Genomic DNA, 144,179 nt, shown 5'->3' with positions numbered 1-144,179 from the left:
TTCATATTTTTGTCTTCCTTTTTTTTCTATTTAGTTTTCCATGGCCTATCATTTGTGGCTCCAGCACTGGGGCAATTTTCTGACTCACTGAATGATTTGACTTTTTTAAAAACATCTCAGCTCACCAAAGGATTTTCTCCCCAGTGAAAATATACCAACTGGCTTCTCCTTATCCCTCAACTGTGATATTGTTGCCTGGACTAAATGTTATTTAAATGTATTTACATACCAGGCCACAATTGGTCTGCAGAGAGGCAGTCAAAAAGCAGGCTTGGGCCATGTAAATAAATTGCAAGCCGAAAGTGACCTCAGCTGATAGCAGAGAGGTTAAAGACACTTCTGCACAAACAAGATGAAATTATAATATTTTCTTGACTCAAAAGCAACTTGATGGAAACATCTTAGATTCAAATCAAATTGCTCTCACTGGAGATAAGAAAAAACATTTTTTTAAAAAAATGACTCTCTTGATAAGAGCCAGTGCATCTCTCTCTCTAATTGCATTCAGCTTGACCCTCCCTCCTGATTAAATGCCTATAATTTTTCTCCCAGCGTGTAATTTTTTAATTATAATATGTTTGAAGAACATCAAAATTGTTTGACTGTTTGCAGGAGGTGGGGAGCGAGTTGTTGACAGAAGAGTCAAACCGTTTCTTCTCTGATCTGCTATGGGGACCTCAGCGGGAGCTTGATAAATATTAATTGACGATTATGACAGAGGTGTCCCTTGGTGGATGAATATGGGCAGTGGGGGGGAGCTTAAAGAGAGGTGTGAGTGGAATGGAGAGAAACTGGAATTCTATGGATAGAAAATTTTTGTTGCATCTTCCTCCCATTTGGATTGGTGAAAGTTGGAGAGGGAAAACAACTGATTGTCTTTTCAGCTTTCATATGCCATAGTGAAATTTCTGCTCAAGTGCCTCTAATGAGTTGACCTGGGTCAGTGCTTTCTAGAGACTGGGGTTGGGAGTGATACTCAAAAATATTTCTCTGAATTTTCTTTATTTGGGAAAATACTTCCCCCCCCATACACCCCCATAGAAAAGCAAATCAAAATGTGTCATTTTTGAAATCAAGAGAATAAAATGCTTGGAAAGTATAGGAGATGGGAACAAGGACACACAAATAAACAGTTTCCATCAAGATTATAAACTAAATTAAACTTCAATCTCCCAAATTCAGTTAAATATAAGAAAGCCCTCCTTCTAGACTGAAGAGATCAGCAGCATAAGAAACAAATATTTTTGGGAGACCTTAAGCAATAGCCTCGATTGCCTAAAGGGCACTTTTTCCAGAAGGCGGAGCAATGGATGTAATGACCAGAAGAACCACCCTTCCTGATAGAAGAGTCTGTAGAGCTGTGTCTCTGTAGTTATCACCTATAGGCCCTTTTAGCCTTTTCCCTTCTTGTTAACATACAGTTTAAGCTATGGATTATTCTCCCTCCCAGCTTAGGTCAAAGACTGACCCTCAGACCTGAAAAGGATACAGAATTGCCAATTCAATTTCCCTAAAACTGGTGGAGCCTGAAAGCCTGTCTCTACATTGACATACAGCTAATCTAATACGAATTGATTTCAGTTTTTAAATCCCAGCAAGTCAGAAATTGCAGCAGGTTAGGGAAAACCAAAGATGGGAGTATTGCTTTGCTTGCCTGCCATAGGGTTTCTCTTTTGCTGGAAGCATGTTCAAGATATTGCTCTAGTCCCATTATTGCCAATTTGTTACTCCTACTCCCTGCCACATTCAATCCGGGAACCCAGTGCATCCTTAGAGATTCAGAATCCTAACTGAGGATTCACCACTAAGCTGGCTGAAGTGGGTTCAAAGAATTTAAAATAGAATAGGATAAAACTCCCAAAGCATGTTGGGAAAATCATTATCATCATCATCACTACTTATTGAACATCTACTCTGAATAGGGAACCTGTTAAGGACTCAGAAAAATATATCAAAAACATTTATTAAGTTCTTACTATGTGTCAGACATTGAAGATAAAAATACAATAACCACCACACTGCCTGCTCTTAATTCAATTAAATTCAACATGTAAGGCACTGAGTAGCTGCTGGGTATACAAATGTGAAAAACCAACACAACCTTTCCTGAAGAAACTTATAGAAGATAATGGAAAAGATAGATGGGGGTGGTGAGGGAGAGATAGAGACAGAGATAGAGAAAGAAAGACAGAAAGAGATAATTGGCAAAGACAGAGTTAGAGAGCAAGAGAGAGAGAGAGAGAATTAGAATGATATGCATAGAACAACTCAAAAAGACAAGGGAAACTGAAGGAGGGACAGATCAATATTTGTTTGCAGGATCATGGAAGAAATCATCTCTCAGTCAACATTTTGAAAAGGAGCAGTGGTCAACAGATAAAGCAAGAAGAATCAATCATAGACACTATTGATCCATTCTTAAAAACATGGTGACAAGAGACATATGTAAAATATGTCATCTTAAGGATCATAGATTGAGATCTGGAAAAGACCTTAGAAGTTATTAAGCTTAAACCCTCTTATTTTCTAAATCAGGAAACTGAGAATAAAAGGAGGCACTTGACTTGTCCAAGGTTACATTGCTAGTACAGCTGCAATGGGCTTTGAACTGAGGTCTTCTTGATATCAAATGAAGGTCTCTATCCTTTATATCACACTGTCTCATATAAAGACCTTATGACAGAGATAAGAGTAAACATTGAAATAGATACAAAAATACAATTAGAGATAGAGATGGATATAAAGATAATCGAACTATATAGTAGCAAAATTCAAGACTCTAAATGAGTAATATAGACCAGTAATATCAAACTCAAATAGAAATAAAGGCCATTAAACTCTACATAAGGATTCCAGTGGATTGCACACTGACTTAGACAACCACATATTAGTATCAATTATGTTCTATTGTATTTTTATCCATTTTGTTAAATATTGCCCTGTGATATTTCAATCTCATTCAGGCACTGTGGGTGTGTTTGGCACCTCCGATACAGACAACAAGTTTTTAAAGAGTTCAGAAAAGAGAGAGAACAATATTGATCTCATGGTGGAAAAGAGTGAGAAATATATGATTATAAAGGTAGGTTGAGATCTGGGGGGTCCATCCTAGCATGTAAATGCTTTTTTGATTGGATTAAATTGAATTGAATTATTATAAAAGAAGCTTTTACAAAATTCCCAACCACTGGATAGCTTTCTGATGACCTTATTCTCCTTGAGGGTATGGTGAAGGTAGAGTAATGGAAAAAAGAGAAATAGATTATATTTATAAGGCATTCCCTTCATGGATGGTTACCATAATGGAAATTCATCCAAGGAAAGGGGATAGAGGCAACAAGAACCGATAAATAAATAAATGAGAAAATTAAGACCTAGAGAAGTTAAAGATGAAATATAGTGAATTTGTGATGGCAGAGAAAATCCAGACATCCTAATTCTCACCACAGATTCTACCCATCAGACTACACTATTAAGTAAACGATAGGTTCTCTGACATTATTTGATTGAGTATTGAGGTTTGTGAGAAGTATATGTTGTATCTTCATAGGAAATAGAAGATAGAAAAGTCAACCTGATGCATAGGAGGGATATGGATTTGACTATGAGATAGGATATCACCCCCATGAGATTGTAAACTCTTTGAGAACACAGGGACTGTCTTTTGCCTCTTTGAATTCCCAATACTTAGCTGAGTGCCTGGTCACAAAATAGGCATGCAAAAATATTTTATTCTTTGATTGCTTGATTAGAGAATAATTAGAAATTTCCTGGCCTCAATCCACTGTCAAAAATCTATTGTCCCCAAGATCCATCCATGGAGCCTGAAATTTCACCATTTAACTATTAGACCACTAGAACCAGAATCAGACAGACTTAAATTAAAATTCAGTCTCAGATATTCAACAGTTGTATGACCCTGGACAAGTCACTTTACTTCTGTTTGCTCCAGTTTCTTCATTTTTAAAATGGGAATAATAACAGTACCTATCTGGAAGTATTATTTTCTTCATATGAGAAATGGGAAAACTGGACCCAAGGAAGTGATTTACCCAAGATCATGGTTAATTAAATAATGAAACTGAAACTCAAATTTATTCTCCTAGCTTCACAGTTCAGTGATCTTTCCATTCTGAAAATCTGATAAGGATTTAACTAGGGAAAGAGCTGGAGCAGAAGGGACTAGATGTCTGGAGAAGATAGGTTGTGAAGAACCAAGGGGGAATCATGGAGGTTTTCTATAACTGTCAGAAAGAGTAAGCAAAGGAAGTGGAGGATAAGCATCCAATACAAAAGAGTAGTAGAACAGGGGAATGAATCCAGCCTCTGACTCTTAATAGCTGTGTACCTATGGGGAAGGCAATTAACCTCTCTGAGATTCAGTTTTCTCATTTCAAAAATAGCAATAATATAATCTATAATACCTACATCACAGGATTGTTGTGAAGATCAAATGGGATTATACAGAGTTCTTCACACACTTTAATGTGCTGTATAAATATCAGTTATAATTACTTCACAGCTTTGCTTAGGGCTCTGACTATGGAACCCACTCTCCCCATTCTCATCATACACTTTTTTTTTGGTCCAGAACTGCAATTTTATCAGTAAAGGGAAATATCAATATAGAAACACCTAACACTTAAGGAGTTTATCAATTGTCTGTAATCATACAAGTGTGGAAACTCTTTCCACAAATGTAGATTAACAACATTTCTGTAACCTATCTGTAGTCTTACATAATTATCTGTGGATTATTAAGGGGTTAAGTGTTTTACCTATAATGACACAACTAGTGTCAAAAGTAGGAGTTAAGACTTCCTGACTCAAAAATATACTTCGTGTGCATGCACACACACACACACACACACACACACACACATAAATATATAACATACATATATATATACATATTTAAAATATGTATATATAGTATATATCAGGCTACTTTCCACTGACTGATATTTGTCCTTTGTAATTGAAGAGGACCATGTTGTCACATGCATGATTATATAATGTGTACATTATGTTTATTATAATGAGGGGAATGTTGTGCAAAGAAATTCCTTATTCCAGAACCTTTCACCCCATGACATGATTTTATGGGAGGCAGGACTCCTGGTGAAGGTCTGCATGCTGTAGGAGTCCTTAGCCTATGGATGTGGTTTCCCTTCTGCATCAGGAAATAACCATGGCTCTCCAGCAACTCTGGGTTAACACCAGTAGGGTGATTTTTGATGACTGCTTTGGGACATCAGAGTTTAGCAAATTTGTAGTTAGTTTTGGGTTTAGCTAACTTGTCTCATGATGGTATAATATTCAAGAAAGTGATTGAGTTATTCTACTCAGCTCTACAACTATATCTGCCCTGGAACCCAAGACTTTGGTTTCTCAGAAACTGTCCAAGGGGCCAGGGGGCCATGGGAATAACCTAGTCCACATCATTAATGGTTGGAACTACCAGGGTATCTGATCCTCTTTGAACTTCTAACTTTTGTTCTTGATTAATAAAAACATTCTTGGGGGCAGCTAGGTGGCATAGTGGATAAAGCACCGGCCCTGGAGTCAGGAGTACCTGGGTTCAAATCCGGTCTCAGACACTTAATAATTACCTAGCTGTGTGGCCTTGGGCAAGCCACTTAACCCCGTTTGCCTTGCAAAATCCTAAAAAAAATTCTTGGAAAATGCTTTGTTCTGGTCCTTCTTGCCCCGGACCATGAATTTCACTTCTAGCAGCATAATGAAAATACTTCCAGCTGTTCCTCTTAATCATGGACCCAGTTTCAAACACAGAAAAAAATAGAACCATGCTACCATTCTATTATTCCTAGCTAGGGTATCCAGGTAGCTCCAGGATGCTTTGAACACTCTGATTTTTACTTTGAAACAATTCCATTTCCATAATCATTTAGGGAGGAGTAGGGGAAGAAATGAATGATAGATCTAGAGACAGGAAGGACTTTAGAGGTCATCTAGTTCAATCCCCTTATTTTATACATGAGGAAACTGAGGTCCAAGGAGGTTAAATTATTTGCTCAAAATAATGCAAATAGAAGCAGAGTTCTGACTCCAGAATCGATGAATTTTCCCTTGTAATATTCTGCTTCTCAAAAGGTAGAGCAAATTTTTTGTCCTTGTGCTGAATGAAAGAAGTTTATATTGTGGAGACCATATAAACAAAATAAATCAGATAATTAGTTAAGTGCATGTATTCAAATAAGCTGTTTCCTATTATCTGAAATCTGCCCCTTCCTCATCTTTGCCTTTCAACATCCTCATCTTTCTTCTCTGGGTACAATCTCCTAGAATACAAGAATCATGGATTTAAAGCTTGAAAGGACCTCAGCACTATTAGTAGAACTGTTTTATTTTATTAATGAAAAAACTGATGCCTGAGAGGTTAAGTGATTTTCCCAGGTCACCCAGGTAAAAAAGTGCTCATACTGGGATGTGATCTCAGCACTCCTTCCTCCAAATGGAGGTCTCTTTGCATAACACATATGTCCATCATGGGTTTATATGCACATGCTTGTATCATCCCTTTCCTGATCTATGTATCTGTGTTGACATATGTGTGTACATGCAAGTACTGGATTCTTTCTCTTAACTAGAGTTCCAAAGTGAAAAAAATGAGACCAGCAGCTCTATATCAGAGCCAGGCTGTACTGGGCCAGCTTGGCAATCCTGCTTACTCAGTGGAGCACAATCTAACATCACATTCAATTAACCTCCATTCTCAAGTGGGCTCTCACTTTCCTCTTGGGAAATACAATTTAGGTTGTCCCAGTTAGGCTAGCTTTAGTTTACAAAATAACTCAACCTTTTGGTTGCACTTGAGAGGAGGTGTGAAGAGAGCAGAGGTGAAGGAGGTCATGATGACGTCAGAGCAGCATATGGGGCATAAGGTCACACATTCAGGGTACCTCCAACTAGGACCAAGGTTAAGCTAAAGAAAAGAATACTAGCTGCCTGGGGATTTCCTCTTCTGATAACCAGATCTCCCATTTTCTAGCTCCCCTTGTGCTCTACCATGGGTGGTCTTACTAAAAACCTATGGTTTGGATAGTGTCAGAAACAAAGTAAACACACTGCAGCATTCCAACTCCCTTCTTTTTCTCTATGTATACAAGAAGGAGAGGAAAGAATAAGCAATTGTTCTGTTTCTTTATGGTTATTCAGTCTCCAATGTGTTAGTTTCTTGGGACTTTTAAAAGCTCTCACATTAAGAAGTTGAATGAGGGCAAAATGGCAGATTAGAGGCAGCAATTTAGCCACATTCCTTCAGTATTGCCCTGCAAAAACTTTAAGATAATGCCTCAAGGGGTGGCTAGGTGGTGCAGTGGATAGAGCACTGGCCCTGGAGTAAGGAGTACTTGGGTTCAAATCCGGTCTCAGACACTTAATAATTACCTAGCCATGTGGCCTTGGGCAAGCCACTTAACCCCATTGCCTTGCAAAAACCTAAAAAAAAAATAAGATAATGCCTCAAATAGGATTTTGAAGGGATAGAATGAACAAAATGAGACATTCTTCTAGCCTGTTGACTCATGTCTCTGACACCAGAAACAGGGCTGGCCTGTGTGCCAGCAGAGTGTGCAAGCAGTACCAGTGGGAGGTTTGGAGGCAACTTCAGGAGTAAGAGAGGGATTGAGAGGATACCCATCAGTTGGGGAATGGCTAAACAAGTTATGGTGCATGAACAATACCATTATTGTTCCATAAGAAACCAGAAATGGACGGACTCTAGAGAAGCATGGAATGACTTATGGGATCTGATGCTGAGCAAAGGGAGTAGAGCCAAGAAATCAATGTACACATCAACAACATTATGAAATGAACAACCTTGATAGAAGCAGTTCTCCTAGACCGTCCAAAGAGCTCAGACAACTGTATCTAACTGGTAATGATCTATATTATCTCCAAGCAGAGGAAGAAAAACAAAACAAAACAAAACACACAGAAAAAAAAACCCTAACAAATCTGATGGATAGTTTATAAAAAAATCTCTTACGTATCTCTTTACCTTAATCCTAATTCCTCATGCCAAAAATTACTAATTTGTAAATATGTTTAACAAAATATGCATGTAAAATGCTAACTTGATTGTTCCTTACTGAGGGGAGGGGGGGTGGGAAGGAAGGGTGGAGGGAAATTTTGTAACTTGGAAACGTTCATGTACAAACAGATGAAAATAAAAAAAATAAATTAAAAAAGAGAGTAAGAGGCAACAGCTTCAGGCCCTCTCAGCCCAGGGGAGATAAGGAGTCAGATAATAATACACAGAGAGATTATAGAGGATCTTTGGCTGGTATTGAGTGCAGTTGGTGCTGATTGGTAACTCTATTGTGTTTTGGGTCACAATTCCAGGGTGGAGAAGATCACTTGGGGTCAATCACAAAGGAGCAGGTTCCTGCTCACAGCTCCAAGACAGAGAAGGGTACTTGAGGCTACAGGAGAACAGGGACCCTGATCATATTTCTAGGGTCAAAAGTATCTCTAGAACTTGCATCTATAGGGAAGGAGGGTCCCTTTATAAACAAACATCAGAGTGCAGATCACATTTCTCCCTGGATTACACCACCTTGGAAGCACCAAAAACTTGTAGAAATCTAGAACTAACTCTAAAAATAGAAGCACAAACAAGTCTAAAGCTTGGTATAGTGCCTTCTATCCTCCAGGGGAGCAGAGTCCAACTTTAACATAAGGTGCAAAGTCAAGAAATAGGCTGGAGGGGCAGCTAGGTGGTGCAGTGCATAGAGCACTGACCCTGGAGTCAGGAGGACTGAGTTCAAATCTAGCCTCAGACACTTATTATTTACGAGCTCTGTGACCTTGAGAAAGTCACAGCCCCATTACATCAGGAAAGAGAGAGAGAGAGAGAGAGAGAGAGAGAAAGGAATAGAGAAGGAAAAATAGCAAACAACAAAAAAGATCTTTTCCATAAAAAGCTATTACAGTGGCAGGAAAAATGGAGGAATGAAGTCTGAAGAATACAACAATGTGAAAAACCCAACCAAAAAAAAAACCTCAAAGAAAAATGTTATTTGGACAAAAACCTAATGAGAATTCTTAGAACAGCTAAAGAAAAAATAAAAGTGATAAGGGAAAAATTGTGAAAAGAAGTGAGTAAAACATTAAAATTATGAAAAGAGAATTACAAGTTGGTAAAAGAGGCACAAAAATTCCTGAAAAATCACCATTTTAAAAATTGGCCTAATTTAAAAGAAGCACAAAAATTCATAGAAGAAAAGACTTAAAAAGTATAATTGGATGAATGGAAAAAGTGATACAAAAGTTGACTGAAAAAAATTCATTAAAAATTGTAGCTGCATAGCAGGAAGCTAATGACTCAATGAGATATCAAGAAACAATAAAACAAAGTCAAACAAATGAAAAAATAGAAGAAAATGTGAATAATTGCATTGAGAAAAAGCAACTGGCCTGGAAAATAGTTCAAGTAAAAAAACTTTAAGAATTATTGTATTACCTGAAAGCCAAGTTTAAAAAATCGATCCCAAACATCCTATTTCGAGAAATCATATCTTAGATTCAGCTTGGAAAGTAATAATTAGAAAATTATACTGTTCACCTCCTGAAAGAGATGTCCAAATTAAAACTCAAAGTCAAATTCCAGAGTTCCCATATCAAAAAGAAAATATCACAAAAAGCCAGAAAGAAACAATTCAAATAAAGTAAAGCTATAGTCAAGATCTCACAAGATTTAGCAATTTCCACATCAAAGGAATAGAGGGCTTGGAATATGATATTTTGGATGGCAAAGGAGCTAGTATTACAACCAAGAACAACTTTGTATAATTCTATATAACTGAGTAATTCAAAACTAAGTATAATTCTTTGGGGTGAATGGATATTTAATGAAATAGAGGACTTACAAGAATTTCTGATGAAAATACCAAGCCAAATAGAAATTTTGACATTCAAACATAAGACTTAAGATATATATTAAAAAGGTAAAAATGAAAGAGAAATCGTAAGGTATTCAATAACATTAAACTATTTATATTCCTATATGAGACCATTATATATGTGTGCTTACATAACACACACACACACACACACATATATATATGAAACTATACATACATATATAACATATAATGATAAGAACTTTATTTGAACAATTTTAAGCAGTTCACCTAGACAAGAGAGCATGGGCATGAGTTATGTTGCAATTATTAAAAAAAAAGAGGTGAGAAAGAGGAATGCCCTGAAATAAAGAGGAAGGGAGAGGTAGAATGGGAGAAATTTCCTTACATAAAACAGGTAAACAAGGAAGGGGAGGAAAGGGGTATAGTCAGTGCTCTCAGAATTCATTGAAAGAGGGAAGAAAACATACACACACACACATGCATACGCACACATGCACACTCAGTTATATACAGAAATATGAAGGGGAGAAGAATAAAAGAAGTGAGAGGATGATAAAAAAAGAAGGCAAATAAAAGAAGGCAATGGTGAAAGAAAGACAAACTTTTGAAGAGGGACAGGATAAAGAGAAAAAAGATAAGTAGAAGAAATTAGGATAGAGGAAAATTCACAATTAATAATCATCACTCTGAATTTGAATGGGTTAATCTCACCTATAAAATGGAAGTGGACAATACAATGGCTTAAAAATCACAATTCATCAATATGTTGTTTACAGGAAACATTCTTGAAACAGACACATGAAAGCAAAATCTACTATACTTCAGCTGAAGTAATAAAGGCAGGGGTAGCAATCATGATTTTCCATCAAAGCAAAAGCAAAAATAGACCCAATTAAAAGAGACAATCCAGAAAATTATATTTTGACAAAAGGTACCAATGAAATAATACCAAAAATTTGTTCAGCAATTTTCTCTTAAATATATAAGCAACTGAATCAAAATTTTAAAAGAAGAGCCATTCCCCAAGTGATAAAGGTAAAAGATTATCAACAAGGAGTTTTCAGAAGAAATCAAGATATCTTATAGTTATGTGGGAAAATGCTCTAAATCACTATTAGTTACAGAAAAACAAATTAAAACAATTCTAGGTACCACTTCGTACCGACCAGAAATGACAAATACTGGAAACAATGAGGGAAAATAGATACACTAATAAACTGCTAGTGGGGTTGTGAATCATTCTGGAGAATAATTTGGAACCATATCCAAAGGTCTATAAAATTGTGCATGCCTTTTAGCCTAATAATATCATGCCTCCAAAGAAATTTTAAAAGGGACCTATATGTGCAAAAAATATTTTTAAGAACTCTTTTTATGGTAAAAAAAAAAATTAGAACTTGAGGGGAAAGTTGAACAAATTATATATAGTACATGATTGTGATGGTATGCTAGAGTGCTATAAAAATGGTAAAGGGGATGGTTTCAGAAACAGGGGAAGACCCATATGAGCTGCTGCAAAATGGAGTGAACAGAGCTAGGAGATGATCCTAAATAATAACAGTAATATTATAATGATGATCAACTGTGAAAGACTTAGGTATTCTGATAAATACAATGATCCAAAAAAATTTCATAGGACCTATGATGAAAAATGTTGTCCACCTTACCAAGAAAGAACTGATGAACTCTGAATGTAAATTGAATTATATTGTTTTCTAACTTTATTTTCCTTGTTTCTTTTGTGATGGTGTTATGATTATATGTTTTGCATGATTTTACATATTTAACTCATATATTGTTTGCCTCCTCAATCCTGGGGGAAAGAGGTGGAAGAGAAAAGGGAATTAGAAACTAAAAAAATTAAATAATGTTAAAGATCCATGATAAATATTAAATTTATTTTTAAATATACTTTTTAAAAAAGTTGAATGAGATGTTTCCTAGTTTGGAAGGTTCACCAGCATCCCATTTCTCCAGATCAGTATAGAGTTGGAATTGTCATGTTGTTTGTGTCCAGGACCCCTATGGAATCATTCTCAAAACTATGTTTTTGGGTTTTTTTAGTTTTTTTCCAAGGCAATGGGGTTAAGTGGCTTGCCTAAGGCCACACAGCTAGGTAATTATTAAGTGTCTGAGGCTGGATTTGAACTCAGGTACTCCTGACTCCGGGGCCAGTGCTTTATCCACTGCATCACCTAGCCACCCCTAAAACTATGTTTTAAATATACAAATTAAGATATCTAAGATTTCAAAATAAACCAATTGTGTTGAAATTTAAGCATTTAGTTATACATATATATGTATACATGTATTTATAAAGATCTCTATATCTATCTGACAGTTTATAGAGGCAGTTGTATATACATACATATTTTGTTGTTAAGTCATGTCTGACTCTTAGTGATCATGTGGAATTTTCATGGGGTTTTCTTGACAGAGATACTGGAGTGGTTTGCTATTTGCCCAGGGTCACACAGCTAGTAGGTGATTGAGGCTGGGTTTGAACTCAGGTCTTCCTGTCTCCAGACCCAATTTTCTATCCACTGAGCCACCTACCTACTTCATATTTATGTTAAGAGAAAGAGATAGAAATAAACATTTATGAACTCCAGGTTCTTTTGACAAGAGAGTAATATAACTTCAGAAGACATGGATTCATGGACGGCTAGGTGACACAGTGGACAGCTAGGTGACACAGCTAGTTGACACTGACCCCAGAATCAGGAGGACCTGAGTTCAAATTCAGTCTCTGACACTTAATAATTACCTAGCTGTATGACCTCAGACATGTCAATTAACCCCATTGCTTTGCATTAAAAAAAATGAATTCACATTCTGACTCCAATATTTGCTTATTATTTCAACTTGGGTAAATTGTTCCACCTCTCAGAGACTCAGCTTCCTTTTCTATAAAGTGGAAATAATGATATTTTCACCTCCTATTTCAGAGAGTTATCATGATAGCCCAATGGCTAATTTATGTACATCAGTATTTAAAGTCAGTCCCTGTTATTATTTTCTGCTGTCAAAGGTTCATAAGGCCATAAAATGATAGAGACCTTAGTATATCTTTGTTTTATGAAGAAAACTGAGACCCAAAATGAATCCATGCATGGACCAAAGTCAGATATCATGGTGTATTACCTGGGTGTGCAAGGACAGGGCCCTGGGGGAATTTCTTCTAACCTTGCTCATGAACACAGATGAGATCATTGTCATCTTGGACAGTAAAGAGAAACCTGACTCAGAAAAAATAAGACACATGATAGTTAATTTTCCAAGAAAGGGAAGGAATCATGACAGTAACTAGCTTTGGGTAGAAAACAATCAAACATGGATAGGGGAAGAACAGGAAGATATTACATGAGGAAAATTGCAACAAGATATTACTGGGCAGGAGAAGACTAAGACTTGGAGAACTTGGGACAAGAGCCCAAGGGAGTCTTTAAAAGAAAAGGGAGTTAAAAGTAAATAAATAGCATCCTAGAATCTCTGGTTTCTACCTGTTTAGATGTAGGCAGCATGGTGGTTCAATCAATTTAGCACTGCTCTTGAAGTTAGGAAGGCTTGAATTCAAATCTAGTATCAGATCCTTGAGACCCTGGGAAAGTCACTTTTGTCTGCCTCAGTTTACTAACCTATAAAATGGATATAATAATAGTATGGATCTCCCAGGAATGTTGTGAGAATAAAATGGGACAATATTTGTTAAGTGTTTTGTAAACGTTAAAGAACTATATAAATTATTATGGTATTTATGATGGTGATGATGGTGATGTTACTAGTAGGTCCTTGGTCTTTCACTTCCACTTTTCCTTTTATCCATTCCACCCAATTAACCAGTGGATACATAAGTGGTCTTACTACAATGTGATAAAGTATTGCTCATTTTAAATAGGCAGATGCATTGCAAGCATAATGCCTACAGATTTAAGTTAGCTCCAAGAAACTTAATTTATGCATCAAGCACCAAAATGGTTTCTTATTCCCCTTCCTAGTTCCCCTTTGCTATTATCACCCAAGTCTTGTCCAGGGTTTCTTTTCTTAGTACATTGGGGCAGTAAAGAAGGAAAGCATTTCTTTGGGGACTTTATTCTCTCATTTCAAGTCAAAAATCTTTCTACAAGTATCTATACTCAGTTGAATAATTCTATCCTCACATAGATTCCCACATGCACAGATTTCCTGAATTAGTCAAAAATAGCCTTTTGCATCACATCAATAATTAGTTTTTGAATTTAAATTTTTAAAAATTCAGTCTACTCTTTCTCTTTCCTGACTACTAGTTAGCTTCCCCGAGCTACAATTTCTCCACCCCTGGCCTTTTCTTATGCCACCCACCAGAAGCTCTTCAATAACCTGCATCAAATTATCCCTCTGTCTTATTTAGTTCTTTCTGAAAGCTCCCTTCTTTTTATGTTCATTTTCCAGCACACCAATCCCCATCCCTGCTCCATCACATACTCCCCAACAGCCCAGATGAGTAGTTCAGAAGTCACACCTTTTCTGATCTTGTCATTTTCTCAGTACAAATATAAGCATTTTCCCACATTTATAATTTTCTCTACAGTAGAAAGAAAGTAGCTAAAAATTTATCAGCTGGGTGGGGGAAAAGAAAAGGTTGCCTCAGGGTTGCTTCTCAGCTGATAGTGAGCTCAGAGTTCCACCATATGCCAATTCCCCACCAAGAAAGTCACCCTTGTCTCCCAAACTTGATTCTGGAGAAAAGAAATCAGTTCAAGACGACAAAGTTTTTCTCCCAGCCCCTGAGAAGACAGATTGTATCTGTTCATTGAAAACTGGGAACATTTTTGAGTACAAGCACCCACTCATGTCCATAAAGTGCTGAGCTCAAAGAAGATCTATCAGGCTAAATATAGAGGGGATTTAGGGGAAGGTAAAGTCATTGCAATGAGAAGATCATAGGATTTAGCACCAGAATGGAGCAGAGCAATGACCTCTCCAAGGTCAAATATGCAGTAAGAAGATGGTACCCATACACAATTCTTCTAACTCCAAATCCAGTACTCTTTCCATCACATTAAGAAGTATATAATACTAGATACTCACATATGAATTATTAACCTTTTCCTTCTGACTTGCCCTTTCTGACATTGGCACCATTGTTCAGCCATTCTCACATGGTCATAATCTTGGTATTTTTTTTTAACTTTTTCCTTCTCACATTCAATCACATACCCAGCATTGACTATTCCATCTCTGACAAATATCTTTCCCTTTCCTGCTCTCTATTTCTTCTGCTACCATCCTGGCTTGTGCTTTTGTTTTCAGTTATAAGTTCTAAAAATTCTTAGTACCCTCCTACTGTATCTTCATGGCTCAACTCTTTCTTCTCTTCAATACAGCCTTTATACCTTTTTCAAAGCATACTTTTTCTTTACTTTATCTTTCTTGGGGTTTTTGCAGGGGGGGGCATTTTTTGTGTTTTCTTTCACAATAAGACTAATATGGAAATTTTTTTACATGACTGAACTTGTACAACCTCCATCAAATTACTTGCCATCTCAATGAAGGGGAGGGAGGAAGGGAGGGAGAGGGAAAATCCGGAACTCATTTAAAAAAAAAGAATGTTAAAGCTGTTTTGCATGTAATTGGGGGGATATAAAACATTAAATCATTTAAATTATCTACAACACCTAGTACAGCACAATATTCTGCACACAGTAGGTACATAATATTTGTTGGACTATAATTATATTATTGTAATGATCTTTTATCTGTTCTTTTGGTTTCCAGTACTGAATGCAAATGCTAAAGTAACTTCACTAAAGTATTGTATTCACCATCTTATCACTTCCCTCCCTCATTCCATCCTTCTTAGTCTAATATCCAATCAATTAATAAACATTTATTATATGCTTACTATCTATCAACTATCTTGGGCACATCCTATCTCTCAAAGGATATTATAAAGTCCTCAGGGTAAGGACTGTATTCCCTTTAACTCTGTGTATCACCTAAACATAATAAATTGTGGTGGTGATGAGAATGGTGAAGAGCAGATCAAGTCAACAAGGAATTATTAAGTATTTGCTGTGAGTCCAGCAATATGCTAAGCATTAGGAATTCAAATACAAGCCAAAAAAATCCCTACTATATAGAACTTACATTTTAATGTAGGAAGATGATACATAAAAGGAAGGTAGAGAGGGGAAGACAGTTGAAGTTGTCCAGTGCAAGGACTTTGCAGAATGTGGGAGAATCACACATTTTTATTCTCCTGGGGAGGAATAAAGACATGGTTTACCAAAATGTCCTCCTTAAAATGGGGTTCAAATGAGATTGTACTCAAACTTAAGAATTTTGATCAATGCAATATCCCTAACTCCAGAGGGTTGATGATGAAACATATTACTCACCTCCTGATAAGCAGGTGATAGATTCAGAGCACAAAATGACATTTTTAGACATGGCCAATGGAGGAAATTTTTTTACTTTGATTGTGTTTATTTGTTACAAAGGTTTTGTTTTTCTTTCCATTCAGAATGGGTCGGAAGAGGAAAAGAAGTTTTTCCAATTTAAAAAACAAGTCCAATTAAAAAAAAATTATCCTTCTTAGTCCCCAGAGGGCAGAGCTTGGGTCAAAGTTACAGGGAGACAGATTTTATCTCAATATAAGTAAAATTCCTTCATTACAAAAGGTATCCTCATTTAAAAAAGGTTAACTCAGGAATGGGCAAGTGCCCCAGCTCCAATGATTTTCAAATAGAGAAAAAACTACTCTTTGCTGAAGATACTATAGATAGGGTGTTCCAATTTGTATAGAATTTAAATAATATTAATATGTAGGTCTAAATTAATGATTCTATGACAATGATTTTATTTTAGTTTCAATAAGCATTTACTAAGCCCCCCTACTAAGGTATAAAGAACTTTGCTTAATATGGGAAGGATATACAAAGTTTAGATAAGATATGGTGCCTTCATGGAATGAATGAATTTTTAAAAATCATTTATTAAACACTTACTATGTATATAAATGATAGAGATACAAATGCAAAAATACAGGAAAAACCTCTGTACACAGGAAAATTATTTTCTAATAGGGGAAGAGAATACTTATGGGAACGTAATAAGCCAAGGAAGAGAATTCTGATTTAGGGTTGATCCATATGGCCATTGAATAATGTATATTCTAACAAAAAAAACAATGGTAATATTGATTTGATTATTATGCCCAGAGCAAGAAGTGAAAAGGGGATGGATAGGGAATATCTGGCAGATTTGGGTAAACAATTAGATGGATGTGAATGTGAATCAAGATCTGGAGTCTGGGGTCACATATGAACTGAATGGATTAATTAACACTTAGCCATTGATCAAGACAGATTTCAATATAGGATTCCAAAGATGGGTAGATTAACATTCTCAGGCCAAGGGGACATGAATTCTAGAGATTTGGTGCACAGATTTGGTGCTCTGGAGGTAATGGCACAGGTGAGGAAGAGTGTGGCAATAACAGTAGACATTTGGCAAGATGGCATGAGTAGATGGCAGAATAGGATGGAAAAGTGAAGCATGGATGGAGGTTGGTTGGAGTAAGTGAAAGTGATGATAATATAGACCATGCTTTGGGAGTACAGATTCAAATGCAGCTAGTGGTCAATCTATTAAATAGATGGATGAGACCAAATGTAAAGGAAGCTGCCCCTTTCCACCCCAGGGAAGGAAGCATGTTATAATGGAAAGAAGAGTAAACTTGGAACCAATGGAACTAGGTTCAAATCCTACATAGGTCACTTCCTATCTCTGTAAGTTTGAGCAAGTGATTTAATTCTCTAGTCCTCAGTTCCTCCTCTGTAAAATGAGGAGGATGTCTGAAGTCCCTTCTAGCTCTGAACCTATGGTCCTATGATCTTCCTACAAAGAGTTGGGTCTATAACAGTGTACTTAAATATACTAAGTCAACCACCAAACATATATTAAAAGGGGCTAGTAGAGAATCAAAATCACATTTGGGGGAGGTTGAGAAGAAGGTGATTTAACAAGAACAGACTAAGCTGGAAATGGCCAAGGAAACCAATATAGAGAGTTTAATGAGGATAATACAGAAGTCTCATAGAAACCATTGTCATTTTTTTAATCTCAACCATAGCAAAGTTCAATCATTCCCTCTTTAGCTCTTCCTTTATCAAGAAACTCCCTTTCAATTTACTATACAATTTCCAGGAATAATAAGTTAAGTCCTCAGATACAATAGAGACAGTCACCAACCTGCCTCTGACCAAACCTTCTCCCCATTACTGCATAAATTGACAGCAGGCACTCTAAGCTGGCAACCCCGGTGGAGCCATTGACAGAATGGAGTTGGCTTTTGGCATCTTCTAGGGGTCATTCATTTATATAAGTACTTTGAAAGAGAGTCTCATCTCAGCATCTTTGAATCTACTATCATCTGGCCCTGCATTTTTTGAACACTCCAAACACATGACCACCACCCATCACAATTGCAGATCCTAGAAACATCTTAGGTTCAAATCTAGCCTCAGACACCTGACACTTAATAGCTGTTTGCCCTAGGCAATCCACTTAACCCAAATGTTTTATAAAAAAAAAAAAGAAAGAAAATAGAAGAAGAACAGCTCCTCAATCTAGTCATTTAGACAGCATCATATCATATCAATGACAGAGCATTGCCTCTGGAGAGTGGGTTGAATGAAATCTTACTTCTCTCTGTCATCTATAATCTTTGTGACCTTGGACAAATTAAACTTTTGTGGACCTCAGCTTCCGATGTATGAAATGACAATACTGGACCAGGCCTAAGATTCTATAAATGTGGGACCCTAGACAGCATAGGATACTATCTAGAGCAAGGATGGGGAAACTTGACTGTATTGGTCTGGCATTGCCAAGGCAACTGCAGGAGGGTACAAAATTTAATAAATCTAGCAGCTTTTAGGGGTCAATTAAGCCTGAGAATAATGTTATAAACATATAAGTAACCCTCGGCAAAAAAGGAATCCCATCCCTGATCTAGAGGCTGGAGCCATCAAGCAAGTACCCCTGACCACCAAGATAACTAAGGTTTGTCCCAAGATCCAGAATTTAAAGAAGCAATAAGAACACTTTCAGCATAATAGAAACAAGTATGCTTATCAATTAATTAGCAAAAATAACGAGTTAAAATAGGAAGCTACCACCCCCAATTCCACATTCCTATTAAATTCCTTCCGAGATCTACCTAACCTTCTTTCCTCAACCTAATATTGACCTCTGTGAGAGACAGTGTTAGTGACATTGGGGGGGTCTCCATTCCTATCTTCTATCAACCAAGTAGATGACGTGTATTGTGCAGCTGGCCCCAAGTTTAAAATTCACTCATTTTGGTTCTTTCCCCTGACCTACTTCTTTCCCTCCCTCATAACCATGTTCTTGGCCTCTTAATCTAGAATGCTTGCTGTTTATTCTAGGCCTAATGGAATAAAGCAAGAGTTAACAAGTATTCAAGCCCTTGGATCTATTTAGAGGGGAGGCCAATTTGCTTTGATTAAATGCAAGGTAGCATTCAATTAGGGGAAGATAAATACAACACATCAATCCTCAATGATCATTTTAAAATCCAAAGTTAGTGCACACATAGACTTCTATAATAAAAAATTACTAATTTAATGATGATGAAGTTTTTAAGATCTTGCTATTCTCACAGAGTGTGTATGAAGGACACCCCTAATGTTAATTAGAGTTCGCTTCATTAACAACTTAACCAAAAGGCCACACTTTTTGAAATTATTTGGGATCCTATGAGGAATGAAAGTTGATGGAAGGAAATTACCATGAGTATCTTTTACATCAGTTAATGAAGGATGTGATGTATAAATCATTAACAAGGGCCATATGGTGACAGTCAGCAAGAGAAAGGAGAACGTGCTGTTTATGTAAGGAGGCTGGACAGATGGCTGCAGATAATGTGTGCATGCACACGCCTCTTCATACATGTGCCCTATGTGGTAGGACAGACATGCTCCACCATGAAAACTACATAATGGCTTTATTTTTCCAAATATCTGTGGCTTACTCTTCTAGGCTCATCTTGTTAGAGCAGAATTCATCCCCAACAGAGTGCTAGGAGCTTTGACAGCCTGCAGATGCCTAACGATTCATTATTCATTAGTACTCATCTCTCTTATTGGAGAGATATCATTCTATCTATGACAGACTCACCCACAACAGGCCTAGTCTGAGCAGATCTGTCCTCTGAGAATGTATGTCCTGGTCCATGATGATCTCAAAAACGACCTTCTAGGAGACCAGGACCTTTGTACAGGGTCCAGCTCACTGGAGTGAGTAGCAGTTGCTGTTCTACCATGGAAATGTCATGGTGATCTGTTGTACCAATGGGAATGGTAGAGTAACACTCTCTTCATCACAGGTCTCAAGTTGAAGGGGATCTTTAAATAAGACATGGTACCACTATCTCATCTGTTTCAACTATATATATATATATATATATATATATATATATATATATATATATATATGGAAATAAGCCCAGAAAGGCTGTGACTTACTAGCATCCCACTGTAAGGAAGCTTGGACTTGAATTTGGCTCCTCTGACTCTCAATCAAGAACTTTACACATGAATCTGTTTTCCTATTTATTTTTCCCTTCATCATGCCAGTTAACCCAGTTTTTCCCTAAAAGGGAAATATTTCTCAAGATGTGGTTGGTTCCAAGACTTTAGGCTCAACCTGTTGACATCACTTTCTTATCATTTAAGTACAAGGCTGTCATGAGGTTCTGGGGATAGTCAATACATTTATTAAACATGTACTGTATGCTAGAGACTAAGGAATGGGACATGAATGGAAAGAAAAGAGATAACTCTCAGGGGCTTGTCTTTTGGATCTCAGTGGAGTCTACTGAGTCAACTCAAAGGGTCTTCCTATCTATCTTTGTTGAATAGCCTCCTGCAATGGCTAAGTAAATCTCCTTTTGTTAATTACTGAATGATCTATGAGTCAAAATGAATGTCTCACTTTGTTCCAATATCGATTGAAAACTACCCAGGGATTGGCCTAAATTAGAACTAGCCCAGAATACCATGCTTCCTTGCGAATGTGGTTAACATGGAAATAAATAAAAAGAATCAAGGCTGGCTATACAGAGAACAAAAAGCTCCAATTCTGCTGCCAGAGGACCTGGGTTCAAGTCCCATCTGTTATATAATATGTGAAACATTGTTCAAAATCACTTTACTTCATCTTCCTTGTCTGTATAATAAGGGATTTGGACTAAGTGATCTCTGAGCTCTATATCATAGATATGATCTTTTGGCCCTGGTTGGCTAAAGAGAAAGGAAAAGAAAAGGTGATAATAAATCTTTAGTATTTATTTGGTTATTCCTCCACTGAGTTGTGGGACTAACCCTGAACTCTCTAAGGGCTTGCCAGTGACTTATAAACACTGGCAGATCCTACTGACCTAGAAACCCTCGGAGTACAAGCCTACAATAGATTGTGTGTCTATCATCCAGGGCTTAGTTTAGCTAAGTTTAGACAAGCTCATCACCAGGATTGGCTACCAGGTGTTAATATTGTTGTTTCCCCCCCAGCAATAGCACTGCACACTAAAGAATAGAGGAGGCTGCATCTTCTGCTGGCAAATGAAGCACCCACATCAACTGGGGAAGCAGCTCCTTGAAATATCAAAGCACTCCTCTGCAACCTGTTAAATAGACTGCAAAGAAAAAACAGACAAGACCATCTCAAGCACCATCCTGGGAATGCCATGAATGAACAATAGTCTCTTCTTGATTGGCATCTGTTTGGGGGCATCTTCTATAGGTACCTCAGGGTATTCTATTGGGAACAGATTAAAACCTGCCCAGTCATGTGGAATATGGTCTGACCCATTTGCTCCAAGCAATAACATCCTTAGGGAGCTGCAGCTGGTCTGGGATTCCAATGAGACAGCTCTATCCAACAGCCTGTTGCAAATGTAGCTCATTCTTCATTGTCTGACTTCACCACATAGCATCAGCAGCAGTTAGGTTATGAGATTCTAGGGGAACGGGGTGATGAATGCTCCCCCATCCTCCCCCACCACCTTTTCAGCTCCCCCAAACAACACAGATCTTGCAATAAGCCAATCAATGAAAAAGACTTTCTAGAATTACAGTAGTAGATGAAGTGTGGTTCTTTATTAAGATTAAGTTAGCTCATCATTGCATGGCAGAGATGTCAGGAATCAGCTGACAGTGTGGGACAGAGACTGGCCCACTCCTAACTCTAATTAGGAGGCAGTCTTCTGGCAGATAATACAGTAAAGACTGCCAGGCCAGGAATATAGGGAGAAAGCCACTGTTCTTAAGAGATTTCATTAGCTCAAAGCACAGGCCACTTCTATAACAATACTATGGACTGCAACCTGTTTGGTCACTAATTACTGTGTTGTACCCAGGCGAGCTAGCCATAGAAGAGATAATAATAAATAACAATAATAACTTACATTCAAAGTATTTTACAGTTTAAAATGGACCTGTTCAGTATTATCATATTTGAGCCTCCCAATAGTCCAGTAATCATTGGTTTAAGTGATTAATAATCCAACTATCTGTATTCCCATTTTACAGACAGAAAAACTGAGGTTCTCATAATGGGAAGTGTATTTCCCAAAGACATAAAACTAGGTGATGGCAAATCTAGAATTAAAATTGAGAGGGTTTTTTTCTTTTTTTTTAATTCTCAAACCAAAGATCACAACTGTAGGGAGCCTAGGCTCTAGACTGGCACATGAACTTAAAGAAAGAATCTGTCTCTCTGAGAATGCAGTTAAATATGATGATGAGAGATTCTAAGGCAGAAACTACTTTAAAATATTAAGAACTATTATATTACTTGTTTTATTAATGGGACAGAGTCTGGAACTCAAATTTTAAAAAATGAATTAAACAATTTTAAAGGGCATTGTAAAGTCTCTGCTATGTAACAGGAACTATGCTAAGTGTAAATGCATGTATGGCTTAATGTACAGATAGATAGATAGAGAGAGAGAGAGAGAGAGAGAGAGAGAGAGAGAGAGAGAGAGAGATGTATAAATGTGTTTTTTTAAGTCTCTGTTTTCAAGGACTTTCCACTCTAGCAAAGGAGAGTCATATAATGGAAATACAAGGTATAATGCCCATCTAAATCCTTCATTTTGCCTTGTCAAATCTCTCCCCCCATTAAATTTATCCTTCCAAAGCAATCCCTTAATCAGGGAGGGCTCAGTGGACAGAGCAGATGGTACTGATATATGTTTTGCCCCACATATAAAGAATCAACTGGGAGAAATCAGACAGAATCCAGTCTTCCCCCTTCCCACCCAGTACCAGTTCTTCCTACAGAAAAAAATTCAATCCCCCTAACTAGGAAAATCAATGGGTTTTCCCCCCCACCAAGGTCTAAACAGCTATTTCACTGTGCTCTGCAGCGGGAGGAGCTGTTGAACAAAAGGTCAGAACTGATTTGAAGTTGCTCTTTATATCAGCAATTGCCTTTAAAGACTAATTCTCCTAAGTCTGCAAGTACCCATAGGAAGGTACATATTATATATGTGTGTGTGTGTCATATATACATATGTATATGTGTATATATATATATATATATATATATATATATAAATAAAGAGAGACAGAAATATATAAATATTTAAAAATCATATAAATGTACAAATGACTTTATAGCTTTGATTAAGAGAGTTCTGAGGAAATAGCCATATGAACTGTTAAGGAAGACTAAAGATATGGTGAAAAGGATGCTTCTTTGAAATTCTGCTTTTAAAAAAAAGATGTCATGAGACAGGAATGTGACCAAAGGCCCTGATAAAAGCCATGTCATCCTTTTGCTATCAAGGCTGCTGCGGTATGAAAGAGTCCACTGGGCTCGAGCTCTTTGTCATCTTTAAAGTAGGACTGATTAACATTCATTCAAGTCTTCCTGAGAATGGACCGGCCAAAGGTTATCCATGAGATATTATTTTAATGAGCCCTGGAAAGCCAGCCCTGAGAGGAATTGGGGGCAGGCTGGTGCATTTCATGTTTCTAGAAGGGAAATATTAAGAGAAATTCATTAATCCAAAAGTTGATTTTCCTCCACACTATCAATCCCCTATGGTCAGTGAAACTGCTCACTCAGAATCCTATTTGAGAGACAAAAATCCTACCCCACCCTACATAGAAATAGAAAACCAGCATGATGCTTTCATGGAGAAATCTAATACTACCTATACCACTAATTAATTGAATGACCTCTTGCAGCCTCAGTTTCCTCTTCTCAATGCCACTTTTGAGTTCTGGAATTATAATTCAATTAATACTAACATTGTTACCAGAAAGAACATGTCCAACAACTCCCTTAAGGCTCCAGGTACCTTTCCTGTGACTTCTTAGACTAAATAGGCCTTCCTGGCCATCATTTCTTTAATACATGCTGTTTCCCCCTAAATTTGATTTGGTGGCAGTGGGTAGAGCACTGGTTTGGAATTAGAAAAAGACATCTTTCTGAGTACAAATCTGGCCAGCTAGTTGGCACAGTAGATAGAGCACTAGCCCTGGAGGCAGGAGGATCTGAGTTCAAACCCAGTCTCAGACATTTAATACTTACTTAGCCATTGACCTTGGGCAAGTCACTTAACCCTGTTTGCCTCAGTTCCTCCTTCTGTAAAATGAGCTGGAGAAGCAAATGGCCATACCAGTATCTTTGCCAAGAAACTTCTCAAATAGAGTTTAAAGAGTAGGACTGATAAATCAAAAACTTTCCAGTCTGGAGAAGAATTTTTGCAAAGTCTAATCTGTAAGACAGCCAACAAATTGCATTGTACATCAAAAGATATGGTAGGTCCACTTAGCCTCCTGGAATAACTGGTACTGGTACTGGTAATCATGATAATCTGACCCACTCTCTCAGGATTGCAAACATTTTAGCATTTTTGGCTACAAATTAGAATGCCCTTAAGTATCATAGGAGACATATGACCTTGTACAAGTCACTTAACCCCATTGTCTCACAAAGAAAGGAATCGTGGAAGGTCTAAAGGTAATGAAAGATATAAATAAAAAGGAAGCATTGTATAGTGTCAAGAGAACTGAACTTGGAGTCAGAAAACCTGAATTCACACTATAGCTCCAAAATTTAATAGCTGTGTAATTTGGGGCATCTCTTTAATCTTTATGAACCCTTATTTCAGAGGGAGACTTGTAGTTTCTCTCACATTCTCTGACTCTGGAACATTCACCCCAACAGGTTCTGTTGAATGATATAATCTTCCTACTGTTACTGGATTTACAAAGAAAAGAGACCTTTTACCTCAACTAGAAGTGCAGGAACTGTTGGCATCCTAAATGCCTAAGAAAGCATCTGCCATTCATTGTTGTTGAGTCTTTTCAATCATGCCCAACTCTTCATGATCTTACTTGGGGTTTTCTTGGCAGAGATACAGGAAGAACTTGCCATTTCCTTCTCTGGATCATTTTACAGAAAATGAAACTGAAGCAACAGGATTAATTGACTTGCCCAGGGTCACACAGCTAGGAAGTGTCTGAGGCTAAATAAATTCAGGAAAATTATTTCCTATTTCCAATTTCAATGTTCCATCCAGTATGCCACCTCAACTACCCAGTATCTGCTATATTGTAGGCATTTAAGAAATGCTTATTGATTGTGTGATTGGACACCACTACTCCAACTCTTGTTTTATAAATGAAGAACTGAAACCCAAACAAGGGGAAGAAAATAAATATATATTAAACACCTACCATGTACCATATGCTCTGTACTATACTGTACTATATATATGTATCATTATTGTTCCCATTTTACAGTTAATTTAATTGAGGCAAACAGAGGTTAAATAATCTTCTCAAAGTCACTGGATAAATGTGTGAGGCTAAATTTGAACTTCAGTTTTTCTGACTCCAGTTATACTCCTTTATCTATGGGCAGGGCTCAGTGGAGTCAGATAACCTTAGTTTCAATCCTTCTTTGACCTGTGGAACTTTAGGCAACTTGCTTTACTTCTCTGACCCTCAGTCTCATCCTCAGTATAATAAGAGCATTGAACCAGATGATCTCTCACATGCCCTCCAGATATAGGTTAGGCTCTAAGTCACTGAGTTAGGAGGAAAACCAAAGTATAGGAATCTAAATCATAACAGGCTATCAGAGGTATCAAGTGAGCAAATATATAAGGCATTTTGCAAACCTGAAAACATTAGATAAATGCTAGCTATTATCTTTATTGTCCTTTATAAAAATGAAATAGATTATCTGAAGGCACAAGATAAGGCAATCCTAATAGCAGTATGTTTCCTCCAATACCAAAATATCAAGATGACATAAAAGATAGAATACCAGTCCTGAAGTTAGGAGAATCTGAGTTCAAATTCAGCCTCAGACACATACTATGTGATCCTGGTCATGTCACTTAACCTAATTGCCTTGCCAAAAAGAAAAAAGAAAAAAAAAAAAGAATGGCATATCATCAAGTCAGGAACATGCCTGGCTCTTCATCTTATTACATCCCTAAAACTGGTTGTACATTTGTAAAAGGAGTCATCATATGAAAAACCATAACTTGCTTCAGCACTGCCTCGACACTGCTACAATGACTTGACTCTCCTATGGATAACCCAAAGCCAAGGGATCTACCTTAAAAGGTCTAGATTCTTGCTGGCTGCCACATTGAAATCATACAATTCATTTTCTTAACCTTAACTCAGGTATGTAGTATTTCTAGTAAAAATTTATCTAGGTAATTCTGTTGATACTGTTGATTCAATGTGTGTGTGTGTGTGTGTGTGTGTGTGTGTGTGTATAAACATATACATGATGTCCATACATATATAGTTTAAGTATACATACTTATGCACACAAATATATCTGTCTTCCAGAGTTTTTGGTTGTGGTGTGTTCATGAAAATTTCAAATACAACTGCTGGACTATATTTTCAGTACTCCATTAATAAAAATATAAAACTGGATTTATACACATATAAGAAGCAGAGTCATAGCTCACATTACAAAGAGCCACCATAGATGACAATGGCATCTGCTTGTCTCAGGTAGAGTAAATCACCTGCACATTTCACCTCTTGCAGGAGACTGGAACAGAGAAGAGAGAGTCAGCAATTGAAAGGAGGTTTCCTTTGCCTCTTGAATCAAGAAATGGTAATTCTCCTGGAGACGAGACAGGGACAGAAATATGTGACGATATTGAGCATCTTCAAGGAGAAGAAATATAGGAGTGTGTTAGTAAATATGATGAGCTCTATTTCAGTGGCTCAAAAAATATGCAACCAGTAATTCCCATAAATATTTAATAATAAGTGGGATATATAAAGACAAAATAGGATACAAACACATTTGTTATATAGTATTAAAAATGCATCATAAACATTTGTTGACTAAAAAGATATTTCAATTTACATAATTTCCCTCAGACACAGTTTCATTTGTGATGAAAAACAGTGGCATCACCTAGAAGAGTAGGATGAAAGAGTGAAAGATGCATCTTCCTGGATCATGAGCCCTCTGTGTGTATTTTAGAAATGCCAAACACTCTGCTTGTTGTCTACCTCGGAAAAAAAGCAGTTGGGTATAAGGACAATCTGACCATCCAGGTCACTAAGGTAGAAATACTTCCTTTATCAAACTTGGGGTATAAGGGAGCCAGTCTACACAAGACTCTGCTAAGATGCTGCCATGTATAAAAAGAAAAATAAAAGGGAGAGGGAAAGCCTTTTCATTCTAAACATGGGCTAGGTTAGTACAGGGAAAAGAGGAAGTATTCCAAATCATAATGGTCACATCTGACTTTCTCCAGCACTTCATCAGTTTAAAAATGAAGTGCCACAAACAAAGGAACATTAGGCCAGAACAGCACAGAAGCCTAATAAACCTCTTCATAAAAAGTTAAAATTGCTGCTTCATTTATCTGCAACAAGAGGCAGCCAGCACTGTAAGTGTGCCTCTTCCTTCCTCTCCAAATCCAGGGGCAATTTACTGGCTTCTAAATAAAAAAATAAATAAAGTAAAAGGAAGGAGGCTCTGTATAGTCAATGATTTATTCATGGAGCTGAGAAAAGTCTTCCTCTCTAAAATGATATTTTCCTGGGTTCTAACCCTTCAATCTTTCTCCAGTCTGGAAATATGTTTCTCTCCTCTATGTATTTTTCATTGGTTCCCATTATTACATGACACACCATTCACCTCAGTCTACGGTGTTGACATCTCAGTGGGGTTGCTTCTGTTTGGGGAGGTGGGCTGCTCCCTGACTTGGAAATGAATGCTTCATCTCATCTGAAGAACTGAGCAGTACTGTCTTCTGGGAAGTGCCCTGTGGACCTCTCTCCTCCCTTCCCACAGCTTCAAGAATTCTTGGCCAGAGAAATGGGAAACAGCAAGATGTGTGGTTGATGACATCTACAATTTGTACTCAGGACATCTTAGGTCACCTTCCTCAGAGAGGAGACAAAAAGTAATCCATTGCTGGAAGGGCACAGCAGTCATCATTTCCAGTTCTTTGAAATTCCAGATTTCAGGCCATCTAGTATGGTTGCCAGTTGGGAGGAAACTAAAACCATTAGAGAAATCCTAACAAATCTTGAAAAAAATGAGCATGAAGACCAATAACTTTTCAATAAGATAGGCAATTTAACTAGGAGATATTCTAGTCTAATAATACTTCAATGTGAAAGCACTGGAGCAAAACACTGATTTGACAATGGTTGTTATATTCCAGAACTATTCTGTTTTTGGGGGAGGGTGCTTTTTTGCAAGACAATGGGATTAAGTGACTTGTCCAAGGTAGCTGGGTAATTATTAAGTGTCTGAGTCTGGATTTGAACTCAGGTTCTCCTGTGTCACCTAGTTGCCCCCAGAGTTTTTCTAAGATAAGAATGATCTGAAGGATTTTGTCCAGGAAGATTTTGTCCTTCCTCTTTAGGATACAAAGTCTGACATACCTCTAGCTCTTCATCCTCCACCTATGTTTACCAAACAACACAACCTCACTCATGGCCCCAAACTTTTATTTCCAATGCTTAATTCCATGCCCTGCCTTTCCTAGGAGCTATCTGACTCCCTAATACTCACAGAGATGATAGCCTGATTCTCAGAGGACTGCCCTACCCCTCCTCCTAGAATAACTGATTCTACAATCAGATTATCCTCTGTGCCACTGCTACCACTGCCCTAAAATGTTCTTGCCCTCCCAGCAAAACTTCCTTAGTATGACTCTAAACAACCTTATAAGTGAATCTTAGGCAGAGGTAGAACTTGGGATGATAGTATTTATTTTCAGGATCATTCATTTCAATAGACTAAATTAAAAGTCATCTATTCTGACTTATCTTTCATCTTTCCCCTCCATTTATTACAAGAGGGGTAGTCATGTGTGCCCAAAACTGCCACCACCCTCAAAGCTATTTTTGTTGTTGTTGTTGATACAGGTTGACTTTATTATAAAAATACAAAGAAAATAAGCTCAACATTTATAGTTTTATCTTTCTATTAGTATATATATATATATATATGTATACACACACATACACACACACACACACACACACACACATATATATATATGTATATATATACATATATATATATATATATAGAGAGAGAGAGAGAGAGAGAGAGAGAGAGAGAAATATATGTTTTCTTTAGTGTTGGTTAAATTCAAAATGAAACAAAAATTTTAAAACAAAGAAAAAATAAAATGACAACTCATGCATGTATCCTATCATATTATTGCCTATACTTGATCATAAGTCCTTCACAAAGGACCCACCCAAGGGCCTTGTACTAGAGTCCTTCTCCTAAGTTCTTTTGTGTTTCAAAAATACCAAAGGAACATTCATGTTCTCAGCATATTATTCTTCATTTGTTCCACATGACTAATCCACCTCCTCTGCTCATCATGAATATCCAAAATAATATATGCATTATATATTCATTATGCTACTACTTGAGTAAAGGTCATCCCTGCAAAGAGGAAGGAGTTTGGATGATTTTTATTAATTTAATATTTTATTTTTCCCCAATTACATGTAAAGTAATTTTAATATTCATGTTTTTTTAATTGACTTCCAAATTGTCTTCCTTTCTGTCCTCCTGTCTCTCTGAGAGGCAGGCAATTTGATATAGGTTATATATGTGCAGTCATGCAGAACATTTCTATTTTAGTCATGTTGCAAAAAAGAATGCACAGAACAAAAAAAAAGAAAGAAAGTAAAAAGAAAACTAATTTAATTTACATTCAGACTCTCTGGAGATGGATAACATTTTTGATCTAAGCCTTTTGAATTATCTTATATCATTGAATTGTTGAAAATAACTAAACTATTCAGGGTTGATCATCATATAATATTGTTATCACTGTGTACAGTATAGTGCTGGTTCTGCTCGTTTCACTTTGTATCAGTTCATGTAAGTTTTACCAGTCTTTTTGGAGAACATCCTGCTTGTCATTTCTTAAAGCACAATAGTATTCCATTATAATCATATGCCATAACTAGTTCAGTCATTCTCTAATTAATCAGTATCCCCTCAGTTCACAATTCTTTGTCATACTAAAAGAGCTGCTATAAATATTTTTGTATATTGTTTCTTTCTCTTCTTTGGTTTTTTTTCTCTTCGGGACTCCAACCTGATAGTAGTATTGCTGGGCCAAATGATAGGCATTGTTTCATAGTCTTTTGAGCATACTTCCTACTTGTTCTATAGATTGGTTGAATCAGTTAACAACCACCAAAAGTGCACTAACTTCTTAATTTTCTCCCACATTTGTAATTTTACTTTCCTGTCATATTAGACAATCTGATAGATGAGGGATGGAAAGCTTTTAAAATCTATGTGTCCCTAGGACTTAGCACAGAATTCTGCATATAATAAGTATTTTACAAACATTTGTTAGATTGAATTAAATTGCTTCTGGTCTTGACCATGCTATTAGTACCTTTCTCTCTCTCAACCCCTTCTTTTTTCTTTTTCTCCCTTCTTTTCTTCTATATTTCTTCCTTTCCTTTTTTCCTCTTAAGCCTGTTAAAAATGAACCTCTTCATTTCCTTGAAGTCTGAGGTTCACTAGAGGTGGATAAGGATGTTGTGAAAACTACAAGTAAAAGATGGGATGCTCTCAGTGAAGTCCCAAAGCATGTTAGTAGTGAGGGCTGCTGGGGAGAGGGCCAGGAGAGAGTGATTTATCTATCAGCTATTCTCTCCTCCTCTTTGTTAGGAATTCTGGCAGACCATGGGTGGCAAAGTGAATATGTATTGCAGCAACAATCAGTCAGGAAATCTACCAGGTAAAATTCTCCTAGCTTCTATTAGTTTCAAATCTATTGGTATGAGGGACCTGCTGATTTAGCCCCAGAACTAAAAAACTGACTTAGAAAATATCTTGTGATTTATAAATTATTGCTTCCCACTTTTGACAGGAAGGTGATGGATTCAAAATTCAGAAAAGTCATTCACTTTTGGACAAGGTCAATGTAGGAATTTATTTTGCTTGATCATGCTTATTTATTTCAAGGATCTTGTTTTGCTTTTTTTGCTGTTTTTAAACCGGGAGGGGGAGATGGAAGGGAGAGAGAAATGAATACTTACCAATTGTGTTTTTTAATGTTAAAATAACAACAAAAATAACCTAGTTTTTTTCCCTTCCATTTTCAAAAGGATCCACTGCACAAAAGAAACAATAAGATCAGTCCCTAAAGCAGTCCAAAGGAAGCTTAGCTCAGTTCCCAGAGGAACCCTGTGGGAATCTGGACTTATCCATGGGGTAGACATGGGTAAAAGATCTATGATTTCCTCAGTCTGGATACTGAAAAACATCACAACCCCTCCTAAGCATGAGAGTAAACAATTTTCATGAACTTCTGGGACTAAAAATTATTAGCTTCTAGTGATGATTTTTCCTCTCAAATGTGATTTCCTCATGTAGGGAACTCCTATTATAGAAATTCCTTCCACTAGTGCAATCTGGCAGTTCATCAAATGGGACAATATTTGTAAAAAGCTTAGAATATTGTATGGTGCATATAGGTGTTATATAAATGACTATTCCGTTACCTTCTTCCTTGACCTTCAACTTATGATCTGTGAGTTTTCTAAATCAGCAAAAAGTTTAATGAATTATCATATAGTATGTGGCACAGAACTTATGATTTCCTCAAATGAAGAAACTCTTTCTACCAAAGTAGGTGGAAAGCCCTAGCACCTTTGGATGTAAGAGGGATCTTAGAGAATTGTCTAAGGCATTGAGAAGCGACTTGTCCAAGGTAACACAACCAGTATGCATGGCTTGAACCTAGGACTGATTTTGAAGCCAACTCACTATCCATTGCACCATCTTGTCTCTTTCAAGTCTACCTATAACAACTACTAGTACTTTTATTACATTTTTAAGTTTGCAAAGTGCTTTATATATCATGTCATCCTCACAATAAGTTGAATGCTATTTTTATCCTCATTTTACAAATGAGAAAGCTGAGGCTGAAAGGCACTAGATGTCTTAACAAACTAGCATTCGAGGTAGGATTCAAAATCAAGTCTTCCTGATCTAAATCTAACACTTTCTCCATTCACTATCTTACTATCTATAGATACACAAATAGGATTATGAACATATAAACATATCTATGACACAAATAAACATAGAAGTAGTTTCAAAAAGTCTGCAATAAGTCAAGAGAGACTGAAATCAATAAAGTCATTCTATGGCAGTGTCTATTAGTGACATCTCAATGTTCTCTAAACATAATAATCATCAATATTTCAGATTCAGCAATTCTGAGACATACCAATGGAGCCTATGGTATTAATCAAATTCATGAGTGGTTACTATAGCCCAAATACCTAGGACTGATACATCATAACATGCTCTCTGCCTCTGTATGAAAAAAGAAAGCACCAGGGTATCATCAATCCAAACAAAGGTATGGAATAGATTTCCTGATTATCATGTTAATTGATATATCAAACAGGAGACAGATCTGGATATAGCTAATCATTTAAATTTAGAAAGACTGAGTTCAGTGACATAATCAGACTGACATTAAAGTGTGTCTTCTCTCTGATTCCAGGGAAATGTTGGTGTCCCTTCTGAGATTTTTCATCCCCCGAAAAATCAATGGATGGACTCCTCCCTTTCATCCAACCATCACTCATCCACATACCTACTGAAGTAGAAATCTATCTTCCTGAGCACATCTGACCTCCTACCCCATGGTGAACCTATTTTAGGCCATGTATCACTAAAAAATGTGGCATGTAACCAATCAGGAAACTGAATTTGTAAAGACAACTCCAATTAAGATATCAAGCCCAATTCTACCTCAAACTTTTTTGTTTCATGGTGAGATTTATGACAGGATTTGATGCCCTTTTGTCCCTTCAATCTTATGGGATCCCTACAATCTGTCAAATCTCCTAGGAATACCCTTTGAATTTGGTTCAAGAGAGCTGTGGGACACTAGGTCTTCCTAGATCTAGTATTCTTTCTACTATACCCTTCTGTCTCTCAACACTAACTGACACAGACAACACTTAAAAATTCTCAAGATGAAGTAGAAAACCCAGGTCCTGTGCTAAGGTCACTGATCTTTCCTATCAACAAAACCCAGAAAGAGAAGCTAGAAAAACAACACGTACCTCAAGGTCTGTCTTCAGGTATCAGAGGGTGCAGTGAGTGCAGAGTACCAACAGCCAGTGGGAGAGTGGTGAGAGCAGGACTAATCTAAGATCAGTTAAATACCAAATTAGAAATTCTAAAAATTAAAGGAGAAATTAACAAAATTGAAAGCAAGAAAACTATTGAATTAATAAATAAAAACAAGAGCTGGTTTTATGAAAAAAAAATAAAATTGATAAACTTCTGGTCAATTTGATTAAAAAAAGAAAGAAGTAAACAAAATCGCTAGTACCATAAATGAAAAAAGGTGAATTCACAACCAATGAAGAAAAAATTAAAGTAATAATTCAGAATTATTTTGCCCAACTCTATGCCAATAAATTTTATAATCTAAATGAAATTGATGAATATTTACAAGAATATAAGTTGCTCAGATTAAATGAAGAGGAAATTAAATGCCTAAATAACCCTATCTCATAAAAAGAAATGCAACAAGCCATTATTGAACTCCCTAAGAAAAAATCTCCAGGGCCAGATGGATTCACAAGTAAATTCTATCAAACATTTAAAGAATGACTGATTCCAATTCAATATAAACTATTTGGAAAAATAGGTGAAGACAGAACTCTGCCTAATTCTTTCTATGACACCAATATGGTGCTGATACCTAAACCAGGAAGAGTTCAAATAGGGAAAAAAAATTATAGACCTATCTCCCTGATGAATATAGATGCAAAAATCTCAAATAAAATTTTAGCAAAACAACTACAACAAGTTATCACTAGGATAATACATTATGACCAAGTAGGATTTATCCCAGGGATGCAGGGTTGGTACAATATTAGGAAAACTGTCAGTATAATTAATTATATCAATAACAAACCTATCAGAAATCATATGATTATATCAATAGATGCTGAAAAAGCTTTTGACAAAATACAGATCCCATTCCTACTAAAAACACTAGAGAGCATTAGGAATAAATGGATTGTTCCTTGGAATAATAAACAATATCTACCTAAAACTATCAACAAGCATTATATGCAATGGGGATAGGCTAGAGGCATTCCCAATAAGATCAGGGGTGAAACAAGGATGCCTACTATCACCACTATCATTCAATATCATATTAGAAATGTTAGCTTCCACAATAAGAGAAGAAAAAGCAATCAAAGGAATTAGAATAGGGAAAGAAGAGACAAACTCTTACTCTTTGCAGATGACATGATGGTACACCTAGAGAATCCCAAAATCATCTAAAAACAACTAGAAATAATTAACAATTTTAGCAAAGTCACAGGATATAAAAAAATTCTCATAAGTCCTCAACATTTCTATATATGACTAGCAGGATGCAGCAGAAAGAGCTAGAAAGAGAAATCCCATTCCAAGTAACTTCAGACAATATAAAATACCTGGGGGTCTACTTGTCAAGGCAGACTCAGAAACTTTTTGAAAACAATAACAAAACACTTCTCACACAAATAAAATAAATAACTGGGCAAATATAAACTGCTCATGGATAAGCCAAATTAATATAATAAAAATGACAATTCTACCAAAATTAAACTACTTGTTTAGTCCCCAATCAAAATTCCAAAAAATTACTTTAATGAGTTAGAAAAATTGTAAGTAAATTCATATGGAAAAATAAAAAGTTGAGAATCTCCAGAGATTTCATGGAAAAAAGTGCAAAAGAAGGTGGCTTAGCCTTACCAGATGTAAAATTATATTATAATTTTAGTCATCAGTCATCAAAACTGTATGGTATTGGATAGGAAATAGAGTGGTGGTGGATCAGTGGAATAGACTAGGTACAATAGCAGAAAATGATTATAGTAATCTGCTGTTTGATAAACCCAAAGAGTCCAGCTATTGGGATAAAAACTCATTCTTTGATAAAAAAAACTGCTGGGAAAATTGGAAGTTTGTATGGAAGAAACTTAGATTAAACCAACACCTCACACCCAATACCAAGATCAGAACAAAATGGCTATAGGCTCTAGACATAAAAAAACAATATTATAAGCAAACTAGAAGATCAAGGAATAGTTTACCTGTCAAATCTATGGAAAGGGAAGCAATTTATGACCAAGGAAGAGATGGAGAACAACATTAAAAACAAACTAGAGGGGCAGCTAGGTGGTGTAGTGGATAAAGCACCTGCCCTGGAGTCAGGAGTACCTGAGTTCAAATCCAGTCTCAGACACTTAATAATTACTTAGCTGTGTGGCCTTGAACAAACCACTTAACCCTGCTTGCCTTGCAAAAACCTAAAATAAAAAACAAACTAGATAATTTTAATTACATTGAATTAAAAGCTTTTGCACAGACAAAAATCACTGTAACCAAATCAAAAGAAATGTAGTAAATTGGGAAACAATTTTTATGACTAGTGTTTCTGACAAAGGACTCATCTCTAAAATATACAGAGAACTAAGTCAAATTAAAAAAAAAAAGACAAGCCATTCCCCAATTGACAAATGGTCAAAGGATATGCAAAGGAGATTTAGAGATGAGGAAATCAAAGCAATCCATAGTCATAAGAAAAATCATTCTAAATCACAAATTATTAGAGAAATTCAAATTAAAATATCTCTGAGGTACCACCTCATACCACTCAGACTGGCCATTATGACCAGACAGGACAACAATCAATGTTGGAAGGGATGTGGGAAATCTGGGACACTAATACATTGTTGGTGGAGCTGTGAATTCATCCAACCTTTCTGGAGAGCAATTTTGAATTATGCCAAAAGGCAAAAAAAAAATGTGCATACCCTTTGATCCAGCAATACCACTACTGGGTCTATACCCTGAGGAGATTATGAAAAAAGATAAAAACATCACCTGTACAAAAATGTTCATAGCAGCTCTCTTTGTGGTGGCAAAGAAATGGAAACTGAAGGAATGCCCATTAATTGGGGAATAGCTTAACAAACTGTGGTATATGTACGTGATGGAACACTATTGTTCTATTAGAAACCAGGAGGGATGGGAATTCAGGGAAGCCTGGAAGAATTTGTGTGAACTGATAGTAAGTGAGATGAGCAGAACCAGAAGAACATTGTACACCCTAATAGCAACATGGGAGTGATGATCAACCTTAGTGGACTTGCTCATACTAGCAGGGCAACAATCAGGCACAATTTGGGGATATCTGCGTTGAAAACTGCCATCTGTATCCTGAGGAAGAATTGTGGAGTTTGAACAATGACCAAAGACTTTCTATGTACCTTTAATTTAATTTTTAATAAAATTGTCTTATATGTAATTCTGCTATATCTTATACTGCATGTTTCTTCCTTAAGGATAGGATTTCTCATCACATTCAACTTAGATCAATGCATACTATGAGAATGATGTAAAGACTAACAAACTGCCTTCTGTGGGGGGTGGGGGAGGGAAGCAAAATTGGAGCAAAAATTATAAAACTGAAAATAAATAAAAACCTTTCTAAAATTAAAAAAAATTCTCAAAGTTTTGTATATGTATGTGTGTGGAAGTATTTTTAATATAGCATTGGCTTAGTAGACTCCTTACACCTCAACTCTACTGGTCACTTTGCCTGTGTAGATCCAGAGTTGGTGATATATAATTGCAGCCCCTGGAATATGGCTGTTCAGAGAGATAGTGAAATATAAGAGCCACTCTATCAATAGCTCATCCTAAGCAGGCTGGGTATTGATTGACTTAGGTGAAACTGTAGACATCTAGCCTTGTGATCATACTTCCACCAAAGACACAGAATACAACTTTGGTTGTATGGTGGTTGATGGTGATATAGCAAGTAGGAATTGAACTATAATATAGAGATGTATCCCACCAATTTCTTTCCCATACCCTTTGTACTACCTCTTTTTATTTCCCAAGACATACCCCTCCTCAAAAATGAGGCACCTTTGGTAAAGGGGTAAAAGTCCTGAACCTAGCAATGGCTCATCTTAATCAAGTTGGATATTGATTGAGAGTCATGGGACTTCCAATTTGAACCCACCTTTGTATATACCCTTTCCTTGATTCAATTTTCTCCCCTATAAAATGAGGGGACTGGACTAAATAACCTCTAAGTTCTCTTCCAGCCCTACATCATATAATTCATGTAACATGCCTAGTATCCTCTAGCAGAGACTATTTACTTCAGTTCTCCTTTCCTTCCCATCCTCTGGCTCACTTTCACAAAGAAAGGCAGACATGGCCAGGGTTTACTATCAGCCCTGGCACCGTTCCCATCTCTGAAGATGTTCCTGCATAATCTGGAGGAGTGGGGGGGGGGTGGAGGGAGAAAGATAAATCCCTCTGTTCTTTGCAAGGAGAGGGGCGGGAGAAGGGGGAAGGAGAAAAGGAGGTTGCAACCTAAATGATTTTTAATTATTTTCTGATCTGCTACATCATTAGGAAGACAGAGGAAACCGTTAAGACATAAGACATGCTGATCTAATGTCATTGATTTTCACATATATTTTATGGTTGATGAAATATGATGAAGCTAGGGCTGAAAAACTCTTCAAGTATGATATGAATAGGGAAGTTCAATATCATTAAGAAGGCCAGAAACTGGCTCAGTCAAGGCTTCCCAAAGCCTAGAGTCAAACTGCCCTAGCTCATTGGGGAACCTTTTTTTCCTTGCACCTCAAAACTCTTTTCCTCTCTAGAAACACATGGAGATATCGATATGCTGGAGTCCCCTTAGTCATCTCAGTCTTATTCTTAACTTTCAATCCAATAAGTAATCCCAAAGTACTTACTATGAGCCCAAAGAAGGCTACAGAAGCTGACAACAGAGAAAATGCTTTATATGCAGATTTAGAATTGTTGCTTCTATTTTCTTGCAATGTGATAATGTGAATTTTGATCAAATACATTATAATTGTTATTTTCTTGAAATACAATAAAATGGGTTTTGAACAAATATACTGTTACTATTATTTTCCTGAAATATACATTATATGGTGATATTTTTTAATCAGAATGTAAATAATTTGAATTTTGAAAGTTTGAGCTAGAGATTTACTCCATATTTTATGTGATCTGATTTATTTGTATTTGCTGAAAGTTATTATGTTTATAATAAACAATTTTTATAAAGAGAATATTAGCAGACTAGCATTCCTATAAATCTATAATGGATGTCAAAACTAAAACATAGCTTTTTCAATGTGCAAATATCTAACTTTTAAGGAGACATCCTGCCTTCTTGTTAAATTATTCATTTCTTTGATCTCTGTTAAGTGCCCACTATATAACCAGGCACACTAAGCAATAGGGGATGGGGAAACAAAGATGTAAATAAGCATAGCACCTGCTGTCAAGGAGGTTACAATCTAAAAGAAGGGAAGTTGGGAGGAAGCAAATCAGACACAGACACCAAAAATTTTAATACAAGCTAGAAAGTGGTAAATGCACAAGAGAGAACAGAAAAAGAGAGCGATTATTGTCTTGGCAGTGTCCAACACCTAGGACAGAGTCTTGCTTGATAAATCTTTGCTGAATTGCCAAACTGGATTAGAGTACAAAGGGTTGACTTTCAGTTAGAAGGAATTAGAGAAGGCTTCAAGGAGGTGCTAGACCTGAAACACTGGATAGAAGAAAAGAATTTCCACAGACAGAGATAAGGAGAGTATGCATTCTAGGTATGTGAGGTTCAAATGCATGGAGTAGGTAGAGAGCAAGATGGGGAAAGTAGCAATTCAATGTGGAGTGTAAGAATTGTGCAAAACAAAGCTGGGAAATATGGGTTGGAGTCAAATAATATAGGGCTTTGAACACCAGACCAAAATATTTGTATTTTATCTTTGGACACTGTAAATTCATTTAAAGTTTTAAGTGTAACCTAATAATGTGATTTATTAGGAAGATTATCTAGATAGTGATGTATAGGATTGAATAGAGAGTGTAGAGCCTGAAGGGTGAGAAAACAGTTATCAGCTAGTCTAGAATATATTATATAATAATATTATAATAGTCTAGAAAGAAGTAATGAGGACTTAAACTGAGATGGCATCATTGAAAGAGAAAGAATGCAAAAAATATTTCAGGAGCAGAATCCATAAAAGAAATAATAGTAGCAGACATTCATATCATATATGCATGATGTCATTTGATCCTCACAGAAGCCTCTGATTTTGATGTTATTATTACACACACACACACACACACACACACACACACACACACACACACACACACACACACACACACCTTTTATAGATCAGGAAATTGAGTTACAAAGAGCAATACGTTGCTCAAGATCACAGAGTTAGTAGGTAATTGAGATGAGAATCAAATCCAGGTCTTCCTGACTCAAAGTTCAAATCATCAACTCAACAATCATTTATGAAGTACCTACTATGTGACAGACACTGTATTAAGCATTTGGGATCTTGAGAAAAACAAAAACAAGACTGTGAATGTCTTTTTCCAGAAAGTGAGACTTTAGCTAAGGGGTAAAAGAACCCAAAGAAAATAGGAGAAAAGATGAGGGAGAGAATTCCAAGTGTGGGGACTAGCCAGTGAACAGCATATCTTTGGGAAATGAAATGTCTTGTATAAGAAACATCCCTTGTGACAGGAACATTGGATCACAGAGAACATGGAGAAGCATAATGTTTAAGAAGATTGGAAAAGTAGGAAGAGTCCAGGTTATTAAAGGATTTAAATGCCAAACTTGAGGATTTTGTTTTTGCTCCTGAAGGCTATAAGGAACTAATGGAGTTCATAGATTAGGAAAGTGAGATAATCAATCCAATACTCTAACCATTATATCATGATTACATGACTGCTATTGAAGATGGAAGATGAGGGAAAGGAGGGGGAGAAGGAAGGAAGGAAGGAAGGAAGGAAGGAAGGAAGGAAGGAAGGAAGGAAGGAAGGAAGGAAGGAAGGAAGGAAGGAAGGAAGGAAGGAAGGGAGGGAGGATCTTTAAGGTTAAGATTCCAGGTGAATAGTGAACTAATGAGAAGATGGGTGTAGCAGGGACACACAGAGTTGAGCCTCACCTCTGATTGTGAAGGATTAAGTATGCTAGGTATATGCACTTAACTCTGAAATCAGAGCTGAGACTCTGCTCTGCCTCACTTGTCACTCCCTCACTATAGTCCCTGGTGTGGAGAGACAAATTTGGAAATCAACTGCTAGAACTTATAAGCAAAATCATAGGAGTGGATGAGAGCTTCAAAGGAAACAATGGAGAGAGAGAACAGAACCTTGTAGAATATCTACCCTTGGAAGAGAGGAAGAGGAAAAAAGAAACTAAAAAAAGGAGACTAAGAAAGAGTGATCAGAAAGGTGGGAGGGAAATTAAGAAAGAGCAATGTCACAGAAACCAAGGAAGGAGAACTAAAATGGACAAAATGATCAACAATTTCAATGCTGACAAGGAAGAGTTCAGTTGGTTAGTGGCTTTGGTTGATTATGGTGACAAAATAATTTCAGAGAGACTGAAGAAAATAGATGTGATTTAGTAGAGGCAGAAAATATGAACTCTTTTCTAGGAAACTGGCAGTGAATGGGAAAAGAAGGGAAGAAATATGATCACTGTTTTAGAGAGAGACCAGGAACAATGGAAATTTGTTGTGTTGTTATCTCTCCTTTTAGTTTCTCGGTGAGAGTAAGATGGATTGGGAAGACTTGAGCATGTTTATAGGCAGAAAGAAATGAGATCTATAGAAAGATGAAAGATAAAAGAAAAATGAGGGTGATAGATTAACATCTTAGAGGAAATAGAAAGAAATGATATCATAAGCATAGGTTCACAAGAAGCTTATAATCATTAAGGAAAACAAAACCAGCATCCATGAAATAAATCTGATGTAAAAGAAAGAGACATATACAAAGCTTAATATATCTAAATGTCAAAAATCTACATTTAGTACAGATGTAGCACCCCCTCTAAGCTACTCCAACTCAGCACTTATAGGTTACAGATGTATTCCCCACAGTATTTAGGGAATGCTATAAATCTGGGTTCCCTCTACTATAGCTTGGATGTCTTCTTATTAACAAGGAGCCAGTAGATTTAATTAATTCACTCAAGACATGTTCACTAGTGTTCTATATAGTAAGAATAGAAACTACAAACTATTCCTATCCCTCAAAGAAATGTGGAGGCATAATCATCAACAACTACATGCAGCATCCATGAGAACAGGATCAATTTAAAGTACAAATAGTTTTGAAGTAAACATGGAGGGAACATAATGGGGACCAATGCAATTCAAAATTCAAAATTTTAAGGCCACATCTTTTCTTTCACCTGACTGATGACTGCTGGCAGGACTGCCCCTGACTTGAACTTCTAGATAGCTCCAAGGTTTAAATTCCACGGGTTCTTGGTCAATTTTCAGCCCAGCCAATCAAATTGCCCAATATCATTCAATCAAAGTTATTCAGACTTTGGTAACCAAATGTTAACATATTATTTTTACAACATCCATCACTTGTCATCTCTGAATACATCCCATGACTATATCAATTGAGTTAGAGGTATGGAGGGGAGAATCAAATCTCTCTTTTCCTAAACAGATAAAAAAGTATCATGAGAAGTTAGGAAGAGAAAAACTGGTGATGATTCCAGTATTGATTAAAGTCATTAAGGAAGACCTCACCTGAAAAGGTAAGGACTTGACTTTACATTAAACAAGTCCTCCTTTAAACGTGGGTGTGCTGGTCTAACATTTGTTTCTTGGATTCCTAGGGGCTAAAAAATAAATGTTGCTCCAGACTGTATTTAACACAAAGTACTTTTGTTATAAGTGTGTGAAATGAACTTTTTAAAAGTAATCAGTAAAAATTGATTATGCACCAATACAGGTCTTAGTACCCTTATTAGAGCTACAAAAATACAAAGACATAATAATCTTTGCTCATAAGAAGTTGATATTCTTGCTAAGGAAAAAATGGGCATATATATGCTTGAAAACATCATAGAACAAGTAGAAAAAGTTATAGAAACATCCATACTGATGTAATAAAGTGTTAAATTATGCATTAGAGAAAATCAGAGAATAGGAAATTGTATAATAAGAATCATAGTATATAGTACATGGAATTAATGTAAATAAAGAGAGAGAGAGACAGAGAGAGAGAGAGAGACAGAGAGAGAGAGACAGAGAGACAGAGAGAGACAGAGAAAGACAGAAGTAATATTTGGGAGGACAATAAATTAGCTCTCCTTATAGGAGGACCAAGTATACAGTTGAGGATAGTGGAAAATAAATTTGAATTGGTAGAATGAATTGAGATTATGAAAAACCTTGAAATGAAGGCAAGGAGTTTTGGTTTGATAGACAATAGAAAACCATTGAACAGAATTTTGAGTAAATTTGAGAGGGGATTTTGAACAGAAGCATGATAATAGTTATATTTTAGGAAGATTAATCTGGCAGTGCTTTGCAATATTGCCTGATAGGAGAGAATATGGAGGCAAGGAGATGAATGAGTAAATGAATGTGAGTTAATAAAATATTTTTGGTGTTTTTAACACATACAAAGTACTATGCTAAGTACTGGGCATACAGGTAAAAACTGAGACAGACTTTATTCTTAAGCAGAACACATTCTAACATGAAAGACAACACATATAAGAGGATTCAACCTCTAGGGCAGATGGAAAATCCCAATGGTCCTTAGGGTTCAATGGCAGAGCAGATGGTAAGACCAAATGGTCTAGATGGCAAGTAATCCAGTTTGGCTAGAGAGTGGAATGGAATCTTCTTAAGAGTTATTTGGATTGCAAAGCTATATTCATTTCTGATGTTGAAGTGTTTGTTCCAAGAACCCTGATGACAAAAACCTTTTTTTCACCTGACACCATCAATACTCCAAACTTCACATAAAGAGGGGGTTTGGATTTAGGTGACAGCAATGGAGATGGAAAGGAGAGGAACAACTGAAACAAGGAAACTATGAAATATGAATTGATTATTCACATTTAGAAAATTGTGTTAAAATGTACAGCATGCTAAACTTAGTAAACCTAAATTCAGTTCTTGCCTCAAACAATTACTAGTTGTGTGACCGTGGAAAAGTTACAGCTTCACTCATTTTTTAAATGTACATTGAGGCTTACAATGTGTTGCATAGATTTCATTATTTTATCTTCAAAATAGCATTGGAGGTAGAAATTATTTCATGCATAGTGAAACTGTATAGGTTTTTATCAGAGAGGTTAATAGAATTGTCCCAAGTTACATAATTAGGAAGACAGAATTCAGATGAAAGTTCTCCTGAATCCAAATCCATTGCTCTTTTTTCTATGCCATGCTGTCTCACAGGACCTTAGTTTCCTCATGTATAGAATGAGGATAATGAGGATAGCACCTACCTTCAAGGATTGTTGCAAGGATCAGGTGAGTTCAAATTTGTAAAGTGCTTAGCATAGTGCCTGACCCATAATAAGTGCTAAATATAAATGTGAGCTATTGGTGGTGGTAGTAGTAGTAGTAGTGGTGGTGGTGGTAGTGGTGGTAGTAGTAGTAGTAATCGTAGTAGTAGTGGTAGTAGTAGTAGAAGAAGGCAAAGGAGAAGTAGTAGTAGTAGTAGTAGTAGTAGTAGTAGTAGCAGAAGCAGTAGTATTATTAATGGTAGTATTAGTAGTGGTAGAAGCAGTAGCAGTAGCAGTAGTATGAGTAGTGGTAGTAGCAGGAGCAGGAGCAGCAGCAGCAGCAGCAGTAATAGTAAGTAGTGGCAGTAACAGAAGAAGTAAAAGTAGTAGTAGTAGTAGTAGTAGCAGTGATAATAGTGGTAGTTTGTGAGTAAACCAAACTTAGAAAACATTCCAAAATTTGCAATTACCACCCCCCCAAAAAAAAATTGTGGCAATATTAATAATATTGACTCAAATGTTTACTTTCTCCAATTTTATAAAATTTTCATGAAAACAGTTTAGCAATTCTTTGAGGACATCTTTGATGAAATTTGGAAAAGAGAATTAGAAGGTTCTTGCAAATAAATCTTCTATAGCAGGCCACATCTTTACAACCACCCATGTGGCTAAAGTGTTTATAGAATATAAAATCCCACTGTTCCAATTGTATATTTAGCATAATAAAGCAAAAAAAATAGACTGAGTAGAGTAAAGTGTTGCTTTTAGGAGCTCTCCTTTCTTTCTCAGTGTAATTTCTGTTTTGCCTGAGTTTAGAAAATGAAGGCAAAAATGAAAGGAAAGTATTCTCTCCTCTGAATCCAACCTTTTATCCCTCCCATAAGGTATTTCCTACTTCCTAATCATCTATCTTAACTTCACTCCTTTTAGAGGAAAAATAAAGGAGGAAATGTGAATTGACAAATTAGATTCCTCCAAGACAAAACTGTTTTAACATAAGGACAGAAAACCCCAAATCCAGCCTTTTCTACTTTGGAATGTTTATACAAATGAATAATCCGGTATTAATAATATTCTCTCCCCAGCTGAGATAGAATTCCAGGGTTTTAAACAAATTCAAACTTCTTTCTATTTCTTTAAATAAAGATTAGTTATGATTTTTTTGCAACTGCCCCCCATTCAAAATTAGTGAAATACACAAAATAACAGTAATAATGGATTTTAATTTTAAATCTAAATCAAGCTAGATTGAAAGTACTAATTACATTAGGAAATATGAACAAACACATACAGAGAAGTTTGGGAGTAAATGTGTGTGTGTTTAAGACAGAAAGAAAGGAGGAAAGTTTAAATACTTCGCTGTCTCAGATAAGCCAAAAGGAAGAAAATTCAGCAAGCCTCAATCCATTCCAGTTTTGTTTCTCCCTGGAGTCTGTCTGGACAAGAGGAAGTAGCAACTAAGAAACAAAATAACCTCAATACCACATACTCTAATCCACTTCTCCAGTCTCCCTTCTCTTTTCTTACTTCTATTCATTTAACTTCATCTGATGTCATGCATTCAACATCTTTCAAAAATCCCAACTAGGATTCCAAATACCAGCTGCTTGCTCTGTCACTGTACTGCTCTATTCAGAAATAATGATAGTCTCTAAGTCTCTCTTAGGATTGTAAGAATAAGGCTATTTGCAGGGGGAGGGATGGGAGGGCTACTACCTTACCCAGAAACATAGAGCTAGATTCTGGAAATTTCTTTCTGCCCACAAAAACCAATTCCTCAAAGTCTGGTGCACATTCATGGATTAAAATTATGCAAGATTCCTTGAAAATGTGGAAACAGAAACAGCATGACAACTCTCTTAGCATTAAAATCAAACAAGGCATCACATCATGAGACATATGCTTGCCAAAATTGCTTGCCACTGTCATGGACACCATTCAATCTACAGGTCAAATTGAAGAATTACCTATCAACAGCAAGATTCTCCAGATGGCTTTATATATGAGCAACATTGTTCCAATTCCATCCGACCCTAGAATATTGCATAATCTCTTCTACTCACATGGCAAAAACCAAAAGGATTAAAGATGAGCAGCCCATATCACTGTACCATCCATCTACAGATCTCAAATAGACACTAAGCACATTCCCTAATAAGATGGGCCTATAATTTAAGCAGCAAAGGAAGTTAAACATTTTGGGGGAAAAACTGTGCAAGGTTTTTAATGTCTCTAAGTTTCTCCCTGAAAGGGAAGAATACCATTTGGTTTTCTTAATTGATGATGGCTGTCAATGATAGAAAGCGGCAGTCTCCAAATATTTAAATTTGAAAGCTACCCAAAGGCAATGGAAAGGTTGGTTATGAGTAGATTGTGAGATGTTTTCAATAAAGAATTGCTCAAGATAACTAGCATAAAAAATGTCATCAGAAAAAAAAAAAGACAAGATTAGAAAACAAAATGAACCGGTTGTTAGAAAAGTAAGTAAAAAATAAACAATGGACAGTCTGTATGATCCATTGACTTCTCTGCAAAATCAAGAAATCTGGGGGAAGTCCCCAAATATCATGAGTGAATCTTCTATGGAAGATTTATGGGAGAACATGAACAGAAGGGGAAAGTTCCAATAAGTCAAGATCAACACCATCAATGAGAGCACTCACACTGACAAGATATGAGTAGGTCCATCAAAGGACCCATTGAAAAATAAAATCTGAAACCAGCAGAGTTTCTTCAACATAGAAACTCTAGGTAAATATTTTTGATAGTGATGATGATAATTGGGATAACCCCAACATTTGAAGTCAGGGATAATGAAAAAAATAGAGAAAGATAAATTTGGGAATGAGGAATATCATAGGATAATGGGAAAATAGATTTGAAAGAGACCTTAGAAGTCATTGAGTTTAATCCTTTCATTGAGGAAACTGGAACAAAAAGAGGTTAAGTGACTTGCCCATGGTCACCTTGTTAGTAAATTTCTCCCAAATTCCATGTCTAATTCCTACCTACTATACTATGTAGCCCCTTCTTTAAAGATAATCATTTTGATTTTAAATATGCTAATTTAAATATGAGTTAATGATGGAATATTTATCCATAACAAATTTTGGAAAGAATAAAAGAAAACAGGGGCAGCTAGGTGGTGCAGTGGATAGAACACTAGCCCTGGAGTCAGAAGTACCTGAGTTCAAATCCGATCTCAGACACCTAATAATTACCTAGCTGTGTAGCCTTGGGCAAGCCACTTAACCCCATTCATTGCCTTGAAAAAAAAAGAATAAAAGAAAATAGATACATATACATACATATAATCACATATGCATATTACAACACAATGTAGACATATGTTTATATTGCATACCTCTATATAAAGATAAGAGGGCAGCTAGGGTAGAGGGCTGGTCTGCAATCAAGAAAACTTATCTTGTGAGTTCACATCTGTCTTCACTCACTAGTTACATGATCTTAGGCAAATCATTTAACTGTTTGATCCAGTTCCTCATCTGTAAAACAAACTGGACAAAGAAGTGGAAAACCACTCCAGTATCTTTGCCCAAATGAGGTTGTGAAGAGTCAGATAAGACTGACAATGACAACAAATGAGAAGATAAATAACCAATACAGGGTGGTGCAAGAATTAAATGGGGGACAAAGATAATACAATTCTCCAAGAGTTCAGAGAAGATGAGAAGTAATTATGTTGTAAAGAGTCAGAAAAGACTGAAACAACTGAACAACAACAACAAATGTAAGGATAAATAGCTAGTATAGGGTAGTATAAGTATTAAATGATGGGTAAAGACATTAAAATCCTCCAACAGTTCAAAGAAGTAATTGTGTTGTAGAATAGTCAGGAAAAAAAAAATCTTTGTAGATATAGTGGATTTCATCTGGACCTTCAAGTATAAGAATATTTTATACAGGTGAAAAGAGGAGAGAATGTGGGCAATAAATGTACTGGGACATAAATGAGATCAACATGTTTGCAGGACATTGAATAGACAACCTAGCTAATTTTGTGCTGGAGAATAGTGGGAGATATGTCTGAAAATATAGAAAAGCTAGATTTTAGAAATTTTTGATCACATAATATCAGGTTATTCCTATAGGCAATGGAGAACCCTTAAAAGTTGTTGGGGGTTTTTTTTAAATAGAAGAGAGTGACATATTTCCCATTGTTTTAGTGTGTCTAATTTGATCATGGTGTGCCTAATAGAGTGGAGTGATAAGTGACTTGAGACAGGGAGATCAGTGAAGAATCAAAAATAAACAATATTTGGTGACAGATAAAATATGACAGGTAAAAGAGAGGGATGACTGAACTTTCAAGGCTGTCTCTGACTTAAAGAATGACAGAAACAAGGAAGTCAAAAAAGGATAATCACTTAACCAAGAAGGTAATAAGTGAAATTTAAAATATGTTGAGTTTATGATGATGATGATGATGGGAAATTAAATTAGAAACATTTGTAGACCTTTGGAAATACAGGATAAAAGCTTGGATGAGAAGTCATAATATTCCATAAAGATAATAATGGAGGCTGTGAGAATACTGTTTTTTCAATATATTGAGGAGAAACAGAGAAAGAGAGAGACAAAGAGTCAGAAAGAAATGGAGGGAGAGAAGGGAAAAGGGGAGAAGAAGAGGGGATAGAAGGGAAGGGAAAGGGGAGGGAGGAGGAAGGAAAAGGAACAGAGGAGAGGGAAATTGAGGGAAGGGAAGGGATGGGGAGGAAGAGCAGGAGAGAGGGAGAAAGATGAAGTCAATAAATGAAATAAAATAGAAATCACAAGGATAAGGAAAAAAGAATCAGTATGGTTACAATGACATATAAAACTTAAAGAGAATTCTTCAAAGAACATTAAAATGAAATTATATAAAATATTCTGATTTGGAGGATGGCAGTCTTTAAGATTCATAAGGCGCATGTATGATAAACTACTTCTTCTTTCTGTCTTTCTTAATCTTGGGACACTCCATATCTGAACTATTCCATTCCATCTTCTCTGATGAAAAATTCTTTACCTTATTTTGTACTCACCCAGACCTACCAGGATCCTGGGCTCTCCTCAGTGACATATTAGAAAGATAGCAAATATTCCTAAGCAAAATTCCATCCCCTCCCCATAAAACCCCCTGACTCTTCTTCTATATTACTGAGAAGAATGAAAGACTCAGTTCTTCCCATCTGCACTAATAAGAATGATGAGGCCTTGGCATAATCTGAGGGTACCAAATTCCTCAGGCACTCAGGCCTCAACACTGCCTGAGGATCTTCACAGCTGAGGGTGATGTCCCCCCTGGATTGTTTCCTTGATTTCCTGCCTGATCCTCACCATTATCTTTGATTGCTCATGTCTCCTTGGATATGTCCTTATTTGCCCCACCCCAACCTCAATCCCCAAGATGGCAGAATGGATAGAGGGCTAGATTTGGAATCAAGAAGACCTGAGTTTGAATCCCAACTCATATACCTACAATCTATGTGACCCTGAGAAAGACATTTGGTTTTTCTTAGTCTCTGCTTCCTCAGCTAAATGGTAGCTATAATGCCACCTTCCTCACATGGTTATTGTGAAAACCAAAAGAGTTAAGATGTGTAAAGTGATATGTAAACCTTTAAGTTTCACATATTATTATTTTGTTAATATTTCCCCTGACACCCACAGGTATTTCAATTTGAGTTTAAAAACCTTCCCTTGTACAAGTTAAAATATTCACATAATAAAGGCCTACTAACTACTAGGCAACTATATGAAACCTTAAATAGAGGATTGGACCTGTAGTAAGGAAGACTCATCTTCTTGAATTCAAATCCAGATTCAGATACTTAGCTGTGTGACCCTGGGCAAGTCACTTAACCCTGTTTACCTCAGTCTCCTCATCTGTAAAATGAACTAGAGAAGGAAATGGCAAACTACTCCAGTATCTTTGCCAAGAAAACTCCAAATGGGGTCACGAAGAGTCAGATGTCACTAAAAAAAAAATGACTGAACAATAGAAACAGGATCCAATCTCTTAGTCTTGCTTTTTTTATAATCTTTGCTACCACATGCAGAGATTCTTTTCACCCTTGGCTCCAATATTCTTGCCACCCATTACATTTTACAGTATTACCATTTTGTCATGTGGTCCCACGAAAAGATTTTGCACAACATTCTCTCCAAAACACAATGGGTGATAGCAAGCTAGATGTGTGTGGATGTGTATATACTCCCATATGTGTCTCACATGTGTGCACACTCATATCCATATTATAACACTGCAATATTTCTTCCTAGTGATTCCTAACAATGCTTTCTCAACTCCCAAGGACCTGAACTTTTGAAGATCCAATAGAATGGTCCTCCCTTTATCCAAGTCCAAATCTTGTTTCATTTGAAAGAAGTTTATATCTAAAAGAATGATCCTGTTTCCCCCTATTCCTTGGGAATACTATATTGGTCTAATATTGGTCTTCTTCAATCTCCAGCAATTGGCCTAATGTTCTAATATTCATGTATTCAAATGCATATTTTGTCTCACATTATGACTGTAACCCATCCATGTCCAAGAGACTCTTTCCCATGTTTTCTCATAACTTAACCTCAGGGAATGCATCCAATGAATGTACTAAGGACTTTCCTCATGTTCACTTGACCGTTCAAAGAAAGTTCTTTGTACAAGATGTTCCATCTTCCAACATGTTTGCAAATTGACCATTCACACCCTGTGCCTGGGTTGCTCTCCTTATTTATGTCTACCTTCTTGCTTCCCTTACTCTCCTCAAGTATGAGTCAAAATCTTACTTTTTACAAGAAGCTTCTGTTAGCTCTCCTTAATACTTCCCTGAGATTACTCTCTAATTTACCTTGCATATATTTTATGTATGTATGCATATATTTACACATGCTTATGTATATGTGTGTATACATAAATGTGTGTGTGTGTGTGTGTATATATATATATATACAATGTACAAGTCCCAACTAAAATCCCATCTTGTCAAGAAAACCTTACCCCTCTTAATGCTAGTGCCTTTACTCCTTAAATTATTTCCTGTTTATCTTGTATCCAGCTTGTTTGTATCTATTTGCCTCCTCTATAGGATCATGAACCCCTAAAATGCCTTTACTTTCTTTTTTACCTCTCCAGTACTTAGCATTTTGACACACAGTAGGGATTTACTCAATAAATGTTTATTGATCAACTATTTATTAACCACATAATTTCATCCAGAGAATCTCTCCTTCATTGGGTTGTAAGCTTTTTTGGAGCAAGGGATCAATTTTGCCTTTTTTTTTGTACATCACCCCCCACCCCGAACTTAATGTTTACTACCCAGTAGTACTTAATAAATATCACTGACACTCTGATCAATATGATGCCAGGGGGTAGCACTCCCTCTCACAACATTACCAGGTACTCCTCAATTACTCTGATGGCATCTTTTAACAAGCTATAACTCATTACAAACAAGGGATTTGAAAGGACCAATGACATAGGAAATAAAAAGTTTCCCTCATCCTAGTCTGGGTCAAATTAAACTTTGTTATAAGAAACTCCATCCTCAGAGAATCAGACAGGTAGTGAATTAGCATGTGTAATACAATGCATATACACTTTTAAAAATATGAATAACAAATATCACCCATAGAAATGCAAACAGCAGTGGACAAAGATATATTGATAAAATTCATAAATAAAATAAAAGATGTATTGATAAAATTCCAAATCACAATAATTACATTTTCAAATATTCAACATATCAGAAAGTCAATGAGTGGGACATTCTTTTGCCTTCCTGAGGCTGAGCCAGTAATTTCAATTCATTTTAGGAAATATTTATCAAGCTCATCTTATGTGTAGGATGTTGTAGGCAGGGCTGGAGGAAATAAAACAATCTTTGCCCTCAGAGAGTTGATAACCTAAATGAGGAGATAAAATCTATCTACAAATAACCATAATTAAAACAAAAGTAGTAATAACCAATATTTGTATAATACTTTAAAGTTTGCCAAATGCTTTACATACATTGTTAGATAAGTGCAATTTATTCCCATTTTACAGATAAAGAAACTGAGACAAACAGATATTAAGTGACAGCTCAGATTTTCCAGATTCCAAGTCCATCACTCTAAACACTGAGCACCTAACTGCTTAAAATTAAATAAACCCACCTGAGTCATATAAACAGTGCCATGGGACAATTGATAAGGGAGAAATAACTTGATATCAGATATGACCTGAAGATTCTTTATCTATAAAGTATGTAAAACCCATCCATAAATAAAATAAGAATAACCACCATTTTTATAATGCTTCAAGTTTTGCCAAATACTTTACATATGATGAGAGGTGAGTGATATCATTATCCCCATTTTACAAATAAGAAAACTGAGGCAAGCAAAGGGTGCCAAGCTCATATCAGGACTTATGCCCAAGTACAATCTCCTCCCAACTTAATAGTTCAACATCTTCATAATTTGAGACCACAGTGAATCTTGTGACTTCTTTGCACAGAAGGGATCAATTCATGCCACCATATTCCAAGGACAGACCAACTGACCAATTTAAATTAGAGAAAGAGGTTATGATATCCTCATAGGAAAGAGTTACACATATGGAGTTCTTTACTTCCAACTATCATCTGCAATAATTACATTAATGTGGGACAGAAGAAACCTGGGGAAAGCAAAAGGACACAAATTCTCTAGTAGATTTTGTCCATTTCTGTCTTTCTCTCCTAATACAGTGTCATTTAATAGTTATTTTGGCACCAGATATGCATCCCAAGGAAAGAGTTTATAGATTCACCAACTGCATATTGGACTTTCTGAACTATTTTAACGTAGACATTTCAAACTCAAGTCCCAAACAAAGGTCTTTAACCTTTTCTCAAATCTACCTCTCTTGTAAATTTCTACTCTCATCATCCTACTCACCAAAATTCATAATCTCAACTTCATAATCATCCTGGACTTTCCATCCTCCTCATTCAGTTAGTTGCCCAATCCATAAATTTTTTGCCTCTGTCTCCTTCCCATTCACACCACTACTCTAGCCTTGGATTTCATCACCTTCCCTGGATTATTTCACTAGCCCATTAATTAGTCTTCCTGCTTCAAGACATTCCATGGTACAATACATTCTTCATAGAGCTTCTAAAATGATAGTTTTCAAGCATCAGATTGTCACTCCCTTCCTCAACAAACTCCGTGATTTGCTAAGCAAGCAATTCCTCTTAATTCTAGAATCAAATATAAACATCTCTGATTGACATTTCAAGCCTCATATATATTTATTGTTATATATACTTACATATCAATGTTTCCTCCTGGTTTCCTTTCCTCTAGGCATTTCAAAACCTAGCTCCAATCTATCTTTCAAGCTTTATTATATTTTGTCCCCCTTCACACACTATTTAGTCAAGTCAAACTGACTTTTTACTGTTCCTCATTCATGATAGTCTATCAACCATCTTTGTATCTTTGCATAGACTTCCCACCATTCCTAGAATATATTCTCTTTTCAGGTCCATCTCCTGATATACTAGTTTACTTCCAAGCTCAGGTTGAATTTCACTTCTTGTGTGAGGTCTAACCTATCCCCTCAGCTTCCAGAATCTTCCACCTTAAAAAAAAAATTGTATTTAGTTTGTGTATATACATACAAAGATATATATATATATATGTATATATATATATATATACATACATATATATGTATATATATACATCCATGATATACAATATGCATTTGTGAATATGGATATATATGTGTGTATGTATTGTATATACATACATATTTTCTATATAGAATGTAAGTCTTTTAAGGGCAAAGACTATTCCATTTCTTCTTTATAAAAGCCTTCCCTCATATTAATTAAAATATACCTATAATGTGGACCTACTGCTTTTATAATCACTGGACAGTCCAGAACAGCTGGTACAGTATCTGAAGCACAATAGACATTTAATAAATGATCAATTAATAAAGGCAAGGGGTTGGGATTAGTTGGACTCAAATCTCCACTGTTAGGGATTTAGGTTACACAAAAAGAAGACTGTTGACAGTTATGACATTTAGATACTGCAAGTGATAACAAGGTAAGACTGCAAAATAATTCTCTGAATTTTTTTGGAAACAAAAAGGGTTCATAAGGAACAATTCTGGCTAAATATAGGAAGACAGGTTACCTTAGGCCTTATGATATCCATCTAACATTATGAACAATTACACTATACCTTTTGTTTCTCCTCTGAGGTCCCACATGCAGAGATGAATCTTCAGCTAGTGTGCTCCACTAGAGCAAAAGAATACTCTAGTTTTAGCAACCCTGGCTCAAGAAGGCCACAAAGACAGGGAGATTGGGGCAAGAACTGAGAGACTAACATTCAACTGAGACAACTCCTGCAAATATTTCTCATCTCAGAGATGTTATAACTTTTGACAACTTCAATCTTTCATTTCAGAGATTTCTATTGATTGGTTTAAGAATCATACACATTTTTGTCCACAGTACTGTGATAGCAAAGCAAACTTTTCCCCAAGTGCCATTTCCTCTGGGGATGGGAATGATTGATTTTTATTGGTTTGGCTTCTGGGATACTCACATCTCAATCCAGCCAATTTACTTTGGAGAGAGCCCACTCCAGTCCACTTAATTGTGTTTTCTAACCAAGGAGTTGAGGTAGATTTGTCATCTTTATAGTCCAAAGGAGACAAATCTCTAACCTCCTCTTCCAATTGTGTGAGCTTTTTTCTAAAGTTGATAATCTCAGGAGTGATTTAGGGCCTCAGAAAAATAAAGTAAAAATATGAAGCCCAAAATGCAATGGTTGCAACACCAGCAGAAAAGCTAATCAGGGCATGGAGGAATTGAGAGGTCTGAGGAGAAACAATTTGCTCCATGCTTTCCTGACTTTTATTGGACAACAATTACTGTAAGTAGAGTCTTTCAATTGAATCCAGGAAGAGAGCTAAGGTCGGCCCCATATAATGGCTGAGAAAGTCATCCCTTCCATTCTCTCTGATTACATTTTCATTGTTGTTTGCTGTTTCTCATGAATTCACTTCTTGCTCCTACAAACCACTGACCACCCCGCTACCTATTTTAACCTTCATTTGATCTTATACCAAGGATCCTCTAGGCTCACTTTCCACATCAAGACTTCTGGAATTAGAAAATTGAGTTATATGAAGTGCCAATCAGATTATTAAGCTTGGCAATATTTCTAATATTCTTGGTAATTTTTGAGTAACAACTTGTTACCTATCAATTTTTCTGAATTGGAGAAAAACTGATATGACTCTCCCTCATTGGGATTCAGTCAAAACAATAGATATGAGAAAGGAGGTTAGTAAGTGTTATGTGACTAGATTAAGAAAGTAATTTTCTCTGATTAACAAAATTGAATGTACTTTAGTTGAAGACTAAAACTATATTTCTTCAGAATGGACAGATCTCCCTGGCTAATGACCACAAGACCTGGAAAGACTTCTCTTTTTTCTGTATAATACTATAGGAAGAACTTTGGAGCAGGTCTAGACACTGAACCAAAAGCAATGGAAAAGATGAAGAAATATAATGGTCTTCTACTTCTCCCCATAGCTATATGTCCTCCTATAGCTATTTGATAGCGATAGAGCAAAAAAAAAAAAACTTATTTTCTGTCTGTATGTCTCTTCTCTTATTGACTGTCTCTCTGTTTTTGTGTATGACTCTGAATCTCTGTTTGGTCTATCTTTTTCTGTCTTTCACTGTATCTCTCTGTCTCTGTCTCTCCCTTTCTCTCTCTGTGTGTATGTCTGTCTGTCTCTGTCTCTGTTGTCTCTCTGCCTCTCTGCCTCTATCTCTGTCTCTCTGTCTCTCTGTCTGTCTGTCTCTGTCTCTGTTGTCTCTCTCTCTCTCTCTCTCTCTCTCTCTCTCTCTCTCTCTCTCTCTCACACACACACACACACACACACACACACACAAACTCCAGGAGATGGGCTGAACTCATATGAAGCTGCATACAAAAGAACTTAAGAATATTATGTGCCCATATCCATTGTACTGTGAGCAAAACTGGAAGAGAAAGTGGCATGTCCCTACTTCCCAGATTTGTCCTGAGGAACAAATAAGAACTGTCAAGCCCTTAATACAATCCCTGAAACGCAGTAGGCACTATAGAAATGTTAACCATTATTAAAACACAGAAATAAAACTAATCAAGACTTGCATTCTTTGTTTCTAGGAGTCATTTTTGCCAGATTTGCATGTTTGCATTGAACCAGAGAACTCTGGGAAAGATAGTGTGCTCATTAAATAGCAGACATTAGTGAGAGGGGGTCACTATAAACCTACAGAAAATGGGATCAGGGATGCTGGCACACCTTGTTTTTGCTTTATGTCCTCCTCTGGGGTTCATCCTACCATAGCTTCCCATTAGACATTTGTTTAAAAGCTCCTAAGGGACACTAGGCTAGAAATACAGAGTCAACTTTGAAGATAATTCCTAAAGAAGAATTTCAAAAATCTTCTGATAAATAGCAAGTTCATTGAAATAAATGTGTATAGCTTCTCAGAGTGAACTCTTTGAAGACTCAGCTCAAATCCCTTCTTCTGCAGGAGCCTTTCCCCATCCCTCTTCCTCATAGGTTAGTGGTATTCACTCCAAATTGTTTTCAATCTACTCCTGAGTGTATCTTGTGTATGTGCCAAATTATTTCCATGTTGGTCTTCCCTGTTAGATGACCTCTTGAAATAGGACCAGTTTTGCCGTTTTTTGCAACCTTTGCTCTGGCCTGCCCATAATAAGTAGTGAAAAAATTCTTGCTGGCTGACTGGGCCAACATTCATTTGAATGAATAAGTTTAGATTGGCTTCTTAAGAATCAGTTACATTAGTTTATAGCCCTATCTCATATAGTAAACCTCATTTCATTTCCCCTTGGCATTACTAGACTGGGAGATTAGAAAAATGCCATTAATGTCATGCATTTTTATTTGAAGGACCTTTCAAAAAAGTTTTTCATAATATCCCTGAGGACATGTGAACTAGATGCTAAGTGGATTCATAGGTTATTTACTGACCATAGCCAAAGAGCACTAACCAATGGATCACCATCAACCTCAAGGTGGGGAAGAGGGAATAATTAATGGCATGCTAGAAGCCTCCCTGTTCTTAGCTACTGCTGGAGTGTATAGGAAAGAGAGACAGACAGACAGACAGACAGACAGACAGACAGAGACAGAGGACTTGGGCAAAGAGAGAAGATACGCTTATCTAACTTGTCAATACCATGATGTTAGAATCTGCCACAACGAGGAACAAAAAATATAAAGAGAATCTTGAAAATGCTCACTAAAATGAACAAAATAAGATTTCATATGGACCATCAAGTCATGTATTGTAGCAAGATGAAACCTTGAAGCAAGGATTCTTAAGATGGAGTTCCATGAACTTCAGAGAGAAGAGAGAGAGAGGTGAATTGAGATAGTTAAATTTGCCTGTGTTTTATATATATATATATCTGTATATCATATATAAATATATGATTTTAATTACTTTAACATAATTGACTTCCTCTGTAATCCTGTGTAATTTATTTTGTACATGAAAACATTACTCTGAGAGGGAGATCCCTAGGCTCCACTCACTGGTTTAAATAGCCATCTCCAACACAGGAAAGATACAATCTACTCCTTCCTCCAATCCATAACAAGGATCTCTAATACAACATCTCTAACAGCTGGTCATTTAGTCTCCAGTAACAAGAAGCATACTATCTCATAAAGAAGTTTATTTCATTTTTGTGTGCCTTTAAATACAAAAATTATTGCTAGTGTTTCCTTTTATTGAACCAAAATCTGCCTCTCTGTAAATTTCCTCCATTGGTTCTAGGCCAGGGTCAACCTAGCTAATGACTGCCATGCTTGAGTTAAAATTAGGAAGACCTGGATGTGGGGCCTCCTTCCTCCCATACTTAACAGCTTATGATCTTAGACAATTCATCTCATCATTCACAACTTTGATTTGCCCCTCCATCAAATGGAGATACTTCCAGCATCTACCTCACAAGATTATAAGAAAGGGTCAAATGAGATCTCTGATGTTTTTAAATGATTTGATTAATGTCAGCTAGTATTATTATTAGTTTTTTCCTCTAGAATTATGCAGAATCAGTCATCCCAAATATCTGAAGATAGTACTAACTCTCTCATTGAGTAAAATAATTTTTTTGTACTGGAAAGGACCTTAGAGATTATCAAGTCTAACCCCCTCATTTTACAGATAAGGAAATTGAGACTCAAGGGTGGGGAAGTGATTTAAGCAATTTGTAAACATCTGAGCCAATATTCAAACAGAGCTGCTATTCCTAAAGTAAAATCCTCTGAGTTAAAAATGCAAATGTAGATTTGAAATAGTTGGCTTAATGGCAATTTTATTTTTTTTATTTTAAGTGGCTATAGATCAATAGAAATCAACAATGTGGTATAGCCGCCAAAAGAGCTAATGCAATTTAAGGGCTGCATTAATAAACATCCTAATCAAGAAAGCCAATAGTCCAGCTGTATTTTACCCTGGTCAGACCTTATCTAGAGTAGCCAATTCATTAGATTAATGAGTTAGGATCCAAAAATCTCTTACTATATTAGAATACTGGGTCAAATCTAATAACATAAAATCATATGGGAATAAATGTAAAATCTTAAGTAAAAGCATAAATAAAGAGAATGGTATGGCAAAAAATAAGAAAAATATTAATATAATCACCCACATCACTAAAAGATGCACAGTGGCCAGAGGAAGGACATGATGGTCCTGCTATATTCTGGTCTGACTATTCCATATCTTAAATAACATGTTCTGTTCTGGGTACCATAATTTGCAAAGAACATGGTCAATCTTCCTTTTTAGATGTAAACTACTTGAGGTCAGGCACTGTCTTTCATTTTTGTATCATTAGTATTTAATATAGAGCCTGGAACATGGTAATAAATCCTCCCAAATGTTTTTTGACTAAGGAAATTGGAGTACGTCTAAAGGATGGCAACAATAAAAATGAGGGCCACTAGAAAACATGTCTTATGAGACCTGAGAAAAGAAAACCTAAAAGAGACTTGGTTGAATCTTCAAATATTTGAAGGACAGTCATATGGAAGACAAACCAGACAAGAGTTTCTGGGTCCTAGAGGATAGAGTTAGAAACAAGGGATTAAATGGTAGATGTAGATTTCCATTTAATATAAAGAAAAGAATCTTTCTTAGCAATAAGAGTTGTTCAATACAGTGAACAAAGACAATTTTAAAAGCCTTGGAAAATGCCAACCACATCCAGAGAAAAAATTATGGAGTCTGAATGTAGACCAAAGAATTCTGTTTTCACTTTTTAAAATTAGTTTTATGGTTTTTTCTTTCTCATTTTATTTTCCTTTGTTCTGATTCTTCTTTCACCACATGACTAATATGGAAATGTGTTCAACATAATTGTACATATATAACCTACATCAGATTATTCACTATAATGGGAGGGGGTGGGAATGGAAGGAGGCAGACAAATATGGAATTCAAAATCCAACCAAAAATGTCAATTTTGAAAACTATCTTCACATGAAAAAAATAATGTAATTAAAAAATAATAACTGCCCCAAAGTGGAGAGAGCTGCCTCTGAATTGAATAAGTTTTTCATTATCAGAGATCTTCAAATAGACAGGCAGGATGCTGGGAATGTTAAAGAGGTTTCACAAATCTCAAAGACCTTCTACCAGCTATAGAGATGTCTTGTTCTGCATGGATAGAAGCTGTCTTCAAGCTGATGAAGCTAAGGAGATGACATATTGGAGAATGTGGAAGTTTGTTTTTCTGAGTCTGAGAGTCTTCAACGATGGAGTTGGCTGAGTTGTGAGGCAATGAATTGCCTGTTCCTAAAAGTGTTCAAGCTGAGGCTGGATAACCATCTGTCAGAGATGGAATAGAGGGGATTCCTGTGCTGGTAGGAGGTTAAACTGGATAATCTCTAAGGTCTCTTTCAGTTCTAAGATTCTATTATTCTCATAATAATCCACAACACCAGAATATTTATATCCTAGCAACAGATCATTCTAGTATACCTGGTCAATAGAATTCATGCTGTCATCTTGAGTTAACAGCAGATTTATCTAGGTTATAAAAACATAATGGATAGTAATAGGAATATTCATTTGTAGGCAGTCTCCAATTTACAAGGCAATCAATCAGCAAGCATTTATTTAAGCTTCTACTGGGTGCCAGAAATTGTGCTACATATTAGAAAAACAAAGACAAAAGAATCATAACTGTTACCCTCAAGGAGATTATAATTTATTTGGGGGAGGTAAATATATAAATATGAAGATGCCCTGAATGGGTAGTTAAGTAGTAGAATTCTTGCCTGATACGTGGGAAGCCTAATTTGATTCCCAACCCATGTATGTATCTTTTTCCAATAATTCTCCCAAAGACTAATGAAGTGGATAGGGCTCTAAATTCTAGTTTCCTGGAGTCAAGAAGAACAGGATTCAATTCTGGACTAAGACATTTATTAGTTTTGTTATCTTGGACAGGTCCCTTAATCTCTGTCTTCTCCAGTTTCTTTATCTATTAAATGGGGATAATAATAGTACCAAGTGAGGATAAAATGAGATAATACAGTATTTTAAGTGCTTTGTAAACTTTGAAGTATTATATAAATGACAGTTGTCATTATCATCATTATTATTATTATTATAATTAATTATATAATAGATACAAGGTACTTTAAGGGAGAATAGCAGCATCTATGAGATCATAAAAAGCTTCATATATAAAGTCCTTGAGCTAAGTCCTAAATGATACTGACATAGGAAAAAAGCAGCAGTGAGAAAGAAATTTTTTTCCAGGCATGGAAACAGATAAAGGCACTTCTATATATAAGTAATATTACAAATGAATAGTTGTTCATAGAAGCATATAGTTGGATAGGACCTCAAAGATCATCTAATCACTTTCCCAGACCTTCCCTATCCTCTATAATAATATATTAATAAATGCTTTATAATATATATATATATATATATATATATATATATATATATATATATATGACAGTGGCCAGGTTTCCAGTGAACTTAGACTACTTTGCATGAGATTCTCCTCAATGGTGAAGAAAATGCTGAGTTAATTCTGTAATGAGCAGAGAAGTTGGGGCTACAGCTTTAAAGATAAGAGATACTTTTTTTTTTCATTCTTCTTTGACAGATGACACACATAATTCTGGACTCTCTCTGGGATTGATTCCAGACACAAAAGGAGAAGGTAAGATTGGAAGTGTAAATGATGTAGGGGAAGCCAACTCTTCAACACATCCCTAATTTCCAGCTTGCTTCACCATAGACTTAGGGGAATTTTCCCTTAGTTGAGAATGAGCCTCTATCTCTTTTTTGAGCCAACATCTCATCTCATTCCCATCTATAGATTTCATACATATTTATGTATTTTGTGATATATTCTAATTTATAGAACTGTTATGATTTCTGCTTTCTATCAGTTTGGATACATGAGTTTACTTACTATTCACTATATGTAATGGGAGCATATTAATGGTTGTGACCTTGAAGTAACAACCATCCTCCCTCCCTTTTAAGGGAAAATGGACAGGAAAATAGCTTTGGGTAAAGTGTACTTTGTTTTAATCAAAATTCTTTTCATTGACCAGCAATTCTAGAGAATAGAAAGATGTAATTCTTCTTTGGTACCTCTCTCTTAAAGGAGTAAAGAGTAGCCAGCCTTGTGGATCCTTCTCCTATGCACCTCAAGGCAAAAATTAGTCTCAAGATTCTAGCTGTATCTATCAATACTTTCACCTTCAACTGTCCACATATAACCTCTGAGAGTGTGTGTGTGTGTGTGTGTGTGTGTGTGTGTATGTGATGTCCTGATCTCATAAAGTCAAATTTGAGTTCAGAATGTTGAACTCAAGAAAACTTAAATTCTAAATCTGAGCCCTAAACTCTAAGCATTTTTGAGTCTTGGAGGTAGACAGAAAAAAATGTACAAGAGAAGATGATAGATGGAGAGAGATTAAAACAAAAGCTTGGGCAGCAAGAGAATATTGTGGGAGTGAGCTGGATTGTGACTCTGTCAGTTCCAATAACACCATAAGAGACAGTTCCAACATAACTGATGAGCACCTCCAGAAACTTTCTGACTGTTATAACCTTCAATCCTCCCTTGATGCATGTCCTATTCTTATTGGAGAAAAGAACAATCAAAAAAATTTTTAATTTTTTATTAAATGTAACCAAATCACTACGTCAATTCCCAATTATTTCCATAGCACAGAACCTATATTTTAGTTATCCTCCTTATCTTCTCAATGGAACTCTGCTTCTGTCCCAGGGACCCTGAACCCTAATAGATTAAAGTTTCTGTTTCTCTTATCCAGGACCAGCTCATCATAACATTTTTCTGAGCATTTCCAAATAATGTCATGATGATGATGATGATGATGATGATGATAAATTTATATGGTGCTTTTACATTTATAAAGTGCTTTTCAAATATTATCCCCTTTTTTCTCAGACAAATCTGTGAGGTAGGTGCTATTATTGTATACATTGAGGTACATGAACAATTTTGCCCAGACAGCTAGTAAATGTCTGAGATTGGACTTAATCTCATGTCTTCCTGATTCTGAGGTCCAGTGCTCTATCCATGAAGCCACCAGGCTGCCTAGATATACCAACCTTTTTCCTAGTTCCCTGTTAGGTATTGTCTTCCTCCAATAGAATGAGAAGTCCTTATAGGTGAGGAATATCTAACTTGTTTTTATTTTTATCACCAGTATTAGTAAAGAGTCTAGTACATAGTGAATACTTAATAAATGCCTGTTATGCATCAAATTTTGTATTTCAGGGACAGCTGGGTGGCGCAATGGATAGAGCACCAGCCCTGGAGTCGACTTGAGTTCAAATATGACCTCAGACACTTAATAATTGCCTGTGTGACCTTAGGCAAGTCACTCTTAACCCTATTGCCTTAAATAAATAAAAAAATTTAAAAAGTTTGGGATTTCTTCATCTCTTGTGGATTCAATGATCATCTATATAAGATGATTCAAAAATCCAAACCTAGTTACCTGAGTTAATAATGTTTCACATCAATAATTGCTTTTTGAGCATTTCAAAGTAGATTACCATTGACATTCCAAATTCTAAATGCATTTTCAAAAAGTGATTGCAATGAATAGAGTGACTGGCCTGGAGACAAAAAGACTCATCTTCCTGAGTTCAAATCTGACCTCAGACATTTACTAGATGTATGAACTTGGACAAGGCACTTCACCCTGTTGGCCTCGGTGTTTTAATATGTAAAATGTGCAGGAGAAGAAATGGGAAATCACTCCAGTATCTTTGCCAAGATAACCCTAAAAAGGGTCACAAAGAGCCAGACATGTCTTAAAAACAACTGAACAACAACAAAAACCAAAAACCATTATTGTTTTCCCTTCAAACTCTTCTTCTTCCCAGCTTTTCTATCACTGTGAAAGTTATTACCATCTTTGTAGCTGCTCAAGTTCAAAACTTGGGGGTCATCCTTGATTCCTTCTTCCCAGTCATCCCATATATCCAACTCATTACTGCCTTTATAACATCTATCATTTATGTCCCCCCCCTGTCCCTTCACACAGCCACCACCATGAATCATGCCATCAATTCCTCTTGTGTAGACAACTGCAGCAGCCTTTCAGCTGGTCTCCTTGCCTTCTTTATCTGCTTTCTCTGATTCATCCTCCACTCCATGGCCAAAGATCTAACTCCATAATGCAACATCCTAGTCAAAAACACTCTAATAACTCCTTCTTGTCTCCAGAGTCAAATATAGTATACAATTTAAATTTCTTTACAACCTGACTCCTTCCTACCTTTCCATTTTTCTACTTTCTACTAAATTTTCTACTTACTGATACTTCAATGGGAAACTTCAACTTCTGTGCCTTTGTACATGCTGTTCCCCAAGCCTAGAATACTTTTCCCTCTTTACCTCCACCCCTGAGTTTATCTAACTTCCTTCAAGACTGCTCAAATCTCACATTCATCAGGAAGTATCTCCAGGTGCCCCCAGCAGCTAGTGTCTTCCCTCTCTGAGATTACCTTCAAGTTTCTTTTATGAGTCTTGTTATTTTCTCTATATGTATCCAGGTATTTGCATATTTTCATCTCCATTAGAATCTGAACACCTTTAGAAAAAAATGTCCACATTTTGTCTTTGTGTATCCCCAGGGCTTATTACATTCAGGATCTGGCATATATTACATTTTTAAAAATTGCTTGTTGGCTAACTGATTGCCCTCTTGTCAGTAAAGACCTATCTCCTTTGAAGTCATTCAAAGTCAGCTTGTAAATGCAAACCCTCCCCTCCATGCTTTCTCCTTATTCTTGTGAATGTTCCCATCATACTTCTGATCCAATATCTTGGACTCATCTTTAACTCTGCCTCTCAAACTGAATTGATTGCAAGATTCTTTTGAGTCTTCTTATACACCATCACTTCCACTTGTCTCTTCCCTCTTCTCACTCTGTCACCACCCAAGTTGAGGTTATCAGTTCTTGCAACATCTATTATGATGGTCTCCCTTCTGGTCTCCCAGCTTCAAGTCTCTCATATGCCAATTCACTCTTCACCCAAACTGGCAAAAGCATGGTCCTAATACATAGTTCTGACTCCAATCATTATTCCTCTTTTCATAAAATTCCAGTAAAATGCAAATTCCTTAGAATAGCATTTTAGTCCATTCATAATTGTGCTCCAATCTACCCTTCCAGCATTATTTCACAGTACTCTTCATCTACTCTGTTACAGGCTGTTAGCTATTCTCCAGACTTATTCTCCATTCTCCCAATTTTGTATGTTCTTATTCCCCCACCCCTAAATCAAGGTTCTCTTCTTACCTTCTTTCTTCATAGACCCAGAATCTATATTACGTTCACCATGAAACTTCCCCTTGCACCCTCCGACTGCAAATGTCATCTTTTCTTTCTCAAAGGGTAGTTTGACTGGTCTCTGTTCTACCATATCCAATTTTATGTTGTGTATGTTATGCAATTTATATACAAGTCTTAACTCCTCTATTAGATTAGAAGTACAGGATCTATGGTATGTCATTTATCATCTCTATATGCCAATGTTGTGTGCCTGGCATACTGTTGGGCCTTGAAAAATGTTTTGTAGATGCATACTTCAATGGGCTCTGGGGTCTGGGGCCAGGAAACCAAAGGGTAGGAATGGGGCAGAAGTGGCCAGTCCTTTAAATTGGTTAGCTTGCCAGTTAAGTGTTAGCTAATTAGAGATTATCTGCATTAAGCCTTTTTGACCTCCTTTGAGAAATAAGTGTGTTGTGTGTGTGTGTGTGTGTGTGTGTGTGTGTGTGTGTGTGTGTGTGTAGGGGTTTGAAAATCTATTAACCATGTCATTTTACAGACTACATTGAAGCAGCTAAGCAGTGAAGTAGGTAGATCACTGGGAATCCAATTCAAATCTAGTCTTATTACTAATTGTGTGAACCTGGACAAATCACTTACCCTGACTCCTCCTCTGCAGAATGGGAATAACGCCAATGCCTACCTTACAGAATTGTTGTGAAGATTAAATGAAAATAATGTGCTGGGGAAGACTGATTGGCACCTAGTAGGCATTTTAAATGGTGATTTAAAAGGGATTTCAATATCTCTTCCAGACTAAACATACAACCCCCATCCTTTTTTTTCTGAGTGTGGGTCACCAGTTTGATTACGTCCAGACATGCCTCAATTTCCTCATCTGTAAAATGCACAGGAAAAGGAAATGGCAAACCACTCCAGTATCTTTGCCAAGGAAACCCTAAATGGGGTCATGAAGAGTCAGACTTGACCAAGAAGACATGCCCTGTAGTGTCAAAAAAAGAACAAAGAACTGGGTTTGTCCTGACTTTGTCACTGCCTAGCCTTTGTTTCCTAGTAAGCCTGGCACCCTTTCCAGGTTGGAACTAGGATTCTCACAGGTCATTTAGTTCAACTCCCTTATTATAGAGGCAAAAATACCTGAAACCAAGAGAAATGAAATAATTTACCCAGGGTCACACCATAATAAGAGAGGAGGGATCTGAACCCAGGTTTTAGGACTCCAACTCCAGAGATTTTCCCACAGCACCAGGATTATTCCCCCAACCCAAGATATATTCTTTGCAAGACGGTATACTGTTTCCCTTTTTTGCCATTTTATTGTTTCCAGCATTTAATTAAGGCACGCAGAATTGAATCCCTTGCAGCTCGGACATTTTTTCAGATTGATTCTGTGATTTCTATAATCAGATCCAGTGTCATTTAAGGGGTGTTCACAGGTACCCCTCCCAGTGGCAAATACAAACGTCATTTGAGCTGCACCGGCAGCAAAAGCACCCAACAAATGATTTGGGGAAGATCTTGGAGGCAGAATTAATAGTTTCAGGAGACGGCTGCTTCTGCCTAGCTCAGCTCATTGCTCCTCAGTTATCAGGGCTGACTTCTTACCAGTCGGATGGAGAAAGTTAAGCGATCCAGTGTGAGTGTGTGTGTGTGTGTGGGGGGGGGGGGGGGCTGCTTCTCCCAGATCCGCAGGAATTGAAATGTGGTCCCGATGAGGCTCCAGGAAGGGGAGGGGGAGACCCTGCGATGTCGGGGTGCGCTCCCATTATCCTCTCCTGACCTCGGACTATCTGAACCAGTTTGGGGGGTTTGGGGGTGGGGTGGGGAGAAGAGTGGGCAGGGATATAGAGTGGCCGTGGTGACGCCAAACTGTTTATCCCTTCCCGGCACAAGCAAATAAAGTGCGAGTGGTACTTTCCAACTTCATACTGGGTAATATTCCTTTAATGGAATGCTTTTAGAGAGAAGTCATAAAAATAAATTGAAAAGTGCTTTCTGCGGGCTACAGCTGGTGTAAGCAGCATCTGAGCAAACAGGATAACACAAGGCTTAACTTAGCATCGCCGTTTTTATTACTCACCCGCGACAGGTCTTATAATAGTATAAATTCACTTAAAAAACGGACTTTCCTCCGCCCCCTGCAGCCACACACGCCCCGGCCACCCCCCTCTGCGCCGGAGCCCAGGCAGCCGGGGCCCTTCTCTCCAAGCCGGGTAATTACAGGTCTTTTATGATTTAGATTTGAGACCAATTAGCTCATTCTGCAAGCCTTCCGCGTGCCAGCTCGCCCCCCCCCTCCCCGCTGCTGCTGGGGCTGCTGCGCCAGGCTCCGGCTTCGCCTGGGCATTCATCTGTGCGCCCTGGGAAAGAGGGAAGCGCTTGGGGAGGGGCGGAGGCCCCCGGCACCCCCATCTGCCTGGGCTTCTACACCTGGGCTCGAAAATTATCCCTGCGTGAAATACACCCAGAGAGACCCGGAGCTCAGCCTGGAGCCCGGGGCTGTCCTCCAGACAGGTAAGATGGCCAGCAGTGAAGGCGAGCTGCAAGGGCATCATTGTGGAAACCCTCCAAGGTCACATTGATGCTAAGTGGCAGACAGGATTTGAACCTAGGGCCTCTGCAAATCCAGTCCTCTCTCCTTTGCACTATAAGGTGCCTTTCCCCTCATTCTTTATCCCTCTGTCCCTAACAGTGACAGACTTATCTAACCTGTCCCTACCCTCTCTGATGCAGCATATCAGAAAAAGTGTTCCGTGAAAGGAAAAGGTCATGGAGCGCAAATCCATCAAGGAACTAGTCAGAAAATATTTATGTACCAGACACTGAGCTGGGCCTGTAGGGACTACAAAGAGGTCTCTCCCAAACTTTCCCTGAAAGAAAAAGATGGCTATGATCTAATGAAAAAGGTACTGGATTTGCAATTTCCTATTACACTCACTCTAGCTTAGGGTACCATATAATGACCCCTAATGTCTATTTCTTTCCCTCTTTTTTAACTTTCAGGAGTTTATTTTAGATAAAAAATAATGTTGAATTCAGTAACAATGGCTGAAGCCCCAATTAGAAAAATTCTTAACACCCTGGAAGAGGTTGGATTCTTTGCCTATCACTTATGTCTTCCTAATTAAACCCTGACTTCTCTGTGGTTCAAGCAAAATTGATTCTACTGGAAATATTTGGGTAACAAAGCAAGCAGATTATATTATATTGTCTATGAATAGACAATTTTCAGGAAACAAAGATGGGTAAAAGAGTTGTTTTCTTGCAATTTTACAATTTGTTCAGTCTGGGTCCCCTAATTTAAGATGTCTATAGAATCAATGATTATCCTCCATATCTTTCCTTTCCTACTATAATTTATTTTCCCATGTTCCTCAAGGGTGTGTCAGAAATATCATACTTACTCCCAACCTCTTGAATCCCCACACTAAGGATCTTTTCTTTCACTTCTGAGATAGCTTCTTGCTTTTAGACAAATTGTTCAGGCTATGACCCTGTGTCTCACACAATAGCTTTGATTGATTCAAGGAGATATACAGACCTTGTTCAGGCTCAGTTCTGATGTTTGATTCAATCAGAAAGTGTTTTTACCTGGTTAAGGTATCATAGCTAAAAGCCAGTGGGAGGGTGAGGCAATCCCACCCTTAACACAGAAAATAGCTATGGAAGGGACCTCAACTTTCTGATGTTCCACCTCTTCTTGAATAGGAATTTCTTCTACATGCTACCCAACAAGGAATCATCCAGACTTTTCTGGAAGACACCCAGGGAGGTAGAACCAACCCCCTCCAAGAACAACATTTTCTAAAAGTCAAACTGAAGACCAGCGTCAGAATCCTGGCTCTGTGTCTTTAGCAGTGTGGTTTTGGGTAAATCATTTTATCTCTGTATTTCATTTTTCACATTTGTGAATTGATGGGATTGGGTAATAAAATCACTTGGAAGAAAATTTGTAGACAATTAGTTTTCTAGAACTAGATGGAGATGCTAACCTCTGAGAGTTCTTCTAACTATAAAATTAGATCCTTCTGAAGTCATGGTCCTATGGAGAAAATAAAATAAAATTAAATAATGTATAAATGAAAAGATAATTAAGGAGGTTAAATGCTGAATAAGGGATCTTAGAATCATAGATCAGAAACTGAAAGAAACCTCAGAGGTCATTTAGTTGATCCAACCTGTAACTACTTCAAGGAATTGGGGGAGGGGTGTTTAATAAAAGATGCATATGGTTTGAGCTTGGCTCTGACAGATAAGTTGAAATATAATAGGAAGGGGAAAGGACATTAATAGAAGAAAAGGTATAGAGGCAAAAAACAGAGACTTGACAGGGCATTGAGAAAACCAGTTTGACCAAAGCAGGTCATGAGGGAGCCTATATTGGAATCACAAAATCATGAAACCCTAGGTAGACCTAAAGGGACCTTAAGATAACATTTATTTTAATTCTTTGCTTTCAAATAGCTCTGTCTCTAAACCAAAGGATTATCTCTATTATTCTTCTATGAATCAACATTTATTAACTACCTAGTATATACCAAGCACCTTACCAGGTCCTGGAGATGCAAGTACAAAGAATGAAACAATCCCTACTTTCTGTGAGTTCATATTCTAGATTTACATCAAAGAAAGGAAAATATGACCTGTACCTTTTACCTATTTTAGTATCTAATAGTATCATAATTTAGAATATCCTTCCTCAGATCTCTTTATTCTCTCCATTGTTGCAATTCCACTGTTTTCTCCAAGTCTGGGGGATTAAACAAGTAGTTCATCTGGGGATTTTTTGAGCACTGTGAGTAGTTAAAAGGGAAGAGTATCATTCTCTCTCCATATCCCATCCCCTTGGTGACACAATGCTCTGCATACCTACTCTTAATGCTTAGTATATGAATCGGGGGTGGGAGAAGGAAAGGTAATGACTAAGAAAAAAAATCTGGGTTCTCAATTCACCAAGCCTGTTATTTTCCTATCTCACAGTTCCTTTCCACTCTATTTGGATTGATTCCACTTGATCTCCCAAAAACATCCTTATCCAGTAATTTTTTTAAAAAAGCTCACATGCTCCAATACCTCCTCCCACCCACAGGAACCTCCCTCTTCCCAGACTCCAACAATGTTAATATCACATACCTATCCATGCATATTTGATAGTCATAGTCTTTCTACCTCCTACTCCCATTAGCCTGTGCACTTTCATTGAATTTCATGATATTTGATGCTGCTTACATACCCTATATTATTCCTACATGTGTATATATATATTTTATACATTTCATATATAGATATATATAGATATATATATATATATACATAAATACACATATATCAGAATTTGGTCTATTTTTCAATGAACCCAGCTAATAGGTGTCAGAATCCATCTTGCCTTGAGTCTCTCATGACTGAACAAGAATATGGGGCAAAGGAATTTGTAGTTGGAGGAGTTCAGTTCAGATGCAAATCTGTAACTCTCAGCCTTAACAAATCACAACCTTTCTGGGCTTTGATTTTCTCAACTATAAAAGGAGAGCATTGAGCTCAAGGACCTCTAATATTTCTTCCAACTTTAAATCCACAATCCTATTCTGAACTCCAAAATCAAATGTACTAAAATGGTCACTCTGTAAAATATTATTTACAGGAAGATTTTGCTCAATGAATAGAAACTAACATATATCTAACCAGAAAGGAGAAGAGGGAAAAGAGGAGGAGCAGGAGAAGAAAGAGGAGGAGAAGGAGGAGCAGGAGCAGGAGGAGGAGGCTATTTTTTGGAATGCTGAGGAATTGCAACAATGGAGAGAATTAAGAGATCTGAGGAAGGATATTCTAAATGGTGATACTGTTAGATACTAAAATAGGTAAAAGGTGCAGGCCATATTTTCCTTTCTTTGATGTAAATCTAGAATACGAACTCATAGAAAGTAGGGATTGTTTCATTCTTTGTACTTGCATCCAGGACCTGGAATACTTGCTGGGAATGAGCACTTGTTAGAGAGGATATGGGAAAGATTCATGCATTGGGTAGGATCTTTGACTTGATTGTTTCTTGTGTCCTTTACAATTTTGAAATTATATTAGTCTACATGACCTTTAGACTCAGCAAAGCTACCATCTCCTGCACTAGGTCTGTCTTAATTTTTCCAGTTGTTGACATTCTCCCTCCTGAAATCCTTTTGTTTTTGTCTTGTCTGTATAGCCCAGCATTCACGCATGAGTCTTTTACATCTGACATTATTCTTTGGTAGAGACAAAAATAACTCAGTATGAGGAGCTGAGTTGAATAGAAAGCTTGGAAAATGGGGCAGCTAGGTGGAGCAGTGGATAAAGCACTGGCCCTGTAGTCAGGAGTACCTGGGTTCAAATCTGGTCTCAGACACTTAATAATTACCTAGCTGTGTGGCCTTGGGCAAGCCATTTAACCCCATTGGCCTTGAAAAAACTTTAAAAAATAGCTTGAAAAAGGAAGGAGAAAAGAAAGGGAAGGGTATCTACTATGATCTGTGCTAAATACATTACAAATGATCTTCATGTGATCTTCAGAAAAACTTTGAGAGATATTGTTACTAGCTCCTTTTTTGAGTTGAGGAAACTGAAATAAACAGGTTAAGTTGATAGTTTGTTAGACTTGTCGGACTTTTCAGGACATCAACTGAGATTTTCTTGGCAAAAAAACTACAGTGGTTTGCCATTTCCTTCTCCCAAGTTATTTTTCAAATGAGTAAACTGAGGCAAACAGGAATAAGTGATTCGGATAACATAGCTAGTATTGGAGGCCAGGTTTTCCTGACTCCATGCCCAGAACTCTATACATACTTCACCACCTAGATTCCTCAAGGAAAATCTTTATTCTTCTCAAGAAAGGATACACTTGGTTTTAGACTCCCTTTGAGCAGAAACTTGAAGGGAAAGAGAAAAGATTTCAGAAGTAGAAGACAAGTAGAGAAGCCAGCCTATCAACATATCCCTAATTTCTGAATAGCTTATCTAGAAACTTAAGAGATTTTTCCCCCTTGGAATGCCCCTTGGGCATTCTCTACTAGTTGAGCTGAGATAACTTGTTTTCAACAAGAGAGCTTGTTCACTTTTTATATTTTCTAGTGAATTTTAGTCTCTATAACTTCTCTGATTTTATATTCATCATCCTTATTAAAAATGTTTCTATGTACTATTCACCATTTGTGATAATATACCTAGCAATTGGTGAGAAGGAACAAAGTCTCTGGATATAAACTAGACAATCTTTAAGGGAATTAGCTTGAGCCTAAAATTCATTTCCCCTAGACTGGGATGGGAAACCTTTTTTCCTGCCAAGGGTCATTTAGATATATAAAACATCGTCCAAGGTCTATATTTGGTCAAACATTTAATTAATTTACCCCTAAAAAGTTCCTAGATATATTGAATTTCAAGTCCTGCCTCTGGTTGCTTTGGCAACACCAGTCCAATATGGAAGTGGGCTGGAGGTTTCTCACTCTGGCCCTAGACTAACACTATTGGAAAGGAAGGAGGGAATAAGCAGATAGATATAATTCTGGTTTGATTGATATGTCTTCTCTGAGGATAGAAGAGTGATCAGTCTAGTGACCCTAATCTAGTGGCTCCAGGAGATACCAGACAGGTATTAAAGTCTTCCTCAAAACAAAACAAGTCAAATAAATAAATAAACAAACAAACAAATAAATAAATAAAGTCTCCCTCAAGGAGGGATAGGCAAGATTCTAGAGCTATTCATTGATTCCTCTCTATTAGTTGCATTTAGACAAACTGAGGTGACCATACATATGACCTATATAGACAAACTCACACCCTCCATGTATATTTTACATTTGCTTTTCTATGTAGGTGTTGTGAACTATAAGCTCCCTGAGGGTAGGGAGTGTTTTAGTTTTGTCTCTCTTTATTCTCAGAATGTAGAACAATCATTGATAATTGAAGGTTTGTAAGTTTTTGTTCATTAACCTGGACTGAACGGGACCAGATTAGATTGTATAATATTAGAAACTTTTGTCATTATCTGATGTTTACCAGTGTAAAATAGGTTTGTAAGAGTCATAGATTTAGAATTGAAAGAGCATTAAGATCATCCTATGACTTTGTCCAATTCCTTCATTTTACCATTGTTGTCATTCAATCTCAAAGAGGAACAAAATAATATCATTATATGGGTTCATGGTACATGCAGTATGTCCAACTGTGACTGATCAGATCAATATGAGCTCAGAAGGATCTACCATAGTTTGAGCACAAATGGTTCAAAGTGGAGTGGAGATATCTCTAAGTTTACACATCTCACATTTCATACAGATGAGTTAACTGAGGTCCAAGAATAAAGGTGACTTCTCCACAGTACCTGTCCTTTAGGATTTTGCAAACCAAGATAGATAAAGAGATATGGCTTATCTGAGACTGAAGTAATTTAAGAAAACATTCAGATGTCTAATAAATTAATATTTGCAGTTAACAACCAGCTGGTGTCCTCAGTGAGAAAACTAAATTAGCAAACACCTCCACAGATTCCCTTCTAGACCTTGGGTTACTTGTTTGTTTGTTTAAGTAAGGATTCTGCCTTGATCAGATCTGGTAGTTCAGGGAAGCAAATCTGCTGAGTCTGGTTCCTTAAAGTATAATGTGAAATTGAGAAATTCAAAACAAACCTGGAAAACCCAAGCACATTTTCATTTAATAAGCACTGTAATCAAGGCAGAAATCCTTACTTAAGCAAATCATTGGCCTTGGGAATAGAACAGTGAACTTGATGCTCTCCACTCACTGGGACATTTTCTGGTATTCCATCTTCAAAACTAATACATGACCCTGAAAAAATGTCTAAAATCCACCCCCTTTCCCTACCCAGTATACACAAACATCAGAGCGAATAATTTCTGAAGAGGAAATAGGGACCAGTGACAGGAACAAGTTGCAAGTTCAAACATGATATTTGAGGGGCCAGTGCCAGTTTCAAATTAAAGGGATGTGTCAGCCAAGGGCAATGCAATTGTACCTGAATTCTCCCCCTAGTGAGGGTAACACCAACCGGTAATGAATTCTGTCTTATCTCTGTGGTTGTTGGGGATGATTTGCAGACATCAAATTTGTTGATATTACAGACCCTGTTCCTAACTTGGAAGAGAAGAAGAAAAAAATTGTTGATGCAGAATAATATTCTTGCACAGAGTAAGCAATAGCCATATAACTGTATATCACAACCAGATATAATGTCAGGCTTTAGAAGCTGATAAATTGGAAATAACAATGGAGAAATAAAGGAACTTTGAGGAATATCAACAGATAGATCAGATGAAGTAGATAAAGTTCCATTGTTTGGAGACCAGAGGGAGTCCAAAAGAAATAGCTTGGAGGGAAACTGAGCAGGTGGCTATGTCATGATAAAGTACAAGTCTAGGGATAAAGGGCTGTGATCAGTTGCCTGAGAGTCAAGGACAATAATATCAAGAAATAATAAAATGGAGTAGAGCAGTAAACTGAGATAAACAGATAATTTGTTACTTCCTGTCTGTCTTGGTTCCCTTTCCAGAGTCAGGAAAAAGTTCCTCAACCTGGAATAAACGTCTCCTGCTTGTCTAGGCTGAGAGGGAGTGAGTGAGCAAGAGGAAAAAAATCCACACAGTACTGAGAATCAAAGGATCTTCTGGCAATATGAAAAAATGGAGAGAGCCATGAAATTGTGGTGAGTAAAACCAGTTCTCAAGTCTGGTTACCCTGTTAGGGTTGAGTCTCATTCTGGTAGCCCTTTAGATTAGATTTGATTTAGAAACAAAAGAAGACTCTTATAAGACATTGAACAGTTAACAAAAGGAAGTTTACTTAGCTCAAATATAATAAAGATATGGAGCAAGGGTACAATGACATTTGGCTTCTGTAAATGTTGCCCCCATCAGCTCCATTTGGAAATGTATCTGTTCCATAGGGCAATGTATGGTGAATCCTGTGCTCTTCAGACTAATTATATATAAGTGGGATTTTTAAAATCAGTACTTGACTAGTAAGCTACTCAAGGGAGCCAGGGTTCAATTAAGTTCTAGGCACAGTTTTTAAATAAAACTAATCCTTGATGCAGAATGAGAAACCCTGGTAGACATTAAATCCTCCACCAGATACTTATGAGCTATGTGCCCTTGAATAGGTCACTTAACATCTCTAAGTCTAGGTCTCCTCATCTGCAAAATAAGAATAACAATAGCACCTACCTACTGGGATGGTAGTAAAAATCAAATGAGATAATAAATAAAGCTTTTTGAAAACTTTTTTTTAGGGTTTTTTTTTTGCAAGGCAAATGGAGTTAAGTGACTTACCCAAGATGACATAACTAGGTAATTATTAAGTGTCTGAGACTGTATTTGAACTCAGATACTTCTGACTCCAGGTCCCTGTGCTCTATCCACTGTGCCACCTAGCCACCCTTGAAAACCTTTTAAAGAACTGCATAGAACTACATTATTACTGGTGCAGATAAGAAAACTGTTTCAAATATAGTAAGTCCCTGATCAATCAATTAATCAATATTTATTAGGTGCCTGTGTGGTATTGGAACCATGTATTACAGCATTGGTTTTACTTAAATGGAATAGTCAGAAGACCCAAAACAGAGACGAAAAAAAGAGCTTATTCACTTTTCTCCAGAAAAGGGCACAAACTTCCTAACAAGAACTACAGCTCCAGGAGGAGTGCAAAGTACTGATTCATGCCAACCCCCTGGCCCACTACCTATTGGCTAGATAGCTGGGCTCACAATCTTTCCACAAGTATCTAGCCAATCAGTGCAAAGCATTTTCAAGCTCTATTTCCATAACTATTCAGATTCAGTTTTACCCTAGCAGAGAGAGATAATCCATGTTATCCTGTCAGAGAGAAATAATTCTTTATTCTTCTATAGAGGGGGGCCTCGGGGGAGAGGGTCAATCAGCACCGTGCTGCTTAACCTTTGTTACCATCTGATCTTGGAAAAGTGGAAACTTTGCCACTCTTGCTGAGTGACTTTGGGGAAAAGGAAGACTCATTGAAACCAAGAGGGAGGCTTCACTCAGGTATAGTCCCACTCACCTCCAATGAGCCAGGCTCTGTGATTAGTAGTAAAGATACAAAAGGAAGCAAAAGACACTGCCTGTCCTCAAGGAGTTTATAATCTAAAGGGGGAGACGTGTAAATTTCTATACAAAGTATTCTCTATACAGAGTAAATAGGAATTAGTTAAAAGAGGAAAAGCATTAGAATTAAGAGGGAATGGGGACGGGTTCCTGTAGAAGATGAGATTTTAGTTGGGTCCTTAAGGAAGCCAGAAAGGTCAGTAGTCAGTGGGATTGAGAAAGTAAAGAGGACAGCCAAAGCAAATTCCAAGAGCTAAGATATGGAATGTCTCATTCTAGAAAAAGTGAAGAGAGAATCTATTCTGTGATCTCAGTCAGTCCAGTCATTGCCCCCTCCACTTAAACAGCATATTGCTAAAAAGATTATCTCTCAAGAAAACTTCCATGGGCTTGAGCAGAAGTAGGATTATACTTACATGGGAAATTTAGGAAATTAAAAGTTTCCAGGTTAGGAATAGAAAGACCCTAATATTAAGAATACTAAGGTCAGAAACAGATAGGCTTTCTCCGTTAGGAGGATTATATACTGGGATCACACTTTCTAGGGGACTCAAATAGTCCCCTCTATAAAGAAGACTGGGGTTCAGAAAGTGGTGACCTTCAATTCCCCTCTCACCATGTGCAGTCATAAGCTTCTACTGCAATATGCCACAAAGGATAAAATCAATTTATAGAAAGAATACTGAGAGACCCAACTAAGGTATAGCATTGTAGCATTTAAGGATAAAAATGGAAAGAGGACAACAAATAGAAGAAAAATTTTAAATGCAATGATTTTTACAACAAACCTTTTACTATCAAGAACAATAGAGCTACCATAGTTGAACTCTTAATATTATAGTTCTGGATAATATGTTTATAAAAGATGGCAGAAATGACACTAAAGAGAATGAAGATGAAAAAAGAAACTGTATTAAACCAGGAGTATACATAAATGCTATAAACTAGGGGTCCTCAACATTTTTTTTCATGGATTCTTTTGCCAGTCTATTAAAATCTATAGACTCTTCAGAATTATATCTTTAAATTTTATCAAATAAAATTTATATAATTACAAAGGAGATAAATTATACTGAAATATAGTTATAAAAATAATAAAAGTTCCAAGGTCATGGACTCCCCAAAATCTGTCCACTATGTCTGGCAATACCAGGTTAATGATTATTGTTAGGACAATATGTTTTTGGATCACAATATATCTAAAGGAATAGAATATGCAAAAGACATGGTAGGAAAATCTCATACTTAGTACTGAAAAAGTGACTGAAATAATATTAACAGATATTGACTTATATAGCTACTTTCCTAAGTTTACAAACTTTTTATAAGAATCATCTCTAGGGGCGGCCAGGTGGTGCAGTGGATAGAGCACCAGCCCTGGAGTCAGGAGTACCTGAGTTCAAATCCGGCCTCAGACACTTAATAATTGCCTAGCTGTGTTACCTTAAGCAAGTCACTTAACCCCATTGCCTTAAATAAATTTTAGAAAAAAAAGGAAAAAAAGAATCATATCTATATAAATCAAGAACATCTTTGATAAAGAAATTAACAGAGTACAGATAGGATTTTATGAGTAATTTTCCACGATAGACCACATTTTTATCATCACACATCTGACTAAAAGAGGTAGAGAATTCAATATCCCACCATTGTTATGGTTTATTGAGTATTAGAAAAGTATTTGATTTTCATTCCAACTTAAAGGTTCTCTTACATCAAAATCATTCAAAATTCTTTAAAAGATATAAAATAAGTTGTAATTTTGTTTAAGTGGATATCTGTTCATAAACATCAGGCAAGGCATGCTCACCAAAGATATTTATCATCATCATCTTGTTGGAGATCCAGCATAGAGTTCAAATTGAAGAAAGCGGTGACCTTGAAGAGTCTCTATGGGTGATGAGGTCTTCCAGATTCTCCTGTTAACAGATAGTGTTGATTGAACTCCAGAATATTGCAGAGACTTCTAGAAGAGATTTGTAGTCATCAAAAAGAATTTGTCTGTCCACACAGGAAGAAATCATGTGGATGAAGAATTCTTTTGTCTAGATTAAAATATGTATGTAGCTGGATTAAACAATCATAAAAATAATATCTGGAAGAGATAGTAAAAATGGACAATAAATAGTACCTAAAATTTAACCTGGAAGAAACAGAAAGTGGGCCAGATTGGGAAACTATAGAGTTCCTTTAATCACTCCAAATTTTTCCCAGAAATAAAGGTTCCCAGAACAAAGGTTCATGTTCTACTAATATTGTCAAATAGTAGCAATATAAGTGAACGCAATATTCTCTAAAGAACTGAAAATGGGTATTATCATGTGAATTTCCTGATATTTAAGTAAAGAGGAACTTAAAAGAAGTAAAGGATGTCATTAGGGTAAATGTATGATTGAGAGAGGCAGTTAGATGGATAGAGTGCTGGGTCTAGAGTCAGAAAGACTTTTGTTCCTGAATTCAAATCTGGCCTCAGATACTAGCTGTGTGATCTGGGCAAGTCACTTCATCCTGTTTGCCTCAGTTTCCTCATCTGGAAAATGACCTGAAGAGGGAAATGGCAAACCACTCCAGTATTTTTGCCAAGAAAACCCCAAATCAGGTCACAATGAGTCAGACACAGCTAAATAACAACAAATGATTGATAAACATCATTTGATCACAAGGTGATGGCAAGTGATGACAAGTGGACAGCTCAATAGTTCCATTGATATCCTTGCAGTGCCAAGGTGAGAACAAGGTAGGTCTTTAGCATATTGAGTAGACCACCCCTTGATGCAAGCTTATGAGAGGGCATAGACAAAAATCAAAGAAGATGGGCAAACATGGGTGGATTGTGATCTGTTCCAGGGAAGAAAATATCAGATCACAGATTCATTTGAATATTTTAGTAAATGTACATCATATCTCTTTCCTATCACCACCTTTACCAAGAGAATGGATGGTCCTTAAGGGTGAAAACTATTTTATTTTATTTATTTGTATTCCCAGCACATAACATACTCTGGGTCTATTGGGTAGTTAATGCTTAATAAATATTGTTGAATGAATGGAATGGAGTTTTTTGACCCACCTCACCTTCAAGTATGCTACTCTGGTAACCCCTGTCATCCAGTTTCACAACTATACTCATAAGCCATGAAACTTTCCAGTTACATGATTTTGAACAAGTCACTTCTATTTGCTTCAGTTATCTCAATTCTAAAAGGGGAATGATAATAGTAGCTAATATATAGATGTTTTGTGAGGATCAAATAATCAATATCTGTTTTAAAAAAGTGCTTTGCATAGTTCCTTTGGCCTAGAGCTACCACTTCTAGGTCTGTATCCCCAAAGAAGGCAAGGCAAGAAGAAAAGAATGTATGAATACAAAAATGTTTATAGCACCTCAGAACTAGAAAATAAAGGGATGCTTATGTTTTGGGGAATTGCTACACAAAGTATGGCATATGAATGCAAAAGAACACTACTGTGTCATATTAAAAAATGATGAAAAGAACAATTTCAGAGAAACCTGAGGTAAGATCTATATAAACTAATGTGAAGTGAAATGAGCAGAACCAAGAGAATGATTTGTACAATAACAATATTGTAAAGACAAGCAATTTAAAAGACTTAAAAACTTTGATCAATTGAATGATCAACAATGATTCCAAAGGAATGATGAGGAAGCTTGTTATCATCTCCAGAAAGAGAGATAATATATTCATGATGCAGCCTGAGATATAAATTTTTGAACATTATCAGTGCAAGAATTTGTTTTGCTTAATAGTGCTTATTTGTTACAAGGAACATACTCTCTAACTATGAGTGGGTAGAGAGAGAGAAAAGTATGAGGGAGAGAAAATAAATGTCTGTTAATAAAAATGAAATTTAAATTTGAATGAACTGTTAATAAACTCCCATTCATCCTTGACTTCTTTCTCTTACACTCCTTCTAATTCTTCATATTAATGGACATATGGTTTCCATGTGGAAATTATTTTGTAAGCACTAAAAACAATTTGACCATGCACATACACATACTCTCTCTCTCTCTCACGCACACACACACATGCACACACACACACACACACACACACACACAAACACACACACGAATTCTATTGTGCAGATTATGAAATTTATATTGTCATATCTAATTCTGTCTGTCCCTTTTATCACTTCCTTATCTCTCAGGGTCTGAAGATGACATTAGCATACACTTTCATTTTTACTGACTTTTCCAAAATTTTGTCATTTATGATGGGATGATATTACCCTTTTCTGAACTTTGATGCTGTCATCTGTCATCTCCTTGGTTCCTCTCTCACATTTACACATGGAATCTAAAACAAGGATCAGTTTTCCTCTCCATGCCTTTCTCAACTAACATCCTCAGAGATTTCAATAACCATGTTAATAACCCTTCTAACATCCTATTCCAATAATTTCTTTACTTGAACATCCATGCCCTTCACCTCCAATCTGCTCTACTTCCCAAATTCCCCAGGATTATGGGGAATGGGGAATAGAATTACTGGGTCTCATCATCAATTAAAACCGCTCTTACTCAAAAATGTTAAATAATTTCCTTTCTCTGTTTATAATCTCATACCTCTCCCTCTTCTTTATTTTTTCCATTTTCTTTCATTATGAACTTGCTAAAGATAGCACTGAGGACAATGCAAAAATTTAATTTTGATATAAGGAAATTTTTTCTAACAATTAGAGTTATCCAAAATTGGAAGGGGTTGATTAAGAGGTAGCAAACTAAAAAAAGAGGTAACAGGTTTCCTTTCTCTGAATATCTTCAAGCAAAAGTTAAATGACTACATGTCAGATATGTTATAAAGGGGAGCCAGATGGTCTCCTTTTTCAGATGTGAGTTAACCTTGAAAGACTCTGATATCCTTGCAGCTCTGAGATATTAGTAGTCTTTCTTGAACTACCATATTATGAACTCTGTTCTTGCTTTATTTTGGTCCCTTCCCAATATTGACCCTATGGTCAGCCACTTCTCCATTATTAAATTTCTTATCTTATTTCCATTCTTTAGTTATTGTCCTTAACTATAGACAGCTCCTATCTTTGGGACCCTCTGATCTGATTACTGAACACAGCTGGAGAAAATTGCTAAATTATGCTGACAACACAAATTTAGACCATCTAAGCTTAAAATGCCCCCCCCACTGCTACATGGCAATTCTTTTATTAATTTCATAGAAAATTTTTATCTGATTCTCCACAATGATGGTTCCAAACCATTCCATTTCTCTCCAAGCAGGCAATTCATTCACCTCCCTATCACTCTCACCCTTACTTTACTAAGAAGATAGAGGTTAAACATACAATCACAAAAAGACAGAATTGGAAGGGACCTCAGAGGTCATCTAGTTCAACATCTACTTGACTGAAAATTCCATCTATAATATCTGTGACAAGTGGTTAGCCAGTTTTTGCTCAAAGACTTCCAATGAAGAAGTGCACATAACCTCCTGACATGGCCCATTCCACCTTTGAACTGCTCTAGTTTTTAAAATTTTCCTCATAGCAACTTTTATCCATTGCTCCTATTTCTGTTCTCTGTGACCATAGAAAACAAAGCTAATCCCTTCTTCCCATCACAGCTCTTCAAATATATAAGGGCAGTTATCATCATACACATACATACCATACATACACATGCATGCATACACACAAACACACATACCCCTCTTCCCCATGTTTTTCATTCACTCATATGACATCTGAACTTCCTATCTTCATCATCTCGGTCTTTCTTGTCTGAACGGAAACTTCCAATTTTTGATTCCTCTCTTCTCAACTGTCTTTATCCATTATGTCCTCCTTCCATCCAGATTAAGAGAAGGAGGTGGTATTCCTCTTTTCCATATGAACTTTTAATGCCTTTCCCTCCTCTCTCATCTGTAGCATTGTTCCATCGATCATTATTTATCTCTCATGAATCTTTAATCTCTCCCTCTCTTATTACCTTCTCTCCTGCTCCTATAGACTCAGGACTCTCCTATATCAGAACCCCATTCTTCCTCCCAGAGCTCCAATATGTCATTTCCAAATTTCTACTAGACAGGTTAATCTAGATGTTCCACTATTTCATGTCCAAAATTAAATATATCATCTTTCCTTTTCCCAAAAATATCTCTTCCAAATATGTGCATTTTTCTTGATATCATTCCCATCCTCCCTATCTCCCAAGTTGGAAATCTGAGCATTTTTGTTGACTCTTTCTTCTTTCACTATATATCATCTATATTCATCCAATGTTCAATCAGTTGCCAAGATGTATATCTCTTGCACCTTTCTTATCTCAACTTTTACTCCAACTACTTCTGCTCATACCCTCATCTCTTCTTATTTAGAGTACTCTACCAGCTTCCTAAGGAGCTGACTTTCATCTAGTGTCTCCATTCTTCAATACATCCTTTACATTAGGCTATCTACTGCCATTCACATAATTCTTCCATGTGAAATATATCACTCCTTTTCTAATAAAGTTTAAACTATTCATTCTGTTGTATACAGTCCTCCAGAGTCTGGCTCCATTTTGTATTTCCAGACTTATCACCTACCCTTCATGACAATGTGACTACTTTCCTTCACTCATTTTATGCTGTCCTTTCCTATGTCTAAGCCTTTGCTTCTATCATTCTGCATGATAGCACAACCCCATTTACCCTGAATGTATCTAGTATGTACATAGTTCTTTGTGATTTGCCTTTCCCAACAGGATTAGGATAAGATTCTTTCCATAGAGTCAATCTTTTCTTTGGACTCAGTTTTCAGATCCAGGAGCTTAGGTTTCTCTATTAGAAATCTTATAATTGTTTATGGTGACCATTTTCTAATCTTCAAAGTCTTAATTTCTCAAGTCTAGATTCTAGCTGTCATTCTCCCATGAGAGTTTATTTACCCAATAATTATTATATAACTTTAGGTTTATAAATTCCACAATTTTCCAACACCAAATCTTTTTCATTCTCACCTCTAGATGAGTGAGTGAGTGGTAGGAAAAGGAAAATTGGTAAACTGGCAAAAAAAATATAACTATGCTAAAAAACGTTAGCTGCCTTTCTCTTTGTCTTTCTCTGTCATAAGAATTTGTTCATAAAATTATATAAATTCAATCCTGCAAATTATTGACTGCCTTACTAGCAAGTTCAAAGCATCTTAAATTTTTACTATGGTATACTGATCCACTTCAGTAATCTTGCTCAAAACCCTGTAGTCTAGGGGATGGGTAGGTGGCACAGTGGGTAAAGCACCGGCCCTGGAGTCAGGAGTACCTGGGTTCAAATCCGGTGTCAGACACTTAGTAATTACCTAGCTGTGTGGCCTTGGGCAAGCCACTTAACCCCCTTTGCCTTGCAAAAAAACTAAAAAAAAAAAACCCTGTAGTCTATGCTTAATTGAATATTCCCAGTCTTCTTCCTTACCACTCACTTAGATAATGCATACAGACTAATGAACTCTTCATGATACCTCTCACCAGCTGGTCTTTTAGATGTTTTCAAAGATCTTTAATCACAGAATCTTCTATGAATATTCAAAAGTGTCATGTCAGAAAAGTGAATTTTATGAATTGTTTCTCAGGCACAGCTCATAACCCACTCCTTGCAATTGGAAAATGCCTTCTTTCCTTTGGTCCTTCAATTCTTCAAGTTCTGGATGGTTATCAAAGTCAAACATCTCTAGATTCATTCACAAGTTGTAAGAGTCAGTGCTCTTGTGCTGATTTTTTCCAACATTCATTTCTGTCTTCTTGTAGACTTTTGCAGAAGTCAAATAGGTGATCAAAGTGTTCTGATATGGCATCTTAACTTGCTGCTTAGAATAAATTGCTAGCATTTTGATTAGGTTGACATTGGTTTTAATCAGTTATGACATCCCAGAGATATTCTCAGACTCTGGATTCCATTAGATTCCCATTTTCTTGTGGACAACAAATTCCTGAGCAAGTTTAAGACTTAATCTGATATAGTCCAATTATGAATAATCCTTGTGACTCAAAATTCACAGTCCTGGCTCTTTTCTAAGTCATAAAGAAATATTATCATAACTCTCATCATTCACAGTGGTCATTTACAATCCACTCACCAGCACAACAAGACATTCAAAATTCTTTATCTTCAGTTTGGTTTTTGCACAAGACCTGTGAGTCCAAATAGAACTGATTTGCAGATAACTGATGATGATGTCAATTTTGCTGTCTTATAGGTCCAGGGTGACTTCATCTTCATTTCTCTACACTGGTTCTGTGGGCATGATCTTCCATCAAATCAAGTCTGTTATTGTCTTTTGAGCTTATCCAGTCTAAATGTAATAATCTAACTCACATTTGTAAAAAAAAAATTTATGTCCATCTGCTTGATTTCTATTGGTGTTATCATTGCATAAGATTGTCATTATTTCTGATTCCTTGATTTCTAACCCCCCAACTTCTTGGTTTTTCAAATAATAAAATCCTAACTTCTACTCCATTTATCAGCAAGTTTTTATAAGTTCTTTTCTTTAAGTTTCAACAAACAGTAGCAATTTCTTGTCCTGTTTCCATGACCAAAGACAAGATATTCTGGAGCTAGTCAAAATTGCACTTTCCAAATTACCTCACTCTTTGAAGCTCTAAAACCCATTTCAAACTGACTTATTCTTTTAGCAAATGATAATAATTTAGCTGTTTCTATTAGGAACATCCTCGCCTCTTGCTATTTTAGCTTGCGTGTTCTAGTTTGACCTTATTTGCATACTCAGGTTTTTTTTAAGGTTTTTGCAAGGCAAATGGAGTTAAGTGGCTTGCCCAAGGCCACACAGCTAGGTAATTATTAAGTGTCTGAGACTGGATTTGAACCCAAGTACTCCTGACTCCAGGGCAGGTGTTTTATCCACTGTGCCACCTAGCTGTCCCTCAGGTTTTATTTTTCCTGTAGTTAAAAATCCACAAACATAGCAAACTTGGAGAGCATTTTATATTGGATGGTAAACTGGATGAATTTAGCATATCTTTTCTATGAAGTGTCACCAGCTTCAAAGTAACTACCCAGTTTTTACAAACATTCTTATCATACAGATCTAGCAGGTACCTCATTTTACATCTGAGGAAACTGAAGCTCAGGGAGGTTGCATGAAGTCCAAGGTCATATAGATTATAGACATTACAGGTAGTATATGAATTCAGGTTTACTGATTCCAGAGCCCAGGCCCTTATTATCATCTTATCTTCAATAAAAGATCTAGTCATCAAGTACTCTCTGAAATGCCTATCCTATGAGAGATTTTAGAATGGCTTTCTGGTTTAGACAGTGAAGAACAACAAACTGAAGCTCTTCATTTCATTCAATGACAATCTATAATATCTTGCCAAATGTTTTCTATATCATTATTTCTTGAGTCAAGAGGTATTTCCTTAAGTAGAAATCCTTTCTGGGGTTCCAGGAACAATACTGTGCACCAATGTCTAAGGATGAAATCTCTGTTCCATTCTCGTCAGCTTTCATATTCGCAATGAAAATAGTAGCAATACAATAGTAGATGACTCTGCAAAAGTTATCTTAAAGGAATTGATCTTATGCATAAAGGAAACACCATGGAAAACTGGTTTCTCTAGTTTCAACTTAAAAGCAACCAAAAGAAAATCTTAAAAATAGTTTCCAGTAGAATGAGGACATCCAAGAAGGAGATCCCAGCTGAGACTCCATAGTATTGGAAAGTTCATTTATATCCCTTGTACACAGCACCAGTAGGTGCTTCACACAAGTTAGTGGGATCATAGAATTATCAGTGGAAGGAGTACTAGGTCTGAACCTAGTGGCCCTGGGTTCAAATTCCTCTTCTGCCCCCAAATGATGTATATGAGCAATATAGTTTACCTTTCTGGATCTCAGATTCTTCATCTGTTTTCTGATAGTTCTTTCCTTTTCTAGATCTGTAGTCCAATGTGGGTATAGAAAGATAAGGAGGTACAAGTTTATGCCTCCTAGAGAAGAAAATTTGGTATGTGTGAATATGTAAGGTATAATATAAAGGACATGGGCTTAGAGTCAAATTCCAGTTCTTTTCCTTGCTATGAATCAACTTTAGCAGATCATTTCACATTCCTAAGCCATAATTTCCATATATGAAAAATTAGTTGGAAGAAATTCTCTCTTCTGATTCGATATAACTATGACCCTTTAACCAATCTACCTTGAGATGAAAAGACAGTGCTGTCCTTTCTTCCCAACAATTCTATTTCCCTTTACAAATATATATTCTCCCTCTCATTTTGGAGAATTGGTTAAGCAAAGCTTCAATGGGTAATGGTTTTAGGAAGAAATAGTGTCCTTCAGTCTTAAAAAAAAAATTCAGCTGAATAATTTTTTAAAAAAGATATTTCTAAAATCTATTCAACGCAGTTATTTTTATTTAAATTTGTTTATTTTATTTTTAATTTGTTAAATAAAACAAGCATTTCTATAACATAGTAAAATGAAAAAAAAGATGAGATAACATTGTATAAAGAAACAGCAATATTGTTTTTAAGATCAACTCTGAACGACTAATTCATTTTCACTTAATAATATGCCTAAATTTAACTACAAATTTGACTAATCTGCCTAATAAAAATAATTTGGGCAATAATAAAAATTCAAATTAACTACAAAAGACCTATGAAGTAAGATAACGTCTCATCCCAAGAAAGAACTGATAAATAGAAATGTGTAGGTATATTATATACATATATGAATACATGTATGTAATGTGTGTGTCTCTATATATTTTTACACACACGTATTTGTGTCTAATGGTAGTCATCACACCCTTATTTTGGCCATGCCCATATTGTCTTCATCATGCTATGTCCAGGATTGTTGCTCCCTTTTTTTATTCTTTTCCATCTCACTTTGTTCAATAAAAAATCAGTAAACACACCTTGTGTTACCCCCCCCAGGGCCCAACACCTCAACTCTCAGTCAAACAATGAAACATTCAGCTATACACCCTGATACCAGATCTGCAGATCTGCAAAGCACTAAGTATCTAGATATTGGGAGTGTCTGAATGATACATCAAGTGTCTTCTCTTGTTCTCTGGCTATCCAAAGATAGATAGACATGCCTAAAGAGGAACTTGAAAGCTAGGACAAAAGAGAGGGTGGAAAGGGAGAATAGAAGAGATTTAAGAGATTTAATTTGTCTTGGATTTGTTTATTGGGTGACTTACTTATTGGATCCTACTGGGTCTTCACAAGAATCCCAGAATATAAAAATCTGACTGTATTTCCTTGATTTCATTAAAGTCCAAGGAAAGGAGGAAAGTGGGAAGAATGTAACCTGAGAAGCAATATGCCATAGGAGAAAGAACCCTGAATTTGAAGCCAGGAGACCTAAGTTAGGATTCCAGTATCTAAATGACTGTGGGCATTTCTTCTCTGGTTTCACTTGCTTGGTTGTTTTTCTTTTTTTATTTATAAAATGAAGGGATATTGATTAAATGATTTTTAAGGCCCCTTCCAATTACCAGGAATAAGTTCAGAGAGTGACCAATACAGAGAACTCCTGGTCTCTCAGAATCAAAAAATCCTTGAATAAGTACTCTCTTCAGATGGTGATTGATGTTGCTGCTCCCTCTCCCTCAGTTTCAATGAAAAATTAGGACAATAAGTGCCATGCTCTTTCTAAGGCTTTCAGTTAGCTTGGGGATATAGTTTTTGTCTTGGTGCACAGTATGTATTTGTAAATATTCACACGTGAACCATATCCTAGGGCTGTCTGGAAGGTTCTGGCTTTATTCATATGTCCTTGCTGGAATATTCTTTTATAAACTCACCAAGAGTAATTGACTGCTGATTAGACTGTATGTCCTGCCCACCCACAATGAAATCTGAGGCCCCAGGCATTGTCAGATGGTCCTTCCATCAATCCCAACTTCTTTTGCTGCATATAACCCACTGAAGGGGGGGAATGACAGTTTTCATCATTTCCTACTAAATGATTCAGTGCTGATTCAGCCTGTTTCAACTCCAATATCAACAATTTGAACAAAAGGAAAAAGGGGCAAAGGAGGAGAAAGATGAAAAACAAATGCTATCAGTCATTTTTTTTCCTAGAATTTCATTATTTCAAGTATCACCTCTGTTAGAGGGATTGGGATCCCTGTCTGTGATTTCAAAGGGACAAAGTAAAATAGGAGACTGATTAAAGGACAGTGGATAGAGCTGGACAAGTGAGGAAGCTCCTATCCTCTGCTCCTGGTGAAACCTAATTTTTTTTCCCTTTCTTTGTACCTTCCTGGGTGGAGAACCCCACTGTCATCTCTGAAGGACCACTCTGAGGACTGATTTCTCTGTCTGACATATCAGTGAGTAGTAGGCTATTCTGAGTGCCACCCACATCCTCAAAACACCAGCCAATTACCCATCTCCTAAAAAGAAGAGATTCGTTCTCTGGACAGATTTGAAAGAAGGCAAAGCTTGCCTTTACCACCTCCCCATCTTTCTCTCGTGAATCTCCACACCCTGTTTTTGAGAGACTTCGCCTTCCTTTTTGTGCTGCTATCATTATCACCTCAGGTCCAAGAGCACATAAATACCAGAGGCAGGGGATTTGAACTCAGGTCCTCTTACAATTTGTCCAGCTCCTTTCTCTTCTGCTGTACCATCTTTTATTTAATTTTAAATTATTCAAACTTTCCTCCTTATATAGGAATAAATATTCCTCCCTCTAATTTCTATCCACCAGGACTTTCTTCTGCCCTCTTAATCAACATAAAACAAATGAACTACTCTTAGAGACGAAAGGCCTCCAAATATTTCAATTCAGTTATGATATTGTTGCTACTGATAACAATAATAATATAACATTTTCATGGATCTTTAGGCAGTTCCCAAAGCCTTTTCATATATATTGCCTAATTTAATACTCACAATACTAATGGGTAGACACAGCAGGCATTTTGATCATCATTTTACTGAAGAGGAAACTGAGTCTTAGAGAGGTTAGATGATTTGTCCAAGATCATGTAGCTAGTAAGTAGCACATATGAAGCTATCATTCAAGCCTGCTTGCTCCTAGGATTCATATTTTTATATACTATAATGTGTCTCCTTTCCCTTCTCTTCTCTGGAATAGCCATCCTCAGTGTGAACCTTCCCTCACTTAAATTCAATTCACTTCAATAGCAAAGGACAATAATGCTTGTTATTAGTTCTCAAAGAAGACCATGACATTGGGGGAGTGATGCCATGACAAGTACATGAATTGGATTTTAATGAGGGGGTTGTGCTAAGTCACCAGTCTCACTTTCTCCTCCAGAGTCATCTGGGTCCAGTGACCAGATATGAAGGAGGACAAATGGAGATGGCTGTAGATGGGAAACAGGGTTAAGTGACTTGCCCAGGGTCACACAACTAGTAAGAGTCAAGGTCTGAGGCCAGATTTGAACCCCTGTCCTCCTACTTCCAAGGCCAGTGCTCTATCAACTGCTCTACCTAGCTGCCCCTAAAACAACAACCACAAAAAATGATAATATCCTCAATACTTTTGATAACTCTCAAGCTTTAGGATAGAATATGGGATTGGGATTAGGGTACATGGAACCTTTCATCATTCTCCAAGTCATATTTCCTCCTCCCTGACCAAACACAATCACTATATTTATGTTTGTTCCAAGTCTCAAATATGATCATGCATCCCCATGAGAATAAATTTTATTTCCAGTTTCTAGTTTTCATATCCATGCAAAGAACCTTAAAAAGGGTCCCCATCACTATCAGATAATTATTATTTTTTATGACAAAATATGTGCTGTTCAGCGCAGCAGAAATTGCCCTGGGGAAGAAACGGGATGTATACAATCTGTTCGATATTTTAAAATGAAAAAGGAAGAAATAAAAGAGAAGGGAAAAAAAAAACTATCCCACAACTTCTCCCTTCCAGGATTGTTAAGATAAATATCTTTTCTCCCAGTTAGAGAGCTTGTGCTAACGGTGAATGCTTCCCTCTCTCCAGAAATCGCTTCTGAAATACAGACATTTAGCATTTCCAATCTGTCTCTGAAGTTGAGATTAAATTACACTCTGTTTTGAAGGCATTGAAAACACACTTGTTAATATAATAAATGCCTTCCGTTGGTTCTAGAATTTGTCTCTGTTAGGTACATCATTCAAGAATTATCTATTATGGTAAAAAAAAAAAATTGAGCCATCTGGGCTGGTGCTAATATCTGTGAGCAATAAGTCTTGGATTTCCTTCATACTTCATTACGGGCGATGCCTGGGAAGCAATCATTCCAAAATCAGAGCTTGTTTTCTGTTGTTGGACTATTGTTCCCTGGGATTTATGAAGCAGCAAGAAGACATTTTCTTGATTTTAATAAGTTAAGCTAACAGTCCAGTGATGACAACCCCATTAAAATCCAGCAAGCTGAATGCTTAAGCCATGGACTTTTATACCAAATCTATCATTTTTACAAAGCGGCTATTCTTTCCCTCCACCTCTAGTGGGATATATTATCAATAGACAGGGCAGGGGAAAAAATGCTTATTTTCCATATATTTGCTAAAGCACATATATATGCAATGCATCTTGCCTGACAATGTATAAAAGATATGAAGCATTATCAAACTGACCAATTTTGATGATGTGGAAAGATGTGATGGCAGACAGTCACTTTCTTTTCCATATCTACTCTGCTCGACTGAATAATGCCTGCATTTCTCTCACAGGTGAATTTAGGGAAGGGAGGGGAGCCCTGATTGGCAGCCTCAGAGGACTGAGCTACTCACTAATAATCCTGGAAAGGCTGTTCCTCTACTTCCTAGCTGTGCCCCCTGATTCATTTATTTTTTTTTTGTACTGTACATACTAAGATACCTTCATGTTTACCTTTCTTGAGAGTATCTATATTCAGAGAAGTCAAGGACTGTTCTCTTATTTTTTTTTAACCTTTGCATCTCTAGTAGCTAGCATGCTGCCTGAGACATACATAGTAGGGTTTTAATGCATGCTTTTCATTTGATTGGTTGGTTAAATGGTGACTCTTGTCACCTCCCCAAGACTATTATAGTCACATCAATCATGGGAATTTTCATGAAAGTACACACTATTAAATGTGATACGAACTCAGAAACATTCCATCACTTGTCAATAGGGAAGTAGATAGCTCACCTTTAAGACTGGACTTCCCAATCTTCCTATTTGTTGTGCAGAGGAATCCTAAAGTCAAAGCAACAGGTTTTCTCTATGATTCTTTCCTTCCCCAGCACTCTGTTGAGTCCCCAGTCAAAAAAAAAGTGTGCTTTTTTTTTGGAAAATGGGTCCCTAGCAAAACTACAGAAAGACTCTAGCTTTCTGGTGAGAATGACTTCCAACTATGGGCTCCAAACAGAGGTAGTCTAGTGTTGGCAAAGGCTGGAACGTAGAAACCAAAAAAAAATTGTTGAATGGTCTTGCCCCAAATAAGAGAGGTTCCCTATCTATTCTTAGCCAACTGTTTCAAAGGCAAGTCCACAATCTTAAAATGAGACACTCTGATGAGCAGGTTTGGAGTTATATCTTTCAATGTATTCCAACACCTCTTTGATGGCCTCTCACTGGCTTGCCTTTCAAAGGACATAGATACCTTTCAGTAGGAAATAAAGCAAGGGCATCAGGAGAGGTCATAGTGCTATGCTCTGGCTTCTACCTTGGATAAAGCAATATGTCCCCATAGCAGGATGGGAAGGAACTTAGGAGTTCATCTATTCCAAACTCCTCCTTTTACAGATAAAGGTACTGAGATCTGGGAGACCAAGTGATTCATCTGAAGGCAAATAACTAGTGAGTGGTGGCAACAGAACTCTTAGTCAGGTTACAGTTGAGGATTCCTAACCAACTGTTCCAGGACAGGGGCAGCCCAGTCTGAAAATATGGAGATTGACCAAATAACTTCTGGAAAGTCTAGCCAGACTGGAGAGTCAATCATTGTTCAGTTCATGCTCTGCTTCTGTAATGCCGACCTTGGGCTTGTAACCTTTACTCCATGCATTTCAGAGATGTCTGGATCTACTATTTCCCATAGTGAATCATACAATTTTGCTATTATAGATTCCAGCTGTGATGGAGACATATGAAAAAGTACACAGCCAGTTGTATTTGTTCTCCCCCACCATCTGAAATTTCTGATGTGGGTCCAGAAAGAAATAATCACTTTGATGGATGGCTGAGATCCTCAAGTTTCTGTTTCCAAAGAACTCAGGGGAGTCTTCCCTATGGGATCACCCAAGATGTCAGAAACCCTAAGCTTTCGCATTTTGTTTCTTTCTGCCATCGTTGTGGCTTGGGTCAGACTTCAATTTCTGTGTGATTCATCCTTTTTTCCTGAAATTAAAAACCAGTGGGTATAGCCACCAAGCAAATATTGTAACAGTCAGTTACTGTTCAATGCCCCTCTCTCCCAATTTGTGCCTCTCTCCCACTTGGCCTGATTGGTCAATGTCATAAAGTTGATTCCCATTAGTTCTATTATTACCCTTTAGCTGGCTTCCCTTGGGACATCAGTGGAACATTGAAACACAAAATCTATTTTTATGAAACTTCTCTGTAATAAAATAATAATAAAAATGATGATAGATTAGATCTTAAAATATAGGAACAACTTATATCATTGCTTGCCTCAGAGACTTCACCTCCCTGGGTATGGTTCTGATTCCATTTCTGATTAAAAGAGAGAAAAAATAGCTATTGTGTAAATTCAGTTCTAATTTTTTTTCCATAATTCTTATTTGTAAGCACTTTGAGGCTGGTACCTCCTTATAATTTACTAAGTGCTCTGCTCTTAAATAGCACTTAGCCAAAGAGGTGAAAGGAAATTATATCTAGCAATTAGACTGGTAAATAGAGCCCCAGGACCAAGGAGCAGAGGTTATTCCATGCTTCTGGTCTCTTTTCCCTGTAACAATCAACAGGTTGCCTGTGGCCTCAATCAAAGATGATATTTCTGACAGAGTGGCTCTGGACTTGCTGGAGGGATGAATACTTTCATGGAGGGCCTCTGATGACCCACAGAATGCATTAGTGAGACTCACCCCAGAGGGAGAATGAAGAGAATGCATCGAGGACTCCATTAAAAAGGTTGTATTATAATGTGTCACCAAGCCTTTGCCTTCTTCAGAGTCACCTAGTTTCCCCAAAGTCATTCAGACTGAGAATTCTTTAGAGTAGCCCAGAAGCAATGCCCAGCCTTGCTCCACAGACTGCTTCCCCCACCCCAGATGTCCCACACTATAATAGCTCACCTCTTCTTTCATTTTTAGGGAAGCAATGCATCTAGGCTGCTCCTGTGTTTTTAAGTTTTCTAATTTAATAATTCTTTTTCTTTAAAGGAGACTTGACTATAAAAGAATGACTAAGCTATGGATAATAAGACACAAGGCTTCTGTGAAGCCTATCTCAAAGAGAGCAGAAGTCTGCCTCACTTTCCTCAACTATAAAATGGGCATAATAGTACCAACATCTCAGGATTTTTGTGAGTATTCAATGAGGTGCTTTTAAAACTGCCTGGCAAATAGTATATGCTTAATTTTTTAAAAAATCTTCCTTTCACTTTCCTTCCTAAAAACAAGTTAGGGAATTATTAGGACAAATTTATTGCACAGTGTCTGATACATATAGCTGCTTCCCTGAATTAGGTAGAGCAAAGGTCTACCCAGCATGAGCTTGCAACCCATGAGTTAATAAAAAGTTTCCTGATTAAATTTGTCCAATCTGTATGTCAAAGGCATTCTCTCCCCCTGATGTGGCTATCTCTCCTGAAATTTTTCTGCTTCAGTGTGTTTATGGCAAAGAATGGCAGTAAAATGTCTTGCAAATAGTAAGTGCTCAATTAATACTTGCTGAATTTGATTTTAGACATACTAAGTGTTATAGTAGAAAAAATAGTGCAGTTAGAATCAGTCCTTTTTGGGCCCCCTAGGCCTCAGTTTACCCATTCGTAAAAAAGTAATTGAACTAAATAATTTCTAAGGTTTCTTATAGTTATGTGATATATATATGATTATATATGTATTATATGCAGTTATATAATATGTACACAGTAGCATTATGTATATAATGCACATATATTTATATAATATACAGTTACATATAATATTGTATATAAACAGAAATAATATATATAATATAAATTACATCCATACAACTGTAAAATATAGGCATGTACACCTATGTGGCTGTGCACACATGCACATATATGTACATTAAACATGTGGCACACATACTCATTATGTGTGCATGAGCACATTTGTGCGCACACACACACATATGCATGTGTACCTACATAAACCTATACAATTCCTTCCCAGCACAGATCACTCCATTTAAGAGCACTAGTCACCCTGAATCATTCATGTCTGCTTTTTTGTTTTGTTTTTATCTTTTGCTTTCTTTTGTTTTCATTTTCTTTTCTTTGAATGTTAATTTTATTTTTTCTACCACATGCAAAGATAGTTTTTAACATTCCCCTTTTTTTAGCTTTTGAGTCCCCCATTTTTCTCCCTCCTTCCCTTTTCTTTCTCCTCCATATGTCCAAAAGAAATTCTACACATGCATATCTTTGTTAACAAAGATGAAGTAACTCATCTGCCTCCTCCCTGGCCCTAATCAGAGGTAGTCTGGGATGAGGGAAAAGGAGAGATGAATAGGAAAAATGCTCTCCCTGGTTTGTCAACTAGTACTTTCCTGTTTTAATGTATTATTCTTACTGGAAAAAAATGGCTGCTAAGGTCTGTTGCTTTTACCTTCTCAAGGAATGGAAGCATTACCATTTATAAATTTGGCACTGGGGTAAAACCCGAGTCACCCCACCCTAATTAAAGCTCTGAACAGAACCAGAATCCAGTCCAGGTTTCTTGATTCCAAATCTAGTAATCTTTCCACAACAACAGGTACACAGATAGTAACCAACACTCATGCTTAGGGAAATGGCAGCCTTACTGCTTCTAAGATACATGCATTATCTTGTCATCTGAATAGGTATACCTTTATCACTGTGCATCCAACAGAAATTACATCATCCAGTTGAGTAGGACATAACTGGAGGAAGATACTACTGGATCACAGAGGCACAGGTTGAACCCAGTTTTATTTCTCATGCATTACGGGCTGAAGAAAAGCAATTGATGAGAATTAAAATCTCAAAGTCCTGAGGAGCACTGCCATTTGTCCTTGCTGCTCAGTGTGGAGACCTTCCTCCATAGAAGGTCACATCTTGCTGGAGTCTTAAATATCAGTCTCATTCATAATCTCACTCATATTGAGGGCCTGGTCTTACTAGAAAGCAGAATGAGTTGGAGGGAAGGGGCAGGTGATAATAGAATATTTAACACACACAAACTGCCTCAGAAATCCATAGCAGCCTTGTATCATTTTCTTGTCTTCAGCACTATTTGATCCTCCCATTGTATGGAAGGAAAAAGTCATAAAAGTATTTCAATTGCAAAATAGTACCATGGCTATGGTCTTTCATCTGCTTGCATTGAGGAAACATTAAATAGCCTGAAACGAGGCAATAACTAGAGATTGGCTGCCATACACTGAAATCATTAAGGACAATAGGTGTTGAATGCATGGACTTGGGCTTTGTCCTTTCCTTTCTATAGAATTGCAGAAGATGGGGAGAGAGGGAAGGGGAACAAACATTGATTAAGTGCTTACTGTTTACCAAGCAGCGTGCCATTCAATCTAATGTGATCCTCTCAACCCAAGGAAGTAGGTGCCCCATTTTGTTGTTGTGGAAACTGAAGCAGGTAAAAATTAAGTGACTTACCTGGGGTTACAGGGCTTATTTGAACTCAGGGCTTCCTACTTTATCTAACGTACCACCTAGCTTTGGGGGTGGGGAGAGACACAGTAAATTTTCCTAGAGGAAAGCTGTCTTTTTGGGGAAAATACTACTCCTCACTTTCTCTCTTCTTCAAGCAATCAACAAAGAATTGAGTCAGAAAGCAAAAAGGCTTCTTTCTTTAGATCCCCAGCATGAGCCTGGCTGACTCTGGCCACCCAAGGGAATCTCCATTCATACATGTGAGCTGGAATCTCCATGACATTTTCAAAGACACATCCACAGCCTTGATGGGCTCTTTGAAATGGGCCACTCGTGCAATCTGGTTTGGAGCTGGGTCTTTCAATCTGTTCCAGATGCTTCTTTGATGTCCTCCTTCCCCTGCCTGGACTCTCAAGGGACAAAAGTACCTTTCAGCAGTAAACAGAGTTGGAATATCAAGGCTAGAGTCTCAGGCAGATGTAATACAATGCTCAGGCTTCTGCCACAGGTACAGTATTCTACCTCCAAAGGATCCCAGAGCTATAGAGTGTCAGAGCCATAGGGGGCCTTAGAGGTCTTCTGATCCAGTGGCCCCATTTAACAGAGGAGCAAGCTGAAGCCTTGAGGAATCAGAAGACTTGACCCAAAACAATCAACTAGGGAATGACAATGGTAGAACCTGAGTCCTGGTTCAAGACTAGTGACACTCAGTACTTAGTAGGTGTTTAATCAATACTTATTGATGAACTGACTACTTATGGTATCTTGGGAAAGTCTTTAATTCTCTCTGGGTTCTGAAAACCCTCACACCAGCAGTACTAGGCCTCCTAGTGACTTCAAGAAGATAGAGGATGAGAAAAGACCACACCTTGGTAGATAAGTTAAACCATTTGAGGGCAACTCAAAGTCATTGAACCCATAGGTGAATTAGGAGGATGGAACAACCAGAACCCACATCATTTATCAATTAAGTTCACAATCTTACATGGGCATAGTTCATGATGTCTTGAATCCAATCAGAGCTTGAGTAAAAACTTTCTTTTAAATTAATTGCCACAGCAACATCTAAGATCATTGATTAAAGATCATTTTAACAGATATAATAATAATGAAAAAGTTTGAAATTTATGAGAATGACCAAAATGTGACACAGAGACTTGAAGCAAGCACATGCTTATGGGAAAATGATACCAATAGACTTTGTTGTCATAAAACTTCAATTTGTAAAAAGAAAAACAAACAGTATCTGCAAAACCCAATAAAGCAAAGTACAATTATATGAGTGTGAATATTCCATCATTGGAAAGAGCAAACATACTAAGGGAAAAGAAGTGGAGCACATATTCAACCAAGACTCATATGTTGAGAAGCCCACAGGAGATAGCCAAGTAACATTCATAAAGGACAACACGTAGGAAATGCATTTGGCTGTATCACAAAATGAAGGGTCAACTCACATTTCTGTGTACTGTGTACTGAAGCTTCTGGTTTGTTTCTTCCAATGTTATCATTATATTATTCCTATTGGTCTTGTAATTTCATATGAAATGCAGTCCCTGGAGGTATGTATATCTTTCAGGCTGCAAAACTAGCCTCTTTTGGATATGTAGAGAAGACATCAAAACCCATACATTGAGGAGCATGCATCTCTGTTCTGAGCATTGTTCCTTGCTGGTCTCATGTGATTATTATTCAGTATTGTTGAACTGATTCTGCAGTCATGGCTAGTCACTGTCAGTACAGAACTTCTCCCGCTTGGTTGCAGATTCAGCTGGAGAACTACCCCTTCTCCCTGAGAAGAATGAGGTTTACCCTTTCCATTTAGTTAAAGAGAAGATTTTTTTACTATAGGTCTGGTAGAAAAACAAAACAACAACAGAAGTCCTAAAGCATCCAAATATCAAACTAATGTGGAAAAATCCTAGGTGTCCTTTCTTCTTAAGGGGGCAATCTGTTTCTTCAAGCCTAGGCTGAAATGGGTGCTCCCTCTCTATTAGGAGAGTCTTTGCTCCAGGCAATAATCTCTTAGTAGTACAGAGTTGTCAAAGCTAACTAATGCCTTAAATGTTTAAATATATTTTTTTAACCTGGACTTGTTGTCTAACAAGGGCGTCATTTACATTAGAAGTCTCACTGCAACTTGGGTAGAGAAATCCTCTGGACTCTTTCCCTTATTTTCCAATAGCTAAACTCTACCTAGAGGCTACCCTTCCAGCAAATTGCTAAGGGCTCCCTCTCCTGCTTCTTCTCCCTGTCTCTTTTCTGATAAATAAAAGCCAACACATTGGTGGAGCTCATGACTAAGAATTTTTTGAGGAATTTTTTTTTAGTAGATCAGGACCTACAGTGTACCTTGAACCTGGAATAGAGTTTTAAAAGATTCTCCATATGTAAGGAGGGGTGCCCCAATTGCCATTTAAGTATTTATGTCTTTGCATATTTGTAGGCATATACACATACAAAAGACCTTCTTGGTGGAACAGTGGATAGCATATCACAACATGAATTTAGGAAGACTCAGACTCAGACACTTACTAGATCTGTGACCCTGGACAAGTCACTTAACCCTGTTTGCCTCTGTTTCCTCATTTGTAAAATGAAACTGAAATGACTGAACAACAAACTCATACACACACATGCAAAATCATTATTTTATTATTATTATTAAATATAGAGGGAAGTACCAGACTTGAGATTAGGATAACTTATTATCACCTACTCCTGACTGAAGCAAGTCACTCAAGCTCTGTGAGCTTTTCTATTTCCTCATTTGCAAAATGGGTTCAATAATCTTTGTATTAGCTGTATCATTGAGAGACCAAGAAACAAAGACTAAAAATGTTTTTGTAAGTTATAAAGCACTATATACATATCAGCTGTGATTATGCCTCAGGTGTTAGTTCTCTAAATAAACATAGTTCCTTCTTCCTCTGATTTTCTGGTCCATTTAAGCTTCCTGATCCTGCAAAGGAGGAAAGGAAACAAAGACCAGATGTCCTTGAAAGGTGCCATGCATATGACTGTCATTTCTGGCCTTTCTAGAGAATTTTAAGTTGAGTACTTTTTTCCTCTACCACATTGTCCCAAACCCTTGTTTTACATGTGAGGAAACTGAGGACCAAAGCAGGGTCCACAAATATTAAAGATGTAGAATCATATATTTTTAAGCTAGAAGGCACCTAATATCCCTAAAGCTATCTTGTCCAACCTTCTTATTTTACAGAGGCTTAGAAAATTTGAGTGATTCATCCAGGGTCACATTAGTAGTAGCAGAATCTGAACCCATATTTTAATGATTTCAAAGGCAGCACTCAATTTACTATACCTCACTATCCTTCTAGAAGCAAAACCCTTCAGCAGTTAGTATTCCAGGACAGTCTTCTATCCAAATACTAACCAGGCCCAATTCTACTTAGTTTCCAAGATCAGGTAAGATTAGCTGCATTTAGAATGGCATGACCAAATGATGCCACAACATATCAAGTGAAAACATAGGGAATTTGACCTTTGAACACAGTCCAGAATGGATATGGAAACAGTCTCCATGATCCTGGGTAGATCATTTCACCTATGTTGATCCTAGTTTGTAATCTGTAAAAAAAAAGATAGGAAATAAAAAATTGGATTACAATGATCATGGAAGTCTTCTGACATTCTATGGTCTTATGGCCATATTTGTCTTTCCACTGTCTAGCCACTCCAAACTTGAATGATGTCTTTCATTTAGATCAGAATTAGGGGAAAATTTTCTGCAAAGGGCCAAAACTTAAAAATTAACCTGTTGTATTTGGTCAAATATTTCATTAATTCACCTCTAAAAAACACCTAGATTTGTTGAATTTTGAGTCATGTCTGTAGTTGCCTTGGTAATATCAGACCAAATGATTTTTGCAGTCTGTATAAGACCTGAGGGTTGGACATTCCCCTACCCCAGATTTAGATGGATAATATATAACGATAATAATCACCAACAATAGTAAAAATAATAGCTAACATTTATATAGCACTTACTAGACTCTTAATCCTCACAAGAACCTTGAGAGGTAGGTACTAATATTATACCCATTGATCAGATGGGGAAACTGAGGCAAACAGAAGGTAAGTGACTTGCTGGGGGTTACACAGTTAGTTTCTGAGATCAGATTTAAATTGAAGCCTTCCTGTTGTTATACTTTTTTAAATGTTAGAGAAGTAACAGGTAGCATATTGGATAAAGGTTTTGAATCAGGAAGATTTGAGTTCCAGCCTCAGACATTTACTAGTTATATAACACTGGGCAAGTCACTTCACCTTTACCTCAATTCCCTCTACAGAGCTAATAATAGCATCTACCTTGCAGTATTATTGAGAGGATCAAAGGAGATACTATTTTTTTAAAAGCTTATACTTTCCTGTCACATTGACAGTGAAAAAAAGATTTCGTATTTGTATAGGTTCCATTTTTTATTTTATCAGCCACTGGAAAGTAGTAGGCCCTTTCTAAATCACTTCTAAATCAAGGCCACTTTCTAAGGCAGTCTCCTGACCCACTGCAGCAATGTTACCCAGACAATCTGAATATTTCCCAAAGCATCTAGAATGTTAGCATTCCCAGACGCACGGCTAGGAGGGTTGGCTAGGAGAGTGCTGCTGCTACTCAGGGAACAGGGGGCAGGAGAAAGGGGACAGGGGGTGGAGAGAGGGGGAGAAGTGGGCCCTGGAGACAGTAGACAGTTTGCTTTCTTGGCTGTTTTCTTCCCTGCCTCCTTTTGCGGGTCCCATGGACCCTTGCCAGGCTAAGGAAGTAAGGGGCACAGTGCCCAGCTCCCAAGCTCTGACATTGCTTTGTGCAAACTGTCTGGCTAAAAGGACAAAAGCTGCCTGGTGTGTTCCCTTGCACAGACCTGTTTGCACTCAACCGTGAAGAAGGGTGGGAGATTTGGGGGAGGGATACTAGGTAGATGGGGTTGGGGGGGAATAAGTGCCTCTCCAGAGACACCATAGCCCACCCTCCCCAGAGAAGCCTTTTTCTTTAATTGTTCTCACCTTCCTCTCCTCCAGGTTACATCCCTCCCTGCTTCAGACCTCCCAAGGTAAGAAGAACCCATTTGCATTTCCAAAGGCACTTTCCTCTTGTAGAGACATAAAGGTGAGACAGGGAGCAAATTTAACACAGTGGCAGGAGCAACCATTGCAGAGTGTACCGGATAGGCTAGGAGTGCTTAGGTATTTCATTGGATCTGAAATCAATGCAAACAACAGGATTCTTTATTTCGTCCCTATCTCATGAGAGCCAGCTCCAGCTGCAATAACCCAACTTAGTCATAATGAATTCTGGGGCAGAATTAATGTAAAATAGTAATGGTGATTAGGTAATTATCAAGTGCAGGGAGTATTTAACCTTCCCAGTGACAGGCATGCCCAGATCTACCTGATATCATATGTACTCCCTGCAAAGAATTAATAATTTTAAAATTACCCCCCATCTAAACTATTAATCAAGAAATAAGGGTCCAAGAGCAGCGTCAATCATGTAAAGTTTTTTCCCCCTCCTCCCTTTAGCTTCTGCCAATATATTCTCTCCCCAGTGTCTGCATCTGTTGGATGCTTTGATTTTTATTTCAGATACTAAGCTGTTGCAAGTCTTGGAATATCTTGACAAGCTGAGACACATCACCCTCTAAAATTATCCACCTCAGTGAAATGCCAGATAGTAACCTTTGGCCTCTGCCTTTTTTAATTGCAACTCAAGCCATTTTAAAGTCACTGATTATGACAAGCCCAAGCCCTCCTCAGTGGTGGGTACCCCTCCCCATTTTCCTCAGGAGTAGCTTCACCCAAGGCTGCTGGGCATAATAGAAAGACTTCTGTGTCTTGGTGAAGCAGAACACCACTGAATCATAGAAGAAGGAATCTGAGATTATAGAATCTAAACTTTATTCTACAATTAATAAAACTAGCAATCAGAGACGTGAAGAGACTTCCATGAGATTGGGAGAAAAATTGTAAAACTCAAAGCTCAAATAAAATCTATAAAAAAAAAGAGAAAGAGATTTCCATAAGGTCACAGGGAGAATTACTGATATAACTGCTTCCTGAACTCAGACCTCTGCCCTCCAATTCAGTGATCTCTATGTTACAATGCCACAGTGAAAAGAGGCTTTGGTCAACAAAGAATTCCTAAAGGCAATAGGTTGGACATATGTTAAAAGTCATTGGTTCATGAGTCAGATAAATTGTATTCAAATCTCACCTTGGACAACTCAGTTAATCTTCAGCACCTTTAGCTTCCTCATCTATAAATTGAAGGTGTTGAGCAAAAGAAAAAAATCAACAAAAAGAATAGCTAGTTGGCATGATCCTTAATGGTTCTGATAAGATACTTCAAGGTGTTCTACCTATTTTTTCCCACATATGGCCAAAGAAGTGACTTCCAGGATGAAATCTATGACACTAAAATAGGGGGTTTCTTTGTCATATTCCAACTAGAGGCCTAAAACATGAATATATAAAGGAAAAGTGAATCTGAGGTTTTGGAGAAACTTTGAGGAATGTCAACTAGAGATCTAAAATATGAGGGTCTATGTAAAGGAAAAGTGGGTTTAAGGCTTTAGAGAAACTTTCAGGGATTTAGAACTGTATTCAAGGTATAAGTCACCTCCCAATCTGAAGAATGAATGAGTAAGAGTCGAAGTCAACAACCCCCAGTGGGAGCCTATGATAAATGAGACACTTTGGTACACAGCACAGAAGTAGAAAGATGCCAGATTCCTCCTTAGAAGCAGGGCTAGAAGCAGCTGAGCAAATAACTCTCAAGGATCATGAGGCCAAACAAATCTTTCTTGGTTAAAAAACATACATTGGCATTTCCTTAATTTCTCAAGCTCTCCCTTCCGGCTCCCCACCCATCCTTCTGTTGACCTGTCCTTTGCCCACACTCACTCCCTTCTAGGCCTCACTTCAATATGCTTAGAGTACTCTTCAGCTCTCCACCATCTATTCTTGACTTCCATCGAAATTTCTCACCCAGCTTCAGAGAGTTTCTTCCTTTGGGATCAGTCAATAAGGTGAGGTGTTGGCATGCATGGCCCAGTGCCAGAACAACCATCAAGTCTAACCTAGAGGACAAGAAGGAAGAGAAATAAACCTATTTGGCATCAGGTCAAAACAACCACCAGATGATTATTGAAAGTCCAAAGCTTGTTCCTCTATATAAGCTGTCTCTCTTAGAAAACTTAACTCCTTCTATCTAGAACAGATGTGCCCAACCCACTGGCCACATAAGGCCCTCAAAGTCCATTCATGTGGCCAGCATTGTGTAACCAGAAAATGTAAGAATGGGTGAGTGCATACACCAATGTTGCAACATCACAAACCAGTTTAACTCTTAACTAACAGCTTGACTTTTTCACCTAACATTGTACTATCTCACAGACCAAAGGAGATTTTTGTAATCTTTTTTCAAAAGATTTGCATTTCGGAATTAAGAACATTATTTTAATATGTTATATGACACAATTTAATTGCAACAGACAATCTTATTGTATGCAGCATTAATTACTATTTTGACATAGTACTTTGAGAATAGATTTCAAGATTTTAGGAAATACTAACTGCATTTTAATATATTTGCTACTCCATTTTCAGTTGATAACAACACATTGCCTGCAAACTTGCAATTAGAATAGAGTTGCAATCAGATAATCAACTTAAAAAAATATTCAAGTGTCTTTATTGGATTTTTATAAGTTGTATAAAGAAAAATCTTGGGGCAGCTATGTGGTGCAGTGGATAGAGCACCAGCCCTGGAGTCAGGAGTACCTGAGTTCAAATCCAGCCTCAGACATTTAATAATTACCTAACTGTGTGGCCTTGTGCAAGCCACTTAACCCCATTGCCTTGCAAAAACTTAAAAAAAGAAAGAAAGAAAGAAAAATCTCTAGCGTTTCATGAGAAATACATATATTTTGGGGAGCACTTTGGGAGAATTTTTTCCCAAATGAAGCATGCAAAAAAGTAAAAATATTACAAATATTTCAGTCAAGCATCTTGAAAATAGTATTTGCATCACTATAATCTCTATCAAAACATATTAAGCATGGTATTGAAAAAGCAGGCTTAGAGTTCACATTAAAAATGACATGTTTTTATTTTTGTTTAAAAAATTATTTTATTGTTATATTCTTTATTATTAACAAACTTTATTACATTATTGCATTTTATTATTATACTCATTGATAATATGGATTACATAATAGTCATAAATAAATAAATACTAAATTCTTATGTGATCCTTGACAAATTTTTTGTTGGGTGATAAGGACCAGAAAAGCTAATTGAACTTCCCTGACCTAGGGAGAGAGTAACAAAGACCTAGAATGGTAATGTAAAACAGACAGATATCCTGGGATTTATAGTTCAAGAGGGATACACATAAGTGCCAAAACTGAGACTTCCCTAAAAACTTTGTATCTCCTCCAGTATCTCAATTCTCTATATACAACAGGAATTTTTAAAATTTTGTATAAACATAAATATCATATCTCCTGATGGAATAGAAGATCCTTAAGAGCAGGAATTATTTCATTTTTGTCCTTCTACTCCTAGAGCCCATAGTAGGTATTTAATAATTATTTGTTAATTGATTCATTGAAAGTTAGTGTTGAAAAGGATGTTAGCAAGTATCTAACCTAATTCTTAGAGTTTTCATGTGAAAAAAATTTATATCTGGATAGGTGCAAGGAATTTGAACAAAGTCATACACCAGATCTCAAGTTTCCCAATTCAGTATTCTTTCAAACTGCATCACTAAAGAATTCATATTTCTAAGAACCACTGGAGCACTGCCCTCTCTGGGCAACCCATATGTGCCAACAGGGAACTAGAGGTGGGAAAGAGACAATCCTAAGCCTTCTGTGGTTCCCTGAATTCTTTCCCATATCTATTGCCCTCTAAGTCCCTGATCCAGCTCTCACTGCTGTCACTTTTTCCTACTTTTCCTCTCCCTGGAGCTTTCTTAGTTCCTATCCAGATTGCTGACCTGGATGGCTTCTCCCATTATTATCAGCCAAGAAGATATGAATCTATTGCTCATCATATGTGCACCCTTTAATGAGTGCTTTGGACATTCATTTAGCTGAATTTGATAGTGACAATACATTGACATTGGTAAGGTTAATGACCCAATACTTTATTCCATTGAACAAGTTGAACAACACTTAGCACATTGATCCACAATGTCCTACAAATCCGTCTTTTCTATTACTTTAATGGTACTATGGCATCTATGCCCTTTAAATAATTGGCATCTTGAAAAGATGCACTGGGCCCTGTTACACTGGATTGGATCTGTGTGGAATTGTGAAATATTTTTGTCTTTGTCTTATCCCCTTTTACACTTTGTTGAAGACAGAGAGGACAGTGGTGGGGTTGTGGAGGTACAAGAAAGAAGTTATTCCTGCCGACAAAGGGGAAAAAATTTGCATTAATTATTCAGTAGGCATTTATTAAACATCTGCTTTGTGAAGACACTAAACTTGGCACTAGGAATAAAAGACAATGGACAAAACCAGCCTTTACCCTCAAAATGCTTCAAGTATACTTTGAGGCTATAAAATGGACCCAGATATACTTCTAGAAATTTTGAGGGAAGAGACGGAGAGACAGAGAAAGATGAAGGAAAGAGGGAAGGAGGGAGAGACAGACAGACAGACAGAGAGATGAAGGAAGGAGGAGAGAAAGTGATAGGGAGAGAGAGAGAGAGAGAAAGAGAGACAGACAGAGACAGACAGAGAGGAGACAGAGACAGACAGAGAGACACAGAGAGAGAGAGAAAAAAGAGAGGAGACAGAGAGACAGAGACAGAGACAGAGAGGGAATACACAACTAAGGGAAATCAAAAAAGGCTTCTTGTGGAAAGTAGCACTTGAGGTACACCTGGAAGTTAGTCAAGTTTTCTGAGTGGCAAAAGAAGGCAGAGGACACCTTCCAGGTAAGTGACAAATCCTCTTTAAAAACATGGAGGTGAGCAAAAGAATGCCAAAATTGGCATTTAGCTGGGAATGTAAGAATCTTGAAGGGGAGAAAGAAAAATCAGTCTGGAAAGGTAAGTTGAAGGCAGAATATGTAGAATATATTCTATTAACAATAGAACAGGAAATCTAGGGAGTGGAGTCCTTCTGAGACCATTTTCAGGGGAACCTGAGTACATCAAGGTCCTGAAGCAAGTGACTTAAGTTCTCCAGATCCCAGTATTTTCATCCATAAAAGATGAAAACAACTGAGCTAAACATAATAATCCAGAGTGGGAAAAACCTTTCTCATTCTGGACCTTATGCTTCGATTGATGCATCTTGGGACCCTCCAAAGATTGCACAGCTGCTTACTTGCAAAACAAGGATTAAAATCGAAAATTTTGGATGAAAGTTTGAGAATAAGGCCATTCAGCAGAAGCGGCAGCCAGTCAGCAATATTATTTGAAAGCTATCAAGAAACCTATTCCAGACCCCAAGCATTTCCCCCACTGATTCCAGAAATGACACCATGAGAGATTTATTCCTTATCTCTTCTAGAGTGTAACACTGAAGTCACTAACAGTTTAGTGTGATTTTACTAACACTGAAAAGATAGAATCCTTACCACCCACCTCCTTCTCCACCCCCAAGATACCTTAAATATTAAGGAATACATAAATGATCTATTTGAATAAAATAATCTAAATGAAAAGTTTGAGAAGTTATCTTGTTATGATTATTTTACCAGAGTTTTGATAAGGAATAAACATCACCCAAAGAAATATTCTCCATGCATATCTCCTCCTACTGTCTACCTCTTAGACTCTGCAGGGGCCAAGAAAATGAAAGGAAATCTCACCCAGCTGGATTAGACCTAGGCAATTAGGAAGTAGGCACCTTTTGTCTTCAACCTCCCTGAGACTATCTCTGGGTTCCCGGTGTTCTCTCACTACCTAATCCCTCCAGAGTAAACTCACACTAAACTGTTAATGACTTTATGTATTATTCCCTAGGAGAGATAAGGAATGAATCTCCTATAGTGTCATCAGTGGGGGAGATGTTTGGGACATGGGATAGGTTTCCTGATAGTTTTCAAACCTAGCTGGGCTGCTAATGTTTCTGCTAGAATGGCCTTGTCCTCAAACTTCCATCTTAAATCCTAGATTTTGTTCCTTATTTTGCAAGTAAGCAGCTGTGCAATCTTAGGAGACTGATGCAATCCCAAATTGCATCAAGAGAAGTATAAGGTCTAAGAATGGGAAAGCTCTTCCACACTCTGGATTATGTATTCAGTTTGGGGGCCACATTTTTGGTAAGAAATACTTCCACTTGGGGCGGCTAGGTGGCATAGTGGATAAAGCACCGGCCTTGGAGTCAGGAGTACCTGGGTTCAAATCCGGTCTCAGACACTTAGTAATTACCTATCTGTGTGGCCTTGGGCAAGCCATTTAACCCCATTTTGCCTTGAAAAAATAAAAAAAAACAAATACTTCCACTTGGCAAAGAATTGGAAATTGATCTTTCCCCCTACAACTTTTAAGGCATATAAGTATTATTTGTAGCATCATCATTTAGGTGGGACAGGTATCAATGAAATTATAAATCCTTGATGTTTTAAAGTATTCCAGAATTGTCCTGAAGAATGTAGCCAAGATCATGAAAGAGTTTAAAAGCAAGTAATTTGAAGTTCAATTGAAAATGAAAGAGTATTGAGCATAGAGATTTCAAAATTTTGAAATGTTTTAGAGCCACAGGAATGTCACATATAAGAGAAATTAAAATTGTTTTGTCTGACTCTGCTTTAAGAACCAGGACTGCTGGTTAAAAGCTACAAGGAGATGTTTTTAACTGTTTTAGAAGAAAGAGCTTCCTGACATTTACAAACAACAATTAAGTTTTCTAAAACTAAAATAAGCTGCCTAATAAAATAATGAATTTCCCATTCAATGCAATATTCTCCATGCATATCTCAAATCCAACTTCAGGTATTTAATAGTTACCTAGCTATGTGACCTTGGGCAAGTCATTTATAATCCCATTGCCTTGCCAAAAAAAAAAAAAGAAAGAAACCGGTTTAGAGGGAAATTTTAATGAGCTCTGTTTTAAAGAAGTTGAATTCGAGATACTTGCAAGACATGTATTTTATGTTCTAAAGGCTATAATGACTGATGACCATCTCTCCATGGATGCTCAAAAGAAAATTGATCCTTCGGTTAAGTATTAGATACTACCTTGCATCAAGTAAGGGGATGATTTTTTTTTTTCCTGGAAGATTTGTTTGCTTATTTTTAAACTTGTTCTCTCTCAATCTTGCCTAGCTTAGAAGAACAAAAGCCATTCATGGATTGATTCCACCTCAAATCATCATGACAGATTTGACCTGCTTCCTGGTCTGGGTTGGTTATTCTCTCCTTAGGCAGCCTGGTGGCATCTCCCACCAAAATTTTCCTTTACTGAAGCTAAATTTAAAGAAGATATTTAATTTCCTTTAATGGTGCAGCTAGATGACTCAGGAGAATCTGAGTTCAAATCTCATCTCAGACATGTACTAACTGTGTGACCTTGGACAAGTTATTGCATAACAACAACAACAAAAAAAGAAAGCTTTCATTTTACTGAAAACTAAAACTTAAAGTTCATGCAGTCTATCAGCCTAAGTTGCCCAACAGAATCAGTGGTTGATTGGATAGTTGATCCCTTCTAGTTCTGAGGTTCTGTAATTCTGATAGTAATTCCCTGGGTGCCAATTTCCTTATAAGTAAAATTAAGAGATTGGACTAGATGATCTTCAAGGCCCTCTCTTGACCTATCTACAAACTGGTAATTCTATTAAACTTCTTCTCTATGTTCCTTAAATCTTAATCCCACAGAGTCATGTTTATAAAATGTTGATCAGTAGTAAATTACTGCTGGTTCACAAATTTTTATTACCAATGTCCTTACATAAAATTCACAGACTTTACAAATTGAATTCTATTCCTTCTTCTTCTGTGTCCTATCTTTTTTCTGTCCTTTCCTGCAGCTCCTGCTCCCTGTCTCTGAGCAAAAAAAAGCCCCAGAAGAGGACCACAAGTACCAGAAAGGTCCCCTGCAGATGGTTTACATATTTGACTTGTCTGAAATCTAATTTAATTTAGAAATAATTTGGCTACTGGAACCTGATACTATAGAACAGCCCCTTCTCCAACTCTATCTCAGATTCATTATTCAAGAAATAGGTCTGGCTTTTCTCTTTCCTGGCGTATTCTCTCTCTCTCTCTCTCTCTCTCTCTCTCTCTGTCTCTCTCTCTCTCTCTCTCTCTCTTTCTCTCTCTGTGTCTTTCTCTCCCTATCTCTGTCTCTCTCTCCCTCTCTCTGTCCTCTCTCTCCTTTCCTCCTCTCTCCCCTCTTTTTTTCTTTCTTTCTCTCTCCTTTCTTTCCTCTTTCTTCTGTCTTTCTCTCTCCTCTCTTGTTTTCCTCCCCCTCTCTCCTATCTCTTCCTTTTTCTTCTCTCCCCCTCCCTCAGTCTCTCTCTGTCTCTCTCTCTTTCCCGTCTCTCTTTCTGTCTCTGTCTCTTTCTGTTTCTGTCTCTCTCTTTCTCTGAGCTCTGTCTCTATCTCTCTGTCTCTGTCTCCCTGTCTCTGTCTCTGTCTCTCTGGCTCTGGCTCTGTCTCTTTCTCTCTCTGTCTCTCTCTGTCTCTCTGTCTCTCTCTCTCTCTCTCCTATTGCTTTGTATCCTACCTACTAAGCAGGCAAACAATAGACCTTGTAATATTCAGTATCTTCACAAAGCATCATCTGAAACTTCTTTCATCGCTTCTTTCATTATCCGAACAGGAGGGCTTGATCAATCATGCTGTGCATTGCAGAGAAGAGCAGCGGATATTGGGCTAAGACATTGTCTGCTATTGGAACCTGATGCTATTCTTAGAGCCTTGACCCTTCATCTTGGAAACTTCAAAGCCCACAGCAGGACTCAGGAAGGCTAACACTGGGCCTCTACTGACAAAGGGGAAATAAGGGCTTTTTAAAAAACCTGTCAGAGGATTCAGAATTTTTTATACCAGCCAAATGGTTTGTAGGTAGCTTCTAGTATGATTTAACATTTATATAGTATTTTAAAGTTTACAAATTGCCTTGTCTATGTTGTCTTATTTGATCCTCATGATACCGCAATGACTGACATTTTCCTAACTGAGCCTCAGACAGATAGCCTACAGCATAGTATCTAAAGCAGAAGTGGAACTCAAGTCTTCCCCACTTCCAGTCTCAAACTCTGTCACCCTCCACACTGCCTCAGGTCAGAAGACTTTGGTTTGAATCCTAATTTTGCAGGTGGTGACCTGAAGGACCTTGGGTAAGTGACTTGGTAATTAATTTCTTTATCTGTAAAATAACTGGTTTGAACTATGTGGTTTCTAAGGTCCTTTTTTGTTCAAAATCCTATAAAACTTTGACCCTACAACTACAGCTTAGAATGGTAAAACTAGATGGGACTTTGCTATCAGTCATTTCAATCATGTCTAACTGTCCTTGACACCATTGGGGTTTTCTTGGAAAAGATACAGGAGTGGTTTGCCATTTCCTTCTTTAACCCATTTTCCAGATGAGGAAACTGAGGCAAGCAGGATCAAGAGACTTGCCCAGGGTCCATATAGCTACTAAGGATCTGAAGCTAAATTTGAACTCAGGTCTTCAACTTCTACTCTAATGCCCATTGTGCTACCTAGTTGCCCATGATGGGACTTTACAGACACTCTATTTCAAAATCTTCATTTTATAAATGAGGGAAATAAGACCGAAGAGGTAAGATAGTTTTCATGAAATCTAATAGTTAATTAATAACTTGGTCTAGAAGCCAAGTCTTCAAAGCTCTATTCTTGCCAATATAGACACTATTTTTACCCAAGGGAATTTTACCTCTTTGGTATCTTCCACAGTCTTTCCCATTGACTAATATTCAGAGCAATTACTAAAGCAGGACAGATAGGGCCCAGTTACCCCCAATTGTAACAATAGAGTTGGGGTTGGGGAGCTGGAGAGAGGGGAGAACTTGCTTCTTAGTTCCAACTGTCCAAAGACCTGAGCCTCAATGGACCCTGTTATACACATCATGGAAGTAAAGAGGAATGTGAACTGGGGAAGAGAAGAAATAGAGACCAATATTGGAAAGAAAAGAGCAAGTTACCCCTTCTGCAGACATGATAAACCTGGGATCTACAGCAACCTGGGCTGCTATTGGGACTTCAGTCCCAAATGGATTTGTCCCAAAATGCAGGGATTCATAGGAACAGCTCTATTATTGCTCCTGTATAGTCCCCATGGAGTCAAATCTCATTCCTCCCCACCCAAGATGCTGTGTTCTCACCAAACACCTTCTGCTTACCCAGCGTGCTCACTCCCACCTTTGTGCCTTCACACATGTCTCCCATCTGTGGGAATCCATGTGAACCAGAGGGAAAAGTATTATACTGAGAAAAAAGTACTTTTTTCTAGAGAGAAATAAATCTCTCCCCCCAAGGCTTTTCTTGATCCTCCCAGCTGCTATACTTTCTTCCATGTTCTTCTATATCCTTCCTAAAAAGAACCCTACAGTATATTTATTTTGAGAGACAGCATGAGAAGCAAATTAAATGTTTAGCAAAATAAATAAAATTATTATACAACATAGATGATGTTAATTTGTGGTTCACTAAGTCAATGTACAACATGCAGGGATCTGTTTCTATTTGAGTTTGACACCACTGCCCTGGGAGATGGGTAACTAGCCTGAGAGCTTGGAAGCTGTATAGCTCCCAAGACAAACTGTTAAATGGAAATAGTCTTACCTACCCTTTCTACCTCTTAGGGTGGTTGCCAGAATTATAATATATATTAATATTTATATATATATATATATATATTAACATAGTATCTAATATATCTTTATTAATACATGTGTGTATATACCTGTATATGTATGAGTTTATATATATACATGTGTATGAATTTACATGCATGCATATGAAAGTGTTTTAAGAATTATATTACAAAAAGGAGAGGTATGGTCATTAATTGGAATGCCTTCCTCCCTACCAAACCCCTTTTCCTCCTTTAAAATTCTGCTAAAAACAGAAAACAACCAAAATAATAAATAATAATAATAATAATAAGTTTTCTCTTCCTCTGGGTAATTTTCTCTAATTTACTCTTTAGGTTAGGGCAATGAGGTGGTGCAGTGAATAGAGAGCTAGGCCTGAAATCAGGAAGACTCGATTTCAAATTAGTTCAAGTCTTACCTCAAACACTTAATAACTGTGTGACTTTGGGCATGTCACTGAAACCTGTTTGCCTCTGTTTTCTAATCTGTACAATGAACTGGAGAAGGAAATGACAAACCATTCCAATATCTCTGCCAAGAAAATCCTAAATGGAGTCCAAGAGTCAGACATGACTGAAATGATCAAACAGCAACAAGGATCAATCCACTTGTGTATTCTGTAAGAATTTACTTGTGTGACTAACATCACATCCATTTTACTTTCATTCTATGTGGCATGTTTCAAGTGGGTTTATTCTTCAAGAGGGGGGAACAGTGGTTTTGTTTTTTTGGTTTGTTCCATATTCTTCCCCCTTGACCATCCTGCCTAGGGGCCATAACTAGGGTGGCACAGCTGCGGCTTCCTTCCAAGGTACTAACATGGATGAGGGATGGAGGGGCAAGGAGGGAAGGAATATCAATACCTATAATGTATTTACAACAATAATAACTGGCTTTGAAATAGCATTTTATAAAAAATTCCATATATATGTATGTATATATATATATATGTATGCATGTATGTATGTATTGTATAGTCTGATTTGACTGCCCAAACAATTGAATGTGATAAGTAAGGTTATCCTACTGGATAATAGTTAGCATTTATATAATATTTCAAGATTTTCAAAGTGCTTTATAAGTTTGTTCTCATTTTATCCTCATAATAACCCAGTCGTTTTTCAGTTGTGTCCAATTTTCCATAACACCATTTGGGGTTTTCTTGGCAAAGATACTGGAGTGGTTTGCTGTTTCTATCTCCAGTTCATTTTGAAGATGAGGAAACTGAGGCAAAAATGGTGAAATGACTTACCCAAGGTCACACAGTTAGTAAGTGACTGAGGTTACATCTAAATTCAGGACTTTCGGGAACTCCATCTGCTATGGAACTAAGTTGCCCAATAACCCTGGGAGATTGCTACTATTACTATCTCTAGTTTTATAAATGAGGAAACTGAAGCAGCCATAAGTGACTTCTTCAGGGTGACACAGTATCTAAGGCAGGATTTAACTCAGATCTTCCTGACTCCAGGTCCAGTACTTTATCCACTGTGTCAACTGGCTACCTCTCTAATTTAGAAAAGGATAGTGTTATATGATGAAGAGAGATCGTAGGACCCTGGACAAGTCACTAATCTCTTAGGGGTCTAGATTACTCTCTAAAAGCATAAATTGAATAAAACATGCCAATCTGCATTAGTAGAGAGTTTGCTATTGCAGTGAAGTCACAATACCAGTCCCTATCCCTTTAAAGAAAAAGCAACAGAGACCCTCTGAGACATGAATCTACCAGCTATCACTTTGCTAACCAGAACTATCTCCCCACTATCCTCACTTTGAATCTTTGTAACTGAAGACACAATGCTTATTTTCAGCCTCTTGTGCCTCAGCTCCCATTCTTTTCTTATACAGTGTTCCTCACCCAATGGTTGGTCAGTAGGTCCATCAGGGTTGACCCTGTGACTGACTGTCAGTTTACCACAGGGTACCGTTATTTGTGGTAGAGCCCTCGTTATGGAGATGGTGGCAGCTGAACAAAGCTTTCCTGATGGAGGATGCAGGCTTTGTCCTTCTCTCACCTTCCCTTTTCCTTTCTAAATTACTCTTGATTGTACAGCATCTGCTTCCTTCATAGATGCATATGCTTCTTCCTTTAAATCTGAATGCCTGTCTAGGAGCCTGTACAGGGAGCTGCATACAAATACAGAACAGAAAGTTGTCTTTCGAAGTCATCTGGCAAATCAAATCTGCAGGTCTGGGTAGCATTTCTCAGATAAGTGGCAGCCAGTAATATAGGCAGGCCTGGAAATACCAGACCTCCCTTGGAGCCAAATGATAGTTCATGAATTCTTTCTATTCTTCTAGGGATAGGCAGAAAGTTAGGAGAATTGCTGGTAGGAATTCAACTTCTTCCCAAAGTTCACCTCTCGACTACCTCAGCCTCCCCAGTAGCAATGGGATAAGAGAATAGAATCCAGGATATGCCTAAGGCCCAATAAAAAAGTGGCATAAAACTTGAAGAATCTTAAATGTGTAGATGGACCCACTGGATAAGTCACAATTATTTTTTTTAATTTTTCCTAAAATGATATGTTGGGGTTCTTAACTGCCCTGAGCCCTTGGCAACTCTGATGGGTTGGCCATGTTATTCAAATGCCAAACATGCATTACCTAAAAGACTATTTTACAGAGAACTCACACAAGGCAAGAGTTTGCATGAAGGTCAGAAGGGATCCAAGGACACTCTCAAGGTCTCTCTGAAAAACTTTGGAATTAATTGTGAGATATTGGAGACACTTAACACAGGACCACCCAGAATGGCATGCCCACATCGAAGAAGACACTGTGTTCTATGAGCAAAGTAAAATTAACAATAACTCAAAAAAACTTACAATAACTCAAAATAAGTGAGATGTTCAAATTCTAAAAGTGTATTCAGACTATTTGTGCTCAATTTGTGGTAGAGGTTTCCAAACTCATATTGGTGTGATCAGCCACAATCAGATACATTGCATATTGCTCCCAGAATAATGATGTCATTTTGATCCTCTTCAATTACAAGAAACAATAACTGGGACAGCTAGGTAGCGCAGTGCATAGAGCACTGGCCTTGGAATCAGGAGTACCTGAGTTCAAATCTGGTCTCAGACACTTCATAATTACCTAGCCGTGTGGCCTTGGGCAAGCCACTTAATCCCATTGCCTTGAAAAAATCTTAAAAAGAAAAAAACAATAACTGTTTGGATTCCTCACAGTCATCATTTATTATAATACTAATATTCCATTACATTAATGTACCACAATTAACCATTCCCCAATCAATGGATCAAGGGGCATCTACTTTGTTTTCAATTCTTTGATATCACAAAAAAAAGTACTGCTCTAAATATTTTTCATGAATATGGAGGCAGGGGATAGAGTATGTTTTCATAAGACAAGAAGTGTCTTATTTCCAGAAAATCTAAACTCTCTGATTTTAAAAGTCATTCAATTGAGCATTTATTTCATTATATTAACAATATATAATAGTCTGTCTAGTCACTGCTTTCCAAGACCTACCCACAATATTTCCATTACATAGTCCCTCAGTTCCCAAGGCAGCCTCTCTTCACAGAAAGTAAAGTTGAACCTGCTCTCCTAAGGAATTAACTCTAAACCCCTGTTCTTAAAAATTAGGTTTCCCCCCCCCAAAAAAAACCAAAGTATACAACCAACACAATTTGGCTTTTTAAACCATAATTGTCTCCTAGTGGGAAGCAGTGAACTGTACCTGTCCCTTTATGAGATGACTTCTTGGTATCCTATTCTAACATCTGTGCTGGGACCCCTGAGACTTACTAACCATGTGCTCTAAGCTCCTATTCCAAAGCTCCAGGAAGACAAATAATTGATGGGAGTCAGAAAATGGAATGTCCATCAGGAACTATCTTGGCACTTTTGAGAATTTTCTTCTTTCCTCATAGCTCTATCTGAGTCTCCTCCATTGCCCTTCTAATTTCCTCCTTTCTGACTACTTCATTTTTTCCTCTTTTTTCTCTTTCAAACTCTCTCATCTATTCTAGAATTCCTTTTGTCTGCTATGGATGCTGAACTTCACCAAATAGGACACATGAATTTAGAGATGCAACTAATATGGGATTTAGAGATTCCCCTCAACCTCCCTTTATAGAGGACTCTACATCCAACCAACTCTTCATTTGCAACAGTTTCTCTGCTTGGCTTTGACTCCACCATCAAATTTATTAGGCACCCCTGTTCAGAGTACCCTCACTCATTCCCTTTTCACACTTCTCTTTTGCAGTTTCTTTCCTTATTAGATCAAAAGCTCTCTGAGGGCAGAGACTGACTTGCTTTTTCTTATTTGCACTCCTAATTAGGTTCCCCTGCTGAGCACAGTGCAGGCATATATTAGGCATTTAATAATTGTTTGTCATTTATATCATAGTCCAAACCCCTAATATTACAAATGATGGAATGGAGGCCCACCAAGATTACAAAGGTTACATAGATAGTAAATAAATGAGCTGTGATTTATACTTAGATCTTGTCATCCAAAAATCCAGGACATTTTGCCTTCCCTTAACCAGTCAAATATCATAGGACTCACACAAACACTCCTTCCCCCACTAGGGGAAACAATACAATGTAGTTGCCTTTAATCTTAAATTGTTGATGATTTTTTCAGTTTCTCCCTGTTCCCTGAAACCTAGAATAGAAATATAGTGATATGATACAAAAAGTATAGCCAGGTGACTTCAAGGATAGGATAAATAAATTTGAAGTTGGGAAGACTTGAGTTCAAAGACACCCTATGACATTAGTGTCAGACCTGAGTATGTCACATAACCTATCTGTGCCTCAGTTTCTTCATCTGTAAAGTGGTAATAATAACAGTGTCTTCCTCCCAGATTTTTATAGGGATCAAATGTAATAATATATTTAAAGAGTTTTGTAAATCTCAAAGTGTTTTATAAATGCTGTTGTTGTTGCCATCATTGTTGTGCTTGTCATTGTCATCATTGTTGTTATTGTCATTATTCACCGGGTTGTACATTCCTCTCTCTTTCTTACAGTTCTCCACTAGAAGTTTCCTGTCCCTTTAACCTTTTGCTCTGGATTAAGGAATTGTTAGATCTCTTCTCTCTGGCTTGCATCATTCATTCTCATTTTAATTCTAGTCCCTTCTTCTTCCTAGGATTTGGTTGATTGGGCACAGGGGTGTATGCGACAGTGGTTCAGGAGGAGGAATTACATATTCCATTCCTCCATTTCCAAAGAATAGGATCATCCTTATTACTGTTGTAGAGTCTTACAGCAGGGGAAGAAAGGGGCAATCATCTGGCAAAATTATAATGGCAGCTATCCAACTGGGATATAGAAAAGCATTGTAAAGGACCAAAGAGCGGGCTAGATCATGATCAAACTTTGTCCCTCCAATGGGACTCAATCTACTTTCCTTTCAAACCCAAAAGATGTAAAACACCACATCATCAAAAGAACAGAACTTTTTTTCTCCTTCCTTTTCTTATGCATTGGCACAAATAATGGTCACAAGGTCTTCTCAGCAGATGCTCATTACCTAAGCCATTCACCAAAGAGCCTTCTCCAAAGTTCACCACAGTACACCACTCACCTCATGGCACAAAGAGACATTGGCCCGTTAGCCCTGTTTCATCAGTGTGGCATTTCTTTCTACATTCTCTGAAGCCTGCTGAAGCCTAGAGCATTTGATCGCTTTGAGCATTTCATGTTTAAAATATCCCTTATTTAAAGTGATTTTATTATTCCTTCAGAACAGCCCAAAATATCATTCCAGTTTTACAACCCTGGGTATGGAGTTGGACTCTATGGTGGTTCTTGTCTCTGTTCCAAACTTCTCCTTATTACCTACATCTTTTGGGTAGAACTGGATTAAGTGGGATCCAAGGGAGATGCCCCATTCCACCAAATGAGCTCCCCCCATGTCATTCTGTCAAATCAACAAGAATGGATTTAAACATAGATAAGTCTCTAAATTATAGATCATTAAGTTCGTAGATTCAGAACTATTAATGAAGCAGCAAGATCATCTGATCCATTTTACAAGTAACAGAATTCATGCCCATAAAGATAAAAGGTCACATATGCATTAAGGAAAAGAGTCAGGATTCAAAATTAGATCATGTGACTTGAAATCCAACATTCTTTCCTTGTGCCAATTATTTAGAGTTGGAGATATCTGTGGTCAAACAATCAGTGAATGTGTGGTCAATCTCTGTGACTTGGAAGATAGAGCTCAGCATACAGACACATACATGCATTTAGATAAATGGATACATAGCTACATAGCTACCTAGATAGATAACAAATACAGGATACAATCCTGGACTGTACCTAAAAACAAAGTGGCTTAATCACATTTCCTTGAGCTTTCCCTCTACTTGGATAGCCTTCAGAAAGTCCACAATCATAATATATTTATGTCATTACGAGGAACAAGAATAAGATTTAAGTAGAGGGATGACTAATTAAAAAATATGATCATTAAACCAATACATAACTAAAATTCAATCTTTTCCTGAGTTTAATTGCAAAATAATTATATAACTACATATAAAAGTTACATTTGTATAACTTAAGTATAACATAAGCAGTTACATGGCAAAGGGTTAGAGATCCAGAACTGAAAAGGAAGAACTAACTTCAAATCCCACTTCAGATATTGGTTGTATGATCCTGCATAGGTCACTCAACTTCAATTTGTCTCATTTTCCTCATCTGTAAAAAGGAAATAATGATAGCCTCCATCTCTCAGGGTTGTTGGGAGAATAAAATGAGATAAGATTTGTAAAGTTCTTCACAAATTACAAAAATGGTATATAAATGTTAACTATTACTGCTTAAATAATAAAACACTAGAGTAATTGTTTTTGCTTTTCTCACCATCTCTGCAACACCTTTCCTTGGGGGTTATATTTTTAAATGGTATCCTCTGAATGAAAGCATGGGTTGTATAACTTCCATAAGCTCTTTATAGCATAATGCAGAAACACACAAATATTGTGGACCTTGATATCTTTCTCTTGGAACAAGTGCAAAGTTTTTTAAATTGTGAGGATGTCATCATTTCTGAAATATTTAAAATGGTAGTAGTGAAATGAAAGAATAATTTAAATATTTGTCATTTTAACCAATAAATTAGGACAGAAAACCATACAATTTCAGAGTTGAAAGAACCCTAAGTGGCCATCTTGCCCAACTGATATATGACACACACAAAAAAGAATCTCCTCTAGAACAGGGGTTCTTAACATAGGAATTCCTATATTATTTATTAATTTTATTAATTCAATATAACTAATTGATTTTTATAGTCCATTTTGTTTTATGAATTTAAAAATGTCACTCCAAGATGTCAATATGCTTCAATACATTTTTCAAAGGTGTCCATGACACAGAAAGGGTTAAGAAAACCCTACCCTATGACATACCCTTAAAGTGGTCATCTGGTCTCTATTTGAAGACCTTGGGGCAAGGGGAGGAGGGATTATGGGGGGGGGGGATTGACATTCATTACGTCTGAAAGCTGCCCATTGCACTTTTGAATATCTCAAACATTTTACCTTGCATCAAGATTCAATGTCCACATATTTCCCCTGGTTCTCCCCTCTAGGGAATCATACAGAATGAGTTCAATTTCTCTTCTATGGAAAAACTCTTTATATATTACTAGGGGAAGAGGTATTATCAATACAATTTTTGAGTTCTCCATCTAAGTTTTGGGCAGGTTAGTCATTTCTGCACTAGACTATACTTTCTGACATCACTTGAGTGATTGTGAACTTAAGGTTAGGGCAGAGAGAAGACAGGCACTGTGTTACATGCTCCCTATGTCCCCTCAAAAATAACATGAAAGAAACCTCTTAACAGAAACTTGATCAGCAAAACCCAGAAAAAGAAGCTAGGAGAACACCTACCAACAGCGTCAGTCTCAGGGAACCATGGGTGAACCAGGAGAGGAGATCAGAGGATCAGCACAGGAACAGCAATGCGGGGGGAGGGGGAATCCAAAGGACTGACATTAGCCTCAGAGTCCTTGGTGAGAGGCCTTAGCCTCAGAAACCTTGGTGAGAGATGTTAGTCTCAGAGACTTTGGTGAGAGGAGTTAGCCTCAGAGACTTTGGTGAGAGGCAGGTAGAGAATCAACTTTAGCTACAGAGTCTTTGGTCAGGGGGAGTAGTGGTCTTTAGCCTGGAAATCATCCAGCTCGGTGCACGACCTGAACTCCATACTTTTGGGGCAGTCTTCCAGGAACAAATGGTAGCTGCCAGTCACCACCACCACCCATACCCTCAAGCACAGGTGTGGACTAAGGAGCCCACTCAGCTGAAAGGGAGATTGGCTTCCAGCCCATTGTTCAAGGTCAATTCAGACCCTGCTGCCTCTCCTCCCTCCCACCAGGATTGGGAGAGGACTTCAATCACTCCAGAGAAAGCAACCAGCACCCCCTACTGGCCAACCCTTGGAATTACTAAGCCAAGTGAACAAAGCCTCTAGGATCTTCAAAACCAAACCTCTGAGAGCCAGCCCGCCCTCCCCCAGCACAAGATCCTAGCAAAATGAAGAAAAACCTGAGAAAAAGCGGTACCCATGGAGCAATACTTAGAAGAATGCAGATTCTAACCCAGAAAGATCTAGCTCTTCTGAGGAGAATATGAATTGGTCTCCGGCCCAGAAAGACTTACCTGAAGAAATCAGGAAGGAGTTTAAAATCAATTGGAAAAGTTGGGAAAAGAAACTCAAGAAAAAGATGAACACATTGCAACAAGAAAACAAAACATTGGAAAATACAATTAGACAAATACAAAAGAAAATAATTCTCTCAAATACTCAACTGGGCAATTGCAAAAAGAAAACAATTCTCTCAAAACTACACTTGTACAAAGGGAAAACTCCTTCAAAAATAGAATCGACCAATTGGAAAAGGAGTTGCAAAGGTTAATGAAGAAAATTCTTCTCTAAAAAAAAAAGAATGGAATCTGTGGAAACTAATGACTTCATGAGACAAGATTTTCTTAAACAAAACCAAAAGATTTAAAAAGTAGAAGAAAAAGTAAAATACCTCATCAGCAAAACCACTGACCTCAAGATCCTATTGAGAAGGGACAACCTGAGAATTATAGGACTTCCTGAAAACACTGAGGAGAAAAAGAAAGCCCGGACTTAATATTACAGGATTTAGTGATGGAAAACTGCCCTGATATCATGGAACCAGAGAGCAAAATAGTTATTGAAAGAATACATTGAACCCCTCCAGAAAGAGACCCTAAGGGGTGGCCAGGTGGCACAGTGGATAAAGCATCGGCCTTGGAGTCAGGAGTACCTGGGTTCAAATCCAGTCTCAGACACTTAATAATTACCTAGCTGTGTGGCCTTGGGCAAGCCACTTAACCCCATCTGCCTTGCAAAAACCTAAAAAAAAAAGAATGAGTCAGAAAGAGACCCTAAAATGAAAACACCAAGAAATATTGTGGCGAAATTCCAGAACTATCAGATAAAAGAGAAAAATCCTGTAAGCAGCCAGAAAGAAACAATTTAAATACCAAGCAGTTACAGTAAGGATTACACAGGACCTGGCTGGCTGCATCAACATTAAGGGATCAAAGGGCTTGGAATGAGATATTCCAAAGAGCAAGGGAGCTTGGAATGCAACCAAGAACCCACTATCCAGCAAAACTGAGCCTTCTCTTCCAGGAGAAAAGATGGATATTAAATGAACTAGGAGACTTCCAACATTTCCTGACAAAAAGACCAGAGCTAAATAGAAGATTTGGACATCAAACAGTAGGCTCAAGAGACACAGGAAATGGTTAAAAAAAAGATAAAGGGAAAAAACTGTTATCCAATAAGATGAAACAAGTTAAATGCCTACCTGAGAGAAAGACTCTAATAACTCTCTAGAATTGTAACTCTATTAGAGAGAATATACTTAGCTGGAAGTGATGGACCTTTCTGTGACTCAGATACAATGATTTAAAAACAATAATTCCTTCAAAGGGGGACAGTAAGGAGACAGGAGGATGGAGGATATTGAATGGGGCAAATCTCATTACATCAAGAGGTACAAAAGATCTATTGTAATAGAGGGGAAGAAGGGAGGAGGTGAGAACCACCTGAATCTTCATCTCATCAGACTTGGCTTAAACTTAACTTGAACACATTCAGTTAAGTTAAGAAACTTATCTTACCTTTCAAGTATTAAAATGAGAAAAGAGGAAAGAGAATGGGGAGGGGGGAAAAAGGGAAACTAACAGAAGGAAGGGAAGGAGGAAAGGGAAAAGGGGAAAGAAAGGGTAGGGGTTTGATATAGGAGGGCAAACATACTGAAGGTAGCAGTATTCAGAAACAAAATATTGGGGAATATGGATAAAGGAAGAAAAGGGGGAAAATACAAACAGAGGGAAGATAGCATGGAGGGCAATAAAGAGTTAGTACTTATTACTTTGAATGTGAATGAGATAAACTCTCCCCTAAAATGTAAGCAAATAGCAGAATGGATTAAAAACCAGAATCCTACAATATGCTGCTTACAAGAAACTCATCTGAAGCAAAGAGATACATATAGAGTAAAAGTAAAAGGTTGGAGCAAAATATATTTTGCTTTAGCTAAAGTGAAAAAAAGCAGGAGTTGCAATCCTTATCTCAGACAAAGCAGCTGCAAAAATAGATAGCATTAAAAGAGATAAGGAAGGACTTTATATCATCCTAAAAGGTACCATAGACAATATGGTATAGCATCCAAAAATCTTAGAGAAGTTGAAAGAGCTACAGGAAGACATAGACTGCAAAACTATACTAGTGGGAATGGCTTAACAAACTATGGTATATGTATGTCATGGAACACTATTGTTCTCTTAGAAACCAGGAGAGATGGGAATTTAGGGAAGCATGGAAGGATTTGCATGAACTGATGCTGAACGAGATGAGCAGAAACAGAGAAACACTATACAATCCTGATTGTGGCATGGGGATGAGGATCAACTTTGATGGACTTGCTCATTCCATCAGTGCAACAATCAGGGACAATTTTGGGCTATCTGTGATGGAGAATACCATCTGTAGCAGAGAAAGAATTGTAGAGTTTAAATAAAGACCAAAGACTATTGCCTTTAATTTAGGAAAAACCCATTATCTTATTATGTAATTTTGCTATCTGTTATACTTTATTTTTCTTCCTTAAGGATATGATTTCTCTCTCATCACATTCAACTTAGATCAATGTATACCATGGAAACAATGTAAAGATTAACAGACTGCCTTCTGTGGGGGGTAGGGGGAAGGAAGCAAGTTTGGGGAAAAATTGTAAAACTCAAAATAAATAAAATATTTAAAAAAAAAAAAAAAAAGACACCCACTGCAGTTTCTCCCAAAGACCCACTCCATTAAACCAACCAGTCAACTCAACCACAACTCAAGCTCTTAAATGATTACTCATGATTCTTCAAGGGGAAAAAAGGTTCCTTATCTTTTTCTTTTAAATCTTGTTGGGTTGTCCCAAGAGTGAGTGAAGAAAATACTATTCAACCTGTATGTAGCTTCAGTTCTGGATTGATCATGACAATATACAACCCATCATCAAAATTGAGATTGAAAAGTGGGGAGAAAAGAATGGGGAAAAGAAACATCATTATTTTTAGTACTGCCACCCAGGTTCACCCTTTTGGGTTCCTCCCCTAGTGAGAGACTTTCTATAAAAGACCTGAGTCTTTTGCTTCTATGAACTTCCATTTTATAATATGGAATGCTAATGCTAGAGCCCCCCACTCAGACCTCTGCTCAGTGGTTCGAAGTGAGTTGAATTGTAGCCTGCGGCAGGGGGTGATAAATATAGTGTAAGCTGACTTTCCCCCAGCAAACTGCAAATTGCCTGAGCAGTGCAGCCCACAAAAGGTTCCCGTGGAGTGAATTTATCTTGCATTGTAGGGAGGGAGAGGGAAAGAGGAGAGACCCGGCATTCTATTTTTGCAAAGTCACATTCGATCTTGTTCAATGTGTAGTCCACATGTCTTGTAAAAGGGGCTCCAATGGAAGAAAAAAAAATGCTGGCCCAGGAATGTGGACCAGATAAAGGGATTTATTTTTAACACCATCGGAGTTCACAACCATGTGAGCATTTCAATTTCAAGTCATTCTCTCCTGAATAATAATAATGTGTTCTGCTGGAGTGAATGTTATGTCACCCAATATTTCAGGACTGAAAATGTACCATGGAACAAGGGATGCCAAGATTGCCATAGAGAGAGTCTCCCTTCTCTATGGGTCATCTGTTTCTTCACAACAAAAGAAGTATAAGACACTTGTCTCCCTTCCCACAATGCATTTTGATCTCCTCTCCTCACCTGGAAGATTAGTAGAGTCACTGTATCAGTTTTCTTCTAGGCTGATTTGATTAGCACTTATATGTTTGCCAAAAAAGCTTCTGTTCAAAATCTTCCCCAGGGTGGGTGATGGAGACTTGGGAAGATTAGTTCCTATGGAATTAGGTTCAGAGAATATTTAGGTCGAGTGTCTCAGAATCGTGTTCCAGATCTCCTGGAATGGATTGTCATTGTACAAACTATTTGTGAATATTTGCTGATGCCTCTTGATCATATCTCTCCCCCATTCAAAATCCAGGGAAAACTAAGGTGACCCAATGGATAGAGTACTAGATCTGGAGTCAGGAAAACACATCTCCCTGAATTCAAATGTGACCTCAAGATACTAGTGTGAACCTAGGCAAATCACTTAACCTTGTTTGCCTCAGTTTCCTCATCTGTAAAATGAGCTAGAGAAGGAAATGACAAACCACTTCCGTATCTTTGCCAAGAAAACCCCAAATATGATCACGAATAGCTAGATAACTGAAAAACAAATTCAAAAACCATTAGTTACCCATCATCCATGAGATGATTTGTTCATGAGTGTGTCTATCATCAAGTTCCCTCTTCCTTTTATTCAATACTACTAGATACATTCAAGTGAGACCCCAACACCAACAGTTCACATTTCCATAAATCTTAAAGTAAAATTTAAAAAGACCCTATGAATGTACCTACTATTATCCCCATTTTAGAATTGTGAAAACTGAGAACCTAGAAGAAGGCATGTTCAAACCTAGATCTTCTAAGGTTCAGTGTTCTTTCTACCATATCCTGAATGTTTAACAAAGAATAGGGGATGTTAAACTTGAAAAGCTCCTTGCTGATTCCTATCTTGGAAGCTAGAAAAGAAATCTATGTAGCATGGGGCAAACTGAGCTCCAGAAGTGACTAGGAGATGTAATATCTCCAGCCTCCAATTAGCTGTGTAATTTGAACAACTGGCTGGGATATGGAAGATCAAGGAAAAATCGATTACTATTAGGAAATGCTCATTGATTTTTTTTCAGTGAATGATACCTAGATCTAGAGTAATCATACATATGTTTAGAAAATATTGGGGGGGGGGACTAGATGGCACAGAGGATAGAACACCAGCCTTGGAGTCAGAAGGACCTGAGTTCAAATCCAGCCTAAGACACTTAATACTTAGCCATGTGACCCTTGGGCAAGTCACTTAACCCCATTGCCTTGCAAAAACAAAAAAAGAAAAAGAAAATATTGGGCAGTATTTATAATTGATTTGTGTAAATATATATGTGTAGATATATAGATATCTATATATAAATAGATAAATAGATAGATAGATGGCAACTCCTCTTATCCTGCAAGATAGTACAATACTAGACACATGAAGATCTAGTTTAAATCCTATCTCAGACATTTATCAGCTGTGTGGCCAACCCTTAGGAAGTCACTTAATATCTTCCCTCCTCGATTTTTCTTACCTGTAAAATGGGGACAAGAACAGTCTCCATTTCTCAGGGTTGTTGTGAGGATAAAATGAGTTACTATCCATAAAGTGATATGTAAATCCTAAAGAGATTTGTAAATGCCAGCTACTGTTATTGTTATTATTATTACTATCCTGAGACCACCTCAACTTTTTCCAGATGTGACTAAGAATTCTGAGTGCGCAACAATAGCAGCAAAAGTGTGTGAGAAAATAACTACTACTAACTGCACATAAGGAAGTTTCTCAAGACCCATGTACTCTTATTTTAGATACAATTCTAAGAAGTTGGGCTATCTTTCTTCCCAGATCACAGAACAATAGCAGAAACAAATTAAATGAGATTGGAGACTGCTAGGGAGACTGCATTGACAGTAGCAAAAAGTGACCCCTAATTACCTCTTAATTGTTCTTCCTCTCTCTGATCTCTCTTCTCTCCAATCTGTACTGGAGTCTCCAAAATAATCTTAGAAATAAGACCCAAGCCCGACCATTTTGGACCCCTGTCTAGACTTTGTTCGCAGCTCTCTATTGACTACAAAATTATATTTTATAAAACCCTGACCCTGGCACTCAATGTCCTCCATAATCCCATTCCATGGAGAATTTTATCTGATACTACTCCACTCCCTTCCACATAGCATATGTTACAGTTAAATGAGTGCATCAATAGAGATAGTTCAAATAGATACTGCAACTGGACCCAAAGCATGGAAGACACCAGACTAGATTGCTTTTGGAAAACTGTGCTATGCTTTTCAATGATACAGGACTGCACTGTTGGCTTGTTTTTCAATCCAGACCTGTGATTTCATTGGTATCAGGAACTCTGACATAATATTCTCAAGAAATGAAGATCGGCACTTCCAGGAAGGAAACAACTAGTACCAAACTGTTCTGCTCCTTACAATCTTACAACCTGACAACCCAAACAATCAAGTTGTCTGGAGATGCCAAGATGTTAAGATGCTTGCCCAGCCTGTATGTTTCAGAAGTGGGATTCAAACCCAGGTCTTCCTGATTCTGAGACTGTCTCTGGATACCATGTTAGCTTTCTTCAAACCACTCAATGACATAAAAGTACATCATTTTAATGATAATATCCTCCCAGTGCATTTTATTTGATAAAGCAAAACCCTACCTTAAAGGGTCATTTCTGAAGTATTTCATGTTTATCTCAGAAACATACTTGGCTCCTTGAAAGACAACTATTTTCTAAGTCTCTAATTATTAATAAGAAGAAAATCATAAACTGAGGGCAGTTAGATGGGGCAGTGGTTAAAGTGCAGGATCTGAAGTCAAGAAGAATCATCTTCCTGAGTTCAATTCTGGTCTCAGACACTTACTAGCTGTGGGAACCTGAACAAATCATTTAGTCCAATTTGTCTCAATTTCTTCATCTGTAAAATGACCTATAGAAGGAAATGGTAAACCTTTCTAAATGGAACTACAGTGAGTTGGGCAAGATGGAAACAACTCAACAATTATCCTGCACAACTGGGAAAGATAACTCGTAAAATTGGTACATCAGAGTGGTGTAGTACATGAAGAGCTGAGTCTGGAATGAGTTCAAATGTGACTTCAGACACTGACTTAACTCTATGATACAGACCTTTGTTTCAGCTTCATCATCTATAAAATCTATACAATAATAGCAGTGCTAGGTAGTGTAGTGGATAGAGCATAAAGCCTGGAGCCAGGAGGATCTGAGTTCAAATTTGACCTCAGGCACTTGACATTTATTAGCTGTGTGACCTTGGGCAAGTCACTTAACCTTCGATGCATGGCAATTTCTAGGAGTCCTGCATCAGGAGGAGAAAGTGAGATTGGTGACATAGCACAGAACTCCTTCATTCAAATCTAATTCATGTGCTTGTCCCTGATGTCATAGTCTTCTTCAAGAATGAAGGACAAACAACAACCTCTGTGGAGGAATAGCTACCCCACTGGAAACCCAGCTAACACTGTAACTCCTTCCTTTCTCCCTCCTGCCTTCTTTTCCTCTTTCTCTCTCTCTCTCTCTCTCTCTCTCTCTCTCTCTCTCTCTCTCTGTCCATTTAGGTGCTCTGCACAAAGGAAGCTAAATTTTGATCACTAACAAGATATATTAGGGATTCCTTTTTTAAGGACCAAACCTTAAACTCAAATCACTCTGGCTCTCATTGATTGGTCAACAATAGGTCCCAGCTTAAGTCTCACTTATCATTATTAGGGTCCGGAAGGCTCAGAGTGAATGTAAATAGCAATTCTTTCTGTTTGTATCAGAAACCTGAGAGTCTTCCCCTCCAAGATTGAGGTTTGTGGTGGGTTTTTTTTTTGACTAGGTAAAAGAGGTCATTCTCTGCCTTATTTCTTACCTAGCCTTAATCACTGAATGAGCACTACCTCAAACTGTGTCCTGGGTCAGACTGTAACTTAAAAAAGTCAAGGACTCCCACTGCATCAGGAGCCATCTCCAATAGTTCTGATCTATATCTTGCTCCAGAGGAGAGAAGGATGGTGATTTTGAACAGCCCTCCCTAAATTAAGTTCAGTTCACTTGCAAGTCATGGCATCAACTTCCTGATGTCGTATTCTTCTTCAAGAATAAAGGATAAAGAAGAATCCCACTGTTTAAATCATTTGGTTTTCAGCATATATTTATCAATATTATGACTTTTCTTTTAAAGTCTATGCCTATCTTCCCAAGATTGTGTAACTCCTGAGAAAAGGTAGTTTCATCTTACTAGTATTTCCTACAGTGCCTTGCTTATAATAGTGGAGGCCATCACCAGTTTTCTTGACCTATGTCTTACCACTGGACTTTGATGATTCTGGAAGAGAGAGTGAGGCTGATGACTTTGCACTGTCTCACTTAAATCCAATTCACTTGCAGGTTAAGATATTACACTCCTGATATCATTAGTCCTCTTCAAGAATGAAGGACAAACAACCACAACAAGTTAATTATTGTTGTTCAGTTGTTGTAACTCTTCATGATCCCAATTGGGGTTTTCTTGGCAAAGTTACTAGAGTGGTTTGTCCTCTCTAGCTCATTTTACAGATAAGGAAACTGAGGCAAATAGAGTTAATAACTTGCCCAGGGTCATAAAGCTAGTGAGTGTCTGAAGTCACTTTAGAGTTCAGGTTTTCTTGACTCCAGGTGCAGCTCTCTATACACTGCATTATTTATCTGCCTCTGATGTACCAACTTAATGGGTTGTCTTTCCCATTTGGGTATGATTGTTGTTGGTGAGTCATTTCAGTCTTGTCTGACTCTTCATGACTCCATTTGTAATTTTCTTGGCAAAGATATTGCAGTGGTTTGCTATTTCTTTCTCCAGTACAGATAAGGAGACTGGGACAAATCGAGTTTAAATGACTTGTTCAAGATCACACAGCTAGTGTCCAAGATGGATTTTGGTATATTAATATATATTAGGCATTCCACAAATACTTTTGACCCTTGATGGCACAATTAGATATAACTTATACCTTCTCTTCTTACTACATAGCAGTTTACCAACCATAAGGTCTTTCAACCTTTGTGGAATTAGATTAATATGTCTTCTCATATACTTTTGCTCCTAAATTATCACTTACTTTAAATTTAGGGTGGGAACTTAAAATTGGAGAATAGACAAAGAGTGTAAATTTCCTACTATTATATTTTAGCACTTTGGTTGAAAGTCTAGATTTGGAGGGTTTTAGTAGAACAAAGAAATTGGCACCTACCCAAAATCTCAGAGTTCAGACAAATGGTTTTGCATTTGTATGACTACCACCCAATTAAACTCTTGCTTTACAACAGGGCTCTTTTTTTGTTTTTTTAGTTTTTTAGTTTTTGCAAGGTAAATGGGGTTAAGTGGCTTGCTAGGTAATTATTAAATGTCTGAGACCAGATTTGAACTCAGGTACTCCTGACTCCAGGGCCGGTGCTCTATCCACTGCACCACCTAGCTGCCCCTACAGGGCTCTTTTAAAAGACGGAAAGGATAACCATTTCTTTGGGATATCTCTTTGTGTGCCAGTTTACCAGAAGCAAAAAGCATCTTAGAGAAATTTAAACTCGGTAACTCTAGATTTTAAACTTAGCACACTGTGTATTAGACCATGTAATGCAAAGGATGTGTCCTAATGTCACTACACTAAGTAGCTGAGGCACCCAGACCAGATCGATCAAATGTGAAGGAAGAAATCCAGAGAGGGCCTGGTTCAGGGCCCACATAAATGTCTAGTATTTGGGGAAGTAGAAAAATATGCTACTTCACAGTGCTTGGTTATTAACCAGACTATAATGTGTCTGCATATATATATATATATATATATATATATATATATATATATATATTTATATATATATACATTCATATATTTATGTGTACCTATATGCATCTGTGTCTGTATGTGTGACTATATATTTATATTTATATTTATACTTCTATTTATATTTATACATAAACATATACAGATACATATACATATAAGTCTGGAGGGAGATTCATTTCATAAATTCAAATCTGGCCTCAGCTTGGGACCCTGGTCATGTCATCTAATTCTGTCTCAGTCTCATCATATTTAAAATGAGATGGAGAAGTACATGGAAAACCATTTTATTTTTGCCTAGAAAACCCCAAATAGGGTCATAGAAATTTGGACACAACTGAAAAAGCAACTGTGCAACAAACATAACACACAGACATATGTATGTATATACAGACATGTTGGTATGTGTTGACACAAATATTGTGTACATGTGAGCATGCTTATATATAAATATATATATATATACATATATGCCTCTGTGTGTATGCATGTGTCCTGCATGTGTCTATGTATTTATGTACATAGTGGTAGTTTGCTAAAGGACAACATCTAAACAATTCTATTTTCTCACCTTCATGTGAGAGGCTTCCTCACAAAGACTAGGTGGGCACCAAACACAGACTTAGATTAACCATGCCTGATAGAAAGACTCTCTATAGTAAGTTGGACTCCTTCCCTAAACATCCTTTGATTTGTCAAGTCTCCCTTTGATCCCTGAATACAACTGCTCTTTTTTTCTGACCTCTTAATACCACAAATGTTGACATTCAACCTGACCCTGAGACTCTACCCTGCTGTCAGTCTCTTCCCCACAAATTCTCAGGCTAGAGGCTGGTCCTCAGAGAAATTCTCCTTTTCATTGAACCCCCACCTGGAGTTCCAGTGTCAGAGGTTATAGCCTTTGTAATAGGTATGCCCTTAGGGAAAGGTGAATGGTCACAACAGGAAGTATCAGGCAAGTGGCAATCAACTGTTCCTGCTGGCATTGAGCTCATCAGCAGTCAATACCCTAGCAGTTGGTATCCACCTAAGACTTCTGTCTTGATACCAGATTAAAAGAATTCCTGAATTATGACACAATAAAACATCCTCACAAATGATTTTGCTGTCATAGACTTTATTGAAGGGTACACAGATATTGGCAGTTTCTAGATCTCCTTAGAAAGTCCCATTTTCTCTCACAGAAGACAATCCAGGTCAGTCCCCAAATCAACAAATAAGACCTTTTAAAATCTGATTTACTTAGATTTTACTTAGAAGTGAGCTGCCTGCCTCTTAAGGAAGAAGGTGATTTAAATGTGAATGTGGTTAAAACTGGTCTCAAATCAAAGGATCACAGGTGAAGGAGACTTGACTTGTTGTGCTCATACATACATTCATTCATTCAATAATTGTTAAGGATCTACTATGTAACAGGTACTTTAGTAGGCAAAGGGCCTTCCTGCCTCAAAGGAAGTCACAATTAGTACAGAGCCCTTAGTACATAGCCTGGTAATATAGCAGGTACTAATTAAGTCCTTATTGATTAAAAAATAAAATACTCATCCTCAAGTATGCTGACATTAGATCGAGGGAAAACAATATGGACACATGCACATAAATATTTTTTAAAGGGGGATGAATCAGAGTCAAACTCTACTGCAGGTTAGGCACTGGGCTAAACAATGGAGTCATAACATAGTCCCTGCCTCAGAAAGTTTATGATCTAATATGAGAAAGAACATGTGAAAAGAGACTGAAAGGTGGGCAGAAAAATGGAGTGCAGAGAGAAGATTAACTGACATAAAAATCTCAAGTAGCTGGGATAGATGGAAATGATCTGAGGAGGCACCTTTTTGAACTGATTTCACCTGGTAGAGCAATGAGTTTCTGGAGATGATGAAGTCCAGGGAGGAGTCAAGTGTGTATCAACTGCCCTCTTTAAATGGATGAGGGAGAAACTTCCATATATTCAAAGAAGAAAAAACTTCATGTGGAAATATCCCTTGGGCTGAGCTTTGAAGAAAACCAGAGACTGAGAAGTGACAGAAAGGAGGAGTGAGTGTATTCCAGGCTTGGGAGATATCCTAGGCAAGGATGTACAAGGAAAGATAGTTCAGAGCCAGTTTGTCTGGAATACTCATGAAAGCAGAATCATTGCAGTAAGACTGGAAGGAGAGGAAGACTGGAGCCAAATTTTGACTAACTTTAAATGCTAAGTAGAGGAGTTTAGCCTAGAGGCAGCAGGAAGTCACTAGAGCTTTGTGAGTGGAGAAGTGATGGCTCAAGTATGTGCTTTTAGGACGGTTATTTTGGCAGTGTTTGGAGGATGATTGGAGGAAGAGAGACCAATTAGGAGATGAAGTAACAGTCCAGTTGAGAAGCATCTCAACTAGGCTAGTGGCCATATGAGGAGATAAAAGGAGACCAATTTTGAAAGGTGTTGGAGACACAGAACTGAAAAAGTGGGCAATTGACTGGATGATGAATAAAGAGAATGAAGAGTATTCCAAGGCTGTTAAACAGTGTGAGTGAAAGGATGGTGATGCCTTCAACAGAAATAAAGAAGTTGACCTGTAATCTCTGCTGGTGGGGAATCTAAGGTTAATGGATCATTTGAGCTTGGGAGTTCTAAGCTGCAATTTGATTAAAGCAAAGAAGTGTCCACACTGAGGTCAATGCCAACAAGATGAGTCCTTGAAGGGTTGAGGGTGGGATGGGGAGAACCAAACTGCCTGAGGAGCAAAAGGAGTAAGGAAACAAAAATTTAACAAGTCCCTACCATGTCTTGGGCACTGTGCCAAGTACTTCACAAATATCTCATTTGATCACAACAACTCAAAACTGCTATACTTTTGGAGAGAGAATGGTGGTGGAGGAAGAAAGGGAGACACAGAGAGACAGAGACAGAGACAGAAAGAGAGAGACAGAGACAGAGACAGATGGATTAAGAATCAGAAAATGGAAAGAGGAAAAAGGGAGGAAGAAAGCAAGGAAGAAAACCTAGAAAGAAGGGTAAGTGTAGGAGAGCATAATTAATTCAATTTTGAGCATGTTGAGTTTGAGATACCTAAGAGCATTCATTTGCAGATGTCCAAGAGTCAGTTGATGATCTAGAACTGGGTCTCAAGAGGGTTTCCTTCAATATTCAGTCCAAAATACATACAAAGAACACAAAGAGATCCATCAATGTTTCTTTGTGTGTGTGTGTGTGTGTGTGTGTGTGTGTGTGTGTAAAGTAGAATAGGATAATCTAAGTACTAAAATATTTGAAGATATTGGATCTTTGTCGTTCAGTCATGTTTTCAATCATATCTGCCTCTTCATGAAGTTTTCTTGGCAAAAGTACTGAAGCAGCTTGCCATTTCCTTCTCCAACTCATTTTACAGATAGTCTTCTCTGAAAATAAGTACTTATCCTAAATAAAAAAAAGAAGTCTTCTACAACAATATGAATCAAGTGAAACATCACCTGAGTTGTTTTGAACAATGAAATTCTCCAGAATGATTATAGGGATTCCAATGTCACCTTCTAAATGAGTCCATACATATGTGTATGTACATGTGTATGTGGGTATGTGCATATATGTGCATGCATGTATACATGTGTGGGTATGTATACTGATTTATATTTGTATGCATTTATATCCATCCACTATTTAAGGATAAACAATGCTTGAGAGCATAGACTTCATTTTTGACTTTATATCTTCAGCACCATCACAATGCCTAGTCAACCTAGGTACTTAAAATATGCTTGCTCATTGAGTAATTAATTGATATAGGCCTCCCTATCTCAGCCCCATGGCAGAGAGGTGCACTTGTGGTCCTTCACAGACCAGGAGGGCAGTCAGAGTCTCACACACTGAGATCCTTGGTGGGGGGGGTGTCCCAACAATACTCAGTAGCTCAGGAAAAATCAGGCACAGGATGGAGAAATAGGTAAACAGAAAAAAAGAGGAACTGGACCGTTGAGAAATACATTGTCTATGATCCCAAGAAGGATCAAAATAGTCAATGTGAAGATGAGAACGTGCAAGCTCCTGCATCTAAAGACTCTAGGAAAAAATGGAAATTGGGCTCAGACTATGACAGAGCTCAAAAAAAGATTTTGAAAATCAAGTAAGGGAGATAGAAGAAAAACTGGGAAAAGAAATTATAGAGATGCACGAAAAACATGAAAACGAAGTCAACAGCTTAGTCAGGGAGATCCAAAAAAAATGCTGAAGAAAATAACATGTTAAAAACCAGCATAGGTCAAGTGGATAAAACAGTTCAAAAAGTTATTGAGGAGAAGAATGCTTTAAAAATCAGAATTGGCCAGATGGAAAAAAGAAATAAGAAAGCTCTCTGAGGAAAACAAATCCTTCAGATGTAGAATGGAGCTAAAGGAAACTGATGACTTTACAAGAAGTCAAGATACAATACTTCAATACCAAAAGAATGAAAAATTAGAAGAAAATGTGAAACAACTCATTGAAAAAAACAACTGATCTGGAAAACAAATTCAGGAAAGATAATGTAAAAATTATTGGGATACCTTAAAGTCATGATCATTTTTAAAGAATTCCTACAGGAAAATTGCCTGGATAGCCTAGAAGCAGAGGGCAAAATAGAAAGTGAGAGAATCCACCATTCTCCCCCAGGAAGAGATAAAAAAAAAAACACAAGCCCCAGGAATATTATAGCCAAGTTCCAGAACTCCCACGACAAAGAGAAAATATTACAAGAAGGCAGAAGAACACAATTCAAATATCATGGAGCTGCAGTCGGGATCATAGAGGACTTAGCAGCAACTACATTAAAGGCTCGTAGGGCTTGGAATATAATATTCTGGAAGGCAAAAGAGCTTGGAACGCAACCAAGAATCAACTGCCCAGCAAAACTAAACATTCTCGTCCAGGGGAAAAGATGGACTTTCAATGAACCAGGGGAATTTCGATTGTTCCTGTTGAAACAACCAGAGCTGAACAGAAAGTTTGACCTTCAAATGCAGGGTCCAGGTGAAGCATAGAGAGTGGAGGAGAAGAGTAAATAAAATATGAGGGACTTAATGGTGAACTACATGTATTCCCATATAGAAAAATGATACTGATAATATTCATGAAAACTTCTCATTTAATAGATCAGGTAGACAAGGAGCTTTTATAGATGAAGCACAGGAGAGAGCTTAATTTGAAGATATAATATATTGTAAAAATGGAGTCAATGGCTAAAAGGGAAATGTAATGGGATTAAGAGAAAGGAGAGGTGGAATAAGCTAAGATATATAATAAGATTTTTTATTGTAATGAGCTATTGCAATGATATGAAGGGGGGGGAGGTGAGGGGGAATGAGGGAACCTTTTCTCTCCTCAGAGGTGGCTCAGAGAGGAAACAGCATATACACTCAATGGGGTATAGACATCTAGAGTAAAAAAAGGAGAGAAGGGAGACAGGGGGAAGGGGGGCATGTGACGGAGGAGAGGGTAGATCATGGGGGAAGAGTGGTCAGATATAACACATTTTCTTTTTTACTTCTTGCAAGGGACTGGGATTGTGTGACCTGTCCAGGACCACAGGGCTGGGTGGTTTCTGGGTCTTAGGGGTGGTATGTGGGCTTGGGGCCTCTTGGCCCCAAGGCTGGTGATCAGTCCACTGCACCACTCAGCTGCCCTACAGCACGTTTTAGAAGAGGGACAGAGTGAAAGGAGAGAGAAAATATAGTATAGGGTAGTGGGAAAGTATGAATGGAGGGAGTTACAATCAGCAACAGCAATGGTGGGAAAATAAGGAAGTAGTTTTTGTGATGGACTTAACAAATAAAGAATGTGATTCACCAGAGACAGAGCTGGTGGTGTTGGAACACAAACTGAAGCACATTATTTTTCTCTTTCCTTTATTTCTCATGAGGGTCTATATTTTTGGGGGGGAGGGGGTATTATGTTTACTATTAAACAAGTATATTTTAGTAATGTATTAAAAACATCATTTGTACAGAAATAAAAATAAAGAAATAAAAATATGTTTGTTCATTGAGTGATTAATTGATATATAGATCTTGCAGATGATGATAGAAACTATGGGAATAGATACTATCACCAAAAGGATATGGAAAAAGAACATTACAAGAGTTTTCTTATCAGAGGAGAAAGGAGTAGAAGGCAAGAAAAAATAAATTTTTGTTAAATGAAAAAAACTGAATTATGTTAAAAGAGAGAGAGAGGAGAGAGACAGAAAGATTGAGAGAAAGAGAGAGAGAGAGAGAGAGAGAGAGAGAGAGAGAGAGAGAAGAAGAAGAAGAAGAAGAAGAAGAAGAAGAAGAAGAAGAAGAAGAAGAAGAAGAAGCCTGATGCATATTTATAGTAAAGGCATAGGATATAAATTAAGATCTAGAAAAGAAAACTGAGGAGTAGCCAGATTGACAGGATATAGAGGGAAAACCAAGAAGCTTTAAATCAAGAGAGAAAAAGGGATCCTCAAAAACATCAAATGCTCCAGAAAAATCAAGAAGGTTGAGAACTGTCTAGCCCACAGCATATGTGATCCAGGATATGACTCTGGAGGAAAAGTGCAAGGAATATTCCCAGGGTCCTATCCTATATCTACTATCATGACAATCCCTGAGAAGATGCCTATACAAACCAGATCAAGAGCTGAGTAGAATTGTTCCAGGGCATTGATGCTGAGATGTTTTTGGTTTGGGGTTTTTGGATTGGGGGGTGGGGCATAGGGAAGAGAGACTTAAAGATTTATACATAAAAAACAAATTATCTAGTATTTATAAAAATAACAGTTCTTTTTATTATGATAATATAAAATAAATGTTATTTTCACATTAATACTAATTAATAATTATTATTTTACTGACTACAAAGGAATATTTTTAACTTCAATGAGAGTGAAGGGAAGATAAAGAAGGAAAAAGGGAATAAGAAGTAATATTTTATAAAGATCACTGACGCTAAGAGGCAAAGTGGCACAATGAAAAAGATCCCGAATTTGTAGGTAGAGGACCAGGTTCCAATTCTGAAGCTGGTCTTTACTTCTTAGGTGACTTCGGGCATGTTCCTTGTTCTTCGTAGGCCTTGTCTGTAAAATGAAAGACTTGAACTGGCTGACCTCCAATGTCTTTGACCCTATTATCTAAGAGATAAGAATACCACTGGATCTCCAGAGGTGAAGGAAACGCTAGTGAAAGTTCCTTTTCTCCTTGGCACTCTTTCACTCCTCCAGTCTTTTGAGCTGTTCCCAGAATGCAGGATCATGGGAAGATTAGGCATTCTGTATGGGGAATTGGTTTTTGTTCAGGTAATATGATTGGTTTCCCATCTCTGACGTCCTAGAGAAGCAGGCTCCAATTAGCTATTGTAATATGAATTGCACAGAATATAAACTGAAATTCTCTTCCTGGAAGCTTGTAGCAAGGAAGATATCAGATATGTGTAGTTCCAGAGAAGGAACAGGAAAGAGATGGGCTGTCAACAAAAAGAACTATAACCAACACCCAGAAAATACTTTCTTTGGTTGATAAATACTACAAAAGGCAAAAATACAGAGTATAGAAGAGCCCTCAGAGAATTCTGGGCAAAGATGACTGCATTAGCTTACTACATCCTCTCATTCCTACTTACTTGTACACCTTGTAAAGAGGAGTAATATAGTTTAGGAATGACATTCCTTCAAATTAACTCCTCTTTGCTTTAAATATATAGACAAAATCCAATTCTTCCAATGTCAAAGGTAACTGAGGCATTTCCTTCTCCCAAAACAGGGGGGGTTGTTGGCATCATTCTCATCCTTGATAATACACAGCTTCCAATCCATGAAATAATATAAAAAATCTGACCACCACAGTACAAATACACTCTGCCCTTTGTTGTTGGAGAAGTACTTGTGATGAAAATGGCCCCATTTACAATTGCTCAAAAGTAAATTAATTTTTCAAGTCTCCTTCATTGAGTTAACAGTAAATAAGCTATGAATCAAAACACTGCCTTCAAGTTAAAAAAAAAGCAAAAAAGAAAAGACTGGAAGACTATTTCATTATCTTGATTGGTTCTAAAGTCACTTTCATCAACTCAATAAAAGTGCTTTCTAAATTAATTTTTTTAAGCTTTTAAAGCCAAGGGTCAAGTTTTTCTCTGTTTATGGGCAGGCCCATTTGCAGATGGGCCCTTTCTTCACAGAGTCTTTAAAAAAGAACAAAAATATATTACTGGCTTACTGCCAAATGCTTCTTATAAAATTATTGAGTTTTTGTCATTTGTTTGGTTTTGGTAGTGTTATTATTGTTTTTATTATTGCTGATTTTTATTGCTGTTGCTGCTTCCCCAGGACTGGGGATTTACCTTAAACTGATCTCACATTTCTATTCATTCCCCCTTTATTTCTAAATGTATGGCTTGAGCTGGGGTTGAGCTTGGGCCAGAGAAGAGTTCAAAGATGTTTCATTCAGGACTCACTCCCCTGACCCCGATCAGGCACTGTTGTTTAACCAAGGGAGCTGACCAGTTAAAGGGGACCATTAACTTCCATCCAGTCTTATAAAAATTTACAAGTCAATAGTCACAAATTTCCATATTTCTTAGTCTGAATGATCTATAGATGGGAGTTTAATTTGAGTTACAATTCTGCAGGTTGTCAACCATGATGTGTATGTGTGGTGTGTGTGTGTGTGTGTGTGTGTGTGTGTGTGTGTTTGTGTATGTATGTGTATGTGTGCTCCACACAGAGCTCAATGAAGTAGCAAGTTCAGCTATTACATAATCATTTGCCTACTTTTGTATGTGGGTACCACAAAGACTTTGAGACACTAGAAAATATTATGTCAAGGAAAAAAGGATTTTCTTTTTCTGGAGTAATTTAAGACAGTTGCCTAATCTAGATTAAGAGTCATTCTGCATAGAGCCTGGAAATTAGACTGATTGACCTTTGGACAATCTCATCAGACTGAAGTGTCTAAAAATTGAGAGAATTCTTCAAAACTTTATCATAAGTCAAATTCCCATAAAACTGGCAAGGGAAGAGTACCCAGCTTTCAAACTCAAGTGTTGCCCTCATTCATTCACTTGCCTTTCTGTTCACCTCCTTTACCTGACCCAGTTTACCTCTCTTCTTTTCGGGTTGAGTCTCTCATATGGTCCTTCTCCCATCTTCCCTCCCCATTATACACAGATACTCATATCACCTTGGTTTTCCAAATAAGCAGTGTCTTTCTCTCCTCTTCTCAAAACATGAATAATTAGAATGGAGGGTGAGTAATAATGGAGTCAAGGCCTTTGTATGTCATGGGTTATAAAATTTAATCTGCCAGCAGCTCCTGGCCAGATATCAATTACCTTTTGTAAAGTAAGAAAAAGTGACCTATATTCACACAAAGAGCTGAGAAACACTTCCTATCCATACCCATATGCATTCTTCACCACCATGAATTGATACCATCTAGGAAACTGAGGAGGAAAGAGGAATCTAGACTGGGTTCCCCACAATATCCTATTGGGGAGATTGGTGTGCCATTAATTGAATTTAGTTTCATTTCTATAGAATTTAAATTTCTTTAGTTTTTCTTTGTGTCCATAATGTTTGGTATAATATGCTTATTGGAGGAGAAAGAGAAATAAATATGTATATATACTTTACAAACATTATCTCATGGGATCCTCATAACAGTCATGAAAATGACAGTTGAGCAAAATGAGGGACATAGATGTTAAAGTGACTTTCCCAGGATCACTCAATTGCTAAGAGTCTGGGGTTGAATTGGAACTAAGAGCTTAATAAAAATTTACTGAAACCAACTGAATGTGGACAATTTCCATTACCTAGCTCTCAGGGCAAATGTCCATGAACATTCCTATTTCCCTCTTAGATGTGAATTTAGGGTTTTGTCTCTGATGCAATATAGAATGTGATATACAACTGAGGTTCCTGACTTCCTTTCTGGGAGGTATAGCCAGTCAAGACAATACTGTCCTGCTGTCACTGGTCCTATTTGTGAACAAGAGACAAAGAACAACAATCTGTGAGCAACCAAATACACATAAAGACATGAAAGGAATTCAAAAAAAAACAAACCCTAGACAATCATAGTAAAAATGTGGAAAGTTGTCCAGAATCCCTCCTGGCTATTCATTTCCCTAGTTTCTCAATCATTGCATTGTGTATCTCATAAAATATGAGTCAATTGGGCAATGATGTACTAGCACTAGCAATGACACCAAACCTATGTGAAGTGTCTGCTCTTTCCTTAGCTCAGATATAAAGGAAGACCAGGCCTGAAACTCATCTCTAATATGTGTTTACTCTACTCCTGACTCCATAATGAACATCCCCTGCAAGAACCATCTCCCTATATTTCATCTAGGAGGTGACATTTCTTTGTTACCCCACTTGATTTTTACCAATATAACACACTCTAGTGAATTGTCTGGAGACTGAGTGCATTCAATAGTTGCTGACCCAATCCCAGATGGAAAACACAACCCAGAGCACCCTCCTCATCTCATTCATGACAGTAATTATGCAGGGTTTGGACACCAAGTCATTACCAGTGAATGAATTATTCCTAGAAACAGTTAATGCCCAATAATGAAGTTAATGGAAGATAATATGACAGTCATTAGACTGACAGCTCTCTCATCATTCTTGAAGGGAGATGTGCAGCAATCAGAGGCAAGCAACAGGCAGATGGGATTAATCCATGTCAACATGTGTTTATGACAGGTTGCCCTGAACTCTGACCTTGTGCCTCTTGGTTATATCCTAGAGTTTGATGTGCACTATGATGAGAGAAGATTTATTTTTCCCAAGCTCCTTCCTTGAAAATAAACATAATCTTGAGAAGAGCACAAATCTGGGAAACAGAATTGAGTTCTAGTCTTTGCCCTTGACCTGATAGATGGCTGTGGCCATGCCCCTTAACCAGTCTGGGTCTCAATTTCCTCATGTGTAACAGAGGAGAAATTATCCTTGCCTCTCTTCACAAAGAAATAAGCACAGGACAAAGATAAACCTTGAGTAAAGAAAATTATAACTAAGAGGAAGACCCCTTTTTTAAAAAACACAGGGTTGGAAACAAAAGTATATTAAATATAAAAATATTCATGTCCTCACTTTGTAGTAGCAAAGGACTAAAAGTATCCATTGACTTTGAAAAAAATGAACAAATTCTCATTCATTCTCTTTCTGTTCATCTCTCATGAAAAGGGTACTATGATTTTCATCACAAGAACATAGGATACTTCTTCCCTCATTGCTAAGTTCCTAGAGGTTTCCCCCTACTGCTAAAAGCAAGAATGCAAGGACTCCAGGTAAAGGTAAAATTTGCTAATAAAACAGAGCAGAAGGAAAGAAATGAAAATAGACCCTGGTTTATGTCTCACCACAGCAGCCCTTCCAAGGGAGCACTTGCTTCCTCCAGACAGAGAAGTCCATGAAGTCCCTCCACAGCATTCCTCCATCAGCTCCCATTCTCTGCTGAGAATGTTCTCCTGGATCTCTCTGGGTTTCTTTCATCTAATGCTTGTCCATTTTCTTTTTTATTTATTTATTTTATTCCCTTATTTATTAATTTTTACTTTTTTCATTGATATGTACATGTATATTTTTAAGTTATAAAATTTCCTTCCATCCTCCCTTCCTATCCCCCTCCGCTCAGCAGCGAACAGTCTGGTTATCACTGTACAAACATATTTTTGATAAACATGTTTACAGATAAGCCATTTTCAGTATGAGGAATTAGGTAAGGGGGAAAAGATCCATAAGAGATAATAACCATCATATTCTGAAGGGTTGTTTTTGTTTTGTTTTGTTTTTGTTTTTCTTCCTAGCCCATCTAATACTGTTGTCCTAGCTCTCTGAATTGCTGAAAGGAGTTGCTTCCATCAAGGTTGATCATCTCACAATGTTGTTGTTAATGTGTACATTGTTCTCTAGGTTCTACACCCTTCACTCGGCATCAGATCCTGTAAGTCATTCCATGATTCTCTTGAGTCCAACCATTTATGCTTTTATATTATATTATAGAATAATTGCATAGTATTCATGTACCATAATTTGTTCAACCATTCCCCAATTGATGGGCATCCCCTCAATTTCCAATTCTTTGCCACTACAAAAAGAGCTGCTATGAATATTTTGGAGTGGGACTTTTCCCATTTTTTATGATTTCTTCTGTATATAGTCCTAGAATTGGAATTGCTGAGTCAAAGGGTATGAACATTTTTATTGCTCTTTGGGCATAGTTTCATATTGTTCTCCAGAATGGTTGGATCTGTTCACAATTCCACCAGCAATGCATCAATGTCCCAGTCATCCCATAACTTCTCCTTCATTTTTGAAGAAGACCATGACATCAGAGAGGTGATTCCATGACAAGAACATGAAGTAAATTTGAGTGAGAAAATGCTATGCTAAGTCACCAGCCTTACTTTCTCCTCCAGAGCCATGTGGATCCAGTGTACAGATGTGAATCAGGATGATTGGAGATGGTCCTGGTTGTGAGACAATCAGGGTTGAATGACTTGCCCAAGGTCACACAGCTTGCAAGTGACAAGTGTCTGAGACTGGATTTGAACTTCCATCCTCCTGAATCCAGGGCCAATGCTCTAAAGGAAGAAGGAGCCAATTCCTATTAAACTACAATACAATGTCAGAAAGGGAACCAAAATTTTCCCCAGCTTTGGGAACCCTCTCAACCCTGACCAATTTACCCTCTGGTCTCTTTGAAGGCAACTCAAATCTGGATACATTGCCACTGAGATAGGAAATCCCTCTTTGATGTCACCCTCTGTAAATTCAGATTCTCTACCTCTTTATATAACATATTAGAACTCTGAAGATACATTATATTTATTTACTTTTGTATATGCTGCTTGTCCTCTGTGTAATTAAAAGAAGCTCCCTGAGGGTAGAGATTGTTTCATCTTTTGTCTTTATACTCCTAAGCCTCTGCCATAAGGTAGATAGGCATTTCGTAGATGGTTGTTGAATTCAGTCAAATTGAACTAAACTCCTGTCCTCTAGTGGTGGGTTGTTCAGATTATACAGAGGCAGGTATACAAAAGATGAGGCTGGCACCATAGCCTCAAGCTTATATAGAGCTAAAGTGAAGCAATCAAGTCATTTTTCAGGCTGGACCTGGCAACAGACACTCTATAGATTAAGGTTGTATTGATAGCTTTCTGGGGGCCAGGGCACCTGTGTAGAAACACTTGAGCTACAAAGCTAATGCCTATTTCTAGGATGGTATTGAGAGGAGGCAGCCTAGGGTTGTCTGGGTCCTTGCCTAAGTGGCCATCCTCAATTATGCAAGCTGTAAGAGTCACCTTAAGTAATTGCTGTCCATGCCAATGCGTTTACCAACACAAATTAATTAGCAGCAAGGGACACTAGTTCCTGCCTGGGTGGAACAGTAATGGCCATCTCATAGAGGGCCAGTACTGGTCCTGATGACCTCAGCTCTGCCCCACGCTGATCGCTGAGTCCACTGAATAGGGAATTGAAGTTGGCCTGAGGCACCCTCATTATGTAATGACTAGGACATTAATTACAAGTAATTTGGAAAATGTCTTGGTGACTGTGCATGCGTTCAATGGAACCGATTAAAATGGTGAAGCCAGGCATTTAAGAGGCCAGGCTGCTGTTTTGCAAAGCCTTCAGATGGGGAGGGAATTAAGAGCAGACCTCTGAGTACAGACAATCCAACGTGAGAGAAGTCAGCTCACTGAAGGGACCTCTAACTGAGCTGGTGATGTTAAGCAGAAGAGAATGAAGCATGGAAGAGGGTCTAAGAGGAGAAGAAAGCCCCCATTATTTTTGCAAAATTAAATGCACTTTCCAAAGTACTGAGGCTATTACCAGCTATTATCTGACATTAATATACAGGAGCAGATAATGGAAAGGGGTTGATGATCTCTTAGAGCAAATCGGCATATATTTAAGCAAGACACTTTAAATGAAGACGAGGCAATTAGCAAATCAGGTCAAATGTAGACTCATCTAATCTACTCCATGATAGAATTCTTCAACGAAGCTTGCAATCCACCAGGCTCCCTAGTGAGGAGTCTTCAACAGGCGAACCCCTTCCCAAATAGTCCTATCAGTCTTTCAGACTTAACAGCCTCTTTCAACAGACATCCTCTCCAAGCTTCCAAAAGATGAACTGCAGCTGAATCTTAATATACCATTTTTGGAGTTAGCTATATTTTCTCATAATACATTTTTAGCATCACTCAAATTATACAGGACCCTGGCTTTAAACTCATCCTGTTTCCATGTACCTAATGTTTTGTGGCATTTCCTTTTAAAAGGTAACAGTGTGCATAGTAGGAAATAGAGGGAGGTTGGGAGAAAAAAATGAAGGGAAGCCATGAAGTCCAATGTCGGAAGGAGTCTTCTTGTTGTTCAGTCATTTTGTGGTGGTGTCCAACTCTTCATGACCCCATTTTTGTTTTCTTGACAAAGATACAGAAATAGTTTGCCTTTTCCTTCTCTAGTTCATTTTCAAATGAGGAAGCAGGGTTCAATGACTTGCCCAGGATCACACTAATAGTAAGTTTCTGAAAAATGGATTTGAACCCAGGAGGAGCATGCTATCCACTTTGCCACCTAGCTGCTCCTTCTACCTCCAGGAAAATTATCTGAATTTTGAATATACC

This window comes from Macrotis lagotis, chromosome 2 (assembly GCF_037893015.1).
Source record: "Macrotis lagotis isolate mMagLag1 chromosome 2, bilby.v1.9.chrom.fasta, whole genome shotgun sequence".
Taxonomy (NCBI): Eukaryota; Metazoa; Chordata; class Mammalia; order Peramelemorphia; family Peramelidae; genus Macrotis; species Macrotis lagotis.
Note: the sequence above shows the minus strand (reverse complement) of the source record.